The 121,896-nt window shown below is 43.0% G+C and overlaps 3 protein-coding genes across 8 annotated transcripts in view; all 3 read right to left on the minus strand.

Moving 5' to 3' along the window:
• The window catches only part of LOC121287228 (enhancer of filamentation 1-like), a 317,894-nt gene extending 272,557 nt beyond the window's left edge, over positions 1-45,337 (minus strand). Inside the window, exon 1 of the mRNA XM_041204916.1 lies at positions 44,996-45,337. Coding sequence (XP_041060850.1) covers positions 44,996-45,043 — 48 coding nt within the window. The 5' untranslated portion in view covers positions 45,044-45,337. The remainder of the gene's footprint in view (positions 1-44,995) is intronic.
• A 9,779-nt stretch (positions 45,338-55,116) lies between these two features.
• On the minus strand, positions 55,117-95,237 carry cstf1 (cleavage stimulation factor, 3' pre-RNA, subunit 1). Of its 4 annotated transcripts, XM_041204929.1 has the most exons (7): positions 95,096-95,197; positions 92,945-93,069; positions 77,069-77,257; positions 75,084-75,361; positions 72,748-72,945; positions 70,989-71,379; positions 55,117-57,475 (listed from the first exon to the last, which is right to left on the minus strand). In XM_041204929.1, exons 3-7 carry the CDS (start codon positions 77,235-77,237, stop codon positions 57,216-57,218), a joined length of 1,296 nt encoding a protein of 431 aa, XP_041060863.1. In that variant the 5' UTR covers positions 77,238-77,257; positions 92,945-93,069; positions 95,096-95,197; the 3' UTR covers positions 55,117-57,215. The 4 variants fall into 4 exon arrangements, with proteins under 4 accessions (XP_041060863.1, XP_041060862.1, XP_041060861.1 ...); XM_041204928.1 differs by lacking the exon at positions 92,945-93,069 and having other exon boundaries at positions 95,163-95,237; XM_041204927.1 differs by lacking the exon at positions 92,945-93,069 and having other exon boundaries at positions 95,096-95,215.
• A 22,380-nt stretch (positions 95,238-117,617) lies between these two features.
• LOC121286692 (nucleoside diphosphate-linked moiety X motif 19-like) lies at positions 117,618-121,487 on the minus strand. Of its 3 annotated transcripts, none has more exons than XM_041203666.1 (2): positions 121,293-121,487; positions 117,618-118,865 (listed from the first exon to the last, which is right to left on the minus strand). In XM_041203666.1, exon 2 carries the CDS (start codon positions 118,858-118,860, stop codon positions 117,676-117,678), a length of 1,185 nt encoding a protein of 394 aa, XP_041059600.1. In that variant the 5' UTR covers positions 118,861-118,865; positions 121,293-121,487; the 3' UTR covers positions 117,618-117,675. The 3 variants fall into 3 exon arrangements, with proteins under 3 accessions (XP_041059600.1, XP_041059599.1, XP_041059601.1); XM_041203665.1 differs by having other exon boundaries at positions 121,223-121,487; XM_041203667.1 differs by having other exon boundaries at positions 121,219-121,487.
• Positions 121,488-121,896: the final 409 nt, after the last annotated feature.

Raw genomic sequence — 121,896 nt, forward strand, 5'->3', positions numbered from 1 at the left:
AAGGCTATGGGTGTAGTGCTGAAAAATGGGATTAGAATAGTTACTTATCTGACCAAAGGGTCTTTTTCTGTGCTGTAGGCCTCTATGACAAATCACAGATATACCCCACACCCATCACCAAACCACTGATACTCCCCACACACATCACAAAATCACTGATATACCCCACACCCATCACCAATCCACTGATAAACTCCACACCCATCACCAAACCACTGATAAACTCCACACCCATCACCAAATCACTGATAAACTCCACAACCATCACCAAATCACTGATAAACTCCACACCCATCACCAAATCACTGATAAACTCCACACCCATCACCAAACCATTGATATACCCCACACCCATCACCAAACCATTGATATACCCCACATCCATCACCATACCATTGATATACCCCACACACATCACCAAACCATTGATATACCCCACACACATCACCAAACCATTGATATACCCCACACACATCACCGTACTGAATTCATCAGCTGCCAAGCCCTAATCTCTGGATTTCCCTACCTAATCCTCTCTGCCTCTTTATCGCTCTCTCCTTTTTAAAAATACTCCTTAAAACAGACCTTTTTGGCTAATCTTTAGCTCACCTTTTCCTTATGTGGCTCACTGTCAAATTTTGATTGCTAATGCTCAATCGTTTCACCACATTATAGCTATATAACTGCAAGTTGCTGTTGCTTTTCATGTCCCAAAGCACTAAACAGTCCCTTTGTAAGATTGTAGGTTGTTACATACAGTAGATAATGAACGAGCTTCCATAAACAGCAATGAAATAATTGGCAAATTATTGGTTTAATTGTGTTAACTGAAGAATAAGTATTGGTCAGTTCACCAGAATTCCCATAATGGCATAGGAACTTATAATCTATTTGAGATGGAAGACAGGGTCTCAGTTTAACATCTCATCCAAAAGACAGCACCTTCAACAGTGTAGCACACCATTAATTCTTCACATGGGTATCAGGCTAGAATGATGTTGTGCACAAGTTGTTGGAGTGGTTCTTGAACTTATAACCCTCTTGGGGGTAAGAATGTTACTACTGAGTCCTGGTTGATTTTCATAACATTGAGTTGTCCCACACAATCAAGTATAGCACTGATACACCATACAGCCCTCACAAAACATTGATAGAACCTCTCCTCTTACTGTAACAATAATATATCTCAAACCCCTCACTATAACATTGAATTACTCCACCTTTTCACTGTAACACTGATACACTATCCAGTTCTCACTATGACACTAGTTTCCTACCATCCCCTCATTATCTGCGTTCAGCGCAACCAGTGAGTGTTAACACACTGCTCAACTTAGAAAGCATCACTTGCTGTTTTTAATTAAACTGAGTGCACTTCAGGTGTTGTTTGTTTTGCTTCTGTCTCAGGACAGTGAGCTGGTAAACCACTCTCCCCTTTTGGTATTGGGTGCCAGTTTTCTGGTTGTTAGAGAATTGCACCAACCAGCCACACCCTTTCAGCTTGCTGCAATAAGGATGGTTTACCCCAGCAGCAGGCTCGAGGGCTCATTTTTCATGGGTCTACAATGCCATCAGTTCATTGCTGGCTAAGCCATTTATAGTCATCTTTTAAATTGAGGAGTTAAACTAAGGTTTGTTTCAATGACAAGCCAGGAGATCCCCCATTGCCCTGGCCAACAATCCTTGGCCAACACCGCATAGAAAAATGGTTGGTCATTAACTGGTGTGGGATCTGCTTGTGCAAATGGGCACTACACAGTTGCCCACATAACACTTCATTTCACAGTCAGACAGAGAACTGAACACCCCAGTCAGCTGCGAGACCTGACCTAAAAAGGACTTTGATACCTCCTACTGCACAATCTTCAAAAGGATTGCAGGGGAGACTTGTGTGAAGCAACATAATTACATTATTGCATCCGTTATTGACATATTGCTCTGAAATACCGGAATTGATGATTTCATTCACCACAGAATAGGAAACAGAATCTTTTCCTTCACCCATCATCTTATTATACTCAGCATGTGTCAACATGAAGACAACAAACTTGACTTCCCACGAAGTCTGCCAGTTACACCATCCCAGAAGTTGCGCTCAGAGCTTCACAAGGCATAGCAACAATGTCTGAACGTAATATTTTCCATCTTCATAAAATTTACTGACAGCAACAGATTGAATAAATTGTGTGAACACGTCCTTGAATTATCACTTATAAGCTGGTCCCATCAAGGAAGAAAGGCTTACATGTAAATAGCACTTTTCACAAGCTCCAAAGCACTTTACAGTCAATGATTCACTTTTAAAGTTGTAATGTTAAGACACAACAAGTCCCCACAAACAACAATGGATGGTGACCAGATAATGTGATTTACTGAGGTTGGTTTAGGGACACCAGGGAGAACTCCCCCACGCTTCTTCATTTTACATCTATTCATCAGAAAGATGTACCTCCAACAGTACAGCACCACCCTAGTATTGTACTGGAGTCTCAGTCTGGATCAAGCTCTGTAGTGGAACTTGCAATTAATATATAACATTTAGCATTCCTGAGTTAGTCATTGATGTAATTTTAAAAAAATAAACTATACTGTTCAAGTTCCTGCTTGGCTTTCATGAAGCCATTGAATTTTATTGCAATTGGGCCTTACAGAGGCTGCTGCTCGCAGCTATCACACTGATCATTTCTAATCTCAGGAAAGTATCAGCCCACAGTTGCACCACCGCTGGGTAGCGTCCTGATTCCACTTCATAGACTTCCTAGAAGGGGTGATTGGACAGTGACTCAGGAGCAGGAACCCTGGCACATTTTTCCTTCCCTACCCAGGGGTACTGAGGCCAATAGTCATGTCCTTACCAGTGCCCTTTGTGATTAGCTAAGTCCTTGCAGACTGGGTATCGAACCTGGAACTTCTCTGGTCGGTACAGAGTGAGTGGCTAGTACATGGTTACTGAGCCACATAGACTAACAAGTACCAGAATCAATGCCCAATCTGTGCTGAGAGAGCTGATCTTAACCAGAGCAGTAGTAGTACAGCAACAGAGGCACGGGAGGCAAGTTGTGTGCCAGCTATAGAGGCATGGGAGGCAAGTTGTGTGCCACCTACAGAGGCACAGGAGGCAAGTTGTGTACCAGCTACCTTGTGCAAAAGGAGTAAAAACGTTGCCAGGGAAACTCCAGCTAAAAGGGAGCCTACAGAGAGGGTGGCATTTGGCTGGAAAACACAGTGTCTCTGCTGGTTTCCAGAATTCTCATTTATGATGTACTGCATTAGAAAAATTAACAGCAAATTGATCTGCTCCATGTTACATGAAAGCAAAGATGCATTTTGAAAATTAAAATTCCTTCTAATATTTGTTGGATTGTTAATTATTTATTGCAACATTCTCTTCTCCAGAAATTGCTGATTCATTCTCTACATGTGAACCTCGACAATGAGCGTCACCAGCCTATTTGATATCACAGACCTGCCCTCAGATGAAGCGCACGTTCCAGCAGAGGTTGTGCTCTAGAGCAGGAACTCCACCTGTGTCTCCCAGACCACCCACACCCCCACCACCACTACCACTACCACCACCATTCCACCAATAATAGAGAAAAAAAGACTCGAATTTATGTAGCGCGTTTGAGAACATCAGGACGTTCCAAAGCATTTTACAGTCAACCGAGTGCTTTTGAGTCACAGTTGTCACTTAGGAAATGCAGCAGCCAATCTACACACAGCAAGCTCCCTCAAATAGCAATGCAATAACTAAAGAATTTGTTTTAATGATGTTGGTTGAGGGATAAACATTAGCCAGGATACCAGGGAGAACTCTCCTGATTTCCCTTGAAATAATGGAATTGTTTATATCCACCTGAGAGAGAACAAGGAGCCTCAGTTTAAAGTCTCGTCCGAAGACTGTAACTCTGACAGTGCATTGTAATACAACAGCTCCTGCGCTGGCCAGTACTGATAACAAAGCACCAGCTGATACATCAAAACTTTCTGGTCTGCACAATTGAGTGATAAGATTTAATTCAAAGTTACCACTGTCTAATGCAAATATTTTGGCAGTGTTTTTTGGTTGTTCATTGCACTAAACAGTTAATGTCCATTTATATGCTGGTTTCTGCTAAGACTCTGACCTTTGATAAACATTGCATAGGGAGCTTTGCAATAACTATACCACCCTGGGTAAACTGTCACACATTTCAGCAAGCTTTTTCTGAGGAAAGTCACCCTTCTCTATCTAACGGGAAATGTCACTACTAATCATTACTAACACGAAAGGGGCATGAGAGATAGATACTCACTGTGAACTTCATTTTCCATTTCCAGCTCATATTCCCCAGTCCATGCTGTTGCACCACAGAACATACCCAGTCAGAGAAAGGGACAAAGCAATGCATCTGGCTTATTGAAGATTGGACATTTCTTTCCCCCCGTTTCTCCTGTTTTTGTTATTGTGAAGTGATTGTTTGTTGGAAGTTGTGTATTGAAAAAATGCCTCTTGCTCTTTTCACTGCTGACCTCACGTTGATTGACTGGGTTTTACGACTATGGAGCTTCAATGGGGCTCATTTCCATAAGAAAACACAGCTGACATTCCAATTGGCTCAGTGTAAGACCTCATGCAGATGAGGGGCCTGAGGGTCATTGCATTGAGATACATTACACACCAACAGGGAGACACAGTAATACAGCCCGCAGGGGCGAATGGTGGGGGGCTATTCCCGCTGAATACGGAATTTCTTTTGCTGTATCTCACTATTTTATTTATTTTACTTTTAATTCTTTATATGGAAAAAAAACCTTCTCTCTTTGTTTTCTTTACAGTTTCCTCTGCTCTCCTGAATGCTGGTGATACAGTTTCAATGCAGTAGCTCCCTGCCGGTTCATCACTTGAGTCATCATTCTGCATAGGTGGGCCTGGGCAGCTATTCGACAACAGGTGGCATCTCAGCAGGGCCCAATGCGAATCGCAGCTGACATCCACACATTATAGTCGCACTTTTAACCCAACCCGCTCACAGGAAACTATCGGGATTAGATGGGCCGTCCGTTTCAGACTCCACCAGATTTGATTCCACACAAAAAGGCATAAAAAATGGGAAGCTCGCCCAATCCCATCTAGGTGGGTTAGGGTACAATGAGCCCTACTGCAATGCGCCCCGCCCTCCCCCCACCCCATGCAACAATGCCATCCAGCATCCCCTGGAGGAAGCAAACATGTGAGAATGTCGAACGGGGGTAGGATTGGACTGGGCTGTGATGCCTCGTTGCCCCTGTCGGCAGCCACACAAGAATACTGGCTAATTGGGCAAGGGGACAAAATGGATGAGGGAGTGGAATGGAACAACAGCTCACTGAAACTATCTTCACTGTTAACCTGTACAGAACATCTTGTGATTGCAAAGATCAGGGAGCAGCAGTGAAAGGAATGGGGGTCTGTGCCACTCAAATAGAAGATTCATTTGAAAGCTGGAATATCAGTTGGGGGAAAAGAAAATAAGAACTTGCATTCACATAGCCTCTTTCATACTCCAGGACATCCTAATGTGCTTTACAGTACTTTACAACCAATTAAATGCTTTTGAGTTGGAGTAATGCAGGAAATGTGGCAGCCAATTTGCACATAGCAAAATCCAACAGCAATGAGGTATAGTCCAGATAATCTGTTTATTTAGAACATGCAGCACAGAAGCAGGACATTCAGCCCAAGCAATCATGCCAGCAAATATGCTCCCTTCCTTCCTCATCAGCATAACCCACTATTTGCTTCTCCGTCACATCTAGCTTCTCTTAAATGCATCTATACTGTTCACCTCAACTACTCCTTGTGATACTGAATTCCGCATTCGCACACCACCTCAGGATAAAGCGGTTTCTCCTGTATTCCCTATTTGATACTTTGGTGATTGTTTAAAGGGATATTGGTTGTAGAATAAATATTGGGGCCTTGGCACCTGGGATGACTCCTCTACTTAATATGGAATCCTTTATGCCTACCTGAGAGGAAAGACAGGGTCTCAATTTAACACTCAAAGGGTCATGAGGACTCGAAACGTCAACTCTTCTTCTCTGCCGATGCTGCCAGACCTGCTGAGTTTTTCCAGGTAATTCTGTTTTTGTTCTCAATTTAACATCTCATCCTAAAGACAGCATCTCTGTCTGACAGTGCTGCCTCTTCTTCATGAATAGATTGAAGTGCCATTCATGAGTGACAGCCCTGAGTCACATATGTGAAAGTGGGCTTTCCCCTGTTCTAGCTGAATGCCAGGAACAGTCCACAATGCCCTTTTCAGCCCAGAGTTTGTCTATGTTAACCATCTCTGGTGGGCTGGAAGCAGCTAACAAGGGGAGATCATAAAACAAAAACAGAATTACCTGGAAAAACTCAGCAGGTCTGGCAGCATCGGCGGAGAAGAAAAGAGTTGACGTTTCGAGTCCTCATGACCCTTCGACAGAACTTGCGTTCGAGTCCAAGAAAGAGTTGAAATATAAGCTGGTTTAAGGTGTGTGTGTGGGGGGCGGAGAGATAGAGAGACAAAGAGGTGGGGGGGGGGGGTGTGGTTGTAGGGACAAACAAGCAGTGATAGAAGCAGATCATCAAAAGATGTCAACGACAATAGTACAATAGAACACATAGGTGTTAAAATTAAAGTTGGTGATATTATCTAAACGAATGTGCTAATTAAGAATGGATGGTAGGGCACTCAAGGTATAGCTCTAGTGGGTTTTTTTTTATATAATGGAAATAGGTGGGAAAAGGAAAATCTTTATAACTTATTGGAAAAAAAAAGGAAGGGGGAAACAGAAAGGGGGTGGGGATGGGGGAGGGAGCTTACGACCTAAAGTTGTTGAATTCAATATTCAGTCCGGAAGGCTGTAAAGTCCCTAGTCGGAAGATGAGGTGTTGTTCCTCCAGTTTGCGTTGGGCTTCACTGGAACAATGCAGCAAGCCAAGGACAGACATGTGGGCAAGAGAGCAGGGTGGAGTGTTGAAATGGCAAGCGACCGGGAGGTTTGGGTCATTCTTGCGGACAGACCGCAGGTGTTCTGCAAAGCGGTCGCCCAGTTTACGTTTGGTCTCTCCAATGTAGAGGAGACCACATTGGGAGCAACGAATGCAGTAGACTAAGTTGGGGGAAATGCAAGTGAAATGCTGCTTCACTTGAAAGGAGTGTTTGGGTCCTTGGACGGTGAGGAGAGAGGAAGTGAAGGGGCAGGTGTTGCATCTTTTGCGTGGGCATGGGGTGGTGCCATAGGAGGGGGTTGAGGAGTAGGGGGTGATGGAGGAGTGGACCAGGGTGTCCCGGAGGGAGCGATCCCTACGGAATGCCGATAAGGGAGGTGAAGGGAAGATGTGTTTGGTGGTGGCATCATGCTGGAGTTGGCGGAAATGGCGGAGGATGATCCTTTGAATGCGGAGGCTGGTGGGGTGATAAGTGAGGACAAGGGGGACCCTATCATGTTTCTGGGAGGGAGGAGAAGGCGTGAGGGCGGATGCGCGGGAGATGGGCCGGACACGGTTGAGGGCCCTGTCAACGACCGTGGGTGGAAAACCTCGGTTAAGGAAGAAGGAGGACATGTCAGAGGAACTGTTTTTGAATGTAGCATCATCGGAACAGATGCGACGGAGGCGAAGGAACTGAGAAAATGGGATGGAGTCCTTACACTCCTCCATCACCCCCTACTCCTCAACCCCCTCCTATGGCACCACCCCATGCCCACGCAAAAGATGCAACACCTGCCCCTTCACTTCCTCTCTCCTCACCGTCCAAGGACCCAAACACTCTTTTCAAGTGAAGCAGCATTTCACTTGCATTTCCCCCAACTTAGTCTACTGCATTCGTTGCTCCCAATGTGGTCTCCTCTACATTGGAGAGACCAAACGTAAACTGGGTGACCGCTTTGCAGAACACCTGCGGTCTGTCCGCAAGAATAACCCAAACCTCCCGGTCGCTTTCCATTTCAACACTCCACCCTGCTCTCTTGCCCACATGTCTGTCCTTGGCTTGCTGCATTGTTCCAGTGAAGCCCAACGCAAACTGGAGGAACAACACCTCATCTTCCGACTAGGGACTTTACAGCCTTCCGGACTGAATATTGAATTCAACAACTTTAGGTCGTAAGCTCCCTCCCCCATCCCCACCCCCTTTCTGTTTCCCCCTTCCCCTTTTTTTTCCAATAAGTTATAAAGATTTTCCTTTTCCCACCTATTTCCATTATATAAAAAAAACCCACTAGAGCTATACCTTGAGTGCCCTACCATCCATTCTTAATTAGCACATTCGTTTAGATAATATCACCAACTTTAATTTTAACACCTATGTGTTCTATTGTACTATTGTCGTTGACATCTTTTGATGATCTGCTTCTATCACTGCTTGTTTGTCCCTACAACCACACCCCCCCCCCCCCCACCTCTTTGTCTCTCTATCTCTCCGCCCCCCACACACACACCTTAAACCAGCTTATATTTCAACTCTTTCTTGGACTCGAACGCAAGTTCTGTCGAAGGGTCATGAGGACTCGAAACGTCAACTCTTTTCTTCTCCGCCGATGCTGCCAGACCTGCTGAGTTTTTCCAGGTAATTCTGTTTTTGTTTTGGATTTCCAGCATCCGCAGTTTTTTTGTTTTTATCAGGGGAGATCATAGCTTGATTCGTAGGTTGGTGATGGGGTTTACCAATTACCCTCTCGAGTGCTAGTATTGAAAATGACTGTCTTTCTAATGCAGGGCACCAACAACTGCAAGGGAACAATGAGCAGGGAGCATCTATACTGCTTTTGTGGTGCTGCTCTGTTCAGTTTCTGACACCAGGTCCCCAAATTTACATGATTAAATCTAGATCCCTTATCTCTGTAGCAGAAAGTCCTTATGAGTCCATAGAGAGAAGGAGGGTAAATGATCTGAAAACATGCATTCTGCCACTCTCTCAGCACCTTGCCAGCAGCTAAAGCTTTTTTGTGTTAATGTATTGATGTGTAAATAATACCTTGTTTATACAGCCCAGGGGGGATTTAGTTCACATCCTGATTTTGTGATTTTATACATCTTCTTTTCCAGGTAGTGTTTATAGGCACCTATTGACTGTTTGCAGCCTGGATTAGGTTCATTCTGATACCCTATTTACATTGATCAATCTAGTTCAGAATTAACCCTGTTTACAAGGCGGGGCACATAAGGTCATAAGAAATAGAAACTGGAATATATCATTCAGCCCATCAAGCTTGCTCTGCCATTCAATAAGGTCATGGCTGATCTGACTGTGACCTTAACTCCACTTTCCTGCCTGTCCCCATAACCCTTGACTCCCTTGTCGATCAAAAATCTGTCTAACTCTGCCTTAAATATATTCAATGACCCAGTCTCCACTGCTCTCTGTGGAAGAGAACTTCCAAGACTAACAATCTTAATAACAATCTAAATAACAGAGAAAAATTCTTCATCTCCTTGTTAAATAGGAGAGCCCTTATTTTTAAACTGTAAGCCCTTGTTCTAGATTTCCCCATGAAAGGGAACATCCTCTCAGCCTCTACCCTGTTAAATCCCTCAGAATCTTATATGTTTCAATAACATTAAACTTCAATGAGTACAGGCCCAACCTGCTCAACTTTTCCTCAAATGATAACCCCACATCCCAGGAATCAGTCTAGTAAACTTTCTCTGAACTGCACCCAATGCAAGTATGAATATCCTTAAGTAAGGAGACCAAAACTTGTAAATATGAGGTTTAGAAGTTTGTTATATTTTCGGACTGTGTCTTTAAATTAGAGTAAATTGAAGGAGGTCATGTGACCTGTTCTGAAGTCTGCTAACAACAGGCTTGGGTGAAGTGACTGTTACAGATTAAAGGGAAGCCTGGGTTGTTTTGATGGAAAGAAGGTGTAAGGTGTTCACTCTTGGAGACAATGGCAACAACATCTGTGCTGCAGTGGTTAGACTGCTTACCTCAAAAGTCCCAGGAAGGTGTTGAGAATGTCCGTTTGTAGGTTATGTTTTAAACTGTCCATTTACTTCCAAGATAGAATAGAGTTGGGGTCAAAAGAATAGCTAATCAGCATTTCTACTTGGGTACAAGGCCCATGTGATTCATGTTGCCACAGTGATGGGCTTTGAGAGGGTGTCCTTAGGAAACTATTGTGAGATCAGGTTACAGGCTTTCCTAAAGATATGCTTGAAATGCACAGACAAGTTAGAGTGAGCGAAGAATCACTTTGGACTGGGTCCAGGAAAATAGAATGACTGCTTTAGGGACAGTGTAAAATAAACCTGTGAAGTGGGTTTTTTGCTAATGTTAAAAGTAAAAGGGGGAAAGTTCTGTTCTGGGGTTTAAAGTATAAATTGCGTACGACAAAGCTTTTAGTCTGTTACAGTAAAAGTTTAAAATGTGAAATCTCATTGTATCATCCTTTCAGTTATCAACTGGAAGTTTGAATTTATTTTTAAAAATTAACAGTCTTTACGAAGATCATAACAAACTGCGCAGAGTACTTTAGCTGCAGTCTCGTGAACACCCTCTACAGCTGTAGCAAGACTTCCCTCCTTTTATACTATATGCCCCTTGCAATAAAGGCCAACATTCCATTTTTTTTGTTAATTACTTGCTGTGCCTGCATACTAACTTTCTTGTGATTCATGAACAAAAACACCCAGATACCTCTGTACCGCAACATTCTGCAGTCACTCTACATTCAAATAATATCCTGCTTTTCTATTCTTCCTGCCAAAGTGGATAATATCACATTTTGCCACATTATACTCCATCTACCAAATTTTTTCCCACTCACTTAGCTTATCTATATCCTTTTGCAGGCTCTTTGTATCCTCCTCACAACTTGCTTTCTTACCTATCTTTGTACCATCACCAAATTTGGCTACAATATAGTCGGTCCCTTTATCCAAGTCATTAATATGATCATAAATAACTGAGGCCCCAACACTAATCTCTGTGGCACTCCATTCGTTGCAATTTGCCAATCTGAAAATTACCCATTTATGCCGACTCTATATTTCTTGTTAGTTAGCCAATTCTCTATCCATGCTAATATATCACTCCCAACACCAGATGCTCTTATCTTGTGAAGTAACCTTTGATGTGGCATCTTATCAAATGCCCTTTGGAATTCTAAATTTGCCACATCTACTTTATCCATCCTGCTTGTTACATCCTCAAAGAACTCTAATAAATTTGTCAAACATGATTTGCCTTTCACAAAACCATGTTGATTCTACCTGATTGTATTATGATTTTCTGAATGTCCTGCTACAATCGCCTTAATAATAATGATTTCTCCAATGACAGATGGTAGTCTAACTGGCCTATGGTTTACTGTTTTTTGTCTCCCTCCTTTCGTGAATAGAGGTGTTACATTTGCAGTTTTCCAATCCATTGGGATCTTTCCAGAATCTAGGGAATTTTGCAAGATTACAACCAAAGCATCCACTATCTCTGCAGCCACTTCTTTTAATATCCTAGGGTACAGGGCATCAGGTTCAGTGGACTTGTCAGCCTTAAGTCCCATTAATTTTCCTGGCATTTTTTTCTCTAGTGACCATAATTGTTTTAAGTTCCTCCCTCTTTTTTGCCCCCTGCTTTTCCACTATTCTTGGATTGCTTTTTGTGTTTTCTACTGTGAAAATAGATACAAAATATTTTTTTCAATGTATCTGCCATTTCCTTATTTCCCATTATTAATTCTTAAGTTTCATCCCCCAAGAGACCAACATTCACTTTAGCTACTCTTTTTTATATACCCGTAGAAGCCTCTGGTGTCTGTTTTTAAATTTCTTGCTAGTTTTCTCTCAGACTCCAATTTCTTCCTCTCTATTGCAGGCCACATTTGGAGGCTATTAGCAATGCTCTTTACTTTGTAATTCAAGATGAAATTTTATCAAGGTTTAAGACACTGTATCCAGCAGCCATTCATCATTTGCAAAACAGTCTATTCTCACCTTCCTGAATCAGGCTTGCACCAAACCAGTCACCTATTTGATTTCTGATGACAGGTCTCAACCTGAAATTTTAACTCTGTCCCTCTCTCCACAGATGCTCCCAGAACTGCTGAGAATTTCCAGCATTTTCTATTTGTACATCTAATTGATATACTGATTATCAAACTGATTGTTAAGGGAATGTCTCTAAATTAGATAGTTCCACAGGAAGGAAAGAGCTTGTATTAGCGTCTCTCACAACTTCAGAATGTGCCAAAGCATTTTTCAGCCAGTGACATCTTTTTGAAGTGTAGTTGCTGGTGTAATATAGAGAAATGGGGGTAGCCGATTATGCACAGCAAGATCCCACAAACAACAATGCGATAATGTAATCTGTTTCGGTTATGGTGTTGACGGATAAAAACTGGCCAAGTGTCTTACCTGCTCTTAGGAATGCCAGAATTGGAGCTTGTTCTGATCAGTTAGATCATGTCTGATCTGTATCCTAACTCCAACCTGGCTCGAAATTCCTTAATACCCTCAGATTTAAAAAAATGATTGATTTCAGGTTGGAATTTATTAATTAATTTATCATCTTTTTATGGCAGAGTTCCACACTTCCACCACTCTGTGTGTAAAAGAGGCTATCTATTGATTTTGCTTGAACAAATGCTATAATTATCAAGAAATCTCAATACTGCTTTAGAAAGGCTTACCTACATGTGGGCGAGCCTCTGGTTTCCTTACAACAATTTTAGCAGTTTATGCATGCAGTTCAGCAATGTGATGAAGGCCTGAAACACGACTAACTTTTCCACTGACTCACCTACTGACTATTCATATGTTTTACTATTTTTGTTACCCCATGGTCCACTCCAGACTTTTCTTTCAAAGCAAATTTAGTCTCTCAGTAGAGAATGCAATTACTTTAAGTGAAGGGAAACAAAGAACGACTTGCATTTATATAGCACTGTTCAAAATCTCAGGATGCCCTAAAGCACTTTACAGCCAATTATGAACTTTCTGAAATGTAGTTCCATGTATAATATGCAACTGTAAATTTGTGTACAGTAAGGTTCCACAAACAGCAATGGGATAATTGATTGGTTGAGTGATAAATATTGGTCAGGATACTTGGGAGATTTCAGAGAAACAGAGCCTCGTTTGACATCTCACCCGCACCTCTGACAGTGTGATGCTCCTTCAGTTCTAGAGCGTCAGCCTAAATTATGGGCTCAAGTTTTTGGAATTAATTTGAACATAAACCTTCTGATGTAAAGATGAGAGTGCTACCAAGTGAGCCACGGCTGAGAACAGTTTCTTTAACCTGTTTCAGGAGTGATTGTCTAATATTTGCTCCTGGGCTTCATTTTTAACATAGGTACCCATAAAAAACAACAGATTTTTATCCCGATGGTGCAGTGAGTTGTCATCTGTTTTGGAATTCGAGAAACATTTACACTATGGGGTGCATTGAAGCTCAAATGTCTGTAATTACTCCCACAGTATAAAAATGCCTACAAACAGGTTTGAACTAACAAGGTAAAATCTCCACCCTTAGAGGCAATATTTCCCTTTTAAAGACTGCTATAATCAAATATTTATCACTGTTAATGGTATGTTAATTATGTTGTTAAGATAAAATACAGGTGAAGGGCACTGTTTAATTGAGTACTTTGAGCATTTATAAAGAGAGACTTTCTGCAACCTATGGGCACCACAGGGGTTGGAGTGTTTCATCTGTCCCAAAACCATATTTTGATTTAATTTGGCATTTCCTTAGTTACAGTGCTCTTAGGGGCTATCACTCTAAATTAAACTGTTAATTTGACCATTTGTTTAAAGTCATACTCAAAAGAGTGTAAAGAGAGACTGGTTGAGGGAATTGTCTGGCCCTACTGTCTACCCTTCTTCTACATTCGCAGCCGGGTGTCCCTGGAGAGGGAGCATGCAGTGTCCACCGGTTCGTTTGACACCGTCCATGACCGAAGGGCACCACAGGGGCTCAAGTGCTTTATCTGCCCCCCAAAACAATGTTTTAACTTAATTAGATAAGTTTCCTTTCGAGTTAGTTTCTGTTACAGTGCCCCTTTAAGGGGCTATCACTTTAATTAATTAGCTAATTAGTTTTGCCCTTGGATAATTTGTTCTGTTTCTATAAGTGTATAAAGAGAAATGGAGACATCGCTTTAATTTAACTGGTTTCATCATTGGATAATTTTATATTCCATTCCCCTTGCAATAAACGACAACATTCTATTTGCCTTCTTAATCATTTGCTGTACCTTTCCTGATTCATGTACCAGGACACCGAGATCCCTCTGCATCTCAGAGTTCTACAATCTCTCTCCATTTAAATAATATGCTGCTTTTCTATTCTTCTTGCCAACATGACCAAGTTCATGTTTTCCCACATTATACTCCATCTGCCAAATGTTTACCCTTGCTCTTAACCTATGTCCCTTTGCAGACTCCTATGTCCTCTTCACAACTTTACCTACCTATCTTTGTGTCATCAGCAAATTTAGAACCCATACATTCAGTACCTCCAACTAATTCATTGATATAAATTGCAAATAGTTGAGGCCCCAGCACTGATTCCTGTGGCACTCCACTCATCACATCTTGCCAACCCAAAAAAACCCATTTATTCCTACTCTCTGCTTCCTGTTAGCTAACCAATCCTCTATCCATGCTAATATGTTACCCCGACACCAGGAGCTCTTATTTTGTGTAGTAACCTTTGATATGGTACCTTGTCAAATGCCTTCTAGAAATCTAGTTACAGCACATCTGCAGGTTCCCTTTTAATCATGTTACTTGTTACTTCCTGAAAGAACCCCAATAAAATAGTCAAGCATGATTTCCCTTTCACAAAACCATGTTGACTCTGCTTGATTGCATTGAGATTTTCTGAGTGCCTGGCTATCCTTAATAATAGATTCCAGCAATTTCCCTACAAAAGATGTTAAGCAAAAACAAAATACTGCTGATGCTGGAAATCTGAAACAAAAACAGAAAATGCTGGAAAAACTCAGGTCCGACAGCAGCTGTGGAGAGAGAAAAACAAAGTTAATGTTTTGAGTCCGTATGACTCTTCTTCAGAGCTGTTAAGCTAACTGGCCTGTAGTTTCCTGCTTTCTGTCTCCATCCTTTCTTGAATAGAGGAGTCATATTTGTTATTTTCCAATCTGATAAGACCTTTCCAGAATCTAGAGAATTTTGGAAAATTAAAACCAATGCATCTTCTATCTCAGCAGCCATTTCTTTTAAGACCCTAGGATGAAGTCCATCAGGACCTGGGGATTTGTCAGCTTTTAGTTCTAATAATTTTCTCAGTACCCTTTCTCTGGTGATTGTAATTGTTTTAAGTTTCTCCCTCTATTGCACCTCCTGATTCACAACTCTTTCTGGGATGTTATTTGTATCTTCTATTGTGAAGACAGATACAAAATATCTGTTCAGTTTGTCCTCCATTTCCTTATTTTCCATTATTAATTTCCCATTCTCACTCTCTGGAGGACCAACGCTCACTTAACTTACTCTTTTCCTTTTTAAATGCCTGCAGAAACCCTTACTACATGTTTTTATATTTCTAGCTAGCTTTCTCTTGCACTCTAATTTCTCCCTCCTTATTAATGTCATAATCATTCTTTGCTGTTCTTTATATTCTGTCCAATCTTCTGGCTTGCCATTCATTTTTGCGGAATTATACGCTTTTTCTTTCAATTAGTTACCATATTTAACTTCTTTAGTTAGCCACAGGTGGCACATCCTTCCTTTAGAGTCTTTCTCACTGGAATGTATATTCTGAAATATCTCCTTAAATGTCTGCCATTGCATCTCTACTCAGTTATCCCTTAACCTAATTTCCCAGTTCACTTTAGCCAGCTCTGTCTTCATGCCCTTATTTAAGTTTAAAACACCAGCTTTTAATTAACTCCTTTCTCCCTCAAACTGGATGTGAAAGTCAATCACATTATGATCACTGCTACCTAGGTGCACCTTCACTAGTGACGATAGTTGATGAGAAGAAACCAGCTCCCAAGAAAGCCTTAAAGAAACCAGTAGCAAAGGGCGGCAAGAAGCGGCGAAAGTCGAGGAAGGAGAGTTACGCCATCTACATCTACAAAGTGATGAAGCAGGTTCACCCCAACACCGGCATCTCCTCCAAGGTCATGAGCATCATGAACTCGTTCATGAGCGATATTTTTGAGCGCATCGCGGGTGAGGCTTCCCGCCTGGCCCATTACAACAAGCGCAGCACCATCAGCTCCCGGGAGATCCAGACCGCCGTGTGCCTGCTGCTGCCCGGGGAACTGGCCAAGCACGCCGTGTTGGAAGGGACAAAGGCGGTGACCAAGTACACCAGCTCCAAGTAAAACCCCCGAACTGACCGAAAAACACATTCACTATGAGGTCATTAATTAATCCTGTCTCATTGCACATTACCAGATCTAGTATAGCCTACTCTCTGGTTGGTGCTAAAACATGCTGCTCTAAGAAACTGTCCCGAAAACACAATGAACCCATCATCCAAGCTACCTTTGTCAATCTGATTTGTCCAATCTATGTATAGATTAAAATCACCCACGATTATCACCATTTCTTTCTCATAAACCCCCACTATTTCTTCCTGTATACCCCATCCTACAGTGTGATTACTGTTATAAACCATTCTGACAATTGATTTCTTACCTTTACTATTTTTCACCTCTACCCAAACATGAATCCACATCTGATTGTACCTATTGTATCAATGTCATCTTAATTAATATGGAGCACTTGAAACCTCAGTGGCCATAACTGTCCCACGTTGTGCCCTATCCTTGTGCAGATCCTTGTGCAGAAGTACTCCACTTTCCATGGATTGAGAGGATCACAGCTTCATATTCAGGTAAGTTACTTAGCTTGTGTCTTAATGCAGCTTTAAAAGAAAATTGATTTATGTGTAGCAGGATCCACACAGAAACCGCCACCTCTGGCTTTATAAATAGTATTTGTCATTTGAAATCCTCAAAAGAAAATGAAATGTTCACTTACCTTGTCTGTAATATCTGGGAGTACATAAAATAAAGTACTTTACAAAGTACTTTCAAATCATAGATTTTCATATTTATATATTTATTATATGTTGATCTTTAATAGGTAAACTTTAATTAGATAGATAAATATTAGATAGTACATATTACTATGCTGCTTTATTGTGGTTTTGTTTTTACTGGGGTAACGTTAATTGAAATGTTAAAATGGGATCACATTGGAAAGTAGTTCAGGAAACACTGGTGTAGCAACAGAAACAAAAATAAAAGGAAAAGCATCCGTACAACAGGAGGATTGTAGTTTGCTAGGTGCTAAGTTAACTGATCATCGCCAGAACAGTAATTGGGGTTGTTGAGGTGATGCAGAAAACTGGTCAAAGTTCACACTCACAGTTGCCATCAAGCAGCTCATATAGGAAACGTAGCACCTTCTGTAAAAGAGATCTCCGAGATAATCTGATTGATAAAAGGTTCAGGGCTAATATCTTTGGCTGGAAATTATTATGCAGAGCTGGGAATTTGCACACTTGACAAAGAGATACTGATTACTCACAGTGTCAACAGCTACATGATTAGTTTTAGCCTATTAGAAATCTGATGCGTCTCTGTTGATATTATTACTCCAGCAGGTACCTTGCTGTGACAATGCTGATCTGTTGATAACTTTGCTGCCTAGAGCAGTACTAAACCTGGGAAGTCACAGGTTCAACACTTGCTTATGTTGAGTTGGTTGATCTCAACCCATGTGGAGGCAGGTTCCGTTCTGGTCTCAGTTCATCTGAGCTGGTCAGGGAATAAAAAGCAATCAGCTGGGGTTACCATACCAAATCGTTATTCAGTGATTCCTGCTGGGAATCTGAATGGATGTTGAGCGTGGATGAATCACACTAGTCTGTGATGCCCTCAAATCCACACTGTGGAAGGACAAGTAGAGAGAGCCGTTTCTGAAGCATACTGTATTCTGGGCTTCATTAATAGGGACATAGAGTGCAAGAGCAGAGAGGTTATGATGAATTTATATAAAACACTGGTTAGACCTCAGCTGGAGTATTATGTACAGTTCTGGGCGCCACACTGTAGGAAGTATGTGAATGCATTGGAGAGAGTGCAGAAAAGGTTTAAGAGAATGGTTCCGGGGGTGAGACATTTTAGTTACGAGGAAAGATTGGAGAAGTTGGGACTGTTTTCCTTGGAGAGGAGAAGGCTAAGAGGAGACTTGATAGAAGTTTTCAAAATCATGAGGGGTCTGGACAGAGTAGATAGGGAGAAACTGCTCCCACTCATAAATGGATCGAGAACCAGAGGGCACAGTTTTAAAGTGTTTTGCAAAAGAAGCAAATGTGAGGTAAGAAAAAACTTTTTCACACAGCGGGTGGTGTGGTGGAGGCAGGTTCAGCTGAGGCTTTCAAGAGGGCCTTTGATAATTATTTAAATAGAAACAATGTGCAGGGCTACAAAGAACAGGTAGGAGATTGGCACTAAGTTAAAATGCTCAGGGAGCCGCTGCAGACACGATGGGCTGAATGGCCTCCTTCTCTGCCATAATAATTCTGTGAACTAGGTTCATGTGTAAAGCCGGATTATTTGGGCAAGGTATAGGAAGACTGCTGGTGCCTGTGGAACTGTACCCTAGCAACAGTCATTAGGTTCAGAAGAGTGGAGGAGGAACTGAGGCAAGGAAACATTCTGCTACCTTCTAATTATTTACAAAAGAACCCTTAATCTCTCACTTTACAATTGCAAAGTAGCTCAATATCAACAGACTGCAGCCACTGGACAGTTAAATGTGTGATTTGGATTACAGTTCAATGCGCCCTTAACCCCTGTGCTTGCTGATCTACAATGGCTCCCGGTCTAGCAACGTCTCAATTGTATTTAAATCCCTCCATGGCCTCATCCCTCCCTAACGCTGAAAAATCGCTTGGCTCTACAAACCTCGAAGAAATCTGCCCTCCTCCAATTCTGGTTTCCTGCACACCCCCGATTTCAGTTGCTCCACCATTGGTAATTGTGGCTCCAGCTCCTAGAAATTCCCTCCCTAAATCTCTCCACATCTTTACCCCTCTCTCCTCTTTTAAGAAGCTCCTTAACACCTCCCTCTTTGACAAAGCTTTTGGTTACGTGCAAAAGTTTCACGTTAAGTAGAACAAAAATACTAGTAACTATATGTTTAATTGTATGACTAATTTTTATACAGAGAAAGTATTGTGCAACAAGATGTTTGTGGAATTTTTATAGCATGAAGGGCAGGGGCCTGAGAAACAAAAGGATTGATCACCCAGCACTAGAGGAATCCAATGTACTGTTCAACCAGAGGAATCTACTGTGTGTAAAGGAGTAACTTTAATCCTACTTGGGTTAAATCTTGTTAAACCTTTCCAATAAAGTTCATTAGCATCCTATTGACTGTTCCTTCGAGCTGAATGCAACTTGGCGGGAATGTGTACGAGTTCTCGGAGCTCCAATGATGTGCATCAAGTGGCCCAGACAGACCATCTCAGACAGCACTGTTCTACTATGAATTGTCAATGTCAGAGCCAGCTTGTGGGGCGGGGGGGAGGGGTCAAATCAAGTTCATTACTGTTATCAAGACTCCTTCTACGGTTTAGTATGCAAAGCCACCATCAATTGTGGTTCTTAACCCCAACAGACCAAGAGGATTCAAGGTTCAACCTACAGGCTATGCTGATCTCAGCTAAGGCACCATGTCTGGCTGTCAGAAATTGTGTCAATTCCCTGAGATGAAAGGGGAAAATAACTCGAATCCTAACTGCAACCTAGTGTCCCTGCTGGAAAGTCAATCTGTCATACAGCATCACACACAGCATTCTAGTCATATACATGAAGCTACTTGAATGAAGTACCAGACAGCAGTCAGAGCCCATGGAATTGTTTCTCAACACAAGTCAGCAACTTTAAGAGTCTAAACACTGGAAGTCCTGGCACCAATGGGGGCAAGTGTTGTTAAATGAGAAAGAAGTGACAATTTATATTGTATTAATGCCTCATTAATGTGTCAGTAATGATGAACATAAGTTTATGTCTGTATGCAACAGCATGAATAGTTGCTGTGCTATAGACAGTGCAAATCAAGAATTACCCAGGTATTTTAATGGATCAAAGAATGATCAAATTACATTCTCTTATTAAAGAATTGCAATTCAACTTCATTAGTAGAGGCAGTGATACAGAGCTGAATTTTCAAGGCCCCCCATCCCTCCATCTTAAAGACAGGAATGGAGGCTGGGGAGTGGGTAGAAAGTACCAGCACCGGCAACAATTCCTGTTGCAGGACATTTTGGAGGAAATGTATTCGGAACCAGGAAGGCCGCTCACAAGAGGCTGGCAATTAAGCTAGTTAAAAGCCTTGTTAAAGGTGAGTTAGGTTATCAATAGAGATTTTTCAAGTCTGTCTCCAGTTTCCCAAAGCAATGGGGCTGGATCAACTGTCTGAAGGCAGGCACCTAGCAACAACCAGGCTGCAATGTCACTGAGCAAGCAGGGTGCACACAACACACTTCCGCTTTCTCACATTATCATTGTGATCATGCAGCTTTACCAGGAGATATTCACTGAAGGAGCACTGGTGCTGTGGGTTAGAGCCTAACCTCATGTGTCTTCCTTTCTTACCTAGCCCTGAAGTGAAATTCACCTCCAAACCTGTGCCCTAAGCCTGAGTGATACATGCTTAGAGTCTCCAATTTTGGTGTTCTAGGAAGTTTCACCACTCCTGTCTCTAATCTGTCCCCATCTTCCTGCCATTCATCACCTGATATGTCAATTTTTCAATAATGGCAGCTACAATACCCACATTTGTCTGGACTTCAGAAACTGCTCTACCCATCATGTGGCTTTACCAAAACGCACATGTGATACAGCCACAGTGCCTACTTTTGTTGCACCGGCTGTTAAGAGAAAACATATCCCTCTAAGTCTTCTTTCAGAATGCTCACAAGTGGCCAAAATCTTTACTTCCAGGGCAATAGAAGAGAGTTGGCAACCCTATTGACATGCTTCATTCAGTCTAATGGCTACGGAAGTAAAGGAGATAGATACAGAACTTGATATTCCCCCTCTGGGAGAGGAAGAAAGGTAGATTAGAGAAGCTGGGGTTGTTCTCCTTAGAGCAGAGAAGGTTAAGATGAGATTTTATAGAGGTGTTTAAAAATCATGAAGGGTTTAAATAGAATAAATAAGGAGAACCTGATTCCAATCTGAAGGGTCGATGACCAGATGAACGTATCAAAGGTGATTGGCAACAAACAGAGGTGATGTGAGGAAAATCTTTTTTTACACAATTGGCTCAACTTAACAGGGTGCCAGAGTCCCTGTGCACTACCACCCCCTGTGGTCAGTGGGGGAACCTGACTGGGGGAGAACAGCTGCCCCGCAGCCGTCTAACAGCTGATTGGCCATTTATAGACTGGAGGCAGGACTTCTGCCCCACCAGAAGCAGCAAGCTCCACATTAGAGAACTGCCAGCCAGAGGCCAGCAGCTCCCAGTACCAGCAGCGCTGCTGGGAATGGTGGCCACCATCAGTATTACACACTGGGGCTTTCATCAGGGATCCCGAAAGAGAGATATGTGTGGGAGTGATGGGGTAGAAAGGAGGCGGCGCTGGTGAGGGGGAGGTGGGAGTCGAGAGCCAAACAACAGTTGGAGGAGATGAGGATTACACCTTGCATGGGCCCTTTAAGGAGGAATCCAACCTCTCCACACACCCCCCCCCCCACTCCCCCACCGCCCACTTGGGTGTGAGCCTCTCTCACTACTGGTCAGGCGCTGGCGGTGGAAGTAATTGCCCAATTAAGGACCTCAACTGGTCCACTGGCAAAATCTCCCCCATCCCGTCACTGATATAATTGAGGTGGAGAAAGAGACAGGTGAGTAGGCAGTGGGAATGCTGCCATTTGGAATTAACATGCCTCTCCTGCCTTCAAACCCACCAGTGTGGGGGCATTAAATCCAGCCCAATGAGTGGTTATGTCTTTCAGTAGAAAGCTATGGAGCATACCCCATTGATAATTTTACTGGATGTTATTGGTTTCACTGTAATTTCCTGTATAAACACTTGGCTATCGTTTCCCATATTCCAAAGAGTAACACTTACATTTCATATTACTGCATGTCTGTTATTTGTCTTTGCAATTGCATTCTTACCTATTTACATTATTGATAACTATGATCAGTATTTCCTAGTGAGGCAACAATTTGATAAAGTGTTTATTCTACTGCATTCTTACATCAAGGTTATCATGTGAGGGCATGTGATCTATCCAGTAAACTATATACAGTCGAAAGACTTTTGTCCAACCCCTAGACTAACTACAATTATTTAGACATTGAGTTGCAAATTAACATTCTGGTTTGCTTATGGGAGTTTAGCAATCAGTGGAAGGCAGCTGAGGAAAGAGCTCTAATATTTAACAGGATTATTGATTGAGGAGAGGACCAAATGCGGCTGTGATCCATTGTTCACTTTGACATTCACTTGTCCAGGCTTAAATACAAAGAATGGCTACTGAGGGAAAGTACAGAAGGGCAGCTAATTCCTGTAGAAATAGGTCCAGGAAGGTCTCTGCTCTTCCAGATGAGGATAGAAAATTAGAAGGAAAAGTAAAAACAAAAAGCAAAGTTGTAAATGGTGGAAGGATTTCAACATCTGGATCTGAACCTATTCTTTGTCATTAACTAAGCAATTAAAAACCCCTTCAGCAGCACTGCCATTCAATCACACCATGTCTGACCTTTAGCTCAACCTCATTAAACACATTGGTGTGAGCAAGTTTATTTCATCTCCATTAACCCCTGAAGAAAGGTTTTTGAAAAATTAACAGACTTCAGAAGAGAAGGAAAGCTGCCAAAATGCCCTCCAAGATAAGCATCCTCTAGCTTGTGGTACAATGAAGCATTTCAGTATTCTATAGAAACCTGGATCAGATGACTCTGGTGCTTGTCCCTGTGTAAACAAGTCTACAACTTCAGATTAAATATTGGGAAGACTTCGGTCCCCCGCTCCAAACTCTAGCAATTGACTCCACCCCTCTCCTTGGCTACAGTCTGAGATTAAACCAGTCCATTCACAATCTCAGTGCCGTATTTGATCCTGAGATGAGCTTCCAATCTCATAATTGTGCCATTACTAAGACCGCCTATTTTCACCTCCGTAACATTGCTCCTGTCTCAGCAATTCTGCTGCTGAAACCCTCGTTCATGCCTTTGTTACCTCTGGACTTGACTATTCCACAACACTCTTAGCTGGTCTCTCACGTTCTACCCTCTGTAAACTTGAGGTCATCCAAAGCTCTAATGCCCACGTCTTAACTTGCACCAAGTCCTGTTCGTCTATTATCCCTGTGCTTGCTGACTTACATTGACTCCCTGCCAAGCAACCTCTTGATTTTAAAATTCTCACCTTTGTTTTCAAATCCCTTCAACGGCCTCACACCTCCCTATCTCTATAATCTCCTCCAATCCCACAACAGATATCTCATCTGATTGTGGTGCCTTGAACATTCCCTGTTTTTAATCACATTACCATTGGTGGCTGTGCCTTCAGTTGCCTAGGCCCCAAGTTCTGAAATTCTCTCCCTAAACTTCTTCACCTCAAGATACTCCTTAAAATCTACCTCTCTTTTACCAAACTTTTGGTCATCTGACTTAATATTTCCTTATGTGGCTCAGTGTTGTACTTTGTTTGTAATGCTCCTGTGAACCGCCTTGGGATGTTTCATTATTCAAGGTGCTAAATAAATTTAAGTTGTTGCTGTTGTTGTCAGGCACAACATAGGTACAGCTTGGTCCATAACTAGCCTTCCATGAAATATTCCACTCAAAATATAAATACAAAGGAACTCGCTGTCATATCTCTAAACTGCAGCTCAATTCAGCGATATAATCTACAAACTCACAGGAAGCAGTGTGCACATATTATCAATCATGGAATCAAAGAAATTGACCCATTATGTCCGCATTAATCAACAAATAACCATCCAGCCTAATTTCACTTTCCAGGTCTGTAACCTTATAGGTTACAGTACTTCAAATACATATCCAAGTACTTATTAAATGTTATGAGGGTTTCCACCTCTTCTATCCTTTCAGGCAGCAGGTTCACTCTGAGTGAAAAAGTTTCTCCTCGAATCCCCTCTAAACATCCTATTGCTTATGGACCCCTCAACCATGGGGAATAGGGCCTTCCTAGACCCCTTATAGCTTTATACAATTGAATTAGGTCTGCCCCAGCCTCCTCTAAAGAAAATAACCCTAGTCTATCTAATCTTTTCTCATAACTAAAATTCTCCAGTTTATGCAACAGCCTCATAAATCTCCTCTGTATTCTCTCATGCAATCACATCTTTCCTATGATGCCGTGATCAGAACTGCATGCAGTACTCCAGCTGTAGCCTAACCAGTGTTTTATGCAGTTCCAGCATAACCTCCCAGCTCTAACATTCCATGCCATAGCTAATTAAGGCAAGCATCCAGTGTACCTTCCAGCCAGCTTCAGGGATCTGTGGACATCACTCCAAGTCCCTCTGTTCCTTGTTAGCCTTCCCCAAATGCATTATCTCACACTTCTGAACTCCATTTGCTATTGTTTCAACCACCTGTCTAGTCCATTGATACCATCCTGCAGTCTACAGCTTTCTTCTTCATTATCAACCACATGGCAAATTTTTGTATCATCTGCAAACTTCTTAATCATACCCTTTGCATTCAAATCCAAATTATTGATATATACCTCAAAAAGCAAGGACCTAGTACTGAAATCTGTGAAGCTCCTCTGGAACATTACAAAAAACACCCATTGTCCATATATTATCCTTTGCTTCCTGCATCAGAGTCAATTTTGGATCCAATTTGCCACTTCGCCTAGGACTTATAATTTTGTGGCCAGTCTGAATCCTCTTCATTAATGCCTCAAAAAATTCAATCATTAGTCAGATATGACCTTCCCTTAATGATACTGAATTGGGAGAAATATCCAAAAATACACTTTGCCTCAGCATTTAGCAGGGAAATTAATATTGTGCACATGATATTAGAAGAGGAGATTGAAACAATGTTTAAGATAAAAATGGAGGAAATAATTGATAAACTAATCAAACCTAAATAGGATACAACGTCTGGTCAGCATGGATTGCATCCGCATATAATAAAGGAAGTTGCGGAAGAGATAGCAGATGCACTATTTTATATATATATATATATATATATATAAAATCATTAGAAAAGGGAATAATGCCAGGGAACTGCTGGACAGCTTATGTGATTTTTCTATAGAGAAAGAGAGATAGAACATTCTCAGGGAACTATAGGCTAGTTAGTTTAACGTCAGTGGTAGGAAATATGATGGAATCCTTAATTAAAGTAATTAATTAATTAAAACTAGAGACTGAAAATATAAAAAAAGAGTAGTCAGCATGGATTCCAAAAGGTAGGTTTATGCTTGATAACCTTATTGAATTCTTTGATTAACTAACAGAAAAGGGTAGTTAAGAGTAATGCAGTAGATGTAATATATTTGGATTTCCAAAAAACGTTTGATAAGATTCTGCATAGTAGACTCATGACTAATGTCAGAATCAGTGGAGTCAGGAGACAAGTAGGAGAATGGATAGAAAGCTGGCTACAAAAGATAAAACAGAGTGGGATTGAAAGTAGTTACTCAGGTAGGTAACTGATAAGTGGTGTTCCATAAGGATCGGTGCTGGGACCAGTGTTGTTCACAAGTTACATAAATGATTTGGACTCGGGAATTGGAAGTACAATTTTAAAATTTTCAGATGACACCTCATTAGGGGTTAATTAATACAGAGGAAGGCTACAACAAAATACAGAAAGACATGAACAAACTTGCAGAATGAACATGTAATTGGCAAATGAACTTCAACATACATAAGTACAAGGTAGGAAGAATAAGGAGACCACATACTCCTTGAAAAATAAGAATCCTCTGAGGTAGAGGAATGAAGGTATCTAGGGGTAGAGATACACTGATCACTAAACGTAGCAGTGCAGGTTAACAAGGCCATTTAAAAAAAAACAAAGCAAGCACTGGGGTACTTTTCTAAAGGGATAGTATTGAAAGGCAGAGAAGTTATGCATAGAAGCTTGGTTAGACTACTTTTAAAGTGTGAAGAGTTCAGGTGTTCATATTATATAAAGAATATAAACACACAGGAGAAGCTGCAAAAAACATTTACTAGAATGACACCATAACTGAGAGGTTATACCTGTCAGGAACTATTGAACAGACTGGCGCTCTTATCTAGAAAAGAGGTGAAGGGATGACCTGGTCGAAGTCATCAAGATTATTCAAGGGTTTGATAGGCTCTATGTAGAGAAGATGTTTCCATTTGCGAATGAGGCTAGAACTAGGGGCCATAAATATAAGATGGTCATTAATAAATCAGAAGAAACTCCTTTACCCAGAGTGCTTAGAATATGGAAGGCCCTATCACAAGGAGTACTTAAGGCAATGTATTTAAAGGGAAATTAAATAAACACATGGGGGCGAAAGGAATAGAAGGATATGGTGATGAGGATAAATGGAGATGGTTAAGAGGGGGCTCATGTGGAGCGTAAACACCAGCCTTGACCTGTTGGGCTGAACAGCCTGTTTCTGTGCTGTGAATACTTAAAATTACGAACATACGAATCAGGAGTAGGCCATTTGGCTGCTCGATCTTGCTCCGCCATTCAAAAAGATTATGGCTGATCTGATCGTGGCCCCAACTCCACATTCCTGCCTACCCTCGATTAATCTTTGATTCCCTTGTTAATACGAACAGCTGAATACACAAAGTTCCACTTTTCTTTATCTTGCTAAATTTTCTCCACCATAGGAACATAGGAATTGGTGAAATAAAGACCAGAATCTATCTAGTCTGCCTTCTGCTATCTGGTAGTCATATGATACAACCTCTGTGCAGCAATTGCCCTGCTTATTTCAACCTCAGGTTGTTTCAAAGACAAGTTTACACACAGGAATCTGTAATGTTAATGGAAGAAAAACACACACGCAGCCCAATGGCTTCCTATTGCAAGACTAGTCCATGGATTTCAAATAATTACTACAAACAACATTGAAACCAGAGCCACCACAAGCTCAAATTGCTGATAAAATATAACCGACATTATCCTTTCTAATTTGCTCTGAGACAGTGTGCACTAGAGCTAATTGATTTTGTACAAGTTACATTGGTCATGGTTTTGGATTCTGTGACCACTTTCCCCATGAATGCGACCTGGACAACAAGCTATCTTAAAATGTGTTTTGAAGAGTAGCTTGTCAGCCGACCGTCCCTTGTGGAATTATCAATCCATTGACAATCGAGGGTAATTTAATTGCTGGCTGCGCCATTGTTTTTGAAGAGTTCTCAAACAATGGCCTATTAGTTCGCAAGATATGATAAGAAGCTGGGAACATCAGCACGCCATTCAATCTTTGACCCATTAAATTAGATCATGGCTAACCAATACCTCAACAACATCCACAAGATGCACTGCAGCAACCCACCAAGAATTCTTGAACAACACCTTCCAAACCTGCGACCTCTACCACCTGGAGCTGGCTTTTCCAACCCATGGCCCATTGGCCACAACCTGGACCAGATTGAGTGAGCGAGCCTGAGAGAGAGTGTGAGCGAGCGAGCCTGAGAGAGAGTGTGAGCGAGCGAGCCTGAGAGAGAGTGTGAGCGAGCGAGCCTGAGAGAAAGTGTGAGCGAGCGAGCCTGAGAGAAAGTGTGAGCGAGCGAGCCTGAGAGAGAGTGTGAGCGAGCGAGCCTGAGAGAGAGTGTGAGCGAGCAAGCCTGTGTGAGAGTGTGAGCGAGCGAGCCTGAGAGAGAGTGTGAGCGAGCGAGCCTGAAAGAGAGTGTGAGCGAGCGAGCCTGAGAGAGAGTGTGAGCGAGCGAGCCTGAGAGAGAGTGTGAGCGAGCGAGCCTGAGAGAGAGTGTGAGCGAGCGAGCCTGAGAGAGAGTGTGAGCGAGCGAGCCTGTGTGAGAGTATAAGCGAGCGAGCCTGAGAGAGAGTGTGAGCGAGCGAGCCTGAGAGAGAGTGTGAGCGAGCGAGCCTGTGTGAGAGTGTGAGCGAGCGAGCCTGTGTGAGAGTGTGAGCGAGCCAGCCTGCGTGAGAGAGTGCATCTGTGTGTGATTATGTGTGAAAGTGTGAGAGTCTGAGTCTGTGAGCGAGTGTGTGAGGGAGTGAATGAGAAAGTCCGGGTGAGAGAAAGAGAGACAGAAAGTCCGGGTGAGAGAGAGAGAGAGAGAGAGAAAGTCCGGGTCAGAGAGAGAGAGAGAAAGAGAGAGAGAAAGTCCGGGTGATAGAGAGAGAGAGAGAGAGAGAGAAAGTCTGGGTGAGAGAGAGAGAGAGAGAGAAAGTCCGGGTGATAGAGAGAGAGAGAGAGAAAGTCCGGGTGAGAGAGAGAGAGAAAGTCCGGGTGAGAGAGAGAGAGAAAGTCCAGGTGAGAGGGAGCGAGAAAGTCCGGGTGAGAGAGAGCGAGAAAGTCCGGGTGAGAGAGAGCGAGAAAGTCCGGGTGAGAGAGAGCGAAAAAGTCCGGGTGAGAGAGAGCGAGAAAGTCCGGGTGAGAGAGAGAGAGAAAGTCCGGGTGAGAGAGAGAGAGAAAGTCCGGGTGAGAGAGAGAGAGAAAGTCCGGGTGAGAGAGAGAGAGAAAGTCCGGGTGAGAGAGAGAGAGAAAGTCCGGATGAGTGAGTGAGGCCGGGTGAGTGAGTGAGTGAGTCCAGATGGGTGCGCATGTGAGTGAGTGAGAGAGTCCGGGTAAGTGAGTGAGAGAGTCCGGGTAAGTGAGTCTGGGTGAGTGAGTGAGTCCAGGTCTGAGTGAGTGAGTCTGGGCATGTGTGAGTGAGCCTGTGTGAGTGGGTGAGTGAGTGAGTGAGTCGGTAAGACCAAGAACCTTGAGACTGGGGAGTGAGCTGGGCACACACACGCCCTGTCCTCCTCCCTCCCCAACAACCTATCCACAAAGGAGGCGAGGAGAGGAGGAAAACCCAGGCTAAAAAGCCAACTGCTTCTGACCCCCACATTTATATGAGTTCTGCCAAGGCCAGCATGGAGTGTGTGCCATCAGAGGCAAATACAAGGTCAGTGTTAGTTAAAATGGTCCCTACTTCTTCCCTGGTGACCAGGACCTAGGGCATAGTCTGTCTCTCTCTAACTCTGCCTCTTAAGGAAAAAGGCAAAAATAGTTTTATGGGTTAACTCTGCTGCTTGGCATTTATTTATGGTCATTTTTATTAATTACTCTGTTTTTAAGATTATCAATTTATTGCTTTGGCATTTTTTAAAAATTCATGTTTAATGTACCAAAAGTTATCTGCCAAAATTAGCTCATCAGCTTCTTGAGTGAGAAAAAAATTGAAATGTGGCACACCCACCCCCCCCAGACCCCGCGTGAAAAGGTTGCACAGCCTGACCTAGAAGAACAAGGTTAGCAGGCATATGGCAACACAACTACCTACAAGTTCCCCTTCGAGTCACACACCATCCTGACTTGGAAATATATCGCCATGCCTTCACTGACATCATGGATCAAATTCTTGGAACTCCCTCCCTAATAACACTAAGTGAACATTCACCACAAGGACTGCAGTGGCTCAAGAAAGCAGGTCACTACCAATTTCTCAAGAGCAATAAATGCTGGCCTTGCCAGCGATGCTGACATCCAGTGAAAAATGACCCAAAAAAAATGATCTAACACCTCGACATTAACAAATTTCTTTAATCTCCACTAATCTTTGAAGAAAAGCTTTTTAAAATTCAACATAGACACTGGAAATGAGAGAAGGCAGCAGAAAGGTTTCAGCAGAAACAACTTCCACTGTCGTTCTTAGGACTGGTAACAGAGAGAGTGTGCAAAAGAGTGATAGACAGAGAGATAGGCAGAGAGAGGAATAGAGAAGAGAGAGTTCACGTTTTTACATCAAGATTTCCCAGATTGGTCTAGTAATCTTGATTGCAACAGTATACAAAAAGAAATTGTATGGATTTAACCAAATTAATGTCTCCATAGTCAATGTTCTGAATATTTTGTCTCATGTGGAATAAAACAGTTTACAAGTCAAACAAAAGTTGCATACTTCTATCCAACATTAAAGGACATAAGGCACAGAGATCACAAGGAAGTTTCATTGTAACATGTCCAGATCCTATTACCATGCTCGTACATATTAGGGGAGCAATTGTCACCATGGACACTGTGTCAGACCCAAATTCATAATGGCATAGAAATCTGGAGATGGCACAAGAATTTGAGATGTCTACAGCTTAAGTTAACTTCCATTTAAAAGCAATAGGTGAAAGATAACATGTTTGGAATTGGAGTCATCTGGTCTAGACTCAGTAACAAACAACGGGCACTTGTGCAAGGTACCAAACTTATGTCCCAACATGAATCAATAGCTTAAGGCGTACATAGGAGAATATGGTAGGGGTAGGTCAGCAGACTTGTTATCTCCCCTAGGTATAGATGATGCTATATGAATAAAAAATACTTCCATCACTTTACTTCCTTATTGCTAGTGTTTCTTACTGAAATCCAAGTAGCTACTTCTTTATAAATGATACATTTTTCTAGTTTTAAGCTATTTAAATACACTGTCTAACAGCAGCTTCTCACCAACCAATTAACTTACAGTTTTCCTGTGATGTCATTCCTGAATTTAAAAAAAAACTCAGCCCACTGCCCGAGTAGAGGTGTCCCTCGCAGGTCCGGGTGTCTCCATTCCCAGAAGGTGAGTGAAGGCCACGAGCCTCACCCTCTATTTATCTGCTGCCCAAGTAGAGGTGTCCCTCGCAGGTCCGGCTGTCTCCGCTCCCACGGTCTCAGGACATCCCAGGACATTACATTTGAAGTGTAGTCATTGTTGTAATGTTACCTGGATTTGTTTTTTTTATTCATTTACGCATTATGGGCATTGCTGGCTAGTTCAACATTTATTGCCCATCCCTAACTGCCCTTGAGAAGGTGGTGGTGAGCTGCCTTCTTGAACCGTTGCAGTCTCTGTGGTGTAGGTATACCCACAGTGCTGTTAGGGAGGGAGTTCCAGGATTTTGGCCCAGCAACAGTGAAGGAACAGTGATATATTTTCAAGTGAGGGTAGTGAGTGGCTTGGAGGGGAACTCCCAGGTGGTGGTGTTCCCATGCATCTGCTGCCCTTGTCCTTCTAGGCTGTAGCGGTTTGGAAGGTGCTGCCTAAGGAGCCTTGATTAGCTTCTGCAGTGCATCTTGTATATGGCACACACTGCTGCCACTGTGTCGGTGGTGGAGGAAGCGAAAGTTTCTGGAAGGGATGCCAATCAAGCAGGTTGCTTTGTCCTGGATTGTGTCGAGCTTCTTGAGTGTTGTGGAAGCTGCACTCATCCAGGCAAGTGGGGGTATTCCATCACACTCTTGCCTTGTGTCTTGTAGATGGTGAACAGGCTTTGAGGAGTCAGGCTGTGAGTTACTCGCCACAAGATTCCTAACCTCTGACCTGCTCTTGTAGTCACTGTATTTATATGGCTAGTCCAGTTCAGTTTTTGGTCAATGGTAACCCCCAGGATGTTGATAGTGGGAGATTAAGCAATGGTAATACCACTGAATGTCAAGGGACAATGGTTAGATTCTCTCTTGTGGGAGATGGCCATTGCCTGGCACTTGTGTGGCGCAAATGTTACTTGCCACCTGCCAGCCCAAGCCTGGATATTGTCCAGGTCTTGCTGAATTTGGACATGTTCTGCTTCAATATCTGAGGAGTCACAAATGGTGCTGAACATTGTGCAATCATCAATGAACATCCTCACTTCTGAACTTGTGATGGAAGGAATGGAATTACATTCAATTGCATTATGCCCACAATTCACTCTCACATTACATGTCCCCTGTTCTTCGTAAATCACAATAGAGACAGGTATTTCTTGTAACTGTTGTTGAAATCAATTCACATGGCCAGGTGATTAAAGGATTCTGGTCCATGAATGAAGAGGTCTGGACCAAATAAGAGATGCAGTTTGGAAAGGCTCAGGATTTTACTGTAGATAAATGTAAAGTTGTTGACATCAGAATAGAAAATAAGAAAGTTGCACATGGCGATGGGTTCTGTTTCAAACAGGGTCCTGGACTTGTCATATTAGGAAAACCTAACTCATTACAAGTAGTACTTCTCCCAAAAGCGAGGGCATATTAAAATTTTGAGAGGGGGAAATAGCCCAACTGAATGGACTTGAATCCAAGAATTAGTTGTCGAAATTAGAATATATTTCACATGGTGCATGTCAGACAAGAAAGGCATCCTACATTGTGTAGCCTATAATAAAGAAGCCTAGCAGCTCCTGCTCCTTAAAGGACGCTCTCTTGTCTAAGCAGGTTTAAACAAGCCTGGCCCCTGTCCTGAAAGAGGTCCTACTGATACAAAAAAGACCAGAGCCCTGACCCTTAAAGGTATGTTGATTGAAGCAGACTTGTGAAATTAAGAAAACTATCACTTGAATATGAAGGTCTTATGTTAAAAGGGGAACCACTTATGCTACAGAGGGAAGAAGCATTGACCCATCTAAACTGATCTTTAAATGAAAATAACTAAAGAAACAAAATGAAATCAAAGGTGATTGATTGGAACTAAATTGAAATGGTACTATTTAGTGTAGGATGATATAAACTAAACTTTTTGTGATAACACCACCAGTATTTGAGAGGAGGATGATGTACCATACTTTTCATGTATTTAGCATGTTATGACCACAGCTGATGTCAATTGCTGAGCAAACCAAATCTCAGAGGAAAATTTGGCTTACAGGCCAGAACCTTTTACTTTGTATTCTAATAACGAGAAGACGATGTACCAATCACTGAAGTAAGAAGTCCAGTAACAGTTTTGAGTTTTAAAAAAATTAAAAGTCTAAGTTTTAACCAAAAAAAAAGAAAACTTAAGCACACAAGATTAGTTACATAATTAAGATTAGTCTTACAAAGCATTCCCCCAAAACACTCTACTTGGTCAACCCCACAAGTAAACACTTTCCAGGCAACATTCCCATATAGATATTTAAATATGGAATCCAGTAATATCACACAAAGCAAACGGCTGTAGCTTCAATAAATGTATACCACGTGATCTTTACCCTCTTCCACTTTGCTACGGAATTCACTTCAGAATAAAACTGCTTGCTGCAGCCCAAGACTTCTCAACAGCTCAAACAGCTCCAGCTACCTCCAGATTAATAGCTCGGCAGCTATCCAGCTCAGTAGCTATCTCTAGCTCTCTCTCTGCCTCAACAGCTATCCAGAGTAACTCTAATATACATTTTTTCCCCTTTCATCCCAGTCCCATTGGTCTCACACCCTTTTGAAACTTAAACCTTTCCAAATATAAGATCTTTCTTGTTTCCATCATCTTTGATTTTGGGTCAATAAAAATAGAATATCCCCGCAACTATTTACCTATGGACTCCTGCAAAATGCAAACGTTTTCCTTGTAACCTCTGATTCCCCTTTGAAATTCAACAATCTCCCAATTTATCTAAAAATGCAAATGTTAGATCTAACCTATTTACTTGTACCTCAAACTTAACATCTTTAACCTTTTCATGCTTCCAAACACCCAGACAGCCTGACTCCTATCAACTTCTTGCCCAGCTTAATTAAATCACCCGGCTTTCTTACAGAATAACACAATATTCCCCAAAATTTAAAAAAAAATAATATCCATTCTCAAGTATTTCACAGCCCACTATTCTTGAAATAAAGTTGCATTGCTTGCATACAAACAGCAAATGAGGGAAAATATCACAATCAATTTTTGATGGTATTGACTTTTACACATTCACATGAACAGGGAGGCAGCACCTTTTATTAAACATATCACCCATAGGACAGTACCTCTGATAATGCAGCATTCCCTCAGTACTGCATTTGAGTTTCAGCCTGGATTATATGGGGTATGAATCCATCCCCCCCACCGCCCCCACCTCTTCACTTTCTGACTCAAAGATGAGCATGTTATTACTGTTACCAATGTTTGCTGATATTGAATGCTTCACTCTCATAGTTTGTAGTTTGCGCTCATTCCTATAATTTCAAATTCCCCCTTTCCCCAGGCAGATATTATTCAGTACTAGGAGATTGTAAGATTAGACAGATATTGTGCAGTTTCACACATTTACTGACAGAGGTGAGTTACAAATAGCACATGAGTCATATTGTAAAACAGCTTACAGTGAAACTGAAAAACTATTAGAATGACAAAAATAACCCAACTATGAAGGCATGAGATCTTATCAGATTGCCTTTGATATGACAGAATCTTGCAGTCACCAAGTTCTACCTGTAAATCAACCTTTGGCCAAGCATGACTGAATAACTCTCTAAACCAGAATTTATTGCTGCAATTATTAAACTGTATAATTTATAAATAGAATCAATTTCTTAGCAGCACATCTGGGCTTCTGTTCAAGTTGTGCCTTTGCATGAACATTTTGGAACGTCCTGAGGTTTGATCGGCACAAGAACATATGCAAGTCTCTTTTTATATCTCTTTCTTTCTTTTGTTGTTCACGATTAATCCTGAAGGGATTTATCACTTGTGGGGTACACAACAGTACCGTGTGGGGCTCAGTATCACAGCTGTACAATCAGAAATGCAGACAAAGCTTGTTTTTTCACAAGCTCTAAAAAGTTTTGCTGGTATTGTGAAACAGTAAATTTTCTTTGCTATCCTCCTTTCCCCAGTCACAAATGTCACTCCTTAATTTGACATTGTTGAAGTGACGGTGAAAAGAACCCAGATCAACATCATTTCACCTTGCCAATATTATTTTAATTGCAATATCTGGTTGATCAGCCACACTTCGCAGAGAAAAGGGAAGAGAAGGCAAGGTAAACTGGGAAATTGTGACTGGATGATGCCAACTAAGGCTTTTAAAACATTTGTATCATGTATTTGGGGACATTAGGACCCTGCAACTTGGGGTCCCAAGTCACTCAGGGTCTGAACTGATCCCTCCAGGAAGACTGGACAAGACTCAGACACCATTGGTGTCCGACTCAGGCCCAGGTATGGTCCTGACACCCCGTTCAAAAATAATGTAAGATTCTACCCACTGCTTCCAGTCTCGCAGCAGCTCTGCTACAGGCAACAAACACAAGGGCTTATAACATTTTAAATCCTCAGGTGCCTGAGGAGAAGCTCCAAGTCCCTAAATATACAAATCGTTACAGTCACTGCAGCAGAGGGCAAGTTGGTCTCATTCATTCATTTATTTATGCAATTGCAACATACCTTCCTGCTATTTATTATAATTGTCTAGTGAAGTGTAGGTGATCCTAACCAAACCCTTGCACAGGACCATCACAAAGGTAATATAGCCCTAAAATTGAACCCACAGTAACTCTTAATTTACAAGCCCAATTAAACTATTACAGTTTATCACAACATTTGGGATTTGACAATCTAGTTGTTCTATTTAAATGACTAGCTCATTCCCTTCCATGCTTTTAATCCATTTGGAACATATTTTTAAAAATAAAACAAAACAAGAGGAGACTCCTTTTTATGATTTTCTTTTAACTTGAAGATAACATACATATAAAAAAATGACGAGTAGCAGCTTGGATTGTACCCAGGGTTTAACAACTACCTAAACTCAACTGAAAGGGAACTCTCTCAAGGTGTAATTTTATCCCTCTTTCCCGTTATATTAAAAAACCCAACGATCAATATAGGCAGTACCTCTGTTGGTAGACCTGTTGCAGAAGAAATGTGGGTTCAAGTCCCCATTTAGCTCAATCCAGGTTGTCCACAATAGTACTGAAGGAGTGCTAACCAGCATTTATCCCTCAACAAACAACACTAAAACAGAGATAAAAACAAAAAAACTGCGGATGCTGGAAATCCAAAACAAAAACAGAATTACCTGGAAAAACTCAGCAGGTCTGGCAGCATCGGCGGAGAAGAAAAGAGTTGACGTTTCGAGTCCTCATGACCCTTCGACAGAACTTGAGTTCGAGTCCAGGAAAGAGCTGAAATATAAGCTGGTTTAAGGTGTGTGTGTGGGGGGCGGAGAGATAGAGAGACAGAGAGGTGGAGGGGGTTGGTGTGGTTGTAGCGACAAACAAGCAGTGATAGAAGCAGATCATCAAAAGATGTCAACAACAATAGTACAATAGAACACATAGGTGTTAAAGATAAAGTTGGTGATATTATCTAAACGAATGTGCTAATTAAGAATGGATGGTAGGGCACTCAAGGTATAGCTCTAGTGGGTTTTTTTTTTTTTTTTATTTTATATAATGGAAATAGGTGGGAAAAGGAAAATCTTTATAATTTATTGGGAAAAAAAAAAGAGAAGGGGGAAACAGAAAGGGGGTGGGGATGGGGGAGGGGACTCACGACCTAAAGTTGTTGAATTCAATATTCAGTCCGGAAGGCTGTAAAGTCCCTAGTCGGAAGATGAGGTGTTGTTCCTCCAGTTTGCGTTGGGCTTCACTGGAACAATGCAGCAAGCCAAGGACAGACATGTGGGCAAGAGAGCAGGGTGGAGTGTTAAAATGGCAAGCGACAGGGAGGTTTGGGTCATTCTTGCGGACAGACCGCAGGTGTCCTGCAAAGCGGTCGCCCAGTTTACGTTTGGTCTCTCCAATGTAGAGGAGACCACATTGGGAGCAACGAATGCAGTAGACTAAGTTGGGGGAAATGCAAGTGAAATGCTGCTTCACTTGAAAGGAGTGTTTGGGTCCTTGGACGGTGAGGAGAGAGGAAGTGAAGGGGCAGGTGTTGCATCTTTTGCGTGGGCAAGGGGTTGTGCCATAGGAGGGGGTTGAGGAGTAGGGGGTGATGGAGGAGTGGACCAGGGTGTCCCGGAGGGAGCGATCCCTACGGAATGCCGATAAGGGGGGTGAAGGGAAGATGTGTTTGGTAGTGGCATCATGCTGGAGTTGGCGGAAATGGCGGAGGATGATCCTTTGAATGCGGAGGCTGGTGGGGTGATAAGTGAGGACAAGGGGGACCCTATCATGTTTCTGGGAGGGAGGAGAAGGAGTGAGGGCGGATGCGCGGGAGATGGGCCGGACACGGTTGAGGGCCCTGTCAACGACCGTGGGTGGAAAACCTCGGTTAAGGAAGAAGGAGGACATGTCAGAGGAACTGTTTTTGAATGTAGCATCATCGGAACAGATGCGACGGAGGCGAAGGAACTGAGAGAATGGGATGGAGTCCTTACAGGAAGTGGGGTGTGAGGAGCTGTAGTCGAGATAGCTGTGGGTGTCGGTGGGTTTGTAATGGATATTGGTGGACAGTCTATCACCAGAGATTGAGACAGAGAGGTCAAGGAAGGGAAGGGAAGTGTCAGAGATGGACCACGTGAAAATGATGGAGGGGTGGAGATTGGAAGCAAAATTAATAAATTTTTCCAAGTCCTGACGAGAGCATGAAGCAGCACCGAAATAATCATCGATGTACCGGAGAAAGAGTTGTGGAAGGGGGCCGGAGTAGGACTGCAACAAGGAATGTTCCACATACCCCATAAAGAGACAGGCATAGCTGGGGCCCATGCGGGTACCCATAGCCACACCTTTTATTTGGAGGAAGTGAGAGGAGTTGAAGGAGAAATTGTTCAGCGTGAGAACAAGTTCAGCCAGACGGAGGAGAGTAGTGGTGGATGGGGATTGTTCGGGCCTCTGTTCGAGGAAGAAGCTAAGGGCCCTCAGACCATCCTGGTGGGGGATGGAGGTGTAGAGGGATTGGACGTCCATGGTGAAGAGGAAGCGGTAGGGGCCAGGGAACTGGAAATTGTTGATGTGACGTAAGGTGTCAGAGGAATCACGGATGTAGGTGGGAAGGGACTGGACAAGGGGAGAGAGAAGGGAGTCAAGATAACGAGAAATGAGTTCTGTGGGGCAGGAGCAAGCTGAGACGATCGGTCTACCGGGGCAGTTCTGTTTGTGGATTTTGGGTAGGAGATAGAAGCGGGCCGTCCGAGGTTGGGCAACTATCAGGTTGGAAGCTGTGGGAGGGAGATCCCCAGAGGAGATGAGGTCAGTGACAGTCCTGGAAACAATGGCTTGATGTTCAGTGGTGGGGTCATGGTCCAGGGAGAGGTAGGAGGAAGTGTCTGCGAGTTGACGCTCAGCCTCCGCGTGGTAGAGGTCAGTGCGCCAGACAACAACAGCACCACCCTTGTCAGCGGGTTTGATGACAATGTCAGGGTTGGACCTGAGAGAATGGAGTGCAGTAAGTTCAGAGAGAGACAGGTTAGAATGGGTGAGAGGAGCAGAGAAATTGAGACGACTAATGTCGCGCCGACAGTTCTCAATGAAAAGATCGAGAGAAGGTAAGAATCCAGAGGGAGGGGTCCAGGTGGAGGGAGAATATTGAAGATGGGTAAAAGGATCCGTTGAACTGGGAGAGGACTCCTGCCCAAAGAAGTGAGCCCGGAGACGAAGACGGCGGAAGAAGAGTTCAGTATCATGCCGAGCCCGAAATTCATTGAGGTGAGGGCGTAAGGGTATGAAACTAAGTCCTTTGCTGAGCACTGAACGTTCAGCATCGGAGAGGGGAAGGTCAGGGGGTATAGTGAATACACGGCTGGGGTTGGGATTGGAAGATGGGGTGGGGACGGAGGGACAGGCAGGGGTGGAGGGTCCTAGATGGGTGTTGGTGTCGATGAGTTGTTGGAGCTTGCGTTCCTTAGCACTTGAGAGAAAGAGAAAAAGTTTCTTGTTGAGGCGTCGGATGAGCCGAAGGATAAAATGAAACTGGGGGCACGCGCAGCTTTGAAAAAGGGTACGGCGGTGCTGCTGGAGGGAGAGGTCGAGTGTGTTCATATGGCGGCGCATGGCACTGAGAGTGGATTTCAGAATGTGACGGGAACAGCAGTCCGAGAAACGTTTTATGTCCCGGAGATACCTATAATCCTGGGTGGGTTCGAAACATGAGGGGTGGAATTTCAGTTGAAATCCATGTGGGGTAAGTCGGAGACGGAGACAGTCACTGAGAAAGGAGATATGGCTGTGAAAGCGGGTTTTAGTAAACACCTTGTCAAACACTAGGAGAGAAATGGAAAGCAATGAAGGTGAACAAGGCAACAGAGAAATCCGGAAATCTTGTCGCAGAGAGGAACAGAACTTCTTCAAGGAGGTAGGCATTTCTTGAAGAGCAGTGGCAGTCAATTAAACACAGAGATAAAAACAAAAAAACTGCGGATGCTGGAAATCCAAAACAAAAACAGAATTACCTGGAAAAACTCAGCAGGTCTGGCAGCATCGGCGGAGAAGAAAAGAGTTGACGTTTCGAGTCCTCATGACCCTTCGACAGAACTTGAGTTCGAGTCCAGGAAAGAGCTGAAATATAAGCTGGTTTAAGGTGTGTGTGTGGGGGGGCGGAGAGATAGAGAGACAGAGAGGTGGAGGGGGTTGGTGTGGTTGTAGCGACAAACAAGCAGTGATAGAAGCAGATCATCAAAAGATGTCAACAACAATAGTACAATAGAACACATAGGTGTTAAAGATAAAGTTGGTGATATTATCTAAACGAATGTGCTAATTAAGAATGGATGGTAGGGCACTCAAGGTATAGCTCTAGTGGGTTTTTTTTTTTTATTTTATATAATGGAAATAGGTGGGAAAAGGAAAATCTTTATAATTTATTGGGAAAAAAAAAAAGAGAAGGGGGAAACAGAAAGGGGGTGGGGATGGGGGAGGGGACTCACGACCTAAAGTTGTTGAATTCAATATTCAGTCCGGAAGGCTGTAAAGTCCCTAGTCGGAAGATGAGGTGTTGTTCCTCCAGTTTGCGTTGGGCTTCACTGGAACAATGCAGCAAGCCAAGGACAGACATGTGGGCAAGAGAGCAGGGTGGAGTGTTAAAATGGCAAGCGACAGGGAGGTTTGGGTCATTCTTGCGGACAGACCGCAGGTGTTCTGCAAAGCGGTCGCCCAGTTTACGTTTGGTCTCTCCAATGTAGAGGAGACCACATTGGGAGCAACGAATGCAGTAGACTAAGTTGGGGGAAATGCAAGTGAAATGCTGCTTCACTTGAAAGGAGTGTTTGGGTCCTTGGACGGTGAGGAGAGAGGAAGTGAAGGGGCAGGTGTTGCATCTTTTGCGTGGGCAAGGGGTTGTGCCATAGGAGGGGGTTGAGGAGTAGGGGGTGATGGAGGAGTGGACCAGGGTGTCCCGGAGGGAGCGATCTAAAACAGATTGCCTGATCATTATCATGTTACTCTTTGTGAGTGATTGCTGTGCTCAAACTGGTTGCCACGTTTCCTCCATTGAAGAAAAAACATCTTGCATTTATATAATGCATTTATGACCACTGGAGTCTCAAAGTGCTTTAAAGCTAATGAAGTACTTTTTATACGATGGATATTGTTGTAATGTAGGAACTGCAACACCAAATTGCACACAGTAAACTCCTGCAAACAACAATGTAATAATGATCAGATAATCTGTCCCTTTGATGTTGACTGAGAGAGAAATATTGGCCATGTGATCAGGGATAGCTCAGTCTCAACCTTCATTTTTGTGCTCAAGTCAGAGGAACTTGAACCCACAACCCACATCCTTCTGACTCAGTAGGCAAGAGTGCTGCCAACTAAGCCCACAGCTGACACAAAATTATGACACTGGCTACACTTCAACTGTTCTTCAATGGTTGTAATGAGCCTTAGAGCGTCCCCAGATCATGAAAGTTCCTACATAAATACAAGTCTTTATTTTCCTTTCATCCATCAATAAAAGGTACAGGGAAAAGGCACATCTATACCTGGTTCTCTGCTTAAAAGTACCTGGCACACAAGAACATAAGAAAGAGGAGCTGGAGTAGGCCATTTGGTCCTTTGAGCTTGCTCTGACATTCAACAATATCAGCTGATCTACTACTTCAATACCACTTTCCCGCATTATCCTCTTATCCCTTAGTGCCCAATAATCTATCGCTCTCTGTCTTGAATATAGGGGGAAGATGGTGGCGTAGTGATAATTTCACTGGACTAGTAATCCAGGGGCCCAGGCTAAAGTTTTGGGGGCAAGGGTTCAAATCCCATCATTGCAGCTGGTGGAATTTGCTAATAAATCTGGAACTGAAAAGCTAGACTCAGTAATGATGACCATGAAACCATTGTTGATTGTGGTAAAAACCCATCCGAGTTCATTAATGTATTTTAGGTAAGGAAATTTGCCATCCTTACCTGGTCTGGCCTACATGTGATTCCAGAGCCACAGCAATGTTGTTGACTCTTAAATGCCTTCTGAAATGGCCTAGCAAGCCACTCAGTTCAAGGGCAATTAGGGCTGGGCAACAAATGGCATTGTCAGTGATGCCCACATTCCATGAAAGAATGAAGAAAAAAAAATTAAACGACTGAGCATCCACAACCCTCTGGGATACCCTTTGAGTGAAAATATTTCTCCTCACGAGTCCTAAGTGGCTGATCCCTTATTCTGAGACTATGACCCCCATGTTATTGATTCACTAGCCGAGGTAAACATTTTCTCAGTGCCTATCCTGTCAATGATAAGAATAGATGCTAACCCTAAATTTATTAACAGTATACAGGTTTATCTCCCAACAATTGAGTCAGATGATGACACAGTTTTGGCTGTGTATCAAAAGATCCAAGAGACTACTGATGCCAAAGAGAGGGCAGTTAGAAGAGACTTAAATGCAAAGTTGGGGGAAAGTGCACAACATAGAGCTTGTGGTAAGTATGGACTTAGTATAACCAACGAATGGGGGTTAATGTTCCTTGATTAGTTAGAAGAAAACAAGTTGCTAGCCCTGAATACATGCTTCCATCATAGGTTAGCACATACATAGATTTCCCCTGGTAAACGTCACAGGAACCAAATTGATTACATCATAGTCGGAAGAAGAAATAAAAGAGAAGGGCTAGATTTCAAAGCCTTGCTCAGTGCCAGTTGCAGTTCTGACCATCAACTTATATAGGCAAAGATCAAAGGAAGGAGTTGGTGTCATCAGCTGAAAAACAGGAAAAGACCCAAGGGAAAACTGGAATTCATTATGAGAAACCCAACAGAATTTGAAAAAAAAAGTAAAAGAACAGATGCAGGACAAAGAAAAGAGATGGCCATCATTGTCAACTATGCTAGTGACTACATTAGATGAACTATGCCTGAAACAAAAAAGTGTAAAAGAGCTACGGATGACTGTCAAATGTTTAGGTCTAATAGAGAAAAGGCATGATGTACAAAGCAAAGAATACCTCAAATTGTATGCTATGTGAAGAAAGCCTGTATAAAAAATAAAAACAACTGACTAAATAAAAGAGCAGAAGAAGATTTCAAGAATGGTAACTAACAAAGCATATTAATTAGTCAAGGTCATAGCTGGAAAGAAGTATGTAAACCCAGGAATATGCATCAAGAATGAAGACTTGTTATATGAAAAGGACAAGATCAGGCTGAGACAGGAAAATTACTGCAGGAAACTGTTTGGAGAACCACCAGAAAAGATGGACAATGAAGATTGGAAGTTAAAAGAATAACTAGAATCTGAGGTACTGAAAGATAAGAAAAGCTACGAAGAACATCAAGAGTGGAAAGGCAGAAGGGCGAGATCAGATACCAGCAAAAGCACTAACAGTGGTAGGTGAAACAGCAGTAGATGCAATGAGAGATTATTGATGAGATATGGGCAACAGGCGAATGGTCTTACAAATGGTCTATATCTGAGATGGTCACAATGTCTAAGATAGTTGTCACACAGAATTGTCCTTAACATCGTACCCTAAGTCTCATCAATCATGTATCTAAAGTGCTACTTGACATGATGTTTGATCTCTGTGTGAACACAGAAGTGGCAGAGAAGCAGTTTGGCTTCATTCCTAGAAAGGGTACAACTGAAGCTATGCTGTGCTCTAAAATCTCATGGAGAAATGTTAAAATAAGTAGGAAGCCCAGCTTTGGCTCATATCCACAGACTATGCCAAAGTTTTTGACACTGTCCAGCATGATGCTCTATGGAAGAGAGTTATAGATTTTGGTATATCCAAACATCTTGTGTGGCTAATGCAAGAGCTATACAAAAATGCTCAGGAGTCATCAGGGTTGGGAATGGGCACATAAACCAATTGCAGTTTGAGAAGGGAGTCAGACAGAGGTGTCTTCTGTCACCCATGTCCTTTAACACGGTGGGGGAAAACATAATGAGGATGGTGAAGGAAGAGTTACCAGAGAAGTGTGGCTGCATTATAGGAGATTGTAGCATATGGAATCTCAGGTATGCAGACAACACCGCACACACATAGCCAGAACAAAGGGAGATATAGAGACAATGGCAGGCCTAGTCAAAAGACACAAAGTCTTTCAGACTGAACATAAACGAGGCAAAGACCAACATTATGGCTAAATGGCAATAGACAAATTCAAGTACCTTTGCTCAATGATAAACGACAAAGTTACATTCAAAAATGAAATCCAGTTTGGTCAAAAGTTCAATCAATAATGTGGAGTGTTGCACTCTGTGGATGCAAGAGTTGGGCTCTGAAGAAAGAGGATGAGAGAAGACAACAGCTTTTGAGATGTACGTATGGTGGAGGATGCTCAGAATCAGCTGGATGCATAGAGAAACAAATGAGTGGGTTAGATCAAGAGATGTAATTCAGGAATCAAAAATGCAGTTAGGGAGAGAAAGATAGCCAAGTATGGACATTGGAAGCAAAGACCCGACAGGCTTCTCCTGGCAACAATTGAAGGAGAAATTGAGGGTAAAAAACAGAAGAAGAAAAATTAGGTGGGTGAATAACATTCTGAGATGTGGATTGAGGAAGGCTTGAAGGAAGCCAGAGAAGAAGACAATGCCAGTGGCCCCTTTAAGACAATGAACTGTAACAAATCCTGTCAAGCCCCCCCCGCAAAGAATTTTATGTTTCTATCAAATCACCGCTCAAAGATGTCCTTGATCAAAAATACTTACTCTTTGTTGGAGACAGTTCCATGGGCACTGAGCATACTCTGCCCACTGTTCATCCATAAATGTATCAGCCACCTACTGGGAGCACGAGTCAGGCAGGTGTAAAATGGAGTCCATCCATTAACACCCATCAGGAACGAAAATTTGACAGTATAAAATTGCAACCCATCCGTTTATACTCAGGGGGAGCAGGAAACAAGCTGGTGTAAAACTGCAACTGACTTGCTAATGCCCATTTTCTACCCAGCAGCAAAAGTGAAAATCTGCTCGGTGTTTTGGCGTGAGGAGTGGCAACTCAAGGATCTGGACTATGCTCAGTGATCACAGGATCATGGTGTACTATTTGAGGATTAGCTCAGAGCAGAGCACAATCTTGTCCTCACCCAGTCAATCCATACCAATGTAGAAGCACAGCAAACTGGAAACAATTTAGACCACACAAAGCAAGCATAAATAAAGGACAACATTGAAAAAAAAAAATTTCTTCTCTAAGAAGTCTGATATTAAGGATTTACAAGACTATAAATTTTTTCAGTCTCTTTATTGCAGACATTTAAAGTTGAATTTGTTAAGAGGGGATATTCAGTCTGTTTTGAAATTGAGGTATTGCACCAAAGAAAGAAAATGTTGCAAGTATTTTTTTATATTATAAAAAGCAAGAGGCAGAATCCCCATCAACTAATCAAGAAAAAGATTTGCACTACATAACATTTTGTCATGTCTCTAAACATTTCAAATGCAATGCATTCCTTTAAAATATAGTGACCGTTGTTACAAATGCAAACGTAGACAAGCTACCAAAAACATCAGTGAGATGAATGACAAGTTGATCTGTTTTTATTGGTGTGGGTACAGAAAGGCACCCACCAATTTCCTGCTTTTTTTTCAAATAATGGGATATTTAACATCCACATGAACTATGCTGGAATCCTGGTTTAATGCCTGATCTGAAGGGTGAAAAGCAAGAGGGCAAGAAACAAAAGCGATAGGGGACAATGAGTTACCCAGAATATTACAACCTGTTGTCTAATTTCACAAAAAAACAGTAGAAAAAGCTTTAACTTGATGTGTTTGTAATGGTTTAAATAATATAAATCATACCTGGGAACTGAGATCGCCTGTTGTAACGGATCCAATGATTTCCGCCATTTTCAGTCCATCAACAGGGAAGTAAAATCAAAGCAACTTCAAGACAGGTCTCTTTTCCCAAATAGACGAGAACTTTATACTGACCACACACTTTACGTGCCAGGCTGGTACCTGACTCCAAGCAGCTAACCACTTTCGCAATGGGTAGCACATGAGCCAGGTGCACCTGCTAAGGTGCAGGGATAGTGGTGGCTGGGCGTTCTTCCCGATTACTGTCACATTGGATCTTCAAAGGATTTCAAAACGGACGGAGTGTTTGAACTGCCACACACCCAAACCCCCTCCTTCCCCCACTGCCAAACATTACCATCAATTAGAAAAGTCTAGCACACTGCTTCAGGATATACTTAACCACTATCTGGACTCTGCAGATGTAGCCACAGTGTTAAAAAACTGCATGTAGAGCTGTCAACAGACCACTTCCCCGACTCCATATCACAAAGTTATAGAAAGTGGTTGGTAGGAAATCCCACAACATTTTTGTGGGCGGAACTTTGCCTCTAAAATCCCACCTCCTCTTCTGCGTCAGGATTGTGTAAAGTTTGGCGGAACTCTTCTGTGTTCAGCGGTTTTCTAATTTAGTTTTGTGCTCTACACACTCACACACACACACACACACACAGGTAACGTGAATAAAAAGTGAACACGCCCGGCAAAATCTGTTTTGACTTTCCTTAATTAGTCCACATTTGTCCAAGCGACTATTAATTTTGTCCCCAATTATCATTTCTAAAAGCTTTCTCACCATCAGGGTTAAACTGACTAGCCTGCAGTTGCTGAGTGTATCCTTAAACCCTTTTATGAACATGGGTGTAACATTTGCAATTCTCCAGTCCTCTGGTACCATGCCACGTATTTAACAAAGTTTGAAAATTATGGAAGGTCCCTCTGCAGTTTTCCACCCTTATTTCTGTGCAACCTCAAATGCACCCAATCCAGTCCTGGTGACTTATCAACTTTAAGTACAGCCATCCTTTCGAATGCTTCCTTTTTATCAAATTTTAGCCCATCCAGCAACTCAAGTACCTGCCTATTCACTATGACTCTGGTAGCATCTTCCTTAATAAAGATAAGTACCTCAGCCATACCATCTGCTTCCATGTGCAGATTCCCTTTTTGGTCCTTAATTGGTCCTGCCCCTACTTACTACTCGTTTAGTATTAATATGCTTGTGTGGTAGAAGATCTTCAGATTATCTTTAACGTTAGCTGCCAGTGTCTTCTCATACTCTCTTTGCCTCCATTTCCTCTCTCACTTCCCCTCTAAATGTTCTATATTCAGCCTGGTTCTTACTTAACAACCCTGACATCGGCTTCATCTTACTCTAATTCTTTTATTTTCCATGGATCTCTGGCTTTGTTTGTCCTTCCTTCCCACCCCTTGTGGAAATGTAACTGAATCAACAATTCTTTAAAGGCAGCTTATTGTTCCATTACAGTTTTGCATGCCAACCTTTTATTCCAATTTACCTGTGGTAGGTCTGGTCTCAAATCCACTAAAATTGGTTCTTCTTCAATTTTATTCTAGATTGTTCCTTGTCCTTTTCCATTAATCTAAAAGCCTTATGAAACTATGATCACTTTTCCCTAAAAGTTCCGATTAACAAATGTTTGACTCACCTTAAGTAGTAGTTATGGTGAATAGCAAAGATGCAAATAAGGGGAGGTGGCTAAGCAAATGAATAGTTGGATAACATCACACATACATTTATTTAGTGCCTTTATGTGGTAAAACATCCCTAGAAGCTTCACAGGACTGTAATAAGACAAAAATTAACAGTGAGCCACATAAAGAGATTTTAGGACAAGTGAGCAAAAGTTTGATCAAAGAGGTAGGTTTTAAGGAGTGACTTAAAGAAGGATAAAGGCAGAGAAGTGTAGAGGTTTAGGGAGAGAATTCCAGAACTAAGGGCCTAGGCACCAATGACAGAGCAATTAAAATCAGAGATGTTCAAAAGGCCAAATTGGAGGAGCACAGGGAGTTGTTAATAGGGTGAGCTGAAAGAAGATGGGAGGAGTTTTGTGCAAATCTACTGGGGCAAATAATCTGTTTCTGTGATGTAAAACTCCATGTAATTCCTATACAGAAAGCCCTGCATGATATGAAACATAAAAAAATTATGAAATCCTGAATGATCTGAATATTTAAGATATGATGTACAATGGTAATATGTTATACAATATTTCACACTCACACTGTTAAAAAAGGATAATGGTGTAAATTTAAGTCAACAAATGCTGTTTAACAATGGATCTAAAGTCACGTTACACTGCAATTGTCTGAAGAATCAACTTAAAGCCATTTCATAAGACATGGTACCATCAATAAAGGAGAGGAAAATGACAAGAGTAACACATCGCTCCCTGTCTAAAACAGTGTGCCTTTAAGTTGTGACTTCTAATGAAATTGGAGAATTTTGGCTCCAGAGCAGATATCCACCTCCTCTCTACAGCTAGAATAAAAGCCCTCTATGCCTGTGAATAGTGCAGAAACAGGGAAAACGTCATTCAGTTACCACTGAATAAAGAAAAATGTTGGAGAACAGAAGCTTTACATTTAAATGGTTCTGCCTGTGGTAACTTCCACCAGAAGTTTCCATGCATGTTTACTTCCTTAACCCTTGGATACTATTATGTTTTATAATGAAAGAACCAGCATTTATACAGTACATTTCATGATTTCAGACCGTCCCAAGTCACGTTACAGGCAATTAAATACTTTTGAACTGTGGTCACTAACAATTTATCATTGTTGACCCTGAGATGAGCCTCCAGCCACACATTCATGCCATTACTAAGACCACTTATTTCCACCTCCAAAACATTGCCTGATTTTGTGCCTCTGCTTCGGTTCATCTGCTGCTGAAATTCTCATTCATGTCTTTGTTACCTCTAGAATTGACTATTTCAACCCAATCCTGACTAGCCCCCAAAAACTTGAGGCCACCCAAACATTTGCTGCCCATGTCCTTATTCGTCTTAAGTCCCATTTACCCTTCATTCCTGCGCTCACTGATCTACATTGGCTTCTGGTCAAGCAATGCCTAGATTTTAAAGTTTTCACCCCTCTGTGGCCTCACCCCTCCCTATCGCTGTAACCTCCTCCAGCCCCAAACTCTTCCAAGACATCTGCACTCATTTATTACTGGACTCTTCAGAATCTCTAATTTTAATCCAACCTTAGGTGCCTTCAGCTGTCTCGGCCCTAAGTTCTGGGATTCTTTCCCTAAATCGCTCTGCCTCTCTAACTCATTTTCTTCCCTTAAGGCACTTCTCACAACCCTCCTTAATGACCAGGTTTTTGGCCATTTGCTCTAATTCCACCTATGTCACTTAATGTCAAATGTTATCATGTTCCTGTGAAGCATATTGGGATGTTTTATCACATTAATGGTGCTACATAAATACAAGTTAATGTGATATAGGAAACATGTCAGCCAATTTGCTCACACAAGCATCAGTGAAATAAGTCATCATCTGTTTTGGGTGTCAGTTTTGGGATAAATATTGGCCAGGACCCTGGGTGGACTCCCCTGTTCTTCAACAGTGCCATGGGATCTTTTAATCTTTTATATCCACCCAGAGGGTAGCCTGAGCCTTGGCTTGAGGTCTCATCTAAAGATGACATTCCCAACAATACAGTACTATATTAAAGCATCAGCTTAGATTTTGTGCTTAAGTTTCAGGAGAGGGGCTTGAACTCACAACTCTGGGGCAAGAGTGTATGATGGCATTGAGCTGCTGACAGTGCTTTTCAAAATGCCTCTCTGCTCCGAAGGTATAGGCGTTCACTGGGATATGATACCATTGGTGCCTGTTCTTTAATAGGCTGTCCAAGGATCTGTTTATAATGTGGGTGTCACAGCCAAGGCTGATACCATCCTCTGATTTTCACACACAAACACTCTCCAGCATAAATCACTGGATGCTAATCATGAACAGGAATCCAGGCTAAGTTTCCTCCTCCCTATCTCAGGGTAACTACAAACACAAGGCCCACGCAGTGCATGGAAATTCCAGTAAAATGCTAGTTTACTATGATTACTTCTTTCCAGCACAAATAGATTTTTGTGGTTTTAATTTCATCAGTGCTGACTTGCTGCCAATCCTTCTCCAAAACTGAAGGCTTCTCATATCCTGCATCAGGGAATAGGGTCAGTCTTTGCACCCATATTCTTCCTGATGTATAAACTGCAATGCACAAAATATTATTATTTGAATCCTGCATCCATCTGACCTGGGCCTAGTGCTAGAAAATGGGCTTAGAATAGTTAGGTATTTGTTTGACCAGCGCAGACTCGATGGGCCGAAGGGCCTGTTTCTGTGCTGTAGACCTCTATGACTCTATAATATCTAAAACTGAATAAAATGTTACAGAAAATACGATAAGACATTAATGAGAATCCTTGCAGTTGACCATAAATGACCGCGAATATTCCGTCTGCTATCTTACCTTTATGCCACCCTCAGCACCTTCTTTACTTTTCACCAATACCACTCCCTTTGTCTTGTGTCTATGACATCTTTGTCAATCTCTCCTTAGCTATCATCTATCCCTGACCTGTCTCATTCCACCTGCTCCACTCCCTTCTAAACAGTATAAAATCCTTCATATTTCTACTTCTCGTTAGATCTGAAGAGTCATGCAGACTCGAAACGTTAACTGTTGCTCTGTCACAGATGCTGCCAGACCTGCTGAGTTTTTCCAGCATTTTCAGTTTTTATTTCAGATTTCCAGCATCCGCAGTATTTTGCTTTTATCTGAATGTTCACAAAACTGCTTCTGTGAGACACAGTCTATGAAGTATTTTTCTTTGACAGGGAAGATAGGAGACGGATGGAGCTGCTTTGAAATTTCATCCTGGGTCTTGGGAGAGTGAGTTGCTTGCACCACTCTCCCACAGTCACCTTTCTAAAGTGCAGTAATCTCCCTGCAAACTTGTTGCATTGGCTTAGGGCAGGTTTGTGCAAGGCCTTGAATGAAAGGTGTAACAAAATAACTTGGGGGTAAGAAATATGTTTACTGCTCTCTTGCACCAACACCCCCCAATCCCCCATCCCCAGCCTTGCCCACTCTTATCCCCATCCTGACATCACTTGCTGAAGGAGTGACAAAGGTCTTCCAGTAGCAGCCCTCTGCAAATATTACGATCAAGTAGCCATTTGCAATGAGTAAGTGCATAGGGCAACTGATAGAAGCCGCCATGGTCATCAAGTAGGTATACCCAGCCATGACTGTGTGTTTGAATATAAAGCTAAGGATTTCACCTTTACCCACGCTATAAACATCCCATGCCAGGGTCAAAAGGACATAAACACCAATACCAGCTTGAGCTAGCTTCTTGAATATGTGAAGCCATTGGACGCGCTGACAGTGATAGCACTCCAACATTGACTGTGCGCTGGCAGCAACAGTACCTGCACTCCAACTGTGAGAGAGACAGTGTTCTGACAGGCATGAAGACAGCATTCCAACAGTGACACCATCCATCAATGAGGTTGCTCCTATAGCATCATTTCAACAGTGGCCAGGTCACAATATTGTGTTCTCTATGGTAATGTTACTACTCTGCGTCAAGGCCAGTTTGCATCAACCTGCAGTATCTAAATAATTTCTTAAATAGCTCCAGGGTTTTTGCTTCCACCAATTGTCCAGGAATTTATTCCACATTCTGATCACTCTTTCCATGAGGGAGTATTTCCTTATATCAATCCTAAATTTACCTTATACTCATTTGAACCTATGGCTCTTACGCTCACACTTTAATTTCAAGTAATACTCTGAATTTACTTTTACCACTTACTTAAGCAACTCTAAGATCACCTCTCAGACATTTCATCTTCATTCCAGAGTGAAAAACCCAAGTTTCCCCATACTTTCCTCATAACAGCTTACTCATATGTCTCAGCTGCACTGCCTCTTCCAGCAGTTGAACATACTCTATCTCAGCAATCAGAACTGCACATAGTATTCAAGATGCAGTCTTGACAGAGCACAATACATTTGATCACTACCTCCTGACTTGTAATCCATGGGTTGGCTCTATAATCCAGTATTTTATTGGTCCTGCTGATTACTCTGCATTGTTTGGATATGTTGAGTCTATTAAGACTTCTAGGTCTTCATCAGCTTCATCTTTAACTACCTGAATAGCATTTGTGGTGCATATATATTGCTTACTTTTGTCTTTCTCTGAACAGTGTTATGCATTTGTCTGTTAAGCTTAATTTGTGCTTGTTCTGTTCATTTAGATATGTGTTTATAAAGTTCTTGTGCAACTTAAAACTGAAGTAACTTTGGATGTACTCATGAATCCAACTGTAAAGAGTATATGGAACAAAAATTCAAAGTTTTTTATGTTAATAATGCTGAAACTGAATGAAAATGGTGACAGTAGGTGAACTGTTGGAAAATCAGATTAAACAATAGCAGATATGTTGAAGTTTAGAAATTTGAACTGTTTTGCCATAAAACTATGAATTATGCTTTTATTTGCCATTGATAGTTTGCTTCTATTGTGTACACATCCAAAATTATTAAAGTTCAAACTTGCTCAAGACTTTATAAACACCCTGTGTTCTCCAATTAGTTCTACAAGTTGGAACTTCCTCCACCAATTCCATTTCCCATCAAGATTGATTTTATGTACATTTTCATTGGGCTCAGCACCTCTGTAAGAAAGGTGAGAAAACAGAATCAGCCAGGGTACCCTGGTACCATCTGACGATGCTGGAAAGTGCACGTGGAGACTGGATGAGATCGGTACTGGGCAAGGATCTGATGCTTCACGGTTAGGTTTTTTAAAAAATTCATTTACAGGATGTGGGCTTCGCTGGCTAGGCTAGCATTTATTGCCCATCCCTAATTGCCCTCGAGAAGGTGGTGGTGAGCTGCCTTCTTAAACCTCTGTAGTGTAGATACACCCACAGTGCTGTTAGGGAGGGAACTCCAGGATTTTGACCCAGAGACGGTGAAGGAACTGCGACATAGTTCCAAATCAGGATGGTGAGTGGCTTGGAGAACTTCCAGGTGGTGCTGTTCCCATGTGTCTGTTGCCCTGGTCCTTCTAGATGGTAGCAGTCATGCGTTTGGAAGGTGCTGCCTAAGGAGCCTTGGTGAGTTTTTGCAGTGCATTTTGTAAATGCTGCACACTGCTGCCACTTTTCGTTGGTGGTTGTGGAGGGAGTGAATGTTTGTAGAAGGGGTGCTAGTCAACTGGCTGCTTTGTCCTGAACGGTGTCAAGCTTCTTGAGTGTTGTGGAAGCTGCACTCATCCAGGCAAGTGGAGAGTATTCCATCACTCTCCTGACTTGTGCCTTGTAGATGGTGGACAGGCTTTGGGAGTCAGGAGGTGAGTTACTCACCGCCCAATTCCTAGCCTCTGACCTGTTCTTGTAGTCACTGTATTTATATGGTTAGTCCAGTTCAGTTTCTGGTCGATGGTAAGCCTCAGGATTGTGATAGTGGGGGATTTAGCGATGGTAATTGCCATTGAATGTCAAGGGGCAATGGTTAGGTTCTCTCTTTTAGGGAATGGTCATTGCCTGGCACTTGTGTGGCACAAATGTTACTTGCCACTTGTCAACCCAAGCCTGGATATTGTCCAGATCTTGCTGCATTTGCACATGGACTGCTTCAGTATCTGAGGAGTCACAAATGGTGCTGAACATTGTGCAATCATCAGCAAACATCCGTACTTCTGACCTTATGATGGAAGGTCATTGATGAAGCAGCTGAAGATGTTTGAGGCTAGGACATTACTCTGAGGAATTCCTGCAGTGATGTCCTGGAACTGAGATGATTGATCTCCAACAACCACAACCATCTTTCTTTGTGCGAAGTATGACTCCAACCAGTGGAGAGTTTTCCCCCCAATTCACGCTGACTCTAGTTTTGCTAGGGCTCCTTGATGCCACACTCGGTCAAATGTCAAGGGTGGTCATTCTCACCTCACTTCTAGAGTTCAGCTCTTTTGTCCATGTTTGCCACATTCATTGTCCAGTAAAGTATTAAGCAGTGTCATTTGGGCAAAATGATAAATCCCTCTAAATCTAGTTGTTACCATCACACTATTGTGTTCAGTGCCAGCATTCTTGCCTGGTTCAAGTTCCACTCCAGAAACTTGAGCACATAATCTTAGCTGACACTCCAGCATAGTACTGGGGAGTGTAGTGCTTTCAGGGTGCCATTTCACAGGAAATACATTAAACCAGGGCCCCATTTGCCTTCTTGAGACCCCAGGGCCATCTTTAAAGAAGAAGAAGGGTTCCCACCAGTGTCCTAGTCAATATTTATCCCTTAATCAACATCAGTAAAACAGGTGATCTGGTCATTATCACAATGGCATTCATGGGAGTTTGATGTGCACAAATTCTCTGCCACATTTCCTATATTACAACAGTGACTACCTTTCAAAAGTACTTCAGTGGTTATAAAGTACTTTGGGATGTCTTGAAGTTATGAAAGGCACTATATTAATGCAAATTTTTCTTTTCATTTGCATATCACTACTGTGACTTTCCCACAGACTTACTTTAGTAGCTGGACATCACAGACTCACCAAGTACCACCGATGTTCTGTTAAAAAAGGGTTTAGTGTTGATCTTCATACAAAGTGCGGCTAATCCTGGAACTGAGCCAGCTGAAAATTTTTCAAACAGGTGTATGGCTCTTTAGCTGTACAGCTTACCCAGTGGTGGAAGGTGACTGTAGAAGATGCAATTGGAACACCCAATATTTTGCTAAGCCAGACAGGACACAGATTCCTTGTCTTGCTCAGCTAGGGTGCTACAGCTGGCCTCTGTATCCCTGGACTAGCTACTGATCACTAATCAGTAATACTAATGTTAGACATCTCAAAGGTAGCTGATCAATTTACCTTCAGTTTGTCTCAAAACATAAGACCCCATACAGATTAGGGACTTTGGAGCAGATAGTTACATACAAATATTACACTGCATAGAAGCTACTTTCCAGAGTCAGAAGTTCCTCTACTAAAGAAACCTTTAATTATTCACCTGGCTGCGTGAGCAGTGACTCCATTTATAGAACATACAAATTCATTGTAAGGAAGGAAACTGTGTGATGTGGGTTTCTGTCAGGAACTCTGAAAAGGGAAGAAAAAAAAGCATGTACTAAAAGGACGTTATGATAAAACAATCATTATTGCAACAGGCAGCTACGGGTCACAGCATTTCACCCACCACACTGCCAACAACTGGCCTGCAAAACAGCCGCTCAACAAAATTACTTGGGTCAACAACATGAGCCAGAAAAGTTCTCATGAGGGATTGCCTTAAATTAAGAATTTATGTGAGCAAACAAACTCATTTTTGGGAAGTTATTATGAAATAGGTTTTTAAAAGAAAAACAAACTCAGCGCATATAAAAATGTAAAGTACTTAGTGACACGTGCAAAAATAAGTGCATATACACAGAGGTATTTTGTATTTTCCCATAGAAATGGTCAAACTTCATACCATTATATTACATAAGTACAATGTTAGCCATGCAGGCCAGAAAAGCCCAGGTTTGACCCTATTTCTGTGCAAGCAAAAGCATCTTCCATGTATATAGGGCTCTCTCACATTCTTTGGACCTCTCAAAGGACTTTGCAACCATCTGAGCAAACAGATGGTGTCTTAGTTTAATTTTCAACTGAAAAATGCACCAACAATGCAGCACTCCGTCAGTACCAGATTTAAGTGTCAGCCTAGATTGAGTGCACAAATCCTGGAATGGGATTAGAAATGACAATGCCAACAAGTGACCTAGAAGACACAGCAGGGTAGTACAATTTGCCACAGCATTCCTAGGTAAGGGGAATTGGCGGGGGATGGCGCAGTGGAAATGGAAAAATTAGCTGGAGTTCCTACCTCTTGTATCTGCTCACAAGTCTGCTATGCTCCACTTTCTGACTAGTTTCTCAACACACATTATCTGGGCTCACTCACTAGAAATGGCAACATGTGGAAGATAATGCAGCTACGAGTAACTTGTAGAACCACAGCTCAGAAGTCAGTTGAAAGGAGGAAAGAAAACTGAGAGGTTAAAGAGACAACAGTGCACAGTAGTCAGTTTCAAGTTTTATTTATTACTATTAAACTAGCAACAAAATGACTTCTTTATATGTCTGATGGGTTACCGTAAAAAGAAAAATGGATAAGCTTCATAGTGATCTTGCATATTACTTACGTAAAACTTTAGTTAATATGAAAATGATATCTATTTTTCAGACTGCCAGCTGCTAACTGATTGTAGCTGTCAACAAGAACAGCTAAATGGGGTGCAGAGATTGCAAATGAATACTGATTGAACAAGCAACACTGGTCATCAGCAAAAAGCACGTGTACAGTCAACATTCACCATAAAGTTACTTATTGTTCAAGTTAAAGGTGTAATACAATAATGGACAACACTGTTTTCCTTCGCCAATCTTTTCCTCCGCTTAGGTGAAGGCAATATCATAATGTGAAGTTCCATACACTTTGGTCTCCAATACCTTGTCATTAAACTCACAATATCTCACAGCAAATGTCAAAAAGTGTATTTAACCACATTAGAAGGGATGTATATCACACTGGGCAGTACCCTGCCCTCACAATCTGGAACTTTCTAGTAATGGTCACTGAATAGAAATCAGGATTGGGAAACCTGGCTGATGATCTTTCTTGTGGGATGCTGACTCCAATCACAAATGAATAAATTCAACTCAGATCAGAAAATCAATATAACTTCATCTTCTGTACCCCTGTGACATTTTTCAAATCGTCACAATTGCCAACCCCTTGGACTGAAACTATCAACATTGCACTGGGCCCACACCAATTAGGACCTGCACTGAGACTCCCAAAATAATTTCATGTAGGGCCCTGACAGCCAGCAAACACTTACAGTCCATCAGTTTGGAAGTACTAAGTACTGATAGAAATTAAGAGTTCCATGTTCTCAAACAACTATTATGCAAGTTTCAGCTATGTAACGTGCCATCTTTTCAAGAAGTTTCATGCTACAATACTGTTAAAATTTCATCATGGAATCACATAGCTCACCAACACATATTAGAATAAGAAATTATAGGCTAGCTACAGTTGTATAACTAAGATTTCAGTAATATGCAATTGTGATGTGAAATTTTATATTACGTCCACTCAAGCTGTCACAAATACTTAGTTGCCCAACTATTCAATTTTGCCCTCCCAAATCTGAGTTATGTCTGGAGAACCAGTTGAAGCTTAACAGAAATATAGTGAACTGCTACAGGTAGTATGAGAAGTGATGAATTAAGATCATTCAAAAAGCATGTTGACACAGCATTAAAATATATTTTTGCTTGGGTTCCCCCTTGACCTCCTGGATAAAGGCAGTGTAAAGTTTTACACAGAACATGAAGGTTTCAGACTTGATTCCTACTTTCTAATCACATGATCCCAATCAGGATGGCTGGAAATACAGACATAGGATGAGAACAAAATCTCTCTCTACTGTGAGGACCCTTGAGTGAATGCTCTGCCAACTTTCACGTTATGGCTTACACGTGCAGGGCAGACACTTTGCTGAGATGTTGATTGATTAATCCTTTTGGAATAAGAATCCATTAATTTTTAAGTCAATTACACAATTATCTTAATGAAATCTGAAAGCAGAAGTACAAAACAAAGAGGTGATTTCAAAAATCTGAAATGAAAGCATTCTGGAAATTGTAATTGGTGATCTTTTCCAACACTAACTGCTATTTTAAAGCCAATGATAAAGGCAAGAGATTGATTTCTGAGGCTGAACTGACTTTACTGAACCTATGACTGTACAAGGCAGAGATAGTAATTTTTGACTTTAAATTGTGGGATATTGTTTGAAAACACAAATCAATGTTGAAGTTTGCCATGTTACATAATGCTTATATCTACATAATCCATGAATAAAAGGTGAACAAAAGCAACCTGAGCTGTAAACAATCTACGGATGTGTGGAGACCTTCATACAAGCAGAGTATTATGGCACACTGTACTTTGGAAATAATTCCATTACCTCAGGCCAAAATTTGGAGCATGACAAACAGGGAGTGTACAGAGCAAGGTGAAAGAACTTCAGTTCCTACAATACTTCCAGCTCCTTCTCAGTGTACCGTGACCAGGATTCATGCCCCCACCTTCTCATGCTTCAGCTGCATTTTTCAATCGGTGCTGGATCTTCTATACCAGAACCTGGCCCTGAAGTCATCACTACAGGTCATGAAACCAGGATTGGTAGGAGAGTGCACAATGCAGCGAACAATGTTGTTATGTCCAAGAGATAGGAGGTTCTTGCGCTCAGCTGTACGTGAGTCCCAGCAGCAAAGACTTATTGTTCGTTCATCAGGGAGAAGCACATAATCTTCAGTATGGTTGAAGACAGCCTGGGTGCGATGTGTCTGTCTGCCACTCAATCCTGCACCTAAATGGGAGTTAAAATACAAATTATAAGTCTTGTCAACACTTGTTGCTCTTTTGCTTTTGTCTAGTTCCATTAGTTCTAACTGATTGTTGCATTGTCAGTCAGCCATCCACAGTCCTGCTCATTTTTGAAACACTAATTACAATAAAATTTGTGTTTTCCCTTGTTAAATTGCATGGAATTAGTAATTTAGATAAAGGCAATTTGGTTGAAAGAACCTCAATATATTCGATATAAAGAACAAGGAATGCAGTCAGTAAACATACTTCCCAAGTAAAACAGGCCAGAGGACATGACGATTCCAATTTTAATCCTGGGCCTGTGTTAATCAACTTTGGCAGCAATTGTCTCACTGCAACTGACCGTTACTTCAGAAGGGACCTGTTTCTTTGACCTATGCCAAGTGACATGGGACTATCTCTGCAAATATGCCCAAACACAAACGACTGCGATTCCCCAATCCAGGCTTGTCCAGAACCTTTTCAAGCGAGGGGCCACATTTCAATTTTTTTCTCACTCAAGAAGCCGATGAGCAAATTTCAAAAAGATAAGGTTTGGGGCAACATTAAACGTGAATTTCAATAAAATGTTGAGGTATGAAGAAACAAATTGGTGAGCAAAAATAGATCAATGTCAAGGCACTAAGTTGATAATTTAAAATGATGAGTCAGTAATAAAGATGACCATTAGAGTGGGAAAGAGTCAAAACAAAAACAGAATTACCTGGAAAAACTCAGCAGTCTGGCAGCATCGGCGGAGAAGAAAAGAGTTGACGTTTCGAGTCATGACCCTTCAACAGAACTGATGAAGTTCTGCTGAAGGGTCATGACTCGAAACATCAACTCTTTTCTTCTCCGCCGATGCTGCCAGACCTGCTGAGTTTTTCCAGGTAATTCTGTTTTTGTTTTGGATTTCCAGCATCCGCAGTTTTTTGTTTTTATCTGGGAAAGAGCCAAATTGTGTTTTTCCAGCTCTCTCTCAGTCTCAGGGTACTTATTCACTCAACCTCATCCACAAGAGAGTTAGTAAGAGTGTTGTTGTTGTGCGGGGGAGTGAGGGTGAGTGTGAACTCAGACTGAGATTAAGCCAGGCTCTCACTCACACACATACAAACTCTGCTGCTCCCTCGCTCGAGCGCACTCGCTCCCTCCCTTGCGCATGCCCGTGCTCCCTCCCTTGCGCATGCCCGTGCTCCCTCCCTTGCGCAAGCCCGTGCTCCCTCCCTTGCGCAAGCCCGTGCTCCCTCCCTTGCGCAAGCCCGTGCTCCCTCCCTTGCGCAAGCCCGTGCTCCCTCCCTTGCGCAAGCCCGTGCTCCCTCCCTTGCGCAAGCCCGTGCTCCCTCCCTTGCGCAAGCCCGTGCTCCCTCCCTTGAGCAAGCCCGTGCTCCCTCCCTTGAGCAAGCCCGTGCTCCCTCCCTTGAGCAAGCCCGTGCTCCCTCCCTTGCGCAAGCCCGTGCTCCCTCCCTTGCGCAAGCCCGTGCTCCCTCCCTTGCGCAAGCCCGTGCTCCCTCCCTTGCGCAAGCCCGTGCTCCCTCCCTTGAGCAAGCCCGTGCTCCCTCCCTTGAGCAAGCCCGTGCTCCCTCCCTTGCGCAAGCCCGTGCTCCCTCCCTTGCGCAAGCCCGTGCTCCCTCCCTCACACACACCCACCCTCGCTCGTGCACGCTGCCTCCCACCCACCCTCACTCGTGCTCCCTCCCGCCCACCCACTCTTGCTCCCGTGCACTCCCAACCACCCTCGCTCCCGCGCGCTCTCTCCCGCCCATCCTCACTCCTGCACGCTCCCTCCCTCACTGCCTCCCACCCACCCTCGCTCCCTCCTGTCCCCTCCCAACCACCCTCGCTCTAGTGTGCTCCCTCCCTACTTCACTCGCTCCCTCGCTTTCCCCCCGCTCTGCAGCCACTTTGCTCCCACTCGGCAGCCACTTAGACTCTCGCCCCCCTCCCTCCCTCCCCCCCGCCGCCCCCCCCAACCCTGTAAGCCTCCCTCCCTAGCAGATTCACCGCTGCAGTAGAGCCATATGTTCAGGCCTGAGGCTGAAGAAAGCTGCTCATCCAGAGACTGATTCTCTCCCACAGTTGTGCTGATTGGCTCACTAGTGATCCAAGCAGCAGCATATGCGGGATAGAAATGGCCTGTGATTGGTGGAACAGTTCTTTGAAGAATCTTCGAATTCGCTCACTGACATTCTGGGGTCCACTGGCCAGATAGGGAGGCCTGGTAGGCTGGGTAGTGGCCCACAGGCCGCATGTTCGGCAAGCCTGCCCTAATCAGTATTAAATGATTAGCCAATCCTGGACAACAGAAAATGTCATTGACTATGAAGGCTCAGGCCATTTAGATATTAACAGCTTATTGCAATGCACCCAATACTATCCCTTGTGAAGTTAACTTCAGCTAGTCTGCCTGCCTGACTGAATGTATATTAACACTTCAAACAGACAGTCAGGATAAATGGGTCAATTTCAGGTTGGCAAATTGTAACTAGTGGAGTGCCACAGGGATCAATGCTGGGGCCTCAACTACTTACGATCCATATTAATAGCTTGGATGAAGGGACCAACTGTATTGTAGCCAAATTTACTGACGATACAAAAATAGGTAAGAAAGCAAGTCGTGAGCAGGTTACAAAGAACCTACAAAGGGATATATATAGGTTAAGCAAGTGGGCAGCTGGAGTATAATGTGTGAAAATGTGAGGTCATCCACCTCGGCAGGAAGAATAGAAAAGTAGAGTATGATTTAAATGGAGGTACACTGCAGAATGCTGCAGTACAGAGGGACCTGGCCAAATCCCAAAAAGTCAGCATAAAGTAATTAAGAAAGTAAATGGAATGTTGGCCTTTACTGCATGAGGGGTGGAGTATAAAAGTAGGGAAGTCTTACTACAACTGTACAGGACATTGGTGAGACCACTCCTAGGTTCTGTGCACAGTTTTGGTCAACTTACTTAAGGAGGGACATCCTTGCACTGGAGGCAGTTCAGAGAAGATTCACTAAGCTGATTCCTGGGATGAAGGAGTTGTCTTATGAGGGAAGTTTGAGCAGGTTGGGCTTATACTCATTGGATTTTAGAAGAACAAGAGGAAAGCCTGTCCACCATCTACTCTAACAACACTAAAGAAGCTCGCCACCAACCAGGGCAAATCAGTCAGCTTGTTTAGCAGCCCTTCCACCACTGACTCTCAGTGGCAGCAGTGTGTACCACCTACAAGATGCAGCAACTCACCAAGGCTCCTTCAACAGCACCTTCCAAACCCCCGACTTCTACCACCTAGAAGGACAAGAGCAGCAGATGCATCGGAACACCACTTGTAAGTTCCCCTCCAAGCCACATAATATCCCGACTTGAAACTATATTATTGTTCCTTCACTGTCGCTGGGTCAGAATCCTGTAATTCCCTTCTTAATAGCACTGTGGGTGTACCTACAGCAATAAATGCTGGCCTAGGCAGCAAAGCCCACTTCCGGTGAAAGGGAAAAAAAATTATATTTTCATAACAGGATCCATAACATGAACAGACGTAGTAGACACATCCATTACTCAATTAAATAAAGGCTGATTTGTACCCCCAACTCCATGAACCCTTATTTTGTGTATTTATCTTTTGTGTGGCACCTTATTGAATGCCTTTTGGAAATCTAAGTTCCCCTTAATCCATCTTACTAGTTACATCTCTCAAAAAAACTGAAATTTGTCAAACATGACTTCCCTTTCAGAAATCATGTTGACTTTGATCATATTATGATTTTCTAAGTGCATTGTTAAGACCTTCTTAATAGTCTTAAGAGAGTATAAAAGAGATTGACCAGAGTGGTTCCAGGGATGGGGGATTTTCGTTGGAGCTGAGTTGGTTTGCCTTAGAGAAAAAAAGCCTGAGGGGAGATTTAATGCAAGTGTACCATATTATGAAAAGACATGGAAGACAAGGAAAAACGATTCCCATTGACTGACAGACACGGTCTAGGGGAGCATAGATTTAAGGTTTTGGGAAAAAGACTCAGTGGGGACGTGAGGAAGAACTTTTAAGCAGCAAGGGGCAATGACTCGTTACCCATGAGGGTGGTGGAAGTGAAAACAATCAATGATTTCAAAAGGGAATTGGATGGGCACGAGAAGGAAATTAACCAGCAGCGCTATGGAGATCGAGTGAGGCGGGTGCTACCGGGACTGCTCCGCAGGGTGCCTGCATGGACTCGATGAGCCAAATGGCCTTCTTCTATGTTGTAAATGACTATGATATCTATATCTATTTGAAATATGTAAGATTCTGAGGGTGCCTGATAGGGTAGATACTGAGAGGATGCTTCCTTTCATGGGATACACTGGAACTAGGAGGCAGTTTCAAAATAAAGGGTCTCCCATTTACAGAGGAGTTGAAGAGGAACTTCTTCTGTCAGAGGGTTGTTAGAGCTTGGAATTCTCTCCCGCAAAGAGCAACGGAGGCTGGGTCACTGAATATAATCAAGGCTGAGTTAGACAGATTTCTAATTGACAAAGGAGTAAAGGGTATGGGGACAGGCAGGAAAGTGGAATTTAGGCCACATCAGATCAGGCATGATTTTACTGACTGATGGAGCAGGTTCAAGGCGTCGAATGGCCAACTCCTGTTCCTATTTCTCATGTTGTGTACTTATGCTGTTCCAACCTCAAAAAGTCCCAATCAAAAATTCAGCACAGGCAAAAAGTCAATTCTTTGACACAAGTGCTTTGGGATATACTGATGAAGTGTTGCATGTAACTTCTTCATTTCTTTCCTGCGTCCACAAAAACCTTTCTATCTTTGGCTTCTCAAGTGGTTCAATGTAGAACTGGGACCAGGAAAGTTCCAAGCCGAATTCCTGTTGTGATGAGTTATATAATCACAGTGAGGATAAATGTAGCTCTTACAATGGAGGGAAAATTGACCAGGGCTCCCATTCCTGACTGCTATCGATCTATTATTGTGAATATTGGTTGAGAGCAGGGTCAGCTTTAACTGTAATTTCTTTTGACTCTTTCTAGAAACTCAATGGACTTTCAGCACACCTGTCGAGATTTGCCATGAAGCAGTGTCTGATGGGGCAGTTCCAAAGCTACATGCAACCCCAGTGTGCTGCTAATCCACTGCTCTAAGCTCAGAAAAATGTCATATTTGGTCTTATACTTATTCATTGCATTGCTTGGTTTGAATTTCATAGGCCTGGAGGTTTTGAGAAAGCTGTTTTTAGGACTTTTGCTCCATTGATGGATAAATCGGAAATCACACCACCACACTCAGCAACATCTTTAAGTGGGAAAATGGGCTTAAAAATAATATATGCTTCCCAAGGCTCCATAGTGCAGAGCTGTGTGGCCTACCAAAAAAGCTCAGACATTCCTAGATTAAGTAACATACTGGAGAAACTTCAGTGTCTATGAAGCCATAACTTAGTATAAATGAGCACATTTGGGAGCGGGTAGGGGAAAACTGGGCACAAAAATAAACTTTTTAATCATTTGGTGAATTCTGAAAGATCGCCTTTTAAAACACTATCAAAAATCTTGGAAATAAACAAAGGATATCAAAAACAGGTTGACTGGGTTGAGGGGTGAGACTGTAGGAAAGGATTTGAAACCATTTCAAATTGATGTTAACAATTCTAATTCAATGTTTCCTGCTTCACAATGTAAGTTTGGCTCAGTACATTTCTGTAATGTGTAATTCAGCCATATGGAACAGGCTCTGTTCAAATCTGCACTGATTTTGTTGATCACAGCTAATCTAATCCAAGGTGTGGAGTTAAATTAGTCGAGAGCAACTATCAGCAAGGAGCATCAATTAACCTCAGTACCACTGGCTAGGGATGATGAAATCACTAGTGATCCTGACTTCTGATCCAGTGACCCCCTCCTCAAAGTGAGTATGTATGGACATTGGCTGAGAACAGGCTTGACTGTGAAGCCTCATGTTTAAATTGTCTGCTAGCACTCAGTGCTAAGGTTTTTAGATCAAGAATGGTCATCTAGGCAAGGGACTGGGGTGTGACTGGTGCCTATAAGCACAGCCCAGCACATTGTAAACACTTTCAGGAAAGGGGACAGTAGAGGATGGGTATACAGACAAGACTAAGGTGAATGCCCATTTGAAACCTTTTGAGGCTCAGTTTACGATGAGTCAGAGCAATTAATTTTTAATTAAGGTTTAACTTGGATTTCAAATGTCTTGTGCTTTTACCATAAAACTCTGGCAGCTGTGGACCCCAATGCCAAATTGCAATGGTTTGCTCATGCTCCATTCATTGTTGTATCACATTGTACAGTTTTGAAGTATGACCACTAGAAACTAGCAGATGTTAGCAGCTACAGGGAACCCTTTTCTGCATCACTGGTGGGCAGGTTGGTTTACAGAGCATCGAAAGTCACATTAATTTGAACAAGTCAAAGAGTTTAAATTCAAAACTGCCTAGAAGATGTAAGACACATTCTGTGCAACAGTGAGCAGATCACAATCTGCAAATTATGACTTCATTTTGAAAAGAAACCTTTAAAAGTAGTGATTTTGGCACACAAAATCTGGGATTTTTTTTGCAGAGCTTCTCAATTTATAAATTTCACAATTTCAGAAATTCTCAATCTTAGCAGTTTAACAAAGTTTTCTCATTATCTGAAAGCTCAATGTCAGTGAGTGTGGAATTGTGTAAGCACAAGGCTACTGGCTTTCACCGTTGAAGGAAAAGTATATGGGATTGGATAGCATTGTCCTGAAAAAAACCCTTGAATTCCAGAATTCCAATCATGTTCCCTTTTATGTAGTACATCTAAGTAAAGGCTTTTCTGTTTCCATGAAAAATAATGGATAGAATTTCATAATGCATTTCTTAAAATGTTGGTAAAGCTCCTGGTTTCCCCACATAGTAAAAACTGTATCTGAATGTTTAGTCATGGTAAATTGAAATAAGGACTTGCATTTACATAGTGCCTTTCTTAACCTCAAGATATCCTTAAGCGCTTTACATCCAATTAAGTCATTTGAAAGTGTGGCCACTATTGTACTGTAGTGAAATGCAGAAACCAAATTACATACAAAATCCCACAAACTGCAATGGGGTACATGACTAGATAACCTGTTTTCATCATTGTGGTTAAGAGATAAATATTGGTCAGGATACTGGAAGAACTCCCTGCTCCTTCTTTTCAATGAGGTCTTCTATGTCCAACTGAGAGGGGAGACATCATTTTGGTTTAAAATCTTATGTGAAAGGTAACACCTCCAACAATGCAGCACTTCAGTATTACAATGAAGTATCAGCCTGGATTACGTGTTCAAGTCTCTAGAATGGGACTCGAGCCTATGATTCAAAGATTGAGACAATACTTGCACTTTGCTTGTTAAGTAATGCCTGCAAATGGCTTTGAAGCTTCGGACATCTTCAAAGGGCACAAATGTCTTGTATTAAGGACAACCCCAGACAAATAATGTTTCATATAACCATAACCTTCCTGCACATCTGCTCACACAAAAACATAATATCCATATCCTATTCCACATCAATTAACAAAATGCTCACACCAGTCACTTCTGTCCCCTCTGACCTATAGTAGTTCAGTTCCCGAAAGCCAAAAATTTACCCTTATGTTTTATTTGCTTCATGATCTTCTTCTTTCTGTAAGCCACCTTGCGCCGTACAACCTGCGAAATTCCTCATTCCCCTGACTCCAATGCCTATGCATCCCTCCAACCCTTCACCCCACTAATAGTAGTTGAGCATTCAGCTGCTCCTACTGAAACCTCGCTGCCTCAGTCCTTTCTTCGCTTTCTTTAATATTTTCCTTATAAACCAACTCTAACAAACATTTAGACACACATCCTCATCTCTCCTTTGGTTCAATGCCAATTTTCCTTATTCCTCTAGTGAAATACCTTGGGATGTTTTAACTATATTAGTGGGATTATAAAAATGCAAGTTATTATAGTAATAATTGCATATGTCCAGACTATAAACTAAAAATATATCGAATTATTTCAGACCTTTGTTTGCTCCTCACCGCCACCTGAAATCCCCCACAGGTGGAAGGAATCACCTACAGATCATTTATGTACTATTGTGCATTCTCTTTACACTTATACCACTGAGCTAATTTCCCTTTTTGATAAATTGTACTTTTGTTAAAACTCAGATTTCCTTCCTCTTTTCCCTTCCCCATTTGTCATCATTTCCTTCCTTTTTCTGCTTTCTTGCCAATTTTTCTGATCAGTTTATGCCTTCCCACATGCATCTCTTGGATTGCCACTTTCCATTATAATCCAATCAGTTTGGCAGATTCTTGACCACCTAGAACATTCCAGGGTTCCTTGGAAAGTCATTAGCTAAATATTGACTCGAGTTGCAGCTGTGCACAAGCGGGCTTCCTCAAACTCCTTGCAACTGTCAGTGTCCAGTGTGAGGAAACAGAAACATTTACAGGAGCTACCTGTACAGCTTCCTCATCAGCAAGTGCCAATAGCAAACTTTAGTTTACTGTCATCGACCCAGATCTGCGCAATAATGCTGATTGGTACAAAGTAAAGGCTAAGTAAAATGAAGCTAAGGTACTGCCTACAGGCGCTCCCCTAACAAAAAAGTTTATGCTTACTTGTTACCAAAGTTAAACCTTGAATTGCTGACAATTTTCTGCCTTCCTCAAAAGACAATGATTATTTTGGGGTATGATTTCTAGAGGATTGGCATGCCTCTAATACTTTGAAATTCTTTGTGACTTTTCAATGAGCTAAATCCTGTCTCTATGTGACAATAACATATGCAGAACTTCCAGCAGCAGAGACTGAATAATGATCAGGAGTTAAAAACAGTGGCTGGCTTTTCTCTTTCTTAATTCTGGGGTGCAGAGGCCAGCTCTAATGCCCTTAATTTTTCTCTCTGGATGAGATCAGAGAAATTAGTATCTTCCTGTTCTGTATTGCTCAGTACTGCATTGGAAATTGCATTTATGCAATAAATGCATCAGGGAGCCTACCACCTAACACCATTTTTAACTGTCACATGAACCCTTCCTATGTCTTTTGTGTTTTGTAGTTGGTGAGGGTAGCTTTATTCCATTTTAGGTTTATTTTGCTAATGGCAGTTTTCATGTTAAACATTGGAAGCTGGGGCATTTTGGCAACAGTCTTACTGAATGACAAATTATTATGGTGCAATCAATTCAAGTTAGAGTTACAATCCAGAAATGATTTGGAAATAACATGGCTCTGCTATGAAATGTATTGAACTCAAAAAAAATTATTGAAACTACATTACTCATTCAGAGTATTCTAATTAATTTGCTATTACTAAAAGATCTTTGTACTGTGATATAGAATATATCTACAAATAAGGCAAAAGCACCAAAAGCAGTCCCTTCTAAATCTCCATGCCTACAGAATTGAAATAGGACAAAACAGCAACTAAGAACTGCAAGGATAAACTGAAATGCAATAGCTGGGTTTCATGAGCTAGATTGCATAGGATGGCTGGCTGCATGTGCCCCAGAGACTGTAATCTGCATTTTCCTGATATATAAAAATGACTTTAAACTAGACATTAACATAAAAGATAATCATGCGTTTGAATTTTGAAAATACACAGTGTAACATACTTATGTGGTGCTCAAATGATCCAACAGCACCGATGTGAAAACAATGCTAGTCCACTCAAACCATGAAAATCAACACAGAAGAATAGAATCTAATATTTTCCTTTCCTCCCTTTTGTTTAGTTTGACAGAATTAAATGAAAGCCACATCACTGTGGCTTACGGTCCTAGAGAAAATTGTGGCATGTACTGAAGTTCGAAACCACACCAGTGAATTTAACAAAACGAAAAAGCACCAAGTGCTTACATTCAAGAGTTTGAGAAAAGTCCCTACACAAGTTTTAAATAGAACACAAGCATTTTCTTAAAACTCTGTGCTGAAAGAAACTAAGAGAAAGGAACTCAAACTTTGATTATGCACAAACATTTCTTAACGTTTCAGGAAGTTACATATGCCGTATGTGGACTTTTTGAAAAGAAATCATTGACAAACCATTGTCAAGTTTGGTACAGCAGAGATAAAAATGATTCAAGTTACTTTGGTAACAAATGATCCACAGGAAAACCTAATAACATTCTGCATTGTAGTTAACAAGGTAATATTCAGTGTGTGTACAGACCTTTCCTAGACACCAAGTCCCACAAGGATGTTCCAGGATCCTTGTTGTTAATTTGGAAGCAGTAATTTGACAAGGAAGTATTCAATGAATGGCATGACACTAGGAAGTTCTGAGGAACAAGGGGACCTTGGCATGTGTGTCCATAGATCCCTGAAGGCAGAGGGGCATGTTAGTCATGTTAATGGGGTGGTGAAAAAGGCATACGGGACACTTGCCTTTATCAATCGAGGCATAGATTACAAAAGTAGGGAGTTCATGTTGGAGTTGTATAGAACCTTGGTGAGGCCACAGCTGGAATACTGTGTGCAGTTCTGGTTGCCACATTATAGGAAGGCTGTGATTGCACTGGAGGAGGTGCAGAGGAGATTCACCAGGATGTTGCCTGGGATGAAACAAGCATAGGAGACAGAGAGGCAACCTGATCGCGGTGTACAATATTATGAGGGGCATGGACAGGGTGGATAGGGAGCAGCTGTTCCCCTTAGTTGAAGGGTCAGTCACAAGGGGACATAAGTTCAAGGTGAGGGGCAGGAGGTTTAGGGGGGATGTGAGGAAAAATGTTAGCACCCAGAGGGTGGTGACAGTCTGAAACGCACTCCCTGGCAGGGTGATGGAGGCGGGTTGCCTCACATCCTTTAAAAAGTACATGGATGAGCACTTGGCACGTCATAACATTCAAGGCTATGGGCCAAGTGCTGGTAAATGGGGTTAGGTAGGTAGGTCAGGTGTTTCTCATGTGTCGGTGCAGACTCAAAGGGCCGAAAGGCCTCTTCTGCACTGTCTGATTCTGTGATTAGACCATTCTTAGTATCTCTCCCTGTCCTCCCACAAGTTCATTCTCTGGAACCTCAGCACGTAGTGACACTTGGTGGTTGCATACTGAAGGTCTATGCACAGCTTGATGCAGCCACAGACAAAGGTGGCCTTCAGGGTGAGGGTGATGTTGGGCACATTTTTCCCCCCTTTACCTAGAGGCTTGTACATCGTGTCCCAACGAACACGATCCATTTTCGACCTCCAGATAAAGCGAAAGAAGGCTCAGGTTATTGCCACCGCACAGGAGTGAGGAATGGGCCAGACCTGCGGCATGTACAGTAACACCAAGAGTGCCTCACACCTGATGACCAGGTTCTTAACTGCAGTGGAGAGGGAGCATCGCTCCCACATGCCCAGTTTTCTTTTCACCATAGCCACTCGCTCCTTCTTGTTTCTAACGCATGCCCTGGTCCCTCCGAACCATATCTCCAGCACCTTCAGGCCATCTGACCTGACAGTGAAGGGTACAAAGGATCGGTCAGCCCAGTTCCCAAAGAACATGGTCTCGCTCTTGCCACAATTTACCTTGGCTCCTGAGGCTAGTTCAAACTGGTCACAGATGTTGATCAGTCTGCGCACTGACAGCAGATCTGTGCAGAAGATGCAACATCGTCCATGTACAGGGAGGGTTTAACCTGAGTGCCTTCACTGCCTGGGATCATCACTCCTCTTGCCCGGGTCCTTCCTGATGGACTCAGCGAAGGGTTCTATGCAACACGCAAACAGGACAGGGGAGAGGGACAGCCCTGCCTGACTCCAGATTTAATTGGAAAGCTTTCTAATTCCCACCCATTGATTGAAACTGCACTACTGACGTTTGTGTAGAGCAGCTGGATCCAGTTGCTGATTCCCTCCCCAAAGCCCATTTTAGAAAGCACATCCACCTTGTAGATAGACGATACTCTGTCAAAGGCCTTCTCCTGGTCCAGGCATATCAGGCAGCTGTCCACACCCCTATCCTGTACATAGGCAATCGTATTCCCTGAGTAGCATGAGGCTGTCAGAGATCTTCCTGCCGGGTACAATGCAGGTCTGGCCAGGATGGATCATCAACTTCAGAGCAGACCTGACCCAATTGGCGATGGCCTTGGACAGAATCTCATAGCCCACATTCAACAGTGAGATAGGTCACCAATTTCTAATTTCCTCCATTTCCCCCTTTCGCTTGTAGATGAGGGTGATGATGCCTTTCCTCATGGATTCTGACATGCTTCTGGCTATGAGCATACTCTCGTACACTTCTAGCAGGTCTGGGCCAATCCAGTCCCACAGAACTGAATGCAATTCAGCGTGAGGTTCTACCTGTCCCTGGTGTCGTGAAGAATGGGTCTGGCCATGCTGCTGCGGAATGTTCCAAGTAGTTGGACTGTGCCAAACCACCTGTCCCTCATGGAAAAATTTATGCAGAGAAACACCTTTGACCACAAGTCCATCACACAGCAGTCTACATGCAATGTCCTAGAGGCCCTGAGGGAAAAGGAGATAGTGGATCCAGTCGGATGGTTCCCTGAGCGGATTGTCAAAGTCATTTGACAGAACCCCTCATCACCAGAGCTTTCCAACAAGCACCAAGATGTAGCTTGGCTGGTGGTGAAAAAGGCCCTCGCCATCATTTCTTTCCTACGTGCCAGGAATCTCACCTCCTCTGCACGTTGCCCTCGAGGTGGCTGTGGTGGGGAAGAGATCATTGTTCTCCTCCTTGTGTAATGTGCCTTTGCAAGGAAGGTCTGGAGAGAGATGCAGTGGTTTTTGTCGAGGTTCAACCAGAGCAGTTCTATGACGCAGGACTCTGTGCTCTACGGGTTGTTCCCAAGGACACACACCGAGACAAACACCAACTGCAGCTGGAGGATCATCAACTCGGTGAAAGGCGCTCTTTGGTCTGCTCGAAACTTGTTGGTCTTCCAGTGCAAAGAGTTGTCCCTGACCAAGTGTTGCAGACTGGCACATTCCACAGTCCAGGACTACGTGCTGAGAGATGCACTAACGCTTGGGACAGCTGCTGCAAAGGCACAATGGGGAAAGGTCGCTGTCTAAGATCTTCCTGCCATAGAGGGGCTGGGAACTGTATAGACCCCTCAGGCTGTATGATTCAGAAGGAATGTATGCAGTGAATACTAAATGTATCATAATTGTATTGAAGCACCTCGTGACATATGTGGAACAGTTGAATATGATTGCACTTTTTGTGATGGCCATTTTGAAATGTTTTGTAATGTTCTGGCAGGTATTATTTGAATAAAGTATATTTTTCCAAAAACAAGTTCATTCTCTGGAACTCAAGCTGAGTTTTAGCTATTCCCAATTTACTTTGTCTTCTCTTCTACCATTTTCAATCTTGGGTATCTCAAATGAATGAAGTATACAAAAAACATACATAAATTGCATCCATTGGCATGTTGTAAGAGAAAAAGATGGAAAGAAAGTAACCTCCTATCCTGATGGCATCATGACTTCAGGATGAGTAGTGAGTATACAAGGTAGGTTCTTTACCTAGCCATAGCAAAAATTTCAGTTCACAGATCGAATTTTGGTTAGCTTTTCTTACCTGTGTATTTAACCATTGTGCGCCCTGTTGATATTTCCCATAGTTTCACAATAGAATCCTTCCCACTTGACAAAACATACTTTGAATTTCTTGAAAACATAATGGAGCACACCTCCGCACCATCGTGTGCTTTTTCGTAGGTCGTGATGCAGCGGTTCGATACACCATCCCACAGCTTGATGTTGCCATCTTTACTGCATGTAACATACATGTTGGCGCTGGGGTTGTAGCTCACAGCACAGACAGCATCTGTATGTTGATCACGGGGATTGCTTGATACAAAACACTGGAAAGTATTGACATCATACAATCGTAGAGTTGGGTGCTGCGTTCCCACTAAAATGTAATCTCCAGATGGGTGGAAGGAGATGGAGCGCAGCATTTCCGCTTCCTAAAAAACACATAAAAGGTAAGCCGCAGAGATCAATGATAATTAATTACCTCCTTTGTTTCCTGCAGGTGCCACAAAGGAAAATTCTGCCAGGCTGCCTTCTAGTCATTATCAGTGACTCATGCTAGAAAGTGTATATACATGTATAGTGTGGATAGAATTGAGTGTTTGGTTGAAATTCTCACGGTTGATCAGACTACAGAAGCTCAAACATGGAGACTGGCCATTTGGACAAGGTATTGGAATACTGCAAACATCCATGAAACTGAACTTCAAAAATTCAACGGTCTTTGGAGGGAGGAGGGACAGAGAGTAACAGAGGGAGCAAAACAAGACTGGCACAGCATGGCAATGTCAATAAGCCTACTATCAAGATGTTAAGAAACCCCTGCATTTATATGTCCTCAAGACTTTCCAAAGAGATTTCAAAGTATGGGTTACACTTGAAGTGCAGTCACTGTTGTCAGACAGACAATAACATCCCACAAACAGAAAATGAATAAATGACCAGAAAATCTGTTTTTGGTGGTGTAGATTAGGTAGGAAAATTGGTCAGAAACATGGGAAAATCCCCATTCTATGGGACATTTGTCTAAGAAAGCACACAGGACCTTCATTAAAAGAAAGACAGCATCTCAAACAATGCAGCACTGCATCATTCTGCAGACAGCAACTCACCACCTGACTCTCCAAAGCCTGTCCACTATCTATGAGGCACAACTCAGGAGTGTGATGGAATACTCTTCACTTGCCTGGATGAGTGCAGCTCCAACAACACTCAAGAAACTTGACACCATCCAGAATAAAGCAGCTCACTTGATTGGTAACGCAACCACCACCTTAAACATTTGCTCCCCCCACCACCAACGCACAGTGGGAGCAGTATGTACCATCTACAGGATGCACTGCAGCAACTCACCAAGGCCCCTTCGACAGTAACATCCAAACCCGCAACCCCTACCACCTAGAAGGACCAAGGAAGCAGATGCATGGGAACACCACCACCTGCCAAGTTCTCCCTAAAGTGACACACCATCCTGACTAGGAAATATTGCGCCACTTCTTTACTGTTGCCTGGTCAAAATCCTGGAACTCCTTCCTAACAGCACTGTGGATGTACCTACACCACATGGACTGCAGTGGTTCAAGAAGGCAGCTCACCACCACCTTCTCGAGGGCAATTAGGGATGGACAATAATTGTTGGTCTAGCCAGCAACACCCATACCCCATAAAAGAATAAAAAATGTACCGCAATGAGGTGGCAATCTAGAACACATGTTTAGATCCACAGTGGGGCTTGAACTCACAACCTTCTAACTTCAAGCCAATAATGCTATCAAATGAGTCTATTAATTCTGATCTCTAACCTGAAGGTACTTGAATGCCCTTTTTGCAGAAGGTTTGGAATAGTCAAAGAGTTTCAGTGTGTAGTCCTTTGACCCCGAAGCTAGTATCTGTTCTGTGGGGTGGAAAGCAAGACACGTGACCTCATCTACATGATCGTACAGCGTGCGAATTACGGGATGGTTTTCCATGTTCTGCTGTGCTGTCTCATTCATCATCACCTGTGTAAGACAATAATTAAAATACTGTATTACAAACAATCTGACTTTTTTTTACTGAAGGCAAGAATTTCATGCAAGCACTGTGACTTAATTTGCTGTCGTCCACATTCGTTAGTATGGCTGCAGTAATTCACTATAAATAACTGTGAGATACATCAAACTAGGGGGGCACTCCTCATTACTAAAGATTGAAGATTAAGTCTACAATTACTTCAACAACTCACCCAGCTTCACACCAAATTGGTACATGTACTGAGTCGAAAAAATTGTAAATATACATTAAAACTGGATAAAACTACATCCTTCAGCATCATCCTGGGGACAGGGAATAGGTAGGAGAACCTCCAATAGTGAATTAATCAGACCTTGTGCAAATGAATTACTGTTTTGCTAAACAAACCTCTTCCGTGCACATTGCCTTTGGTTAGAGTGCCCCCTTGCTGCTTTTAAAGTGCACTACACAGTTTTACAAAAGAATATAATTTCCAGAGGTAAAGTAACTGCTTCCAAAGGCTCTTATAGCTTGAAATATGCAAACATCTGTTCCTAAACACATCTGCACAAATTGACTTCAACATTTCTAATTTAAACTAAAATTAAGAGTGTATCAGACCAAACTCAGAACACATATTAAAAATACAAATAGAAACAACATGAACAAAAAAAAAAAATCCCTTTGAGGGTCGTCAGAAAATCAATCCTAATGTTAAAAGTCAATATTCAGCCATTACACACTCAATTAAATTAGAATCTGAAAAAGCAATCACATGGATGAAACTATCATTTCTGGCAGTGCAGCACTCACTACCTGGTGGGAAGAATTTATCCTACTTATATTCCTTCTGTCAGTTTCCTTTCCTCTTCTGCTGAATGTATTGACTCTTGTTGGTACATGGTTCCAAATAATGTGTGTCCACTATTTGGCTATTGAATACTGCACAGCTGATCCTGATCTGGTTTTCATCTGAAATTAACTTTCCAACCATGTTCAGATTTACTGGATAATAAGCAGGAATGGCATGTTGACTGACTTTTCCTCTCCTGACACAAGGCAATTAGGTGAACTGTGGTTTTCCCTGCTGCTGCCCTGGCTGAAGATTAACTAACTCAGCACCAATCCCTTGAACTTGGCAGAGGCCTTGGAGACCCTGGACCTGAATTATTCAGCTATTTAACCTTTACCAACCAAGTCACTGTGGGTGCCTAACTGGGGTCCTTAAGAACAACTAGAAAGAGGAAACCATGATTCTTTATGCCTGGATTGAATGTAAATGGAAATCCTAGAGAAAATTGCGTAGACCCTCCTGTAATACCTTAAATGGCATATAATAAGACAAACAGCAGCTAACTGAGGTGCAAATGCATGGTTCTAAATTAAGGACTGAGCAGATAATAAAGGGCCCTGTCACCCAATGACTTGGTGCATACAAGTGCTGGCTAGTACAGCACTGAACAATTGAGAAGGTCCCACACTTGAACCAAGCTTTGAGTCAAGATGGTTGGAATCAACTAGGGCAGTAGTTGGGGCTTTATAGGTGGGAGAAAAAAAAAAGTTCCTATTCCTGATATCTTGTCAATGAGCCCTTGTGGAAAAGCCATTTTTAAAAATTACACATTTTCTTTGGATGTGGGTGATGCTGGCAAGGCAGCATTTATTGTTCCACAGGTATTAAGCCAGATCAAGTTGTGTGGTAGGTTCCTTTCCTTGTAGGACATTTGTGACCCAGTTGAGCTTTTAAACAATAATCCAACAGCTTTCATGGTAATTTTTTTCTGCTGCAAGTCAACGAATTACCAGGTTTGCTAAACTGAATTCACAACCTGCCACGGTGGGGTTTGAACTCTCAATCTTTAGGTAGCTGGTCATGCATCATAAGGACCACACTACTATACCCCATAAGTATAGATGCGTGGAAAGGGCAGGATCAGGCTCCGCTGCAATACCCTGATAACCCAAAGAAACTGCTGGCGGCCGAGGATCATGCGTAAAGAATGACTGCTTGGGTGAGCTATTAATGTCTAGGAATGCCATGAAGCTATACTCTAGCAAGAGTCAACATCTTCAGCAGAAAAAGAGATCATACTTCATAAGTGAATTTGAATTCTTGCAAAATAATGTGTTCACTTTACTCCTGTACCTCAATGGGCATGGCACTCTTTGCTAGCATTCTCTCAGTATCCAGAATCTTGATGGATGCATCAGCAGAGCCTGTAGCAATCAGCTGTCCATCTCGGCTATAGGTGGCAATGCGGCATGGCCCTTTGTGTGATGTCACGTAGCATGTCTCATACTCAGCGGCCTCTGGGGACATAGTCTGAACATCAGCATCAAATTCCATGTCAATGCCTGTACCGGGAGCCACAGTGTCTGACCGCCCAATGGCATACTGAACAGTGTTGTCATCATTTTCCATTCCTGTGAATAACAACCATATTGAAATACAAGAATCAATGCAAGTTTAACCAAACTGGGCTAATTCCGGACTAAGGCAAAATAAAATCTATAGCCTGAAATTATAATGTCAGCAGATATTTCAATATCACAACTCGGAACTTTCTGAACTCTCATAAAAGATCCATTCTTTCACCCTCTCCTCCTCCATCTCTAGCATTTCTAGAGAGAGAGATTGGCTACATATCATTTACTTGCGCTAGTGTAACTGTAACCTTGTTTTTCAAAACTATTAAACCTTGTACTGAGACGGTGTCTAAGAGATTTCACAGAAATTACCAACTTACAGCAACTTTAACATAATAACATATCCCAAATAGTGTTTTCAAATGTGACACCCATGCTTCATAGAAATGCTAGAATAGATGATCAAAAACTTGGTCAAAAAGGTAGGAATGAAGAAGCATCCTAAAGGTATAGAGATAGAGAGGCTGGGTGGCTAAGGGAGGGAATTCCAGAACTTAAGAGACCTGGCAGCTGAAGGCATTCCAATGGTGGAGCAATGAAAATCAGGAATGCACTAAGAGGCTAAAATTGGAGGAGTGTAAACACTTCGGAGGGTTGGAGAAGAGGAAGAGATTACAGACTACAGAGATGGCAGGGGAAGAGACTGAGGGATTTGAAAACGAGTTACAAGGACTGCAGCTATCTTTAACCCTTCCAAATGTGACCAAAGTTTTGTTTGCCGTTATGAGTAGCTCAGTAAATAGATGAACCATACAGACCAGTAATTCATTTTACTCACAGGCTTTGCTGTGGTAGGGTGCAGGGTGGTAGATGCTAAGTCACCTCAGTATCCCAGATTACAAATTGGGTGTTGGGAGGGGTATGCTAAGGAAAATGGCCCCAGCAGCTCCTGTTGGAAGTGCATACATGCAAATGTCACCTGCGACAGGGTCAGGCTGGGCTACCTTGCCCTCTGGAGCTCAATAGGTTACCAACATTAATCACCCAGTTTCACACAGCAACTTTTAATTACAAAGTGCCTTTACTGCATCACAGTGGAGCTTAAATGTCCTTGGCTGTAAAACACTTGGAGACATCCATTGGTCATGAAAAGTGCGATATAAATGCAAGTCATTCCTTTTTTTAAGTCTGAGCAAACGTGGAAGGGAGGATTAGCAGAAGACGCTCAAAAGGAACATCAAAGAGATAAGTTGAAGGAAGTTTCTGAAAGTGCAGAGTCTCAAGAGAGGCATCTAGGAATGGGCAACAAACACCATCATTACCAGCGATGCCCACTTCCCAAGGATGATTACAAAATGGTGGTGCATCCTTTTCAAATTATTGCACTGTAACCTTGAAAATATTGCTAGGGTTTGCTCATTTCAAGATCCATTATCATCTAATAAAACAAGCTCTGAAACATAACTAAACAACAACTTCATGATCACAGGCATGCATCTGAAGAGAAACAAAGCCTTCATTATTCAAGTATAAAACTGGCCAGTTGAAAGTACTTGTGTTGAATTAAGCAAAGACATGGTCAAGCGTAACCAAAGTGCCCCTGTTACTGATGACACTTATCATCTAACTTTACACTTGAAGGACATTTACTTGGGCAAGTCATCTAGATGTTACATGACCATACTCCAGTGAGCAGCCAATAAGAAAGATGATAAGATACTTTAAATTCAGTTGCAAGAGAGTTTTCAATACAAAGGTACTTACCAAGCTTGGCAAGATGCAATAGTTGCTCGGAGGGAGAGCAAACTGAGGGTGGTTTGATCTCATTGATCAGGTTTGATGCAATGTTCATGTACCCATCGTACAGCAACTGGCCAATAATGAGTCGGTAAAGGTGCTGCCGGTCTTTCAGGGTAACTTTGGGTCGAAACATTTCTTTTCCGTGTAATTATCCTGGAGGATTAAAATGCATATAATTTGATTCACGGCTATCAAACATGATGTGATAATCAAAACAAAATGTTCTTCCATTTCTTACACCTTTAATTATATTCTGCTCCTGATCTTAAAACATTAACCACATGTGCAGTATAATTTGGGAATTCTAGCTAAGGTTCCCCCATTCCTAGCCCTGGGGCAGAGCCCAATTGTGGAATCCCCCATTGCTACTTAAGACACGATCAGGTAACACAGAATCTAAGATCCGGTGTTCTGAAAAATGCCTCAACTCACTGGCAGTGGAGCTTTGAATGATAATGCAAGCCTATTATTCAATGAGAATACGGTTGTTTTGTGTTAATTTACAAGGTATTTTGAATGCATGCTTTCTTTGTTCTCAACTTTCAACACATGCCTTTTTTTTGGTGTTTTAAGTTGCAAATGAACAGTCAGTGGAGAATGATCAGCAACTTTAATACAATAACAATAGATTCTAATTTCATTATCATCTTTCCAGTGCCATTCCATTTTATTTAAAGAGATTATTTTCCCACTATTTTTTTAATCAGGCATTTACTTATTCTTGTGTCGATGGCATCCAACAATAAGGTTCCATTATTTTCCATTTCTTATAAAAGAAAGAACACTGTATTCCAAAAAGAATTTATGTTTACCTATTTAAAATACCCAAAACACCATAATTCTTTGCGACATTTTGATTCAAGCCAGTGCCATTTATTTATGAGCACCTGTCATGCAAAGAGGTTTAGGAAAAGGAGTTACAGAGTTTAAGGCTTAGGCAGCTGGAGACACAGCTGCCAATGGTCAGGCAATAGCAATTGGGGATGAACCATCGGGCCAAACTGGATGAGCAGAGATCTGAGAATTGTAGGGATGGAGGAGATTACAGATACAGAAACATGAGTTCTGGGTTTCAGAGCTCAAGTGGCGGCTGGAATCATTGTGGCGCATCCGCGAGGCTGAGAGCTACGTGGATAGTACGTTCAGAGAGGTGGTCACACTGCAGCCTAAGGGCTGGAGACAGACAGAGAATGGGTGACCATCAAGCAGTCCAAGGGAAGTAGTCACGGAGTGCAGGTGTACCCTGGGGACCTGTTCACAAATCGGTTTTCCGTTTTGGAAGCTGTTGAAGGCGCTGGTTCCTCAGAGGAGTGCAGTCAGAACCAAGTTTGTGGCACCATGAGCGGTTCGGCTGAACAGGAGGGGAGGAAGAAGCAAGGAAGTGCAATAGTGATAAGGGATTCATTGGTTAGGGCAGCAGACAGGTGTTTCTGTGGCCGTAGACATGACTGCAGGATGGTATGTTGCTTTCCTGGTGCCAGGGTCAAGGATGTCACAGAGCGGCTGCAGGACATTCTTCCGGGTAGAGTGAGGTTGTGGTCCACATTAGTACCAATGACTTATGTAGGAAGGGAGATGTGGTCCTGCAAGCAGAATTTAGCAAGCAGGAGTTCAAATGTAGTAATCTCCGGATTACTCCCAGTGCCACGTGCCAGAGAGTACAGAAATAGGAGGATAATGCGTGGCTGGAAAGATGGTGCAGGAGGGAGGAGATTTTAGACTCCTGGGACACTGGGACTGGCCCTGGAGGAGATGGCACCTGCACAAGCTGGATGGGTTGGGTTACATCTGAACAGAGCTGGAACTGAGTTCCTTGCGGAGCATTTTGCTAGTGCTGCTGGGGGGTGTGGGGCTCTAAACTAACTTGGCAGGGGTGTGGGAACCAAGAAAAAATATTAGCATGGAATATCAGGGTGCACAAAATACTGGGAGGGACAGATGGCACCAGTATAGAAAATAGTAAGTTAATAGGAAAAGTCAGGGTAAGGGAGAAAGTAACAAAATCTAAATTATGGTTACAATGCATGTATGTGAATGCACGGAGTATAGTAAATAAGATTGGGGAGTTACAGACGCAGATTGCCATGTGGAAATATGATGTTGTGGCTGAAGGAAGGGCAGAACTGGGTCTTAAATATTCCTAGGTACAAGGTGTTCAGAAAAGACAAAAGGAGGGAAAGGAGGAGGGGTGGTTGTATTGGTTAAGGGGAGCATTGCAGTGCTGGAGAAAGAGAATGTCACAGAGGGTTCAGGAACAGAATCAATTTGGCTAGCATTAAGGAACAAAAAGAGTGCAATTACATTGCTCGGTGCAGTCTATAGACTGCCAACTAGTGAGAAGGACGTAGAAGAACAAATCTGCAGGGAAATTACAGCAAAATGCAGTCATTATAGAGTAGTTATAATGGGTGATTTTAATTACCCAAATGTAGACTGGGACAGTGGTAGTGTAAAGGGCGGAGAGGGGCAAAAGTTCCTAGATTGTGTTCAGGAGAATTTTCTACAGCAGTATGTATCCAATCCAACAAGAAAAGACGCACTGTTGGACCTGGTTCTTGGAAATGAGGTGGGCCACGTGGATCAAGTGTCAGTGAGGGAACATTTAGGAGACAGTGATCGCTGTATTGTACGTTTTAGGATGGTGATAGAAAAGGACGATAAGCAATCCAGAGTAAGAATAATTAACTGGACGAGAGCAGACTTCGATGGGGCAGGAACAGCGCTGGGCCGGATAGACTGGGACAAAAGACTGGCAGGAAAAACTGTAGCTGAACAATGGGCTACTTTCAAAAAAGAATTGGTTCGGGCACAGTAAAGTATATTCAATTGAAAGAGAGAGGTAGGACAAACGAATCCAGAGCTCCCTGGATGAAAAAGGATATAGAAATTAAGATAAAGAAGAAAAAGTGACAGGTGTCAGGTAGAAAATACAATTGAGAACCAAAAGGAACACAGACATTTCAGAGGGGAGGTTAAAAATCATATTAGAGAAGGAGGGATTAAGAGAAAAGACTGGCAGCCAACATAAAGCGGAATCCCAAAGTGTTCTATAGGCATATAAATAGTAAAAAGGTGGGAAGAGGAGCAGGGCTAACTGAGGACCTAAAAGGGAATTTACGCATGGACAATAGGGCCATGGCTGAGGTATTAAATGAATACTTTGCATCTGTCTTTACCACGGATGTAGATACCCATGTTTGACCTGATGCCATGAGAATTTATGGGATCCAGAGTGGATATTGAGGACTCCCAGGTTGATGGTGTAGTGGTATTGTCACTAGACCAGTAATCCAGAGACCCAGGGTAACACTGGGAATCTGGGTTCAAATCCCGCCACGACAGATGGTGGAATTTGAATTCGATAAAAATCTAGAATTAGAAGTCTAATAATGATCGTAGTAAAAGCCCATCTGGTTCTCTAATGCCCTTTAGGGAAGGAAATCTGCCATCCTTACCTGGCCTACATGGGAATCCAGGCCCACAGCAATGTAGTTGACTTTTAACTGCCCTCAAAAATGACCTAGCAAACCACTCAGTTGTATCAAACCGCTAAGAAGTCTCAAAAAAGGAATGAAACTGGAGGGACCACCTGGCCATAGGTACCGGAAGTGACAACCCTGTCGACCCTGCAAAATCCTCCTGGTGCCAAAATTGGGAGAGCTGTCTCACAGACTAGTCAAGCTACAGCCTGACTTAGTTATCCTCACGGTATCATATCTTACATTGTCCCAGACACCACCATCACCGTCCCTGGGTATGTCCTGTCCCATCTGCAGGACAGACCCAGCAGAGGCAGTGGCATACAGTCGGGAAGGATTTGCCCTGGGAGCCCTCAACATCGACTCCGGACGCCATGAAGTCTCGTGAGTAAGAAAACTTCCTGTTCATTATCAAGTACCGTCCTCCCCCAGCTGATGAATCAGTGCTCCTCCTTGTTGAACGCCACTTGGAGGAAGCACAGAATGAACTCTGGGTGGGGAACTTCAATGTCCATCATCAAGATTGGCTCAGCAGCACCACTACTGACCGAGCTGGCCGAGTCCTAAAAGACATAGCTGCTAGACTGGGACTGCTGCAGGTGATGAGGAAAGCAACAATAGGGAATAACATACTTGACCTCACCCCCACCAACCTGCCCGCCGCAGATGCATCTGTCCATGACAGTATTGGTCAGAATAACAGTCGCTGTGGAAGCACATTGAAGATACCCTCCATCATGTGTGGCACTACCACCATGCTAAACGGGATAGATTTTGAACAGATCTAGCAGCTCAAGACTGGGCATCCATGAGGTGCTGTGGGCCTTCAGTAGCAGCAAAATTGTATCACAGAATTATTATGGTGTAGGAGGCGGCCATTTGGCCCATTGTGTCTGCACCGGCTCCCTGAGCATTTTAACTTAGTGTCGATCCTTTTCCCTGTAACCCTGCACATTGTTTCTATTTAAATAGTCTAATGCCCTCTTGAATGCCTCAATTGAACCTGTCTCCATTATACTTCCAGGCAGTGCACTCCAAACCCTAACTAATCACTGTGAAAAGTTTTTTCTCACCTCGCATTTACTTCTTTTGCAAAACACTTTAAAACCGTGTCCTCTGGTTTTCGATCCATTTACGAGTGGGAGCAGTTTCTCCCTACCTACTCTGTCCAGACCCCTCATGATTTTGAAAACTTCAAGTCTCCTCTTAGCTTTCTCTTCTCTGAGAAAAACAGTTACAATTTCTCCAATCTTTCCTCATAACTGAAGTGTCTCATCTCTGGAACCATTCTCGTAAGCCTCTTCTGCACTCTCTCCAATGCATTTACATCCTTCCTATGGTGTGACGCCCAGAACTGTACACAATACTCCAGCTGAGGTTTAACTAGTGTCTTGTATAAGTTCATCAAAATCCCCCTGCTCTTGTACTCTATGCTCCTATTAGTGAAACCTAGAATACAGCCTGCTTTAGAAACAGCTCTCTCTACCTGTCCTTCCACCTTAAGTGACTTATGTACATATACACCCAGGTCTCTCTGTTCCTGCACACCCTTTAGAATAGCATCCTTTATTTTATATTGTCTCTCCATGTTCTTTGTAACAAAGTGTATCACCTCACACTTCTCCACACTGAACTTCATCTGCCAACTATCTGCCCACTCCACCAATGTGTCAAAGTCCTTTAGAAGTTCTATAATTCTCCCCAGTTTTGTATCGTCCACAAACTTTGAAATTGTCCCTGGCCCACAAAGATCTAGATCATTTATATACATCAGGAAAAGCAAGGATCCCAATACCAACCCCTGGGGAATTCCACTACAAACCTACTTCCAGCCTGAAAAATACCCATTAACCATTACTCTGTTTCCTATCCCTCAGCCAATTTTGTATCCACTTTGCTAGTGTCCCTTTTATTTCATGACCTTTAACTTTCCTCACAAGTCTGTTGCGTGGCACTGTATCAAACGCCTTTTGGAGGTCCATATACACCACATCAACCATCTCTGTTACCTCTTCAAAATACTCCGGTAAGTTAGATAGACACGATTTTCCTTTAACAAATCCATGCTGACTCTTCCGAATCAATCTACATTTTTCCATGTGACTATTAATTCTATCCCGAATAATTGTTTCTAGAAGTTTCCCCACCACCGAAGTTTAACTGACTGATCTGTAATTGCAGGGCAGATCTTAACAACTTTTTTTAACAAAGGCGTAATGTTTGCAATTCTCTGGTCCTCTGGCACCTCCCCTGAATCCAGAGAACATTGAAAGATTATTGCCAGTGCTTCTGCAATTTCCATTCTCATTTCCTTCAATATTCTTTGATGCATCTCATCTGGTACCAGAACCTTATCAACTTTAAGTACTGACAGTTTATCCAATACCTCCTCATCAATTTTAAACTCTTCTAGTGATTGCGTTTCCTCTTCTCTCACCATGGCCTGGACAGCATCTGCCTCGTAGGTAAAGACAGATGCAAAGTATTCATTTAATACCTCAGCATTGCCTCTTGCCTCTATATGTAAATCCCCTTTTTGGTCCTTAATCAGCCCTACTCCTCATTTTAACCAACCTTTTACTACTGATGTGTTTATAGAATATTTTGGGCTTTTCTTTTATGTTAGCTGCCAGTCTTTTTTCATAATCCCTCTTTGCTTCTCATATTTGCTTTTTCACATCCCTTCTGAATTCAGCTTGGTTCTCAATTGTATTTGCTACCCGACACCTGTCGTAAGCACAGTTTTTTTTTCTTTATCTTAATTCTATCTCCTTTCTCATCCAGGGAGCTCTGGATGTGTTTGTCCTACCCTTCCCCTTTTTGAAGGAACATAGTTTGGGAACGGTCAAAGTATCTCCTCTTTGAAGGTAGCCCATTGCTCAGCCACTGTTTTTCCTGCCAACCTTTGGTTCCAAGTCTATCCAGCCCAGCACTGTTCCTGCCCCATTGAAGTCCGCTCTCTACCAGTTGATTATTCTTACTCTGGATTGACCAATGTCATTTTCCACCACGTCATCCTAAACCTTTTGATACAATGATTACTGTCCCCTAAATGTTCCCCCACTGTCATGTGATCTACTTGGCCCACCTCATTCTCAAGAACCAGGTCTAGCAGTGCCTTTCTTGTTGGACTGGACACATACTGCTGTAGGAAATTCTCCTGAGCACAATCTAGTAATGCTTGTCCCTCATTACCCCTTACACTACCACTATCCCAGTCTATATACAGGTAATTAAAACCCCCCATTTTCATTACTCTATGATGTTTACACCTCTCTGTAATTTCCTTGCAGATTTGTTCCTTTATATCCTTCCCACTAGCTGATGGTCTATATATTGCACCAAGCAATGTAACTGCACCCTTCTTATTCCTTAGCCCCAGCCAAATCAATTCTGTCCTTGAATCCTCTTTCTCCAGTACTGCAATACTCTCCTTAACCAAAAACGCCACCCCTCCTTTTTTCCTTTTCCTATCTTTTCTGAACACCTTGTAGCCAGGAGTATTTAACACCCAGATCTGCCCTTCCTTAAGCCAGGTCTCCTTTATCACCACATCATAATCCCACAAGGCAACCTGTGCCTGTAACTCCCCAATTTTAATCACTATAGTCTGTGCAGTCACATACATGCAGTGTAACCATGATTTGGATTTCATTACTTGCTCCCTTACTCCAACTCCATCTATTAACTTACTATTCTCTATTTTAATGCTATCTGCCTCTCCTAGCATTCTGTGCCCCCGGTATTAGTTTCTAATATTCTCCCCAAGTTCCCATACCTCTGCTGAGTTAGTTTAAACTCTCCCCATCACCACTTGCAAAACAACCCTCAAGGAGCTCAGTCCCAACTCTGTTCAGATGCAACCTGTCCGGCTTCTACAGGTGCCATCTCCCCCAGAGCCTGTCCCAGGAACCTAAAGCCCTCCTTCCTGCATCATCTTTCCAGCCACACATTCATGTGTCTTATCTTCCTATTTCTGTACTCACTTGCACTTGGCATTGGGAGTAATCTGGAGATTACTATTTTAGAGGTCCTGCTTGCTAAATTTCTACCTAGCTCCCTAAATTCCGATTACAGGGACACATCCCCTTCCTACCTACGTCATTAGTACCAATGTGGACCACGACCTCTGGTTATTCGCCCTTCTCCACAAGAGTGTCCTGCAGCCATTCTGTGACATCCTTGACCCTAGCACCAGGGAGGTTACAAACCATCCAGGAGTCACGTTGACGGCCACAGAATTGCCTGTCTGCTCCCCTAAAGAACCTCTTATCAGTACTGACCTTCCGCTCCTCTTCCTCCCCTCCTGCACAGCTGGGCCACCCGTGGTGCCACGGGTTTGGCTCTTGCTACACGCCTCCAAGGATCCATTGCCCTCACCGATAACCAGAATGGAAAACCAGTTAGTGAGCGGGACCTCTGGGGACTCCTGCACTACCTGCTTGTTTATCTTGGACTGTCTGATGGTCACCCATTCCCTACCTGCCTGCTTGCCCCTAACTTGTGGTGTGACCACCTCCCTGAACGTGCTATCCACACAGTTCTCTGCCTCACAGATGTACCCCATTGACTCTAGCCATGCTCAAGCTCTGAAACGCGGAGCTCAAGCTTGTGCAGCCATTGACACTTTCTGCACATGGGCTCATCTGAGTCCCCACATGTCATATGCTTGGCTGAGCTGTTCTGCCATACCTTAACCTTAAACTTTAAATCACTTTTTTTACTTAATCTTTAGTTACTTTTACTTACTTTAACCTTATTTTTGTACTATTAACTATAAACTGGAGATTAATAGAAATTCTTCGTCTTTACTCACAAATCATCTCCCTCTCCTGTGCCTATAAATTTTTACTTTCCCTGTACTTGTTTAGAAATTTACTTTTCTGTACTCGTGCTGTTTTATCTCCCAAACTCCCGCTGTTTTATCCCTTGAACTCTCACTGTCTTATCCCCTGAACTATCACTGCTTTATCTCCTGACCTCTCGCTGTTCAGAGGATAAGCCAAATAGAAAATTATTTTAGTTGGTCCTACCTAATAAACCTTACCATAAGTACAGTTGCTACTTTATTTTAAAGCTTATGAATAGAATAAACCTTACACACTAACTAGAAACTTAACAAACAGTTAGCTTCTTCTCCAATCAATCAAATTGCTTCTTTCCTGTGATGTCACAATTTGTTTTTTCTCATTCTCCTTTCGAACTTAGCATGGGCCGGTTCCGAGCAGCTGACAGGTCCGCCTCTCCAATTGCTCTTCCCGAAGGTGAGTGATCAAGGTGTTGTACTTGAACACAATCTGTAACCTCATGGCCCAGCATGTCCCCCACTCTACCATTACTATCAAGCCAAGGAATTAACCCTGGTTCAATGATGAGTGCAGAAGGGCATGCCAGGAGCAGCACCAAGCATACCTAAAAATGAGATGTCAACCTGGCGAAGCTATAACACAGGACCACTTGCAGCCAAACAGCATAAGTAGCAAGTAATAGACAAAGCTATCCCACAACCAGTGGATCAAATCTAAGCTCTGCAGTCCTGCCACAGAGTCGTGAATGGTGTGGACATTTTAACAACTCACTGGAGGAACAGGCTGCACAAATATCCCCCATCCTCATTGATGGGGGAGTCCAGAACCTCAGTGCAAAATATAAGACTGAAGCATTTGTTACAATCTTCAGCCAGAAGTGCCGAATGGATGATCCGTCTCGGCCTCCTCCAGAGGTCCCAAGCATCACAGTCTCCAGCCAATTCAATTCACTCCACGTGATATCAAGAAACAGCTGAAGGCACTGAATACTGCAAAGGCTACGGGTCCTGACAATATTCCGCCAATAGTAAAGATTTGTGCTCCAGAACTTGCCTCACCCCTAGTCAAACTGTTCCAACACTGACATCTACCCAGCTATGTGTAAAATTGCCCAGGTATGTCCTGTACACAAAAAGCAGGATAAATCCAACCCAGCCTATTACCATCCCATCAGTGTACTCTCGATCATCAGTAAAGTAATGGAAGGGGTCAACAACAGTGCTATCAAGCAACACTTACTTAGCAATAATCTGCTCACTGACGCTCAGTTTGGGTTCTGCCAGGGCCACTCAGCTCCTGACCTCATTACAGCCTTGGTTTAAACATGGACAAAAGAGTTGAACTCCCGAAGTGAGAGTGACTACCCTTGACATCAAAGCCACATTTGACCAAGTGTGGCATCAAGGAGCCCTAGCTAAACTGGAGTCAATGGGAATCAGGGGGAAAACTCTCTACTGGTTGGAGTCATACCAGCACAAAGGAAGATGGTTGTGGTTATTGGAGGTCAGTCATCTCAGTTCCAGGACATCACTGCACGAGTTCCTCAGGGTAGTGTCCTTGGCCCAACCATCTTCAGATGCTTCATCAATGACCTTCCTTCCTTCCATCATAAGGTCAGAAGTGGGGCTGTTCGCTAATGATTGCACAATGCTCAGCACCATTCGCGACTCCTCATATGCTGAAGCAGTCCATGTCCAAATGCAGCAAGATCTGGGTGATACCCAGGCTTTGGCTGACAAGTGGCAAGTAATATTTGCGCCACTCAAGTGCCAGGCAATGACCATCTGTTATGACTGATGCAGTTGGTAAAGCGGAGTTTTTTTAAAAATCCCAGAGGGAAACTTTAAACCACTGTCAGAACCAATAATTTTAAGTGTTATGTTTGAGATGCGATTCTAAACTTAGGAATCAGACCACCAGTTCTTGAGGCTTTATGTTAAACTAATTTTATTATTTTACACAGGTTAAAATGCACATATGGCTACAAATTACCATCATAGCTTTTGACAAATTCCCAAACTATCTGCATTAAGGCAACAGCAACCCATAGACTTAAACAAACACCAAGCAAAGCATTTTCACCTTACGAATTCAAAATGAGGTTCTTTTCACCGTGGAGCCAGTTGGAGGCTTGCAGCTGCCTTTTGATCTCACATCGCCTCTGCCTGCACACCCGAAAACTGAAGTTATACCTACCAGCCCCACTAAATGTTAATTCTCATTGTATCAACGCCTCTTTGAACCACCTTTTAGCAATGAAACCCCTTTCATAATACCAATTTTATTAGTAATATAAACATATGGCTTGGTATCTGCTAGATAGGCGTTTCACCCCACTTCTTGAATGCTCCATTCCAAAAATGCAAATGTACTCTATATCTCTTCCATGTCAAAACTAGTACCCAAAGCACCTAGGCTATTATAATAGCGCTTCATGGCACCATCTCTGAATCCCCCACTATCACCATCCTCTGGGTTACCATTGGCCAGAAACTGAACTGGACTAGCCATATAAATACTGTGACTACTAGAGCAGGTCAAAGGCTAGGAATCCTGCGACGAGTAACTCACCTCCTGATTCCCCAAAGTCTGTCCACCATCTACATGGCACAAGTCAGGAGTGTGATGGAATACTGTCCACTTGCCTGGATGAGTTCAGTTGCCACAACATTCAAGAAGCTTGACACCATCCAGGACAATGCAGCCCGCTTGATTGGCACCACATTTACAAACATTCACTCCCTCCACCACCAACGCACAGTAGCAGCCGTGTGTACCGTCCACAAGATGCACTGCCAAGAAGCACTGCAGGAATTCACCAAGGCTCCTTCGTCAGCACCTTCCAAACCCACTACTATCATCTAGAAGGACAAGGGCAGCAGATAAATGAGAACACCACCACCTGGAAGTTCATCTCCAAGTCACTCACCCACCGCCCTGACTTGGAAATATATCGCTGTTCCTTCACTGTTGCTGGGACAAAATCCCGGAACTCCCTTCCTAACAGCACTGTCGGTGTACCTACACCACATGGACTGCAGAGGCTCAAGAAGGCAGCTCACCATCATCTTCTCAAGGGCAACTAGGGAATGGGCAATAAATGCTGACCCAGACAGTGAAGCCCTCATCCCGTGAATGAATAAGGCCATGGTGACATGAGGAAACTCTGTCACTAGAAGGGTTCAAAATTGATAAGGAGGAAGTGTTGAATACACTGTTGGTACTTAAAGTTGACAAGGCACCAGGACCGGATAAGAGGCATCCAAGGATATTGAAGGAAGTGAGAGTAGAAATTACAGGGGTACTGGCTAAATCTTTCAGTCTTCCCTAGACTGGGTTGGTGCCAGGGGATTGGAGAAGTGCAAACATTACGCCCTTGTTCAAAAAAGGCTGTAAGGATAAGCCCAGCACTTACAGGCCAGTCAGTTTAACTTCAGTGGTGGGCACGGTTCTAGAAACAATTATTTGGGAAAAAATTAGTAGTCACATGGAAAAGTATGGGTTGATCAGGAAGAGCCAGCATAGATTTCTAAAGGGGAAATTGTGTTAAACTGACTAGCTGAAGTTTTCTTGAAGAGCTAACAGAAATGTTTGATGAGGGTAATGCTGTTAATGTGGTGCACATGGACTTTCAAAAGGCATTTGATACAGTGCCACACAACAGGCTTGAGAGAAAGTTATTGCTCATGGAATAAAAGGGACAGTAGCAATTTTTGGATACAAAATTGGCTGAAAAGTAGGAAGCAGAGAGCAATGGTCAATGGATATTTTTTGGGCTGGAGGAAGGTTTGTAGTTGAGTTCCCCAGGGGTTCGTATTGGGACCCTTGCTTTTCCTGATATATATTAATGATCAGGGGGCAATTTCAAAGTCTGCGGACGATACGAAGCTCGGGCGTGTTGTGAGCTGTGAGAAGGTGGGGAACTTCAAGAGGACATAAGTTGGTGGAGTGAGCAGATAGGTGGCAGGTGAAGTTCAATGCAGAGAAATGTGAGGTGGTGCATATTGGTAGGAAGAGCATGGACAGACAATATAAAATAAGGGGTGACATTTTGAATTGGGTGCAGGAGCAGAAAGACCTGAGTATAGATGTGCATAAGGCAGCAAGACAGGTGGAGAAAGGAGTTAATAAAGCTTATAATACCCTGAGCTTTATTAATAGGAGCATAGAGTACAAGATCAGGGAGGTTATGTTGAATTTATATAAGACAATCATCAGACCTCAGCTGGAGTATTATGTGCAGTTCTGGGTGCCACACTATAGGAAGGATGTGAACACATTGGAGAGTGCGCAGAAGAGGTTTACAAGAATGGTTCCAGGTGATGAGAAACTTCAGCTATGAGGATAAACTGGAGTGATTGAGACTGTTCTCCTTGGAGAGAAGGTGGCTAAGAGGAGTTTTGATGTTCAAAATCATGAGGGGGCTGGTCAGAGTAGATAGGGAGAAGCTGTTCCCACTCATAAAAGGGTCAAGAATGAGAGAGCAGTTTAAAGTGATTTGCAAAAGAAACAAATGTGACATGAGAAAAAACTTTTCCACACAACGAGTGGTTTGGGTCTGGAATGCACTGCCTGGGAGTGTGGTGGAGGCAGGTACAATCGAGGCATTCTGGAGGGCATTAGATGATTATTTGAATAGAAACAATGTCCAGGGGTACAGGAAAAAGGCAGGGCAATGGTACTAGGTCATAATGCTCATTTGGAGAGCCAGTGCAGACATGATGGTCTGAATGGCTTTCTTCAGTGCCGTTAAAATTCTGTGATAAAGAGGTGAAGCCACAGAGGGACTTGAAAACAAGAATGAAAATTTTAAAAAACAAGGTGATGGCAAACCAGAAGCCACTGTAGGCCGGCAAGGACAGAGATTATACGTGAACAGGACTTGGTGCATGTGGCAGCAGAGTTTTGGGTGAGCTCCAGTTGACAGCCGGTACAAGGTCAGAGACCAGTCAGACAAATATTGGAATAGTCGAGACTAGAGGTAACAAATGCATGGAGGAGGTTTTCAGCAGATAAGCCTAGGCAGGGAAGAGATGGACCACATTACTGAGCCGGAAGTAGGTGGTCTAGGTAATAGGGTTGATATGGGATCAGGAACTCAGCTAGCACTCAATTACGACAATACTGCTGCGAACAGTCTGGTTTAACCTCAGGCAGTGGGCAAGGGAAGGGATTGAGTCGGTGGCGGGAGAACAGAGTTTGCAGCGAGGGCCGAAGGCAATCGCTTCAATCTTCCCAAAACTTAAATGAAGAGAATTTCTGCTCAGTCACTGCTGGATGTCTGACAAATAATATAAGATGTGGAGATAAAGCAAAGCTGGGTGCCATCAAAGTACATGTGGAATTTAGCATCATGTTTCTGGATAATATCAATGAAGGTCAGCACTTTTTATTCTTTCATAAGATGCGAGCAATGCTGGCAAGGCCAGCTTTTATTGCCCATCCCTATTTTCCCTTCAGAAGGTGACAATGAGCCACCTTCTTGAACTGTTGTAGTCCATCTGGTGTACATACACTCCCTTAGGGAAAGAATTCCAGATTTTTGACCCAGCGACAGTGAAGGAGCAATGATATAGTTCCAAGTCAGGATGGTGTGGCCTTATGGGGAACTTGCAGCTAGTGGTGTCCCCATGTACCTGCTGCCTTGTTCTTCTAGGAGATAATGGTTGTGGGATTGGAAGGTGCTGTCAAAGGAACTTTGGTCAGTTGTTGCAATGCATCTTGTTTATGCTACACACCGCAGCCACTGTGCTTTGGTGGTGGAGGGAGTGAATGTTTAAAGTGGTGGATGAGTTACCAAACAAGCTGGTTGCTTTGTTCTGGATAGTGTCAAGCTTCATAAGCACTGGAGTTTTGGAGCCACACTCATCCAAGCAAGTGGAATGTATTCCATCTCATTCATGATTTAGTCAGGTTTTGGGAAGTCAGGATGTGAGTTATTTACCAAAAAATTCCCAGCATCTAACCTGCTCTTGTAGCTACAGAATTTATAGTTTCTAGTCAATGGTAACCCCCATGATGTTGATGGGAGTTGGATTCAGCGATGGTTATTGCTGATGATGATAGATGGCTAGATTCTTTGCCGTTGGAGGCAGTCATTGCCTGGCACTTACGTGGCACAGCTGTTACTTGCCTCCTAGTCCAAGTCTGAATGCTGTTCTTGCTGTGTGCAGATACAGACTGCTTCAGTATCTGAGGAGTGGTGAATGGCACTGAACATTTGTGCAATAATCAACGAACATCCCCACATTTGATCTTATAATGGAGGAAAGATCATTGATAAAGCAGCTGAAGATGGGTGGGCCTAGAACACTGCCTGAGGAACTCCTACGGCCGAGGTGACTGACCTCCAACAACTTCAATCAACCCCCTTTAGCTAGGTAGTGAGGTTTGTTCTTGAAAAATGGGCATTATATGTATGTTGCTCATCAGATAAGGGGCAGTAGCCTTAGAGATTAGAACATTTTTTACTTTATGTTATCAAGTGTCAAACAATTCCAGATCAGGTACGGCTGCAGGGCAAACTTTCACATTAGATGGGAGCAATAAACATGAATCTCTTTTATTGTTAGTTACTCTTTTTAAAAATTCGTTCTTGGGATGTTGGCATCACTGGCAAAGCCAGCATTTATTGCGCATCCCTAGTTACCCTTGAGAAGGCTGTGGAGATTGCCTTCTTGAACCACTGCAGCCCCCTTGAAGTGCTTATAGGTCAGGAGTTCCAGGACTTTGACCCAGCGACAATGAAGGATTGGCAATATATGCAAACATAAAGCACCTAACATTTGTTGTTGTCACAGAGATCAAACTTGTAAAGCTTGCCAGCTTTCAAAAACGCTGAATTTCCTCATCTATGCCAATGTGAACTGTAGACTTTCATCAGTCTTTGGTGGTAACATTACCACCTAAAATAAGTACAGTAACACAGAAACAGCACAGGGTTCTTCCCGAGTGCCAGCCCCTCTTGGATTCCAGATCAAATATACAAATGCATATTTATCCAGAATAAAGATTTATCCAATGTAGCCAATAACATGCCTCAGCTCCAAACTCAACATTTCTTCCATGCCCAAACCAACTATTCCTCAAGTGAAACTACCAATTTGTGTCAAGTCACTGTAGCTTTATGCTACAGGTCCACAATCACTAATAACATGATGAAAGCAGCCAAAAAACATTTTAAGTTTGGATCACACAACCCAGCCTAAGATACATTTTGGTCAGAGCATAGCCCAGTCCTGGCATTCTTACTGTTCTTATCTTTTCTTTTAGTTTGATCTTGCCAATTTTCTCTGCTCCCTTTCTCAAAAAAATTATTCCTTGCTGGGGTACAGCTTCACAAGGCTCTCCAGTACTTTTCTCAAACTGCCATTATCCCTCTGCAATCCAAGAGGATTGCCTGTAGGCAATTCATCTGCAAGAATGTGTAACTAAGTCTGTTTTTTTTAATTAGCCCCCACATATGCGCACTTCCTGCAAGGTGTCACTGGATGGTGACCAGAGCCTCTCTTACAGAGGCACAAAAAGTCAATCATATCAAATGCATCACTGACCTTTCTCAGATCGACTAATTCAAAATCAGATCTTTGATGATTCTTCTGATCCACTTGGTTCAGTTACCCATGTAAAAGCTCCTTGAGTCACCCACAGTGGAAGCCGTTCTGGATGTTTTTAAATGCTAAATCAAGAAATCATTTCCATAATCCCCCATTACCTATCTAGTCAGTTATGGTACTACTGCTTGTTTACAACAGAAAAAACTTAGGATGTCTAGTTTGGCTATCCATTTGATGGTCTCCTGAGATACCGAACGGAGAAATGAGGAGTCTTCGCAACAGATCTTAGTCTGCAGGTTGATGTAAAATGTTCTGTGATCTGAGCCTCCTGATCATGATCACACTTTGTGTTCTACTTATGGAGCAGATGGCCGGTGTGGATTTAGTTGACCACCATCTACTATCTTCGAGGAGGTCAAAGCCAGGGATCTCTCCTGTTTGATGAAAGATGAGGTGTTGGGCCTTTTTCTGCTACATGCATTCTGCAATACATCTGGATATTGGGTTGATACTAACTGCATATTAGTTGCTGTCTCCCAGAATGGCTAGCATGACTTTAAGTGATTTCCTGGTGAATGGAAAGTCAGTGTTTTTCATGACATTTCCTATGTGACAGAGCACAATGGTGAATGACAGCAGGAGAATATGAGACAGCACCAAGGGCCACTCAGTTGGAGTGGACTTGAGTCTCCTGAACACTGTTCAAATGGCAGCTTTTAGATGCACATCTACAATCTTTTTGTGGCAACTGCAGGGCCGTGAGGCACATCTGTATGATGCAACAAAATAGACATGACCACTGTTGCCAGTGTTCTGGTTGTACTCCTTCATGGCATTATGTTAATCTTTGGAGATGGAGAAGAAAAATTAGTGTTTCACATTGGCAGCAGCAGCACTGGGCAAGACTGGAGGGAACCTACAGCAGTTGGTAGAAGCAAGTGCACATTCTTTACCCCTCAACTTTGCCACAGCTTCAGGAGGAGAGTGGTTTTCTCCCCATATTTCCAAGCTGCAATCTTCATTCCCTGATGAGGTTGGGATGTTTTTTCCTAAGATAACCACATTCCATATCACAGATCAGCCACTGGTGCAGAGTTGGAGCAATCATTGACCAGACACTGAACTGGACTAGCCATATAAATACTGTGGCTACAAGAGCAGGTCAGAGACTAAAAGTCCTGCAGTGGGTAACTCTCCTCCTGACTCCCCAAAGCCTGCCCACCATCTACAAAACACAAGTCAGCTGTGTAATGGCATAGTCCCCACTTGCCTGGATGAGTGCAGCTCCAACAACACTCAAGAAGCTTGACACCATCCAGAACAAAGCAGCTGGTTTGATTGGCACCCCTTCCACAAACATTCACTCCTTCCATTACCAACACACAATAACAGTAGTGTGTACCGTTTACAAGACACATTGCAGGAACTCATTTAGAGTCCTAATGACTTAAGTATTGTTAAGAGTCTTGAGACTTAAGAGTCTTAACTCCTTAGACTGCACCTTCCAAACCCACGGACACTGCCATCTAGAAGGACAGGGGCAGCGGATACATGGAAAACCACAACCTAGAAATTCCCTTCCAAGACACTCACCATCTTGACTTGAAAATCTATCACCGTTCCTTCACTGTTGCTGGGACAAAATCCTGGAACTCCCGCCCTAACAGCACTGTGGGTGTATCTACACCACATGGACAGCAGCGGTTCAAAAAAGCAGCTCACTACCACCTTCTCTACGGGCAATTAGGGGTGGGCAATAAATGCTGGCCTAGCCAGCAACACACACATCCCATGCATGAAAAAAAAAATCATATATAGGGGTATCCTTTCCCAACCTCCTGCAATGGGAATATTTTTGGAACTGTTCCCCGAGCCTTGGAATAAGTCTAGCCCACCTTTGTATCTGGGAGCAACCAAGGGCCTGTTACTTATGCCTGCAGCAGAACCCTACACCAGCACCTTTTGGCTGGGATATGGCTTGTCCAACAATTTGCACCTGACTAAAACCCGAACATAATTTCCTGTCAGGAGGGGATAACACCGAAGAAACCCTGGCCCAGCTTCCTACGCCTCAACCCTGCTCTCTGCTCCTTCCTCCTGTCCATGACCGATAATATCTCACACCCGATCCAAGCTAAATTAACTCACTGAACGGAGGACTTGGCCTAAAATCACCGCCTGGAGCCAGTCCTGAGTAATAGCAGCTCTCACTCACCGAGCGGCTCCCGCTCTCGATAATGGCGACTCTCACTAATCGAAACAAACGGCAGCAGCGCGAGCAAGCAGCTCGGTGACGTCAACGCGTACTGCGCTCGGTGAATACTCAGCGTGTTACCTGGACACAGAAGACCATTCGGCCCGTCATGTTCGTGCTCGTTCTCTACAGGAGCAATTCAGCTAGTCCCACTCCCCTTCCCCCCTTTCTTCGTAGCCCTTATTTTTTTCCCTTTAGGTGCCGATTCAATTCCCCTTTGAAAGCCACGATTGAATCTCCCTCCACCACACATTCAGGCAGTGCTTTCTGATCTTAACCACTCTCTGCCTAAATAAAAATCATGTTGCTGTTGTTTATTTTGTCATTCATTTTAAATCAGTGTCCTCTGGTCTTCATCTCTTCTACTGGGAACAGTTTCTTCCGATCTACACAGTCCAAACCCCTCATTGTTTTCAGCACATATACCAAATCTCCTCTGAACCGTCTCTTCTCTAAAGAAAGCAATTTCAGCTTCTCCAATAGACTGAAATCCTGCATCCCTGGAAACATTCTCTTAAATCTTTTCTGCACTCTCTCTAAAGCTTTCACATCCTAAGTATTGATGAAGAAAGAGATATGTTGAATTGTTTCATCTTGCACTCATCAGGACACTTCCCAAGAATAACTATATAAGGGGAAAATAACAATTTATACTTGTGGTAGCTGTAGCTTGAAGGAATGTAGTGACTATAGCTTTAAGACTTATTGTGCTGTGCTGTATCATATGACAGTGTGAATGAATCAGCCCGAAGCACAGGGAAACTTAGGGGTGGAATTTGTGTCTAGTTGTGGTTCTTGATGGAAGCATGTAACTGCTGCTGAAGCCCTGTAAGTAAAGTTAACTGTTTCTTATGAGAAACTTGTCTGGAAAATCAAGTTCATGACATCTGGCAATGAGGATAAATTGGTTCCAGCGCTGTTCCTCACCCAGTGAAAGTGAGTTTCTTGTTTTAAATAGAAGAAAGGGGAAATATACTCACTAGGTATGCCACTTTTTGGCAGATCGACTCCTTTGACTCATCCACAAAGGATGGGAGTCAAATATAGAACACCTCAGTTTCTTTTTCCAAGCAGACAAAATAACAGTGGAAGAAAACTGGAAAACAATTCTCCTAAGCGTCTGTGGGAATAAAACTTATAATTTAATCCATAGTTTGATGTAGCCCTGAATGCTCCCGATTTGAAGACCTTCAGCGAATTGGAGACCTAGTAAAGGGTCATCTTCAAACCCTTCATTATCATGCAGAAGTTCAAGTTTAATTTGAGAGTAAGAGCCCCAGGGGAGAACATAACAACATAGATAGCGAAGTTGAAACAGCTAACTGAACATTGTGACTTCGGGGAGACCCTAAACAATATGTTAAGGAGTCGTTTGATCTGCAGTGTGTACGATGATGCCATTCAATGACGGTGATTAGCTGAATCAAATATCGATTTTAAAAGTGCATTGGAAATAGCGCTTGTGATGGGAAGCACTGAGCAGGATTCACAGACCTTACAGGGTGTACAAAATGGTGTCGTTTTCCATGGGTGGGAACAGACCAGGGAGTCAGCTGCAAAGCAGGAGACAGTCCCTCCTACCCAAAAATTTTAAAAATATACAGGAGTCAGCCCAGCAGCAAATCTGAAAATGAATTGTTACCAATGTGGAAGTAACCATATCCCTGAAACTTGCCATCTTAAAGGGGTGGAGTGCCATTATTGTCATAAAAGAGGGCACATACTGAAGCAATGTAAAGCAAGATTGAGACAGACTACCAGGCAGCAAACTAAACTGGTCGAAGTTCATAATGTGGAAGAATGAGAAACCATTAATTCCTAGGTTTATTCTCTATTTAATGTGGAAGTAGGGAAAACAGAGCCAATCACTGTTACTCTGCAGTTCAATGGGAAACGATTGATTTTGGAAGTGGATACCTGTGCATCAACCACTGTAGTGGGGGAGCACACATTCAAATATTTAAACAATGGTACTCAACAATTGAATATGAAGCAACTTCAGCCAAATTGAAAACGTATACTGGTGAAGCTGTATTTAATGAAAAGTATTACTACTGTACCTGTTTATTACATGCATCAGACAGCACAGCTCCCTGTGATTGTAGTGAAGGTGAAGGACCAAGCCTTCTAGGTCATGATTGGTTAAAAGAAATAAAACTAAGTTGGTCTGAAATTTTCCAGCTGAGTGCTGGAGGACTGCCAGAGCTGCTAAAGAAAAATGACAAGGACTTTTGAGAGGAACTGGGGCAAACCAGGGAAGGAGGTGACATAGTGGTACTATCACTGGACAGATACTCCAGAGACCCAGGTAATGCTCTGGGGAGCCAAGTTCAAATCCCACCATGGCAGATGATGAAATTTGAATTCAGTAAAAAATCTGGATGATATATTGTCATAAAAACCCATCTGGTTTTTTTATTGCATGCAGTTCTGGAATCCGCATTATAGGAAGGATGTGATTGCACCAGAGAGAGTGCAGAGGAGATTTACCAGGATGTTGCCTGGACTGGAGAGTTTTAGTTATGAGGAGAGATAAGATAGATTGGGGTTATTTTCCCTGGAGCAGAGGAGAAGGGGGCACATGATTGAGGTGTATAAAATTATGAGGGGCATAGATAGGGTAGACAGGAAGGAACTTTTCCTCTTGGTGGAGGGATCAATAACCAGGGGGCATAGATTTAAGGTAAGGGGGCAGGAAGTTTAGAGGGGATGTAAGGAAGCATTTTTTCACCCAGAGGGTGGTGGGAATCTAGTACTCACTGCCTGAAAGGGTGGTAGAGGCAGAAACCCTCATAACATTTAAGTAATATTTGGATGTGCACTTGCGATGCCATGGCATACAAGGCTATGGGCCTAGTGTTGGGCCCGTAGGGCCCAATGGGAATAATTAGGTACTTGTTTGACTGGCGCAGACACGATGGGCCAAATAGCCTTTTTCTGTGCTGTAGACCTCTATAACTCTATGGTTTCCTAAAGTCCCTTTAGGGAAGGAAATCTGTCGTCCTCGCCTGGTCTGGCCTATATGTGACTCCAGATCCACAGCAATGTGGTTGATTCTTAAATGCCCTCTGAACAAGGGCAATTAGGGATAGGTAATAAGTGCTGTCCTAGCCAGCAACACCCAAATCCCATGAATGAAAAAAAAAACAAAGGCCTGCAGGCTAAGACCTATGTTGACTCTGAAGCATCTCCTCGTTTTTTTAAAGTCAGGCTTGTGTCTTATACTCTGAGAGAGAAGGTTGACACTGAATTAAACCTTAGAGAAGCTGGGTATCATTCAGCCAATTCAATTTTGGGAATGTCCCAATCTTGAAACCAGATCAGGCCAACCATTTGCGATTTTAAGTTAACAGTAAACAAGGCTGCCAAGTTGGACAAGTACCCTATCCTCAGGATCGAGGATCTGTACACCAAATTAGCAGGAGGGAGAACTTATGCTAAATTAGATGAGTCATACATATCAGCAGAGGATTTGTAACCATAAACACACACAAAGGGTTGTATCAATACATGTGCCTGCCTTTCAGTGTTTCTTCAGCCTACTCGATTTTCCAGAGGATGATGGAGAGCTTGCTTCAAGGACTGCCTCAAGTTGTGGTCTACCTGGACGACGTCCTAATAACTGGGTTAAAAGAAGTGGAACGCTTGTTTAACTTGGAAGAAGTCTTAAAACGATTCTCGGAAGCAGGGGTGCACTTGAAAAAGAAGTGTACTTTTCAGGCAAGTGAAGTCGTTTACCTGGGCCACTGATGAATACCCAAGGGTTACACCTGGTAGAAGAAAAAGTCAAAGCTTTTCAGGAGGCACTCTAGCCTACAAATGTATCAGAGCTCATATCATTCTAGGGTATGGTAAATTATTATGGTTGATTCCTACCCAACTTATCAACGGTCCTAGCCCCTCTACACTCACTATTAAAGAAAAACCAATGTTGGTCTTGGAAGTCATTCAAGAAGAAGCCTTCACAAAAGTTAAATGGCTCTTGCACTCTTTGAACTTATTAGTACACTATGACCCGACAAAAGAATTGGTGCTAACTAGTGACGCATCCCCCTATGGCGTGGGCATGGTCCTATCTCACAAGATGGACGATGGTTCAGAAAGGCCCATAGGCTATGTATCCAGAACCCATTTTAAGGCCGAGAAGGGTTATTCACAAATCAAGAAAGAAGGATTATCAATTATTTTTGGAATTAAAAAATTCCATCAAGTATGCACATGGCCGACACTTTACTATAGTATCTGATCACAATCCGCTCTTGGGTCTGTTTAGTGAAGAAAAAGCTATCCCTCCAATAGCTTCCTCAAGAATTGAAAGATGGACTCTGATTTTATCAGCATATGATTATACTTTAATACACAGACCATTCATATAGCCAATACAAATGTGTGAATTTGCCTTCCTTTGCAGGATAGCATTGAACATGCTCCAACTCCCCAACAGGTTGTTATTAGCGATGAATTTCCTGGATTCTTTGCCAGTCTGTGCAAGACAAATAAGGAACTGGATGAACCATGATCCAGTCTTGTCTAGAGTACAAGACCAAATGTTGAAAGGATGGCCCCAGGAACCAGTCCCCGAAAAATTGAAGCCATTCTTCACCTGAAGGAATTAATTGAGTAGTCAGGGATGCACAAGTCGTTGGTCATTCACAAGGAAGGGAACCACTCTTAACTGAGTTGTATAGCGCATATCCTGGAATTTCCAAAATGAAAATGCTTGCAAGGAGCTATATCTGGTGGCCAGGTATAGATGATAATCTAGAAGAAATGGTTAAGCACTGTCTCCAGTGCCAGCAACTACAGAAGTTGCCTGTCACTGCCCCACTCCACCCGTGGGAATGGCCTGGTTGACCCTGGGTGAGACTGCATATAGATTATGTAGGTCCATTTCTAGGCACTATGTTTCTACTAATAATTGATGCACATTCTAAATGGTTAGATGTGCACAAAGTTAGAACACCAATGTCAAGTGCAACTATAGAAAGAATACGCCAAAGTTTTTCTATACATAAATTGCCAGAAGTCATTGTCTCAGGCAATGGCACTGCATTTACTAGTGCTGAATTTCAAAGATTCATGAGCCTAAATGGTATCAAACACGTAAAGACAACACCATATTATCCATTGTCTAATGGATTGGCCGAGAGAGCAGTACAAACCTTTAAAGTTGGAATGAAAAATTATTGGGAGGATCATTGGAGACTAAATTTTCACGTTTCCTGTTTCACTATAGAACAACACCCCCACACTACTACAGGTTCAACACCTTCAGAATTACTTATGAAGCGCTGCCTTCATGCAAGATTAAGCCTAGTGGTTCCCAATTTGGAGGGGAAGGTAGAGAACAGTCATGGAAATCAAATAGTGACTCATGATTTGCATAGTCAAGAGTGAAAAATTACTGTTGGTAAAATAGTATTTGTATAAAACTTCAGTGGTGGATTGAGTTGCTTACCTAATTTCTGTGACCGGACTGTTGTCATAACACATAGAAGTGAAGGGCCAGATCACCCAAAAAACATGTGGATCATTTGAGAAGAAGGGAGATACCCCAACAAACCGATATTCCACCTGTAACCATTGTAGAAGCTGTGGTCCCTGTTGTGATTGATCAACCAAGGATAGACATACCAGGTGTCTCTGTTGGACTGGATAACACTAAACTACCTGTGCCTAAGGAGGCACCTGATGCTGCTGCAGTTCCAGAAAACGAAGATTCAGTAAGAGATTCTAAAGTCGTGGAGCTACTATGTCCCATCCAGATCAGGAAACCACCTGAGAGACTGAACTTATAATTTCATAACCTGTGTATATATTTGTAATGTCATGAATGTAGTTGTTCTTGTAAATACAAATTGTAAAAAAAAATTTAAATGGGGAGGAATGTAGTAACTGTAGCTTTAAGGAATGTAGTGACTGTAGCTTTAAGACTTATTTTACTGTGTAGTATCACGTGACAGTGCAAACGAATCAGCCTGAAGTGCGGGGAACTTAGGGGTGGAGTTTGTGTCTAGTTGTGGTTCTTGATGGAAGCATGTAACTGCTAATGAAGCCTTGTAAATAAAGTTGGCTATTTCTTTTCAGAAACCTGTCGGGAAAATCAAGGCCATTACAATACTGTATGAGAAAAGAGTGCTGATTAGTAGGAGCATTAATATGGAGAATGTATCAGTGATGGTGACTGATGATTAACTGCCAAGCATTCTTGAAATTTAAAGCAAGCAGACTAACCCTGATTGGTCAAGGCATTGCCCTGAGGAATGAACCAGCAAATAGCTGTCACTTATTTTGTTTAACTGAAACAGGCGCAATGTGTATACATGTTCTTTCTGTCTGCAAGGAAGAGGGCCCTGTGTATTAATATTGTCACAACTCACTGGGGATATTGCGCTGTAATATCAAGGCCCACAGTTCCCTGAACCACGACAAATGTGAAAAGTTTGACCAAACCATCAGATTGCCCCAATTCTACCTAACTGTTTAATTTAGGTTAACAGAATACGAGCACCAGGTTTGTAAACTTAATAAGTAAATAACTGTTTATTGAACAAATTGTCTTTAACTAGTGGCAAAAGAAAGAAATATAAAGTGCTAACTTCTAACACTATAGCTTAAACGCTACCCCCTTCTTAAATCCCTACCTACACACACACACACACAAACACACACACACACAGACACACACAAGTTGCATAAGACACACAAAACATGGATTTTAAGGGCAGGATAAAGCAGTTCAATAGCATCAATATGGAGACAGGATTAGATGGGTTGATTTTGATCGATGTCTTCCAAATTCTTTTCAGTTCTTGTTAATGACACAAGGTGGCCTTCCGGCACTTTCAGTATTTAGTTCACTGGTTGAGAACTTGCTTTCCAATGTCTCTAACAGTGGTTTTCCCCTTTTCCTTTTTATAGGGGTTTCCTCAGAGAGAGAGCAGGTCATAGAGATATGAGGAATGAAAAAAACAGCTAGCTATTATTGTGGAATTACTGGAATCTTCCACATACAGGTGAAAGAGGTCTTAGGTCTTGTTCCTTTCAGGCTAGGAGCTATTCTACTCTTCACACAAACCCTAGTCAGCTGGTCAGCAACCAATTAAAATGCTGTTGTCAGGCAGCTTCCTTGGCCCAGGACTCCTTTCTGGCACCATCCTGTCTTTCATGGCACACTCTGTCCCAGAACTTCAACATTATATATATCTCTCATCCTGCTCCAATGGACATGTCCTTCAAACTGCAGCCATTACAATTCCAATCCACACTTCAACAGAAAATAAAAGATATGTTGTTTACAACTGTCCAACAGAAATTAAAAAGATATGTTCCTTACAGCCTCCACCCTTAAAAGAGTTGAAACGCCATTTTTAAAAATGTGTTTCATCACAAGGTATACGACACATGGACAAAACACGAGACTTACTTTCATTCACCCTTCCTCCCCCTTATACAATCTTATACAATCTTCAGCATTTCTTACCCTTTTAAGTTATTTTGGTATTCTACACCTGGGACAATGCATCCATGATTACATTATCTTTACCGGCAATGTGAGCAATCTTTACATTGACTGGTCGAAACAATAGACTCCATCTAAACAGTTTCGTATTTCGAGTTTTAAACATTTCATGAACGCCAGAGGATTATGGTCAGTTAGATTAGTGTTTCTTTGTTATTGTGTTGGGCATAAACTTCAATGTTTTGAAGAGGCAACAACAATGTTTCTTTTTCTACTGTAGAGCACTTCCTTTGATATTGATTTAGTTTCTTGGAGAAGTACCCCGTCGGCTTCTCTATCCCTAATTGATCATTTTGTAATAGGACTGCACTTATCTCCAAGTCACTAATATCAATTGCCATTTTAAAAGCTTTGGTAAAGTCAGGGGCAGCCAACACTGGTTCATTTATTAAGATTGCCTTCAGCTTTTCAAAGACTGCCTGGTATTCTGCTGACCACACCACTTTTGCCTGTTTTCTCAGCAGATTGGTGAGAGGTATGGTTATTGTGTTGAAGTTAGGCACAAACTTCCTATAAAACCCACAGATTCCCAAAAATCTCAGGATTTCTTTTTTAGTTTTAGGAATGGGAATTTCTACTAGAGCTTTCACTTTTGCTGTTCTTGGCAACACTTGCCCTTGTCCTATAATGTGACCTCGGTAAGTTACCCTTGCTTTTGCAAATTCGCTTTTGGCCAGATTCATGACTAAGCCAGCCAACTGCAGTTGCTTAAAACTATCCTCTAATTGCTTTACATGTTCTTCCCATGTGTTATTATATACTAGGACATTGTCTAAATAAACCACAGTTGGATGCTTCAACTATGACTTGATTCATAAGTCTCTGAAATATAGCTTGGGCGTTTTAAACCCAAACGGCATGACTAGACATTGATACAACCCACTTGGGGTAACAAAGCTGGATATTTCTTTAGCCCTTGATGTTAATGGTACTTGCCAGTACCCCTTCAATAGATCAATTTTAAAAAGAAATGAGGCATTGCCAAACCTATTGATGCAATCTTCTAACCAAGGAATTGGGTACAAATCTGTCCTCATTACTACATTCATTTCCCAGTAGTCTATACAAAATCTAGTGGATCCATCTGGCTTAGGAACCAATGTCACCAGTGAACTCCAGCCATTTTGGCTAGGCTCAATTAATTGATTGTCCAGCATATACTGGATCTATGTTTCTAACTGAGCTCGTTTTTCTGGGCTCAACCGATAATGATGTTGTTTTATCAGCACTAAGTCTCCTACGACCTCATCATGTTTAGCTAATGTAGTACATCCAGATGTAAACCAACAAATTCCCTTTTACTTCCTAAGTAACTTTATTGGATCTTCCCTTGGTCCTTCCTCTAAATATGAGAACACAGTCTAACTGTCCCAGTATTGTTGTATTGGCTAGTCAAATTATAGGAGGTTCGCTTTGGGCAGTTGGGTGATAGGCAGTAGACTTTAGTTGTTTGAAACCCAAATTGCTGATTATGTCCTCGAAAACTTTAGACATGGAGTTAGAACCTTGGTCAGATTGTTTTTCAATTGGTAGGCCATAACGAGTGAAAAACTGAGTTAACTTTTTCACTTTTGCCCTAGCTGTAATTGTCCTTAAAGGAATAGCTTCTGGAAATCAGGTGGACATATCCATGATTGTAAGGATATACTGATGTCCTGCTTTCATTTTGGGTAATGGTCCTACACAATCTACTAATACCTGACTAAATGGTTCTTTAAACACTGGTATGGGTATTAAAGGGATAAAAACAAAAACAGAATTACCTGGAAAAACTCAGCCGGTCTGGCAGCATCAGTGGAGAAGAACAAAGTTTACATTTCGAGTCCTCATGACCCTTCAACAGAACTGAGTAAAAATAGGAGAAGGGTGAAATATAAGCTGGTTTAAGGTGTGGTGGGGTTGGGGGGGGTGGGGGGGGGTGGTTGTAGGGACAAGCAAGCGGTGATGGGAGCAGAAAATCAAAAGATGTCACAGGCAAAAGAACAAAGAGGTGATGAAGGTGGTGATATTATCTAAAAGAATGTGCTAATTAAGAATGGATGTCAGGACACGCAAGGTACAGCTCAAGTGGGGGTGGGGTGAAATAAGACTAATAGGGCATAAAAGGTATAGATTTAAAAATAATGGAAATAGGTGGGAAAAGAAAAATCTATATAAATTATTGGAAAAAACAAAAGGGAGGAGGAAGAAATGGAAAGGGGGTGGGGACGGGGGAGGGAGTTCAAGATCTAAAGTTGTTGAATTCAATATTCAGTCTGGAAGGCTGTAAAGTGCCTAGTCAGAAGATGAGGTGCTGTTCCTCCAGTTTGCGTTAAGCTTCACTAGAACAATGCAGCAAGCCAAGGACAGACATGTGGGCAAGAGAGCAGGGTGGAGTGTTAAAATGGCAAGCGACAGGGAGGTTTGGGTCATTCTTGCGGACAGACCGAAGGTGTTCTGCAAAGCCGTCGCCCAGTTTGCATTTGGTCTCTCCAATGTAGAGGAAACCACATTGGGAGCAACGAATGCAGTAGACTAAGCTGGGGGAAATGCAAGTGAAATGCTGCTTCACTTGAAAGGAGTGTTTGGGCCCTTGGACGGTGAGGAGAGGGGAAGTGAAGGGGCAGGTGTTGCATCTTTTGCGTATGCATGGGGAGGTGTCATAGGTGGGGGTTGAGGAGTAGGGGGTGATGGAGGAGTGGACCAGGGTGTCCCGGAGGGAATGATCCCTATGGAATGCCGTCAGGGGGGTGAAGGGAAGATGTATTTGGTGGTGGCATCATGCTGGAGTTGGCAGAAATGACGGAGGATGATCCTTTGAATGCGGAGGCTGGTGGGGTGATAAGTGAGGACAAGGGGGACCCTATCATGTTTCTGGGAGGGAGGAGAAGGTGTGAGGGCGGATGCGCGGGAGATGGGCCGGACATGGTTGAGGGCCCTGTCAACCACTGTGGGTGGAAAACCTCGGTTAAGGAAGAAGGAGGACATGTCAGAAGAACTGTTTTTGAAGGTAGCAACATCAGAACAGATGCGACAGAGGCAAAGGAACTGAGAGAATGGGATGGAGTCCTTACAGGAAGCGGGGTGTGAGGAGCTGTAGTCAGGTAGCTGTGGGAGTCGGTAGGCTTGTAGAGAATATTGGTGGACAGTCTATCACCAGAAATTGAGACAGAGAGGTCAAGGAAGGGAAGGGAAGTGTCAGAGATGGACCACGTGAAAATGATGGAGGGGTGGAGATTGGAAGCAAAATTAATAAATGTTTCCAAGTCCCGACGAGAGCATGAAGCAGCACCAAAGTAATCATCAATGTACCGGAGAAAGAGTTGTGGGAGGGGGCCAGAGTAGGACTGGAACAAGGAAAGTTCCACATACCCCATAAAGAGACAGGCATGGCTGGGGCCCATGCGGGTACCCTTAGCCACACCTTTTATTTGGAGGAAGTGAAAGGAGTTAAAGGAGAAATTGTTCAGTGTGAGAACAAGTTCAGCCAGACGAAGGAGAGTAGTGGTGGATGGGGATTGTTCGGGCCTCTGTTCGAAGAAGATGCTAAGGGCCCTCAGACCATCCTGGTGGGGGATGGAGGTGTAGAGGGATTGGATGTCCATGGTGAAGAGGAGGCGGTTGGGGCCAGGGAACTGGAAATTGTTTATGTGACGTAAGGTGTCAGTGGAATCACTGATGTAGGTGGGAAGGGACTGGACAAGGGGAGAGAGAAGGGAGTCAAGATAACGAGAAATGAGTTCCATGGGGGAGGAACAGACTGACACAATCGGTCTGCCGGGACAGTCCTGTTTGTGGATTTTGGGTAGGAGATAGAAGCGGGCTGTCTGAGGTTGGGCAACTATAAGGTTGGAAGCTGTGGGAGGAAGATCCCCAGAGGAGATGAGGTCAAACAATGGCTTGATGTTCAGTGGTGGGGTCATGGTCCAGGGAGAGGTAGGAGGAAGTGCCTGCGAGTTGACGCTCAGCCTCCGTGAGGTAGAGTTCAGTGCGCCAGACAACAACAGCACCACCCTTGTCAGTGGGTTTGATGACAATGTCAGGGTTGGACCTGAGAGAACGGAGTGCAGTAAGTTCAGAGAGAGAGAGATTAGAATGGGTGAGAGGAGCAGAGAAATTGAGACGACTAATGTTGCGCTGACAGTTCTCAATGAAAAGATCAAGAGAAGGTAAGAATCCAGAGGGAGGGGTCCAGGTGGAGGGAGAATATTGGAGGTGGGTAAAAGGACTCCTGCCCAAAGAAGTGAGCACGGAGACGAAGGCGGCGGAAGAAGAGTTCAGCATCGTGCTGAGCCCGAAATTCATTGAGATGAGGGCCTAAGGGTATGAGACTAAGTCCTTTGCTGAGCACTGAACGTTCAGCATCAGAGAGGGGAAGGTCAGGGGGTATAGTGAATACACGGCCGGGGCTGGGATTGGAAGATGGGGTGGGGACGGAGGGACAGGCAGGGTTGGAGGGTCCTAGATGGGTGTTGGTGTCAATGAGCTGTTGGAGCTTGCATTCCTTAGCACTTGAGAGAAAAAGTTTCTTGTTGAGACGTCGGATGAGACAAAGAATAAAATGAAACTGGGGGCACGCGCAGCTTTGAAAAAGGGTGCGGTGGTGCTGCTGGAGGGAGAGGTCGCGTGTGTCCATATGGCGGCGCATGGCACTGAGTGTGGATCTCAGAATGCGACGGGAACAGCAGTCCGAGAAACGGTTTATGTCCCGGAGATACCTGTAATCCTGGTATTAAAGGTGCTGGTTTGATTACATGTTGAGGTTAACCTACTAGCTGACATGTATAACACATTTTTAAAAAATGCACTACATCCTCATGAAGTCTAGGCCAGGTAAAATGCCTGTTTATTGATGTCTGGGTTTTCCATATTCCTACATGTCCTGCCATAGGGATTTCGTGTGCTACTCGCAATATCTCCTTACGATATTTGGGTAGTACTACTAACTGATGAACAACCATTCATTCGCAGGTCTGTGAAGTCCTCATCAGAACTCTGTCTTTAATGTAACAGCACTCTAGAACTTCAGTCTCAGCTTCATTGTGAACTGACTGATAACTTGTTTAACTCTGGATCTGCTTTCTGAGCCTCAATTAATGAAGACCTGCCAAACACTTCCTTTGAATTATGCTCATCCTTAAAGAAAGTTTCGGCTACTCTAACATCTGCTCATGGCATTACTTTAACCTCTGGTGATAGACTTTGTTTAGCTATTACACACAATGGAAAAATACCAGGAACTTGTTCTTGTAACTGCTCTGACTCATTAACCTCTCTGACTTTCTGCAATTATGGATGAAGCTATAACCTTCACTCCTGCCAAAATTATTCCCCAGGAGTAAATCAACTCCATCCACAGGTAATTTCTTAACCACTCCTACAACCACCGATCCAGACAACAAATCACACTTCAATTGCACTTTGTATAACAGAAATGGGATATACTCTCCACCTATCCTGTTTTCCAATACTTTAGCTTTCATTGAACTCTCTAGAGGGAAAACTAGGTCTTTCTCCAGCATAAGAATTTGAGTATCTCCTGTGTCCCTTAATATAGTCATGGGTTTAACTGCATCATTTGATGAAAAAGGTGTTATCTTTCCTTTAAACAAAAACCTTTCATATCTCTCACCTACCTTATTCACTTCATCTGCATTCACAGCAGTGTTTACCTCCAGACCCTTATTTGTAGTTAAAGCTACAATTTGATCCGTGGCATTTTCTTTTTGAGTTCCCTTTCAGACTCACTCTTATGAACTCCAAAAAGTCCCATGGACTTCCCTCACACCTTCCAGCATTCTGAACGTATGTGTCCCACTTTATTACAATGTGAAACACTTAAGGCCCTCAAGTTTCACCTCCATCCTCAATACCTTCCTCCCTGGTCTGGGGCGATCTTAAGGTATTCCCAGCTATCCATTCTTTACCCTGGCTACTTGCCTTCCTTTCACTCTCCCATTTTCTATCCTTTTCAAATTTATGGGGGTGATGGAAAAAAGGTTTAGTTTTATGGGTCAGCTCATAATCGTCAACCATTACTGCTGCCTGTCTAGCAGTTGCAACCCTTTGGTCTTCAACATGGTTTCTTATTACAGAAGGTAGGGAGTTTTTGAATTCTTCCAAGATAATGGTCTCTCTGTGAACTTCATAGGTTGTTTCAACTCCTAGTGCTCGTATCCAACTGTCAAAACTACTTTGCTTAATCCTATCAAATTCAATGTAAGTTTGCCAGGCTGTTTCCTTAAATTTCAAAACTTTTGCCTGTATGCTTCAGGGACCAACAATATGCACTCAAAATGGCCTTTTTCACCACATCATAATCCCTAGAAACATCTTCTGACAGTGAAGCATAAATTTCCTGTGTTCTACCTGTCAATTTGCTCCGCATGGGCAATGTCCAATTTTCCTTTGGCCGGTTCATCTGTTTAGCTATCTTCGCAAATGAATTAAAGAATACTTCATCATCCCTTTCCTAAACTTCGGAACAGCCTGCACAAGTTTCAACATCTCCCCACTGGGTTCTGATCTGGAAATAAGTCCTGCCTCACCTACTGGTGTCTCTTTTTTAACTGCCTGCATTCTAAGCTGGAACTCTCTCTCTCTTTTTCTCTTTCCTCCTTTTCTAACCTCACCATTTCTAATTGCTTTTCTTGTTTTCTTTCTCTCTCCTGCCTTTCTGCCTGTTCCTTTTGAAATGCTATTTCTTATTCTGCTGCCTCTAGTTCCATTTTTTTATTTGCAATTGGATTTGAGCCCATTCCAATGAACCACCCCTTGGAGAACTCGGTCTCTCAGGTATTCCTTCCAGTTTTAAATGTTGTGCCATCTCTTTGATTATCTCTGCTTTCCTAGCTTTAGCAGGCAATCCTACTCTTAATTTACTTGCCAATTGGATTAACCTGACTTTTGGGGTCCCTTGTAAAATCATCAGGGACATCTCTTCCACTTGCAGGAAATCTTTAGCAGTTTTCAGTGTCATCTTATTTTTGATAGTACAATCCTGGTGTTTCTTTTTAGCTTTTATTACTTACTATATCTACACACAAATTGTCATTGTCTTTTGTTCCAAAATATCCTGGATAAGCCCCCAGACTTCGTCACGACTCAATGGGGATAGTGCGCAGTAATACCAAGCCCCAGTGTTCCCCGAGCTGCGACAAATGTGAAAAGTTTGACCAAACCACCAGGTTGCCCCGATTCTACCTAACTGTTTAATATAGGTTAACAGAATATGAGCACCAGGTTTGTAAACTTAATAAGTAAATATACAATATATAAATATTCGAGTCATACGGACTCGAAACTTTAACAGTGTTCCTCTCCGCAGATGCTGTCAGACCTGAGTTTTTCCAGGTATTTTTATTTTTAATAAGTGAATAACTGTTTATTGAACAAATTGTCTTTAACTAGTGGCAAAAGAAAGAAATATAAACTAACTTCCACCACTATAACTTAAAACTCTACCCCCTTCTTAAATCCCCATACATGCACACACACATGACACATAAGACACACAAAACATGGATTTTAAGGGTGAGATAAAACAGTTCAATAGCACCAATTCCAAAGACAGGATTAGATGGGTTGATTTTGATCGATGTCTTCCAAATTCCTTTCAGTTCTTGTTGATGACATGAGGTGGTCTTCCAGCACTTTCAGTATTTAGTTCACTGGTTGAGAACTTGCTTTTCAATGTCTCTAAGAGTGATTTTCCCCTTTTTCTGAGAGTTTCCTCAGAGAGAGAGAAAGCAGATTATAGAGAAATGAGGAAGAAAAAAACAGCTAGCCATTATTGTGGAATTATTGGAATCTTCCAGAGCTGGAACGGCAGCTGGTGACACTGTGGAGCATCCGCGAGTCTGAGAGCATCGTGGATAGTACGTTTAGAGAGGTGGTCACACTGCAGATGAAGGGACTTGAGGAAGGAAGGGAATGGGTGACCACCAGGCAGTCCAAGAGAAACAGGCAAGTAGTTCAGGAGTCCCCTGGGGTCCGGCTTGCAAATCGGTATTCCATTTTGGAGGCTGATGAGGGCGCTGGTTCCTCCAGGGAGTGCAGATAGGGCCAAGCTTCTGGCACCACAAGCAGCCTGTCTGTATAGGAGGGGAGGAAGAGCAATAGTAATAGGGGATTCTATAGTCAGGGGAACAGATAGGCACTGTGGCCATCAAGATGACTCCAGGATGGTGTGTTGCCTCCCTGGTGCCAGGGTCCGGGATGTCACTGAACAGCTGCAGGACATCCTGAAGGGAAGGGTGATAGGGCAGGTGTCATGGTACATGTTGGTACCAATAACATAGGTAGAAAGAGGGATGAGGTCTTGCATCAAGAATTCAGAGAGTTAGGCAGTAGACTAAAAAGCAAGACCTCTCGGGTTGTAATCTCTGGATTACTCCTAGTGCCACTTGCTAGCGAGCTCAGAAATAGAACAGTAGTGCAGTTGAATACGTGGCTTAAGAGTTAGTGCAGGAGGGAAGGATTTAGATTCCTGGATCACTGGGACCGTTTCTGGGGAAGGTGGGGCCTGTACGGTCTACATCTGAACCAGGGCGAGACTAACATCCTTGTGGGCGGGTCTGCTAGTGCTGTTGGGAGCAGTTTAAACTAATTCGGCAGGGGGAGGGGACACAGAATGTTAGCAGAATAGGGACACATCATCATACAGTAAAACAGTCAAGTCAGAGGGAGTACGGCTGTTTTAAGTTTCAAGGGAGCAAGGCAAGGCTAGATGGCCTCTACTTTAATGCCAGAAGTATTACAGATAAAATGGATGAGTTAAGGAATTGTGATGTAGTAGCCATCACTGAGACATGGTTGAGGGAGGGGCAGGATTGGCAGCTCAACATTCCTGGATATAGAATCTTCAGGCAAGACAGGGGAGAGAGTAAAAGAGGAGGAGGCATTGCATTATTAGTTAAGGAGTCAGTTACTGCAGTAAGGAGAGATGATATCTTGGAGGGGGCATCGAATGAAGCTTTGTGGGTACAACTTAGGAATAAAAAAGGGGCAGCCACATTGTTAGGTATTTATTATAGACCCCCAGATAGTCAATGGGAAATTGAGGAGCAAATATGTGCACAATTTGCGGAGGTGTGTAAAAATAATAATAGGGTAATTGTATTAGGTGATTTCAACTTTCCCAACATTAATTGGGATAGACATAGTGTTAAGGGCTTGGATGGAGTGGATTTCTTGAAATGTGTACAGAAGAACTTTTTAGATCAGTATGTAGAAGGATGGCGCAATGCTGGACCTAATTCTGGGGAATGAAGTCGGACGGATGGCTGAGGTGGTGGTGGGGGAGCATTTTAGTGATAGCGGCCACAACATGATACAGTTTAAGTTTGTTAGGGACAAAGAAATAGACAGGTTGCAAAAAAATGTTTTGGATTGGGGGAGAGTGGATTTTAGCAAAATAAGGCAGGATCTGGTCAAGGTAGACTGGGAACAGCTTCTTGTGGGGAAATCTACAGAGGAGCAGTGGGGGGGGCATTCAAAAAGGAAATGGGGAGGGTACAGGCTCAACATGTTCCCTCTAGGGTAATAGGAAGGAGTAACATGCCCAAAGAACCATGGATGACCAGAGATATTCAGGTTACGATGAGAAGGAAAAGAGAGGCTTTTAGCAGGTACAAGGGAAGCAAATCAGCGGAGGCATTAGTGCAGTACAGCAAGTGCAGGGTGGAGCTTAAGAAAGCAATTAGGAGAGCACAGAGGGGATATGAGAAAGCTCTGGCTGGTAAAAGTAGGGAAAATCCCAAGATATTCTATAAGTATGTCAATGGGAAGAGGATAACCAGGGAAAGAGTAGGGCCCAGAAGGGACCAAGGGGGCAATCTATCGATGGAGCCAGAGGACAAAGAGTGTTGAATGAATACTTCACATCCGTCTTCACCCAAATGAGGATGAAGGTATTGAACTCAGGGAGAGAGACTACGAGGTTCTTGAGCAAATTGATATAGGGAGTGACAGGGTATCGGAGGTGTTGGCAGGCTTAAAAGTGGACAAATCTCCAGGTCCAGATGATTTGTGTCCCAGACTGCTGAGGGAGGCAAGGGAGGAGATCGCAGGGGATCTGACCCAAATTTTTAATTCCTCTCTGGCCACGGGGGAGTGCCAGAGGACTAGAGAACAGCTAATGTGGTTCAACTATTTAAGAAAGGTTGTAGAGATAAGCCAGGGAACTACAGGCCAGTGAGTCTCAAATCAGTGGTAGGGAAAGGATTGGAGAAAATTCTGAAGGAGAGAATCTATCTCCTCTTGCAGAGGCAAGGTTTGATCAGGGATAGTCAGCATGGCTTTGTCAGAGGGAGGTCATGCCTAACAAATTTGACTGAATTTTTTGAGGAGGTGACCAGGTGTGTAGATGAGGGTAGTGTAGTTGATATAGTTTATATGGATTTCAGCAAATCCTTTGACAAGGTCCCACAAGGCAGACTTATAAAGAAGGCAAATGCACATGGGATACAAAGTAGTTTGATAAGGTGGATTCAAAATTGGCTTAGTTGTAGGAGACAGAGGGTGATGACAGATGGATGCTTTAGTGACTGGAAGCCAGTGTCCAGTGGCATACCACATGGATCTGTGCTTGGTCCCCTATTATTTGTCATTTATATAAATGACATTGATGACCATGTGGAGGGGTGGGATTAGTAAGTTTGCTGATGACACAAAGATTGGCCGGGTGGTTAACAGTGAGGTTGAGTGTCCTGGGCCACAGGAAGATATAGACGGGGTGGTCAAATGGGCAGATAAGTGGCAGATGGAATTTAACCCTGAAAAGTGTGAGGTGATACACTTTGTAAGGAATAATTTGACAAGGAAGTATTCAATGAATGGCATGACACTGGGAAGTTCTGAGGAAGAAAGGGACCTTGGCGTGTGTGTCCGTAGATCCCTGAAGGCGGAGGGGCATGTTAGTGGGGTGATGAAAAAGGCATATGGGACACTTGCCTTTATCAATTGAGGCATAGATTACAAAAGTAGGGAGGTCATGTTGGAGTTGTATAGAACCTTGGTGAGGCCACAGCTGGAGTACTGTGTGCAGTTCTGGTTGCCACATTATAGGCAGGATGTGATTGCACTGGAGGGGGTGCAGAGGAGATTCACCAGGATGTTGCCTGGGATGAAACATTTAAGCTATGATGAGAGGTTAGATAGACTTGGGTTGTTTTCGTTGGAGCAGAGAAGACTGAGGGGCGACCTGATCGAGGTGTACATGATTATGAGGGGCAAGGGCACGGTGGATAGGGGGCAGCTGTTCCCCTTAGTTGAAGGGTCAGTCACAAGGGGACATAAGTTCTTGGTGAGGGGCAGGTGGTTTAGGGGGGATGTGAGGAAAAACTTTTTTACCCAGAGGGTGGTGACAGTCTGGAATGCACTGCCTGGGAGGGTGGTGGAAGTGGGTTGCCTCACATCCTTTAAAAAGTACTTGGATTAGCACTTGGCACATCACAACAGTCAAGGCTATGGGCCAAATGCTGTTAATGGGATTAGGTAGGTAGGTCAGGTGTTAGTGCAGACATGATGAGCCGAAGGGCCTCTTCTGCACTGTGTGATTCTGTGATTCCACACACAGGTGAAAGAGGTCTTAGGGCTTGTTCCTTTCAGGTTAGGAGCTATTCTGTTCTTCACACAAACCCTGGTCAGGAGCCAATTAAAATGCTGTTGTCAGGCAGCTCCCTTGGTCCAGGATTCCTTTCTGGCACTATCCTGTCTTTCATGGCACACTCTGTCCCAGGATTGCAATACTGTATATATCTCTCATCCTGCTCCAGTGGACATATCCTTCAAACTGCAGCCATCGCAATTCCAATCCACATTCCAACAGAAAACAAAGAGATATGTTCTTTGCAACAGTCCAGCAGAAATAAAAGGATGGTTCCTCACAATGTAGCTTCCAATACATGCTTATGCGCCACCCTGCGAGCCTGACTGACAATCTTAACTTGCTTGTCAGCGTAATTCTTAGCACACTGAGGATTATTTAGCAAACGTTGTCCAATCACGGAATCATATCTAATGTTGGACTCTGTGTTTTGGGTTTTGCAAGAAAGGGCTGGTTACGTACCTTGCTCATTGCAAAAAGCAGAAGGAACGTGCTGTTTGATATGATCCGCCAGGCTTTGGGATGTATGGCCTACATACCAGGCATCACACTGGCACTGAAATTCATAAAGCACATTACCCATTTGTGTGATAGGCAGAATGTCTTTTTGCCTTGACAGCAGCATCTTGTTAGTGGCGAATACCACTTGTGTTGTTGTACAGTAGCAGCGTAAAACAGTTAGCTTCACCTGTTGCTCAAGTTTTGAGAGACCTTGCCCTTCCAGGGTAATCTGAGGTAGACTGGGCACTTTTCAGGGCCAAAAATGATGGCCTTAGGCCCGTTCATGAATTTGCTCAATACACAGTGTGAAATGATCTGATCAGGGTAGCCATTATCCCACAGGATGTCTTTGATGCACCCTATTTCAGCATCAAGCTTGCATGGTCAGCAAATGGCTCGGGCCCTATTTATGAGGTTGCTGATAAGGCCAATCTCGTTTCATGTGGAGCTGTAAGAATCTCAACATGTATATTGACCAGTGACGGTAGGCTTATGTAGACCATAGTAGAGAACCCCAGCAGATTTCTCAACTAGTACATCAAGGTAAGGTTCATTTGACTGTTCCATTTCAATGGTGAATTTGAGTGCAGCATGTAGCCCATTAAGACATGTAAGAGAATTATTACATGCAGCTGAAGATTTAAATATAGCAAATGTATTATCACCCACATATCGCAAACATGCAAGGGCTAGGAGGTTAGGTGTCATTCCATTAAAGGTACATTTCTCATGGAATCCAACAAACATATTTGTGGGAGCTGGGCCTGGAGGGCATCCCATGGCAACATCATTTATTTATAAGCTGCATATATTAATGCATAGGGCCTTGTTCTTTGCAGACAGAAAAAACATGTACACATATTGTGCCTGTTTCAGCTAAACAAAATAAGTAATAGCCATTCGCTGAGTCAAGCTGCTTGGTTTCAATTTCAAACAATACTTGGCAGTCAACTATCAGTGACTATCAACTGGTGCATTCTCCATGGCAGCGCCTTTACCAGAGTCCACTTGCCAACCAATCAGCACTTTGTTTTCAGACAGTATAAACTGTTGTTCTCTTGACGTTTGGTATTCTTGCGAATTGTCCTGTTGAGCGCAAGACAAAAAGCTTTGACAAAAAATTCTTTTTTTCAGCAACATTCAAGTTCTGTACTACCAAACGACAACCTGACATCAGTCATACACCTTTTTCTGTTTAGGCTTACTCTCCAAATCTTTTGTCATCCATGGAGCTCTGGCTTTGGTTTCGTTATCATTCTCCCATATGGGAATGTATCTCAACTGTACCCAAAAATCTGCTCTTTAAAGGCAGCTCATTATTCCAATGACATGTTTTGTCCACCAATCTTTCATTCCAGTTTACCTGGGATAGTTCCGTTCCCACCACACTGAAATTGGTCCTTGTCCAATTAAGTATTTTTACTCTAGATTGTTCCTTGCCCCTTTCTGCAGCTAATTTAAACCTTATGATTCTGTGATCTTTGTTCCTTACATTTTCCCCTACCGACACTTGACTCACCTCATTCCCAAGAACCAGCAACACCCCCTTTGCAAAATGCTGATCAAGAAACTTCTCCTGAACACAGTGAAAAACTCTCCTCCCTTTACACTACTGCTATCCCAGGATAATTCAAGTTCCCCAATATCAATACTCTGGAGTTCTTAAACTTCTCTGTAATTGCCTTGCAAATTTGCTGCTCTATACTTTACCCACTTGTCGATGGCCTATAGAATACACCTAGTAGTGTAATGGCGCCCCTATTGTTTCTTAACTCTTAACCAAATAAAGGCTGTCCTTGACCTGTCCAAGATATCCTCTCTCCAGCACTGTAATATTTTCCTTAATCAATACTGCCATCGCTCCTCCTTTCTTTCCTATCTTTTCTGAACACCCTGGATCCATCTGATTCCCATGTGGCTACCTGTACTTGCAGCTCACCAACATTATTTATCATGTTTTATGCATTTGCATGTATGCACCTTAAACTTTGACCTCTCAGTCTGACTTCACCTAAATCATATTATTTCTCCCTCTAGTGCCTTCCAGTCCTCTGTGCTTGTTGCTTCTCCTTTCTAATGCAACATCCTGGTTACCTTAAATAAAAGCAAACTATTGCGGGTGCTGGAAATCTGTATTAAAAACAGAAAATACTGGAAAAACTCAGATCTGGCAGCATCTTTAGACAGAAAAACAGAGTTAACATTTCCGGTGCATATGTCTCTTGTCATGACTCATACGAACTGGAAACGTAATCTGTTTCTCTCGCCACAGATGCTGCTAGACTTGCTGAGTTTTTCCAGCATTTTCTGCTTTTAATCCTGGTTACCTTTCCCTGTTAAGTTAGTTTAAACTCCCCCCAATATCACTAGCAAACTTCCCCACAAGAATATACCAAATGACAGATGAACGTGTGAAAGGAGAGATGATGCAAGAGGGAGGCCTTTAGATTCCTGGTACACTGGGACCAATTTTGGAGATATGACATGTAATAGTCAAACAAATTGCACCTCAACAGGGCCCTAATTATTACACCTTATCCTTCCCCGTTACTGCCTCCTGATACCTGTGAGTATCCTTTGTTTAATGTTCCTCTGCCCATTTGATATTCTGAGGAAGTTTGTTGCTTCTCTGGATGTTCCATATTTCACATACTCCCCTGAGTTGCTTGAATGTTCTGGCAAGATTAATAGCTGCAAATTTGTGGAACCGCTGTAACTTGGCCTTGTCAAGTGTGCATTTTGTTTTTGATATTGTTACCTTCATGGTTCCATTTGAAGAAAATATTCAAAAAATAAACACTGACAATTTTCAAGAACACTCATACTTTTTTCAGACAGAATTTTTTGAATACTAATCAAACAATTCACAAATTACTGTTGAATTGCATGTTCATCGTTAGTGGGTGGACATGTTTATACTGGGGCTCAATATTCACATAAAGAGTAAAATATCGATCTCTCCATTCTATTCGGTGCAGTCTGGTAACCTCCAGCCGCAATTGTTCCAGAGTTTTCGAGGAATTGATGTTTATCTCCTTTTCCCCAGTGTAATCTGGATCCTCTGGATAAAGTTCATCCCCAGGATATAGAAATGCATAGCCATCAGAAGCAACCAGGTGAATTGGAAACCATTGCTCACAACCTTCCAGTGCACGATCTTGACTGAACTGCTGCAGATCTTGGAAACAGGGTATTTGGCAGAGTCTGCTCAGCTCATACCACTGAGGGGGAGGAACAATGAATTTCCCCAAATTAAAGCCCTGAATAAAATCAAGAGGGGACATCCAGTTGTATTGGACAGTTTCATAACCATCATGCAGTGTGAAAGGAATCTCTTGCAAACAACAGATGAAGAACACAGTATCAAACCTCTTTCCCCCCAAAAAAGTGGGGGTCAACCAATTACTCCACTCCTTCAATGCCCAGATATTTGGTATACAGTTCAGCTCTCTGCAGAGACTTATAAAGTTTTCTGCATTTTTCTGCACAAGTAGCCTCCATTTCGCAAGTTCCTTTTGATCGTACTGTGTAAGTGTAATCGCCCCTTGCCCTTTCAAACATTTACCTGGGGCTTTTGGCTTCACAAGTAGAATCCCTGATTCTTCAAACGTTTCCCTAATGGCACAAATACGGAAAGCTACCTCTCCAGGGATTTCAGATCCTAACCTTCCCCTGTCCATTGCAAGGATTGGTGGTCTTTTGGCAGTTTGCCTGACTGTACCTAGTTCAAAGTTGGGTGGCTTGCAAAATGGCTGGAACATCTGGATCCACTCATTGGAAAAATCAGACGGGCTGATTGTACCTCCTGGGAACACCTGAGCGTGAGGCATGAAGCTGCTTTTTGCACTCCGCTGCAACATAAGCACGGTATAATCGAACACAACCGTCTCCAACCATGACTGAGTCACATTTCTCGCTCGTTTAGGCACCAAAAGTGGAGGTCGACAGGTCTGTGTACTGGTGGCATTTTTATTCACAAAGCAATTTCGGACAGCAGAAGCCAAGATCACAGTAGCTGCTTCCTTCCAACATTTTAAGTCCCTATTCATCTTTTCTGCAAGAAAGAATAACCTATTAATTTATTATTTGTTGTTGCTGGAACTGTAGAGCTGGTAAAGATCATCAGCAACCACACTGACCCACTGCTGGATCCAGCAACGCCACTGCCCCCCTGCTGGAACCAGCAACCCCACTGCCCCCCTGCTGGAACCAGCAACCCCACTGCCCCCCTGCTGGAACCAGCAACCCCACTGACCCCCTGCTGGAACCAGCAACCCCACTGACCCCCTGCTGGAACCAGCAACCCCACTGACCCCCTGCTGGAACCAGCAACCCCACTGCCCCCCTGCTGGAACCAGCAACCCCACTGCCCCCCTGCTGGAACCAGCAACCCCACTGCCCCCCTGCTGGAACCAGCAACCCCACTGCCCCCCTGCTGGAACCAGCAACCCCACTGCCCCCCTGCTGGAACCAGCAACCCCACTGCCCCCCTGCTGGAACCAGCAACCCCACTGCCCCCCTGCTGGAACCAGCAACCCCACTGACCCCCTGCTGGAACCAGCAACCCCACTGCCCCCCTGCTGGAACCAGCAACCCCACTGCCCCCCTGCTGGAACCAGCAACCCCACTGACCCCCTGCTGGAACCAGCAACCCCACTGACCCCCTGCTGGAACCAGCAACCCCACTGACCCCCTGCTGGAACCAGCAACCCCACTGACCCCCTGCTGGAACCAGCAACCCCACTGACCCCCTGCTGGAACCAGCAACCCCACTGACCCCCTGCTGGAACCAGCAACCCCACTGACCCCCTGCTGGAACCAGCAACCCCACTGACCCCCTGCTGGAACCAGCAACCCCACTGACCCCCTGCTGGAACCAGCAACCCCACTGACCCCCTGCTGGAACCAGCAACCCCACTGACCCCCTGCTGGAACCAGCAACCCCACTGACCCCCTGCTGGAACCAGCAACCCCACTGACCCCCTGCTGGAACCAGCAACCCCACTGACCCCCTGCTGGAACCAGCAACCCCACTGACCCCCTGCTGGAACCAGCAACCCCACTGACCCCCTGCTGGAACCAGCAACCCCACTGACCCCCTGCTGGAACCAGCAACCCCACTGACCCCCTGCTGGAACCAGCAACCCCACTGACCCCCTGCTGGAACCAGCAACCCCACTGACCCCCTGCTGGAACCAGCAACCCCACTGACCCCCTGCTGGAACCAGCAACCCCACTGACCCCCTGCTGGAACCAGCAACCCCACTGACCCCCTGCTGGAACCAGCAACCCCACTGACCCCCTGCTGGAACCAGCAACCCCACTGACCCCCTGCTGGAACCAGCAACCCCACTGACCCCCTGCTGGAACCAGCAACCCCACTGACCCCCTGCTGGAACCAGCAACCCCACTGACCCCCTGCTGAATCCAGCAACCCCAGTACTTTCTTATGGTGGGGGCTCAAAACTTCCCCACAGACTTTGCAAAAAGATTTATGAAAAGCTTTTGGAAAGTGGCCATCATTAAGCATAAGTGAGCACCCACCGTTCTTACGAAAAGTAAGTTCCCCTCATCTATTCTGCATAATCCAGCAAAGTTGACTCTGCAAGGTTCTCATGAATGTAATCCCAACCAAAATACAGTCATGCTCCATAGAAATTCAATCACTGTGGTCAGGATTTTAACTCCTAGGAGGACAATTAGGTAGTGCTGCAGGTAAATTGAGGGCAGCAAATTAATTCTATTAATTTTCCATCATGTTTCTGTCTTAACCTGCCCTTTTGAGGTCAATGGGAATCCAATTGCAGTTTTAGTTAGAGGCCCGAGGAGGGGAGTAATGATGGCTTTCCAATTAAAGGCAAAGCTACCAAAACCACGTCAAAGGCCAGAAGAGGCTCAGGTAAATAAGTTTTAAACAAATGCTGTTTCTGTGTGGGTCAGGAGCAGCAGGGCTCCTCCAGGCCTCTGGAGAAAGCCTTCTGTCCCTTGCTCCAGATTTATCCCAAACACATCCAGATTCTCCCCAACCTCCCTCACCCAGTCAACCCTCCAAATATGCGCCTCCTCTCCCTCACTCCCACCTGGATTCTCCCCTCAAACCATCCTTCAAACCTACAACCACCTCCCCACCCCTCAACCCACCCTTCCTCAACTCACTCACCCCTTCACTCCCGCCTGCTCAAATCTCCTTCCTCAACCCCCCCATCCCTCCTCAACTGACTGCCAAGGGCCATACCTACAGCTGCAGCCTCTTACCACCACTTCTCTGTTGTTGCCCGCCGACCAGGTTAGGGTAAAGCTCTTTATGCAATTGAAACCGTGGCTGGTAAGATGAACCAGGCTTCTGGGTTCACAGGCACTATATCCACCCTTCCCTGCTGTAAACGTGGTGTAATGTTGGAAAATACCTACAACTGAAGTTATGGTGGGCCCGTGACTTGAAATTGAGTTTAACTCCTTGTCGTCTTGTTACAGGACTTACTGTCGAGGCTGTTTCGATCTGTCGGTTTTTTTTTTATCAGTTTCCTAAGCCGACAACTTCGGTTCACAAGCTGTGTCACTATCAGGTAAAAGATGCAGCATATTAATCTGAGCGAAACAGAGCTCCTTGTTTTAGAACGAAAGGGGAAACAGACAAAAACAAAAAAAAACTCAAACGACAACCAATAAAAAGAATAAGAACAGCCCATCTCTGAGCAGGCTTATTACACACTCCCAACATTACTCCATCTATGGGTCAGAGTGAGTACCGAGAATGACGAGTTGCAATTTGCATGAGCACAGGACCATTATGGTATTTCCTACCATCAAATCAAAATGGGATTCTCCGTCTTTCACTTTCCGTTTTGTTCCTATAAAAATCCATGCAAACATAATTGCATCCATATAGCGCCCTTAAGGTAGAAAAACAGAGACGCATGGACATAAAGAAAACCAGGCATATTATCAAGGGTGGGTTTCGAGAAGAGTCTCAAAGGAGAGGGGGGTGGGATGGTGGGGACGCAGAGGGGTATAGGGAATGAATGTCAAAGTGTGAAGCATAAACAACTGAAAGCTCAGCTGTCAAGCGATGGGTGATGGGATGG

Source organism: Carcharodon carcharias, chromosome 14 (assembly GCF_017639515.1).
Source record: "Carcharodon carcharias isolate sCarCar2 chromosome 14, sCarCar2.pri, whole genome shotgun sequence".
Classification (NCBI taxonomy): domain Eukaryota; kingdom Metazoa; phylum Chordata; class Chondrichthyes; order Lamniformes; family Lamnidae; genus Carcharodon; species Carcharodon carcharias.

Coding starts and splice junctions, on each gene's coding strand:
- cstf1 (XM_041204928.1), bottom strand. CDS start 77,237: ATGTTTCGACCCAAAGTTACCCTGAAAGACCGGCAGCACCTTTACCGA. Junction 75,362..77,068: donor ATTGCATCTTGCCAAGCTTG/GTAAGTACCTTT, acceptor TGTTATTCACAG/GAATGGAAAATGATGACAAC. Junction 72,946..75,083: donor AGAGTGCCATGCCCATTGAG/GTACAGGAGTAA, acceptor TGTCTTACACAG/GTGATGATGAATGAGACAGC.
- LOC121286692 (XM_041203666.1), bottom strand. CDS start 118,860: ATGAATAGGGACTTAAAATGTTGGAAGGAAGCAGCTACTGTGATCTTG.